Here is a 144,179-nt window from a genome sequence, read left to right on the forward strand (position 1 = left end):
GGGGTATTATATTCACTCTCACAAATTGGAGCCGCTGTGCAATGCTATCCGAGCGCGCTACAGTCACCCCCTCCCTCCTCCTCTCCGGTTCTCGCTCGTTCTGAGCCCCTGCAGCGCCTAGGATCACATTTCCTTTGTCATCTCGCCTCTTCGCGTGGTGTTTTATTGAGAAAACAAAAATAATGTAAAACTCGAAAAGAAGGAAGGGGGAGGGGGGAAGGGGAAAAGCAGCAAAAACGCAAACCGCCCGCCTTCCCCGCGATCTGCCAAGCCAGAGCCCACCAGCCCCGGGGGGTGAATTAGCAGGAATTACTCACTGATGCGGCGGCACTATCCCGGGCGGCGTGGGATCCGGAGAGAACCATCGCGCCGCGCGCCTTCCCCCTGCCTGGCGGGGTGCGGAGGGGCAGAGCCGGGCGGCACGGCCCTCGGGGCGCGGAGGGTGGAAAGCTCAGAGCGCGGGGCAGCGCATGGCCTGCCTCGGCGTGGCCCGCAAGACTGGCGGCGGCACTAGCTCCGGCCCCGGTGCGGCCGCCGGCACTGGGGCTGCGCAGCGTGCGGGAGCCTTTTAAGCTCCGACGGCGCGGGCTGACTTCCGCCCGGCCACGGGGGGCAGCCGGGGGGCGGTGGCAGCGGGCAGGAAACATTCGCCCTCCTTCTGCCCGACCTTCCCCCATCCACCCGCATCCAGTCCCGCCGTCCCCCTGCGGTTATTTAATATCGCTGGTTTCGGCGCCGGGGACACACACGCACCCCCCCCGCTCTGGTTTGATGAGCTTCGGCCGCGGCTTAGGCAGCCGCCCCTCGCCCTGTGTTGACTGGGATGCGAACGAGGAAGGAGTGGGGTCTCCGGGGCCGTTCTTTGAAAGCATCGCGGCGTTAATGCAGCTCTAAACGTTAAGTCGCTTCATTAATTGTTTTCTTACACCTAAGTCTAGGGGTGATCTGCGGCTCCTTTCTCTGCTGTTGCTGCCAGGTTTGCCGTGCCCGGGAGGGCGGCTGCTGCCTAGGGGTAGGCGTTTCTTCTTTAAACTGGCGCGTTAAAGTTAGCAAAGATCAGCGGCGATGCCATTTGCATTGCTGCGAGACCAAACTGAAATAAACCCACAGCACTTGTTTTGTTTTAGTGAAACGCGTCACCACCAGCAACTGTGAAAGGAAAGTTTCAGCTGCAGAACGGCTGAGCGGGCACCCTCTTGTCTAAGTGGGGCTTGTGCTATCAAGGCAGGGCGCATGGCATGTTACCCTCAACAAGGAAACTGGAAATGCTGGCAAGTTTTACAACGTGAAACCGGCTTAGGGATTGGAAAGAAAAAAAAAAAAAAGGAAAGTAATAAAAATAGGAAAGGATACAGACAGATTTGTGAATTGAAGCATCTGTGAACAAGGGGGGGGGGGGTGTGTCAAAACGAATTAATGTGAAGTAATGATAATACATTTTCAAAAACATCACCAAAAAGGAAAAACAGCTATTACAGTATATTGAATTTTGTTCCTTCCCTGTTTAGGCCTTAGACTTACCAAAAAAACCTGACACTATTCAGGCCTCACACAAATATCACTAACTTTAATTGTCTCCTTAAATAAAAAATATCTTTTGCCAGACAGGTACTAAACAGCAATGCGCCATGCCCCTGAGGCTCTCTTGCCAAAAGCCCTATATAAAACTGAGAAACTTAGGAGCGCTAACATCCTTATGCAAGACCAAGCAATGGGAATCACTGGTGAAGTCCATGGGGCAACTAATGTGCATTAAGTTGTAAAGAAGTATGAATATTTATTATGACCCTCAGTAGTATATTCAGCTGGGAACTTGCTTATGTATCACCAAAGGATTTGGCTTGGGGGCTATGTTCTTTGTATTACATATCCATATGTTCACATTTGAGCATGCAGGTGAAACCCATCACGGCTTTGACTAGCAGAGGTTAAAAAAATCATTGAGCCTTGCCTCAGCTCTGTTTGTTTGTCCTATGGTTGCTGCAGAGGGTTGTGATGCTGCAGAGCTTGTGCTTTTCCAGATGAAGCCAGTTAGTTGTAAAGAACAGTAACTCCCTAAACAACAAATGTGTGGTTGATCTGTTTGGGTTTCACAGATGACACTTTCCACTAGCTCCCTCAGTAGAAACCATAATCTTTTGCATTCAAAAATATTTTAATTGGGCAGAAATTCCCAGATGCCTGTCTCCAAGCATATATGACACCCCTGTCTTCCACAGTGACAGCTGTTTGCTTTCCAGATAACCAGCTGAAGAGGGGAATTTTGCGTGTCCATGCTTCATGTGGCTCTAACGGGTTCACAAGGCTACCTATACTGCAGAAGGTCCTTTTTGCTGACAGGGTCCACTGTATTTGTGCCAAAGCACTGAACCTTATTTACAGCTTACAGCCTCCCTGGGCTTGTAAAAGGCTGTAAGCAATTCAGTGTCCCTGAACAGTGGGTCCTTATTCCCCAGATATCGTCCTCGTATTTGAGCACCTCTGTCCTTCTAAATCAAAGTCCTCCTTTTTTTCTCCCTCCAGCACCACCACCAAAGGAATGCAACATTTTGAGACTTCCTTTGGTTATGGATGGTTTTCTGTCTTCATTATGAAAAACACTAAAATAAATCTAAAGGGACTAAGCCAATATTACACACTGTTCTGAAACATCTTGTGTACCCAACTACACAGCAGATAGCATCATGCATTTTTCTGCTTCATGCACTAACTCAATGTTTTTTGATCCAGGTAACTTGTTCTGCAATTAAAAATCCCCTCTTCTCTCCTCAGAGAAAGCCCTCAATATATTTCATTTGTTTTCTAAGCTTACAAGCACATGGGTGAGTAACAGCACAAGTAGGTGAAATATGAAAGGCTTCTTCTGGTTCCTTGGTAGACAGCAGGATGAGAACTTATGTTTATGATTTTTCCCTGGGAAGCTAGTGCTTTGCATTTAGCCTTTTTGTTTCTTAAAAACAAAAGAACAATAGCTATCCTGGTTAGCAGGGCTATTGTCCCTCTGTGCCAAATAAATGAAATCTCACTGCTTACGTGAGCATCTGAGGCATTTCTCTGCATTCTGCTCCTCCTTTGTGTTGCTCTGCTGAGGTTTCTCGCGTTTATTCCCATCACTCCAGTATTTTTTCACATACGTTTCTCTCATCTTTCTTTTGTCCTCCGTTCAAATGCTGTTGCTGGTCTGAATTTGAAACACTGTAGTTTTGTACTAAAGGTAAACCCATCATTTAAACTCTGCTGAAATCATAACTGTGGCAAGAACATGTCAGGACTGCTAAAATATTAACCATTAAGACGTTGTAACAATGCTAAAACCTGAGCATAACCAGACAGAGGCACCTAACAAGCATCAAAATAGCCCTGAAAATTTCACATGGGCCAAAGTTGGAAAATCTCTGTTTAGCAACATTATTTGTCCTTGACTACCTGCCCAGCCACTGCAGCTAAAGTATGTAATAAAAATACAAGTGGTTTTGTTTCTTTTTTGTTTGTTTGTTTGTTTTCCTTTGTATTTCAGTGGAATATAGGATATTGGGGCAGAAGACTGCACCTGAATAATTTTCTAGCATCTGCTTCTGATGTCAAGATGTGCTTTCCACTCTCTGTACTTGGAAGCATCGTTTGCTTGAAGGAAAGCATCTGCTTTCTGCCAGCAGCACTACAGGACAAACAGAATGATGTTCCTGCCAAAAGCAATACAGCTGGAAAAGCCAAGGGTCTGGAGGTTAAAAGCTTTGTTAAACAGAACCAGGTACAGTAATTGAGGATATTTTACTGTAATTTTAGAGGCAAACATTAACATAAAGAACTCTCCCACCTGCGTGAAATGGTCCAGCAGCCAGATACTGTTTTCCCTGCTACACTGAGCACTAAGGCAGTGTGGACTATCAAAACTCAGCAGGGCTTGTGAGCAGAAGTTGCTGAGCAGCTAGTGCAAGTCCCTGAACATGCACAGTTAATAACAAACGTACAGAACTGAACTTCTGTTGTCATTGCTGTTTGTTTGCACCTGAGGACCCAGAAAATATTTCCATTCCAAGGAGGTCCACAGACATAAAATGTCAAGACTGCTTCATCGCTCCAAGTTCTGCACAGTATTTTCTAGGGATTATAAAGACCTGTCCTGGTGCACCTCAGAATCTCCTTTCTTTTCATGCGTTAACAAAGAGGCAAGAAACACAGCACTGCATCTTCCTTGGATCTTTGCCTTCCACACTCAAGAATTTGACAAGTAAATCAACATACAAATGGAGCACTTCCAAGACATCTGTCCACAGGGAAAGGCTTCAGCAAGACCTTTATGCTGGTGTAGTCTTTGGGGATTTGATATTTGTCCAATAGTGCCAGCTAAATGAAAGAGGAAGGTTTTGCTGTTGTTTTTTAGCTTACTGTTATCAATTTATTCATTACACTCAGAGGAATATCCATCTTGTATTTTGGCTTTCACCACAACTGTAGTCCATGGACAACTGTGCCACTTAAGTCCAGCACTTTAGCCCTGATTTGTGCTTCTTTTATTTATTTATTTATTTATTTACATTTTCTTTTTTCTGTCCTCATTTTCCCTCTAGGGAGCACAAACTTCCAAATTTGCCTCAGATTCCAAATTTGCCATGCCTGCTCCTGCATACTGACTTTCACTCAACCATATATCTGTCATTGGATCCATTAGTAAGTACAGTAGTAAGTTCAACTTTCTGCATGTGCTGCTGAGCTTCCTGTATGGTATGCTGGATCTTGAGCAGGGTAGAGGATTGGGGAGCATAGAAGCACAAAATTTGGTCCTCATAATATAAATCATTGGGAACTGGATTGCTCAGCATATTAAAGCTTTTGAAACCCCCTTCTCCACCCATCTGTCTCCCCTGCATGAGGGTCACCTTGAGTTTAAAGATGTGCTTGTTAGGATGTGATCCAGGGGGGAACAGAGATAGCCTCCCCTATATACATGTGCAAGTGAAATCTATACTGTTGGTGTGCATCTTCACATCCCTACAAGGGCTGGCTTTGGGAAGCAAGGATCTTGCACTCAGACAGCTGACGTTACTCTAGAGACATGCCTAGGTTTAGGGATCAATCTCTCCAGAGAGAAGGAAACCCTTACCTTACAGCATTGAGCTTTGCAGGCAACTGATGCAAAGATGCTGATTTCAGATGTGCTAAAGAAAGGGGTTTTTTTCCACAGCTAATGATAAAGTCTCTCAGAGCAGCTTGATGCTTAAGCTTTGCTCTACTACTTTGTACACATCTGGGACAAAACTGAATTACTTTTTTTCTTGTGCATTCTGATTCATTCCTTCTTCCTTGCAGAAAATCTGGATGAAAATCATATACTTGTAATGACATAGTGGAATCTAGCATCACAAGGACTTCAAGCACCTTTACCTCCCAATGTCTGCATCTCTAAACCAAGTTTCCTCTTCCAGACTTCTCAAATCTCTCTCTACTCACCATCTGTTCAATCAGATTTCTTGTTAGATTAAGTACCTGTGTTAGCTTTAATCTCTGATGATGACAATGAAACTATTGCCCTCCAGCATGGGCTCAAGGCCAGAAGATGCAAATGTCTATTCTCCCCCTGACTCTATCCTTAGCCTGTCACAGCTTACCATTAAGAATGATCTAAATCCAGACTTTGGTCCATGAGGAAGTGACTTCACTGTCTGGTTGTTCGTCTTACACAAAAACTGATGCCGGACTAGTATTAAAGGCTCTCAAACTCACCTTTGACAAAATATCCCATCAGCTCACTTTGCCCTTCAGAAAAAGCTTGGCAGAACAGACATGTCTTGTAAACGTGCTCTGCAGGTCAAGAAATGCAGGCTCTGAGCAGCTGGAAGTAGAAAGCAGGTGCCAATGTTACGGGCTGATAATTGCAAATGTTTTGCTATTAGCCTCCCATTTCCTGAAACTGCTGCTGCTCTGATACCTTCTCGCAGTTATCCTCCCTGCACAGCTAACTTGCCTGTAACTCAGAAGCCCATCCAGCCTTCATTCTGGTTCACATCCACAAGATCCTTTTACTCAGCTGGGGGAGTGCTTTTAACTGCAAGAGGTGGTATAGGCTGACACTTAAGGGAGAATGGCTTGTCAGCTGCTAACGCTTCCCCACAGCTGTGTAAACTCCAGGCATGGGCAGCTGTTCCCCTCCAGATCTGTCTGCAGGAGCTGGGAAGCCTGGCACCCTCAGCTATTCATTACCAGCCCCCAGCTCAGCCCCTAAACCAGGGTGTGTGAGTATCCCCTAACAGACTTCAGCTCCACGATGGCTGACCTTGTGCCGGGAAGGGTGAAGCTCTGATGTACCCTGTTGAGAGGGACACTAGTATCTCCCATTTCTTTGTCTGGTTGCAGAAACATCATCTGCATCTTCAGGCTATCCCCATCCAAGTGCTTGCCCTTCCCCTTTTGCCTCCTTATCACTCCCAGGGGGACCTGGACAGACTGCTTCTCCTTCAGGGTCATGATATATAGTTCCCTGAGCATCAGCAAACTATGACCCTTGGAGAGCAGTATGTGCCCTCATGATTTTGTGTTACCTGCAGCACCAATCCCAACCTCCATTCAGGTGCCCCTCTCCCACAGCTTCTTTATCCAAGGCAGGTCAGTTCCAGAGGTATAACTTGAATGCCGAGAGAGAAAAGTGGAGGCATTTCTGCTTTGAGCTAATCTGGACCTGAAATGTTTAGGGTTTTATATGTTGAAACCAACACTGGTCAGGGACAGTGCATGTGATCATAATATGCTCCTTTTTGAGAGCAAATGAACAAGGAAGCAGCTATGCATAGTCATAATCAAAGTCTCTGGTTCATGTATTTATTGTGTTTCCTGTAGGGACCAGAATAGTCTACCCAGGGCAGTGGTGGAGTCACCATCCTTGGGGGTGTTAAAGTAGAATGTGGACCTGGCACTTGGGGACATGGTTTAGTGTTGACCTTTTAGTACTGGGTCAAAGGTTGAACTGGAGGATCTTTGATGTCTCTTCCAACCAGGTATATTCTGTGATTCTGTGAAAGCTGTAAGATGGACTCCAAGGTAGCTTTTTTTACCTTGCATCATGCAGTTCCTCCAGACTCCGGTTACAGCATGAGGATTTTGCATGCTTGCAGGATGTGCAAGAGGTTGGAGTCTCAGCTCCCGACTACTCTGCAAAGTCTCTGGGAACATGAAGTGACCTTTGAAAAGGGTCTTTCCTCTCCTTGCTGCTCCACCTGAAAGCCAAGGAGGGCAAATCTCTTGCCTGGGCAGCTTTCCATGACAGTGGGAGCAAGCAGTTGTCTCCTCTCCTTATGTGGGACCCTGACAGCATCTCTACAGTCCTTCATAAAAGTGGATTTACAAAGTCAGCCTATCATTCACATCACAGCACAAGGACCCTCTCATGGGCTACTGGGAAAACAGAGACTGAAACCCTTTGTGTGAGAGCCTCCACCACGAAAATGAACTCTAAGGAGCCACATGTTTCTTGGAGGCTATTAAATGTCCCTTTGCAGTGTGGCTCTTTTCTGTAAGCCTGCTGGTGTAAACCCTTCCCAGTATACCTTCACCACAGGAACTATAAATAGGCTGGGGGATAAGACAAAGGGAAGCTTTCTTAAAATGGAGGATACCACAGGTCCGGTTTGCAGGAGCTGGAACTTTCAAGGGAAGGCAGAGACTGAGGGAAAATTTCAAACTGTTGATCTGGCTGATGTTGTAGGTCTCAGAGAAGGGAACATTGTCACTCTGAGGATTTTTCCCCATTTTTACTTTATTAAAACAGGGTATTGTCTCTCCTTTCAGATGAAACCCAGGTACATTTACAGTGATGGATGGCTGCTGGGAAGAAAAGTTTCTGTGTCTTCTGTTTGCTTGCCACAGAGGAGTGGAGTTGTGTTGAACTTGACAGCCCCTTTTGTGAGCCATTGCCTGGCAGTACAGATGCTCATTTGTTTAAATAAAAGCAGCCAAGGGGTTTGTGTGGTCTCTGCAGTACAGACCCTACCCTTTCTCGGTGTTTCACAGCTACTGGCCTTTGGTTGCTACTGCAAGTCAGAGAAGTAAAAATAAGGAAGGAGGGAGTGAGCCTCAGGAAGCCAAATCAAATGGTGGTATCAGCATCTCAGGAAGCTCACCCAAGGTGGTGGGGTGCAGGTCAGGTGAAGAAGATCAGAAGGATAGGAAATCAGGGAAACAGATGTGGCCATGCCAGGCTTTGGAGAGGGAACTCCTGAGATGTGGGCCCAGCATTCCCATGTGTTCCCATCTGGTGGTGAAGGAAATTATGTAAAGGGGAGGGACCAAAGGCCCCCCAGCTGTTTTTTTGTTTTGTTTTGTTTTGTTTTGTTTTTTTTGGGGTTTTTTTCTTCCAATTCTTTTCTCCCCTCACTTCCCATGATGCAATTAAACAGCCATTGCTGACATCATGATGTGTGCTTGCTGAATGCAGCCATTGTGTCTCAGCTGCAGGACTGTACTATATATAGATTAGTTGCCAATCTCTGCTATGTATCAGCAGGGAAGACACCCAAGGAATTAAGTGAGCAGTTGTGCTGTAGGAGTCCTGGCTTTTGTCCTGTGGCCTCAAGACATGATAGACTGTACAGTGGAACTAGAAATAATCAAAGATAAGTGATCTGGAGACTGAGCCAGGAAACTTTTGAAGGATTGATTTGCAGCAGTGATAAGAAACAGCCTTCTAGGTTGTGACTCATGAAGCAGAAAGACAATTTGACCTGTGCACGTTGCTAGCTTCTTTTACATGAAAACAAGTGGATAGTCAGGCATCTCCTGTCTGTCATCTCCTCTCACTAGTTGCTACGTCAGGCAACATTAGATAGCTGCAGATCCTGCTTCCTTGGCACTAGGTACACAGAGGAAAAACTTTGACCTGGAAACTGTGGTTTTAGCCTTCTGGACACTTGAGGAGACACAGTCAGTGACCTCCTCTCTGCCAGTGGTAAATGTACCCCATAGCCAACTGTGCAGAGACCAAGCAGAGCAGCCAGTGTCTGTCATGGTATGGCCAGTTGCAGGAGAAGGTGAGCTTTCAGGAGAACCACTGCTGTGTCTGCAGCCCCTGTGTACCAGAGAATATCTTCCACTCTGAGCTTGTTCAAGTGATGTTGCCACCACTAGGCTAAGGAAAGTCAGACTTGTGCATTTCCAATGACAAGATTTTCTTTTGCAGCCAGACAGCTCCATTAGCTCCTTCTCCATTCTTCTCACACAGCTTTTTGGCAGGAGGTGACAGGAGGTGGCTGAGACAATCTAACAGCTCAACACTTCAGAAAGGGGCAAGTCCTGCTTCTTCCCTCTAGCTCCTGCACTTTGCTTTGCTTCTCTTCTCTGGATGCAACAAGCAGCTGACAGCAAGAGATGATGAATGCTTGATCAGAGGAGGTGGTGGAACCAGGGATATGAATGAACAGGAGAAGGCTGGGATCCTTGGAGGTAAGCAAACCCTCTCTTTTCAGCAGCAAGCTGTTAGATTGACTCAGACAACAGACAATTTGAGGGTGTAAATTGACCCTGAAAGAAAAGCTTTGATGTTAGAGGCTTCTTTCTTTCTTGTTGACTTCACTCCAGGCCAAATTCCAGCTAAACTGTGGCCGTGAGCAGCTTTCTTGATCATTTCATGAAGTTCCATACCAAGGTGATGAGACCAAGTGTCGCTGCAGCCTCAGGTACTCACCTTACTGCCTTTATGCTGTCCTTGGGCCAGTCACAGTGTCTCTGTTCCTAAGAGGTGTTCAGGTCTTCCAGTCAGTAAACATTACTTTTTGTGGCTTTGGCTCCTGCTAGGCATTTAAGAAGAAACCAGGGAAGAAAAAAACCACAAAAACAAACAAACAAATACACACACACAACCCCCCCAAATGTTTGTTTCTTGTAGTCCTTGCAGGAGTGGCAAGGCAGAGAAAAAGCTACTAGGGTGATTTTGAAAATCTTCAGGGATGCACGTTCCCCAGCTTCTCTGACTCTCTTCTCACCACAAACCCCAAAAAAACCAATCAAACCCACCAAACATTTTTCCATACATGCAGGTAGGATTTCCCTTGCTGCAGCTTATGACTGCTCCATCTTGTCCTTCCGGTCTTAGGCTTAGTTCTTTTAGCTACACTCATCATGCTCCAGTCCTTTAACCATCTTAGTGACCTGCTGCACTTGCTTCAGTACACTCATATCTTTCTTGCACTGAGGTGTCCAAACTGGACACAATACCCTGGATGCAGTCTTGCAACAGCTGAAAATAGAGGCAGGTTCACTTCCCTCTACCTGCTTGTTGCACACATACCAATGCAACCCAGTTTGGAGTTAGCCTTAATCCCTGCAGGCGCAAATTGCTACCTTGTGTTCAAGCCACTCCTGAAGGGGGCACTCAGGTCCCACTCCTGAGGATGTGGTATCTCTGATTGTGCAGGTTGTAGGTGATGCTGGTGTAAACCAGTTCTGGCCATAGTACTCCTTGACTCCAAAGCTCATAAAACTCCAAAACTCCTGGAGCCTAAGCACACAGTCCGTTTTTCACCCACTGGTCCAGCTTAAGCCGTTCTGATGTGGCTGTCTTCACCAGTAAAAACAAAGGCAGCATCAGAGCAGATGGAAAATACTGTGGTATTTCTGGAGGTGCAAGGGAATGGTTTATATTTCCTGGATATAAACAGTACTTCCACTTATTAATAGCTATGCTGGAACTGATCATCTTTCAGCCCTTGTCTGATACAGCCAGATACAGAAAACCTGTATTTTTTTAATTGATTTTTAATCTTTTTTTTTTTAACGTATATAGCTTGATACAGCACTCTTAATTGCTAACTGGATTATATTTTGTTTTTAAAACAGATTTCTTTTGAATTTCCCATAATGTTAAAGAGCTCCCAAAGATACTTTGAATGTTGGCCAAAAACATGGTTGGCAAGTAGCTGACTGCATGACTGTCAAAACACAACTCCCAGAGCCCTGAGCACCCCTAGGAAACAGAGCATCTCAGGAAAATTAAAACACCCAACTCTGACAGCAGGAGCTGAGAGCTAAGGCAGCATGTGCCATGCCTCAGCTGCCCTTGGGCACCTTGCTACATTGACCCTGGCAGGTAACCTCTCTGAATTAATATATTTGTCTTTTAAGATTAAGTTTTGTTAGAGTTTTATTCGCTGACTGTGTAGATCCAAAAGCTAGGAGAAAAACTGCTCAAAACTGTAGTTTCTCAGCAGTGAAACAGAAAAGCACTGCTTTCTCACAAAGCCTGAAGTGCTGATTCTCTCCTGAGTTGGTAGACTGAAGGTGTCTCCAAAACCCCATGAATAGCTCGCTGATGCCACAGCAGTGCTCTGCAAAGCTATGAAGCTGTCTCTGCTTTTCAGGTTTGTGATGCAAGCACCCTTTGTAATATTTCAGGCTTCCAGGTATAGGAACCTCAGCCAGCCCATAAGGCCAAATGCAGATCTTGTCCACCTTGAGGCCAAAATAGCCTGACCTTTAGATGATCTTCAGAAGATAATGAATAATTTATTGCAATTCCCTGAAGGCTGATTTCTGCCCATATAGTACCTGATGCTTTTCCTGACACCAACCAACAACTGTGTCAGCTTCTATCTTTTAGGACAGAGTTCTGGGGAAAAACCTGTAAGTTGAAGGAAAGATCACTTCAAAAAGAAGTCAAAAACTGTTGCAACCATCAAATGGGAGTGACTTTTGGGACAGCCCTGCCATCATGCAGTGTCTGCAATGTTGTGAGTCTCCTGAGAACAATAAAATCTATCAAGGAAGAAACATCATCAGAGCTGGGGAGAGACAACAGCCAGGAGAGCATTTCTGAGGAGTTTAATCATTAGTGTCAGGTTGGTGTTTGTGTGTGAGCAGACCTGTGAGTGAGGTCATACATTTATGAGATCATTTAGAATTCTGCAATAAAAAGCTCTCTTCGTTGACAAACAGCAGCACCGAGCCAGCATTGACAAGTGTACTATAAGGGATAATTTAGATGTTTTTCCTTACAGAAAAGGCTAAAGTCTTAGTCCTTTGGTTCAAAGAAGTCTCCAGGACCTCTTCAGCCTAGCTGCCTGCTATCTCTAGCCATGCTCCACTGGGCTGGGGCTGTTCCCAGGAGTGAATGCGTCCCCAGGAGCGCATGCGTCCCCAGGAGCAGCTGGGTCTTGGCAAAAGCGTCTCCATGTGAGGGGACTCCCTGCATGTTGTGGACCAGCAGCTCTCATGCAAGGAAAGTCTTGTCTCCCTCTGCTTTCTCTTCTCCTGGGCTGCCATTAAATGTCCTAGAGACAGCAAACAGTAGCCTCCTGTTTTGAGTCACCAAAGTGACTTTTAAGCTTAGAGGGAATTTTTAAAAGCGATTTAACGCTTAGAAGTTTACCTCTTCAGGGACAGGTAAAGCTCCTAAGCCCTGCTCTGGTGCTCTTGAAAGAGCTGTGCCATGCCAGATGTGTTTGAAGGGCAAGACTGGCACTTCTTTGGTGTCCTTGCTTTTTTTTGGGCTAGACTTTTTCCTGTAAGCAAGTCCTGCAAAATGGCTGAGCTCTTACTCTCACAGCACAGCGTGGACATTGTGGTGCAGTTTTGGGGCAGTGCTGCCCTTTGATGGTCCCTCTCCTCTTGTCTTCCTCAGTGCTACAGAAGGCTGTCTGCCTGTTCACTCTATCCTGGTGCTTGCAGCAGGGTTGGGGTCATCTTAAACACTTTTAATACCAGAGTGGCCATTGTTAAATGAAAATACACCTCTTAAATTAAAAAAAAAAAAACAAAACCAACATCTATGGCAAATGGCTTAGCTAAAGGGCCTTTTAGAGTTGTAGGAAACCACATTTTCTGCCAGCATAGCTTCACTGGAGCAAATGCAACATCTTAATCCTAAACAGCATTAGAACTACTTGGAAATAAGAACACAAACTTATTTTAAAACATAATAAAAAGAGTGCTTCTCTATAAACTCATTACATATTCCTAATGTCTGAGATGACAGCACTTATGTTCCTTTCTTTGCTCAATTACAGTCTTATGCACTTGTATGATTTTAAGCAATTGGAGAGCTTGGCTGGCTTCCCTGGATGCTGTTTGTGCTTAAGGTGATGCTGAGGTTATGCTACAGCCTAGCTAGGTAAAACTACCATTTTTAACTCAAGCTTGTTTGGTCTCTTAATTCTCGTGGGGTTTTATCTCCTGAGATTGTTCTCTGACCTAAGTGTTGCTCCAAGGTCTCCTCCATGCATTTGGAAGGTAGAATCCATCTTGTTGGGACTTGCTACTTAAACTGCATGGGAGCAGATGGCCGTTTGACTCACCAGCCTGCCTTAGATCTGCTGTGGTCCTCAGCAGCTTGAGTGACAAAGCAGGAGTTGTGGCTTAACAGTCTCTGCTGCTCTGCACAGAGCTTGAATGCTTAGCTGGAGGAAAGCAGGACAAGGGAGCTGAAGGGTCAATGTCTTGTCACTGAGCGCAGCAAGTAGGAGAACAGCTCCAGAAATACATCTCCGAGCACACCAAACATTTACAGGAGACTGCAGACCATGGCTTCCCCTGTTCTTCTAACCAGCAGTTCTTCACTCACACCACAGGTTTGGGTGGGCTCCTGTTCATCCCCTGCAGGCTTCACTATCTTGGCTGAGCTCAGGCTGGGGCAAATCCCATTCCTGGGGAGGGTTGAGGTGGCCACAAAACCTTTCTCAGCCACTCCTCAGCCAGCATCTTCTATCACAAGGAAAGACGACAAAATGTTTGTTAAATTATTTATTGCTGACTGGTTATGAATTATTAAAGTGTTTATTACTTACCATTTGGATGGCAACTCAGCACAGAAATTCACAAGTCTTTCAAGACACCCCGAGGCCAGCCATGGCTTGCCAGACACAGTGAGCACTCGAGGGTGAGCCAAGGTGGCTGGCACAGCAGCATCTGGTGTGAGAAAAGGCACAGCTGGAGCCTGGAGCATGTTGCAGCCTGTGCTGCTGCAGTCTCACAACCTCCTGACACTCCTCCCAGTGCTGATTTTATTTAATATTAGCATGATGGGAGTGCTAGGACCCCTTTGTACCCAGCACCATGAACATACCAGAGAGACAATCGTCCCAGTTGTTTGCTCACTATTACTGTGATTTTCTTACTAATTAAATTATCTCTGTGCATGAGAGGACACCATGAAAGCAAGAATATGCTAATTCTCATCAGCAAGTGCATATGTTTGGCTTGTGGTTTTGCTTTGTTGGAGATATTTTAAGGTTTTTATACAGGCTCTTTTTACCTCCTTTCCAGCCTCTCCTGTGTTTGAGATTTTTGCTTTCTGTTTTAATTTTCCCATTCCTTGAAACTGTAATCAGGTGCTGATCATTAGGACTTCTGTTCAATGCATTACTTATCCTTTGTGGTCACCATTCAAGAGTTGGAGATTAGTGATCAAAGAAAGAGTGTACCTTATCTTCAGTGTTTTTTTGAGAAAGACAAAGCAAGGAGATAAAAGTAGCCCACTTGGACATGCAGCTCTGCTTAACAATGCCTCCACATCAGTGTTGAGACAGTCAGGATTGGGCATGTGGTTAAAATGTAACTCATGGAGCAAAAAATTCTGCTGATGAGTTCTGACTATGTAACATGGCTGCTAAAAAAAAAAAAAAAGAGAGAGAAGAGGTTCACAATTGCATTTTCAGCTGAGCAAGATGAGTTTGATTTGCAGCATGGCATCCAGCATCCACAGGGTAGTCAGTGACTGCTGGAGATCTCTGGAAGTGTTTGTGAATACAGTCAAGCTGAATATGTTTGTCCTTGAAATGCACTGTTTCTTATTTAGTATCCTGTGTTCATTTTTCTTCCCTTGCAAACATTTTAGTCATTCAGCCCAGGAACTGATTAAACCACTCGGTAAACACAGTACAGATGTCAAAGTGAAAAATTCGCAAGCTCTTCACAATAAACCATCTGCTGAAAATAATTTGTCTACAACTATTTGGGGAAAATTTAAAAAGTAACAAAAATGTTGAGAGATATTTGGGAATATTCTAATTACCAAAAACCAAGAGAAATCCTAGGGATATGTTGTGGATACAACTGAAATCTTTGCAGTTCATTGCAGGATTTGGGGTAGCAGATGCTCTTTGGCCTCTAAGTACTGGTGGCTCAGTTTTGAAGCACGTAAAGCTGTTTCACTTTCATGATTGCCCTACAAAGATGAGCAGTTTGGAGCTAGTCTGTGGTCTGATTTATATTCCCAGGGTGATAAACAGCTGAACTCCCACTCAGGCTATATTTGCACTATATCAGAAATACAACCTTCAGAAATTCAAACCACCCAAAAAACCCCACACAGGTTTGCTTGAGAAGAGGCATACCTAATCTTCAACAATTTTTCATTCAGGTAAATAACTTTTCCTTTGGCTGGTCACACTGTTTCACTAGTGCTGTATCCGAGTTATCAGAGCTCCTGCTGAGTCACAAAGATGGATTCTTTCATCTGCTCTGGCTCCAGGAGTACTTCTCCATTCTCTGCGCCTCTTCTTTACACTGGTGGTTACACGTTGGTGCTTTGACAGACACCTGAGTTGACTGAAGTGGGGGTTGTGTGTGAAATGCAGGTTTGGGCCCCTAGGAGATGTATTTGCTGCTTTAAACCACAAGCAATTTCCTGAAGAAGGCTTAAAGTGAAACAAAAAAGAAGGGAAAAAAAGATTAGTATCTTCAGGGGACATTTTTCAGCACATCACCTAAATCCTCCTGCCCAGGCTGAGTAATCCTACAGCATAAAAAATCCTGTACAACCCACACTCCCTCAATACATGCGTTTCCAGGAGGAATTCCTCTGACTGAGCATAGTTGGCAGCCACACAGAAAGGTATCTTAGAGCTTAATGGCCACAAGTCAGTGGAGACGTAGGTCCATCAATCTCCAGTGGATATAAAAGTCACACGGGGACATTACTGCTCTGCACACGTGAGATGAGTGCTTCCTTTGTGGGGGAACCATGTGGACCAAGAAGGAAGACCTTCATGAAAGCCCACACCAAGAGGCAGTTGTCAGAACTTTCACTCTGGGATTAATGAGCCTGGGGTCAAGCAGATAGGTATGTAGGTACTTAATGAATTTTTCAATGGATGTTACATTTGAAATCTGTACTTACTCAGTTACTCCCATGTCCTTCTTTGCTTTGGAAACTTTAAGTGCCAATATTCTAAATAGACTGAAATGTCCATTGGTTGGTGAACTTCACAATGGTGCACAAAGGAAAATTTGTTTGATGTTTGCTCTTTCCCACTTTTAACTGACTTCTGACACTGAAATCCCAATTATGTACTTTTAAATAGAGATTAGGTAATGGATTGCCCAGCTGGTTTTGCCTCTATCCTGTGCTTGTTGATAGTTGCCCACCTGCTCTTTGCCAGTTTACAAATAAACATCCACAAGTAATATGAAAATATCTTAGAGTATTATCCTGATGCTACACAATCCAGTGCTTTCCATCCAAAAGTTAATTCCATTCAATAAAAATAAATAAATAAACACGACAACAAACCCACACCAAACAAACAAAAAAACCCCAAAACAAACAAACTAAAAATAAACCTAGAGAGACAACAATAACTCACTTTATGAAAATATGCTGTAAAACGTTGCTGCCAAATTAAGAGCTTCTAAACCAGCATTACCCCACTTCTCTTCCTCTTTTGCCTTTTATTAAGTGTAATTTAATGCTCAGATCCACAAAGACAGTTGAGTGTCACACTCCTGTTGATTCCACTGGCAGTAAAGTAGCTAAATAGGATTGTAAAAGCTCGGTCTGCGGGTCTCCAGCTTTACACTGTGTGTAACCCTGCTAGGGCTTTGACATGATTTGGCTGTTACCCCAGGTCAGCATTGCCAACTGCCATAGCCTGGCGTTTTCCACGAGAAAACGATGGGAAAACGGGCACCACCGCCGCAGGTCTTTGGGCAGAACCCCCCTGTACCTTTCACGGGCAGCGGGACTGGGAGGTCATGGACCCCGCCACGGTGCAAGTCAGTGATTGCAGAGGGCTCAGGCTTGCTCAGGAGGCAGAAATCGGACACAGAGACAGCAAACATGCTGTGAGCCCAGCGGTTCTCCCGGGCAGAGTGCCGATGCCGCCCCGTCGCCGGATGGCGAGCGGTAATACCGGCCCGCATGGCCAGCTCCTCTCCGCGCTCCTCCCGAGGCGAGGCGCCGCTTTTGTTCCCAGTTTCGCAGGTTCGCTCCCTCAGGCGGAGGCGGGCCGGACCAGCTCCCGCAGCGACGGAGCAGGGACGAGTCCACAGCGGCGGCCCCGGCGGGGTTCGGCAGGGCAAGAGTGGCCCCCAGCGGCTGCTGACTCCATCACACCGGAGCTCCCCTCGCCCCGGCCACGGCGCTGCCCGGGCTGGGCTCCGCGGGGAGCGGGCCGCCGGGGCAGCACTGCGGGCTGGAGTTGGGTCCGCAGCCCCAGGCTCCCGGCTTTGGGAAGCGCTCATGGGCTGCTTTTGTTTAAATTCAAACCACACACATGACGAGGTGGCAGGGTCCTGAGGAAACCGGATAGAAAGTCGGGGCTTGCTGGTGCCGTGCCGGGGACGGGGTGGAGAAAAGGAGCGACGCACGTTTGGGACCTTTCTCTTGCTATTGCATCTGGTATTTGTCAGAGAGGTTTCTCCACCCGCCCGTTTTGTCCTGAGGAGGGTCCTCCGAAGACAGGGCCAGCGGTACTCCCAGGGCTGTATGGCATGGGGCAAACCTCAGCTTTTTCTACCCGTAAAGGAAATGGAAGAGGAGATGAAAATCTGTCAGGCTTCATTCCGATGCCAGTCATGGACATTGGAGGCGTTGCTGAGCCCACCAGGTTGGGAGCACTGTGCTTCAGAACAGAATCTGGGCAAAAATAATTCAATCCACCTCAAGGTACACGAAAGATCACACAGATCGTGCCTAGCAAGTAATGATCTGCATGCTCGTGTAAATCAGCCCCAAAGCCTGCAGCAACCACGGGTGGTGCCTGCTGCAGTGCAGCCATGGGAGCCCACAGACCACCAAGCCCAGCAAGGAAAAAGGAAAGTGGAGAACAGGAGCGAGCCTGTCACTCACCATCTTCTTCCAAGTGTGATCCAGAAGAGAGCTCCAGCGGAAATGGTGCTAGGCAATGCTCTGGATGGACTCCTGGGACGAGCAGATCTTAACCCTATTCCAGTTTAGGGCATTGAACATTGCTGTCTCTCTTAGAAGAGGCTGTTGATAAGGATGATCCAGATGTGGTTTTGGAAGTATGATAAATAAATGATGCTCAAATGGCTAAATTTCAAGAGAAACGAAGTTTGGTGGAAAAAATATTTTAAGAAAGGAATCTGTATTTATTATTGTTTTAAATCTTTTTAGCATGATTATGGACCAGGCAGACAATGTAGTTTTCTTGTGGTGTAGAATCCTCCTAAATTAATAAAATATGGGATATGTTAGAGCTCAGCTTAAAACCTCCTAAATTAATAAAATATGGGATATGTTAGAGCTCAGCTTAAAACGTAGGGAAAAAAAAAACAGAGAGAAAAGAAAAAAGCAAAGAGAACACAAGCACATCCTCATCTGAGCTCTCATTGCCATCTGAGAATTTGTGGTTGGGATTCTATGAAAGAACAACCCCTGGTGGGACAAGAATTAACATTAGAAGATAAAAAAAAAAACAAAACAAAACAAAGTGACCCATGAAACCTAGTACAGAAAGAGAGCCACCAGAGGAAATGAAGTTAAGGATATGTTCAGAGAGTGTTTGATTTCTCAAAGCCTTCCATTTCACTGCAACTGATTTAAACAGGAGTTGTGTTTCAGCAGCAGGAGTTGTAGGAGTGCAAGAGGGGAGCCTGGCACCTCAGTCTCTGCTGGCATGCTTCACATGGATCTGTTTCTGGGACCAGACTCGAAAGCTGTTCCTGCAGCTGGATCTGAAGGAAAAGCTTCCCTTTCACCCTCACCGACCAAGCAACACTGCACAGGGGCAGGCAGAGGCATGAATGGTGTCCCTTAGGCTGGCTGCAGAAAAACACACAAATTTGTTGCGCAGCAGCTTTTTCTGCTTGCAGAAACGGTCAGCAGTGGTGCAGGCCAGTGCCTAACAACACAGTGGGTTGAACAGTGCAAGAACTGAGCTAGATTTTGTGTGCTGAGGGGCTACTGCCATATCATTAAACCCTTTCACCTGATAAGTGCTTGCGGAGTCATCATTCAGCTAGCAGCTCAACTTCTTCCCTCTCAGATTAATGGTCTCACAAATGTCTGTTTTCTTATTTTATTTACTTCTTGCCCGCATTATAATGACAGCAAATCATAGCTGAACACTTTTTTTCCCCAGGAGAATCTACCTATAAATAGGTTACTTACTTTCTTACTTACTTGAAAGGCTTACTTACTGTCTTGAAAACGTATCTGGAGGACACTGAGGAAGCCATCACAGAGTAGAGCTGACTTTAAGGCCCCATGCCAAAGAAAAATAGCCCCAGGCTTGTGTTCAACACTGCAAATTCTCATGAGGAGACTGGGGATGGATGCAGCAGCAGAGAAGGGGCTAGCTCCAGTGGACATGAGCTCCTGGAGCAGAAAGCTGAGCATGCTGCGTGGTGGTGGTGAGACAGCCTTACTCCTGGTAGTAACCTCAATGCAACTGAGATTTCCATGTCATGGCTGAAAGTAGTTTTCCTCCTCACTGCTGAGTGTTTTTTAAGCAATGCCCTGACTACCTGTTGCCTGCCTCTTCTAAACACATTGGACAATAGGAAGGCATGACATCAAGCCAGGCTCCAAAATCACATTTTAGCAAATGCAGTAGAAAATGTCACTCCTTCAGCAAGCAAGCCTGGCCACACCACGCACTCCATTCCCACAGACTGTATGTTTTCTGTAGCCTGGGAACTCACCAACTGCTAACAGAAGCACTTTTGATCTCAAAACATTTCTCCAAGCAGGCCACATCAGGGCTGCCCTCCACCTCAGGGCACACTCTGGCTGCCCACCATACATCTGCTCTCCTCAGGGCAATCCCACTGCAGCCAGAGAAGCTTCATTCCTCTGTACACTCTCTTTACGTTTTTAACTAAAAAAATGCTTCCCTTCTCTCTCCACATCAAGAAACTCTGTGGGAACCATGGCAAAACCAAATGACTCATGCAGATGTTGTAGCTCTATTGGGTCAAGAAACTTTGCCTGAGAGATGGTCCTGCAGTGGCAGGTGGATAAAGGTGTGGTGATGCTTGCTCCTCCATCTTTCCTGCTTGATGGCAGAAGCATCCACTTTTGTTTCCTGGTGCTCCAGGCTTCCTTGGGGATCTAGTGAAGACAGCTGGAAGTTGCTGACTTCATTAAGCAAACACATTGCAAGAGATGTTTTAAATAATAGAAAAATGATGGGGAAGTTTCTGCTTAGCATGGATCTTTACACTTGAAATACTAGTACTAACTATGTCTGAAAATAGTTGTGCAGATGGGAAAAATAAATTACATTGTCAAGAGCTGAGCTCACTAAATGCTGCAGTATGGATGTTTCCAGTCATTAGCTCTTTGCAAAGACGTATTTATAACAATCCAGCAGAAAAATATCTCCAGTGAAGGGCTGTAGTTTTGCCATCACAGTCCAGGGACCAAAAGAGCTCAGCCGTCCCTTGATGCAGCACAGGTGTCTGAGTGCTGAGCCACACTTTGAAGCACAGCATCTAACTGCATGTCATGGCTGAGAAGACTTTATTGTTTTCTCTCAACACTCTAGCACTGAGCTAGAAAGTAATATGTGCTTCTGGTGATGTGATTCCTCAGATGACATTTTAAATCAAGCCTCTGTCTGTGGGGAGGCATGAAAGATCCCATGACACCATTTTTATCTCAAGAAGAATAAAGGCACTCATCTCCACAACACTGGCTAGATTCACTGCCTTATCCCAATAGAGCATCTTCACATAAACATCTGAATTAAATTGTAGTCTGGAATAGCAGTCAGGGGTAAGAAACTCAGACCAGAAATTCAGGAATTAGCTTTACCTCTTCACTAAAACTATCCTTGTTTTATATTTCTGAAGGCAGGCAATTTGGGTTACAGCTTCCAAATAATAGTACCATTTTTCTTCAGATTCCAGAGCCATTTTTACCTGAATGTTGATGGCCAAAATTTATGTTTTCCAGCCCACTTGTGGCCAGGAGTGTGACAAGAAAAATCAAAGACAAGCTCTAACCCCTGTTTTCAAGAATCTGGCTGATCTGTGGAGTTCAAATTGCAGTTTAAATCTTTAGAACTATAAGTTCTCCTTTTAGTTCTAATGGGAGAAAAAGCTTGCAGCGAGGCAGCCAGAAGACAAACAGTGATTACAATTTTAATACCAGTGAAGACATCTGATTTGAATTAAGCTTTTTCTCTCAAGAGAGAGTCAACAACCTTATAAGGACCACTTCTTTGCCATGGTGGAGCTTATGACCATTAACAGTCACGACCCTCCATAAAGCTGAGTAAACTTTGAAAACGTTATTCCCATCTTACAGATAAGGGACCTCCCCCAGGGCACTCAGCAATCCTGCAGCTGGAGCCAGAACCAAAATTTGTGGCTGTCACTCCCATGTCCCATTCAAACTCCTTGTCCCACACCAGCATTCCCCAGGCTGAACATCACTCCGAAAGACCCCCAGATATCCCTTGTGAAGACTGTTTTGTCACGGCAGAAAAGCTTCTTTGGCCAGGTTGATTTCATTCTTCAAGCAGCAGAAAATAAAGATCAGGTAAAAAAAAAAAAACAACCAAAGAAAAGAAAAAAAGAAAACAAAATCAGTGTGAAGGGTAGAAAGTAGAAAGTGAAGCTGATGAAGGACATAGGTATACTCATAGCCACACTCAGTTTTCAGGTCAGTTTGGATCTGGGTATGTGCATCACCACATTATAAGGATCCAAAGTTGCAAAGCTACAATACACAGATCATTGCTACATTATAAATATACATTCAAGAAGCACTTGAGTTTTTTCATCTCACCTTTGCATAGACTCAAAGATGTCCCTCGTCACTGGCAACAACTGGGGATAAAGTCTCTAGATGAACTGCTTACAACACAACCTGTCCCATTTCCTCCAGGGGTCAGGAGTTCCTGGTCTTCTTTCTGCTTGTCTTTTGCAGAGTTTTCAGTACAGCATTTGTCTATCTCCTGGCTCCCAGCAAGTCAGACTACTGGGCTAAAGGGAAAGCTCTGCTCTCTGCAACCATTCCTCCTTTCTCTCTTCTCCTAGGCAATGCTGCTGGAGAGACACAGAGGTTTAACATCTCCCACCTGGCACTGGAAACATTTATGCAACATATCCTCTCTTCAGAAAACTGCATTGCTCTCTCTCCAGGTCTGAGTTGACTCCTGAGGAGCAGAAATCTAACCCTGGAATGTTCATTCTGCAGAAACTGTACCTTGTGGGACACAAGTACTGCAGGCAGCTGCAGCTGCTGATGCCAACTTGGGATGGCAGCCACTGGTTGCCACTCACCAGCCCTGTGGCTCAGGTGTCTTCAGGAAGGAGAGAATTAATGAGAATTTGATGCTGGATTAGGCTGCCTCAAGTTTTCCCTTTTCCTCCTACCATCAGCTCAGCTCACCTCATGGAAGCAGGTGGTCACCATTGTGGTTTACAGCCTAGGACTGTCCCTTGGGGTGGCCATGTCCTTTCCTTGACCTGCAGCCTCACTGCCTCTCCAAGCATTCTGAGGTGGTTGATGCCTGGGGGTGTGCCCCAGGATGCCCTGAGGACACAGGATGGGAACTCCTTGGGGTTATGACTCACAACCTGCCCTGTCCTCTGCCACGCAAATCCTGGGGCTGAAATGAAGCATTTTGCAAAGGAGTCCTCTCTGCTACATGTGCAGGGTGGACATTAACTGTCTTCACAGTATCACAGTACCTTAGATTCTGGAAGGGACCTCAAGAGATCATCAAGTCCAACCCCTGTGCCAAAGTAAAATCACTTAGGGTAGCCCTCACAGGAATGCATCCAGGCAGGTTTTGAAAGTCTCCAGAGAAGGAGACTCCACAATGCCCTGGGCAGCCTGTTCCAGTGCTCCATCACCCTCACTGTAAAGAAGTTTCTCCTCATGTTGAAGTGAAATCTTCTGTGGTCAAGGCTGAACCTGTTGTTTCTTGTCTTATTAGTGTGCACCACAACACTCATTCACCAGACCGTGAGTGGAGCTCCCTGCACAGATAAAATCTTCTCCTTTGTGTTTTCAGGCATTTCTCATTTGGGATGTTCTACCAAGCTGCAGAGAAATTTGGAGGCATCCTGGCAGAGCTTAACGGCCCTTTAGCCCTGGAGGACTGAGTAACACAAGATTGTGTCCTTGCTTTCATGCTGCAGAGGAGTACACACCATTCCCTGCTGTGGTCAGAGTGGCGACCATTAATGCAACCACTAGGAAACTGGAGCTGACATGACTTGTTGAGTGGTAGTTAGTAGGCTTCCTGGCTGGATCTAGAGAGCCTGGCAGGTTGCCCATCCACAGCAAGTCATGTGGAAAGCATAGAAGATTTGGCCATTGCACTAATGCTGTCTTTCTGAAAAGCCTGTTCAGTAGCTGACTGAGCTCCTGTGGATTCAGGACAAAAATCCCACAGTCAAACATCACGGAAATAAGAATTAAAAAAGAGCTCATATACGATTTTCTAGGGTACTTTGATTTTTCACCACTGTGTGCTGAAACCTGGGAGGAGAGGATCACTTTGCATTTACCCCGTTTTTCATCTTTCCTTGAACATCTGCTACTCATTGTTGCTAGAGAGAGGTTTGGGATGAAGAGTCACACCAGATCTGACCCACTGCTGTCATTCTTTTACTTTCCACTGTGCAGTGTGCATTTTTTAACCCCAGTTGACTTTAAATAGCTCAGCAAGGTTTATCTGCCACCCTCTTTGGGAGCTGTTCTGCATCTTCTGAGAATGCCTAGCTGAGGAGTTTTCCTCCTGATAATTCATGACCATTTCCCAAAGGGTAATTAAAAAGCTTTTGTTAAAATATGTCAGGTTTGTCTTGCTGGATTGAAAACACCTTGGAGGCATTAGTTTGGTGCACTGTGGATTACAAATGTGTCTGTGCCAAAAAGCCAGAGCATGATGATCCTGCCTTGGCTCTTAATTTTAGGAAAGGTCCTGAGAAATAAAAAAAAACACTCGAGAAAAACATCCAGAGCTCAGCCTGCCAGCACAGTTCTTCCTCTGCCTGGATAGGTCACACTGCACATCACAAGGTTTGGGTCTAGCCTCCTTGGGTAGTCTTGGTCCCTGTGTTCAAGCTGCTCAGCTAAGACTGACATAGAGTCAAGATTTCCTTGCACAAGCAAGTCAGATTTTGGGAAAAGTTTTCACTGACTTTTAGGAGAAGTCATAATCTATGCTAATAGAAATGTGCAGAGCTTTACCTGCAGTGATCCTGCTCTGCCAGCTCTCACATCTACAGGCAGCAGCCAGGACACGGTGCAGCTTTTGTCTTCCCTCAGGATGCACTGTGCTGGAGGCACCCAAGGATTGGGTTTGCTGTGCTATTACATTCTCCTGTTGCAAGAAAATGAAGTTGTTGAGTAAAATTCTCCTGATAAGAAAAAAGAAGACCTGCAAATGGAGAGGGCAGAGCAGGTCTTTGTTGCCACACCAGCATGGTACAGACTGATAAATGGTGAAAATGTCTTCTGTAGCAGTTTTCATCAAAAGCAGACTACTGGGGCAGGTTTGCTGCAGGCAGAGGCACAGTATGCTGTAAGTGGCTCTTTGGTTGGACCTGCAGTGCAGACATGTGCTCCTCACTGCATCAAAAGGAAAGGCAAAGCAAAGCATGGGTCCTGGCTTGTACTTGCACAGAGCACATATGCAGTAAAACCAATTATCCAACATTTTCAGAAGTTATTTGAGCAGGAGAAAAGCAAAGGAGGACGGAGGGATTTCTCACCATCTGGGAAAAATGAGACTGTAATTGCAAAGACACCGTATCCTATGCTTTCCCTGCTCTGGGTCTGAGTTCCCAGCATGAAACGTGCTACGTTATCCTGTTATGATGTGAATAAAATCAGACAGAGCAGTGTGGCCATGTGGGCCAGCCATGGAAACTCAACACTTGTGGACTTGTGAAGGGAAAACACTGGGTGCCTCCCTGCGTGGCTCTGGCAGAAGCCCCAGTGGAGTGAGTTGGTCCCACGAGGATCAACATCATCAAGGAGCTGGGGATGGAGTCCCAGGTGCCTGCTGGTGTGTTTCTCCAGACAAGGAAGGAGCCATTTGCAGGCAGCAGGAAGGTTGATTGGGAGGGATAAAAATGAAGAACCAGACGACACAGCTGATGGCCATGCCCAGGGCCTGTGCCCTGGCTGCCTTTGGTCCAGAAACACAGGCAGAAGGCTCAGTGAAGGCAAGCAACACAGGGAGGAAAGCAGCCTCACAGCATGTCTAAGGTCATGACACTTGACCACTTAATTTCTTTTCCTTTTTGAAACCTGATTATGTCTATTTTTAGACCCGTGCTTGGGGAAGGAGAGGGGGCAGGGGTGGCCTGACCCTGTGCCATAGCATGGCTCCACTGCTTTCCCTTCCCTGCGTGTTACAACAATGGCCTCCTGTGTCCATGCGTGTGCTAAGTTGCCAGTCAGGTTGGGTGTAGTATCAGGGTACTTTCACCACCCCAAATGCCCTGCAGACTGATGCCCACCCTGCTAAAGCATGTGCCCCAGCTGGTTCAGACAAGGAGTGGTGCTTGCTCAGGAGCAGCTTCCCAGGGGATGCACTCTGGGTGGAAGCAGGGAAAGACAAGGTTTGATGCAAATGACCGCAGCCATTGCCAGCTGTCAGTTCCTTACTGGGATAACCCTGGGTGCACTGCTGCTGATCCAGGGACTGCCAGGAGATACTTGAGCAGAGGAGGGACTTGGGGGCACCAATGGCAGAACACAGAAATCATTGATTTGGAGGCTGATTATTGCAAAGCAGCAGAAGGTTTTTTTTCTTTTCCTTTTCCATTTAAGACTGGTAAAATCATGCTTGCAGAAATAAGGAAAAGGGGATGAAATAATCATGGGTGGTGACAGCAGAGCTGGCTCCTAAGACAACAACCCCTAAGACAACAAGCATAGTGTCTATTTTATCATTTTAGCTTAGATGAGCAATAACAAAATAGCAAAAAAAACCCAAAACCTCGTGGCAGAGTTTTGCTAGGCAGACACACCAGCTTTCTCCCACTCCAGCTACCCAGCTGCTGGGAGTGCAAAGGGGGAAAATGAGGAACTGAGTAGGTCCTACCAGCATGGGGGTGACCATGAGCAGGGCTGGGCTATCCATTCCCTACCCAGGAGCAGCAGCAGGGACTGCCAGGACCTAGTCAGTGGGTGTTACTTCACTTAGTATGAGTTTTGCATCCTGTCTTTCCCACAGCTCTGATCAAAAGCATGCTGGGACCAGTGGCAGTGGGAACCAGGAATCAAGAGATCTCCAGTGCTTTGCCATTGGTGTTTTGAAAAAAAACCAAAAACAAAACTGAAGGTGACTTTGCTGACAATGGATGGGAGAGGAGGGACTTGGATCCCTAGGAATCAGTCCCTGTGACCATTAGCACATACCTTTTCAGGTGCTAGAAGATCACCCCTAAAAGGGACCCTTTAGAATCCAAAAAAGTGCTGCTTGGCCTTACTGACAGAGCAGAATCTCTCTCTTTCTTGCTCTCTTTCTATTTTACAGAAGAAGTTATCCTGTCCACCTAAGGCTTGACTTGTTTCACATCACTCATACAACGTACAACATGTACAACTCACAAACATGTACAACAGAAAAAAAAATTTGGACTCTATGCTAATTATGATATTTACACATTATTTCTCTGACAAACAGAGAGAGCTTTCTCCCCCACCCCCTTTTTTTTTTTTTTTCCCTTTTTTTTAAAGGCCTAGGCTATGGTCAACCAATTCTCTTGGCTGCTTAGCAACAGGCAATTGAGACTGCCTATCAATTCTTAGTTTATAATAACCTGAGGCAGACCTAGATTTTTGTTTTCCCTTGAGCTTTTGTCCTCTCTTCCCTTTATAATAAATACCAGAAATGCAGGGGCAGCCTGTGTCAGAAATCCCCTGGGGGAATAGCTATCATTGTGCTGGCAGGGCTGCTCCCTCTGGCAAGACAGAGCTCCAGGTCTCACACAGCCTCCTTCCCTTTGTTGAAACATTTTAGAGCTTCATTCTCCATTAGACCACATCTCACAGTTAACTTATCTTTAAAATAGATAAATTAAAGTGAAACATTTTGTGCTAAAAAGAAGACCCCCAAAGAGTTCTCCAGGACAGACTGAACGCAACCTTCCAGACGTAAATTGGGTATTTCTGTCTTTGAATGTATTATTTTTTAAAAGATGGAATATAATTAATTTTACAGGCTAATAGAGGCCTTAACAGCACTGCACTGTAGCTTAAAGGGCTGGAGCCAAGGGCTGTTCTCCCAGGAGGAATGTGGCAGTGGCAGTGCACTGAAGTGTTGCCCCAGGGAGCTGCTGCCTTGCATTTGAGAAGGGCAGCACATGGCAATGATGAGGGGTGAGGTATTCAGCCCATCCTGGGAGGTGCCTAATGGGCTGTGGTGGGGGCACTATGGCCAGCTTTGCTGCTACAGCTCCCTTTCTATGAAACACTTTTGTCCTCCACTGGTAGCACCTTAGAGATGCTGCTTGCTGACTACCACTGCCCTTACTCAGGAAGGAAAAGCAACCCATAAGGCTTGCAGTTAAGGCAAACCTACAGAGAGGAAAGCATCATCAAATAGATGGAGCCTGCTTGCTCCTTTCTGCCCCACAAGCAGCCCCAGGCCCAGAGGCTGGGATAGCCTCAGGCTGGTGGGGATTGTGTGGTCTTTTCAGGTGTGACCTCTCCACACCAGTATGACTACACTTCTCACAGTTATTCTGTGTCAAACCCAACCATTTGCATCACCAGAAGCATTTCCACATGACTGACACAGTTTTTATGGGTGGTTGAACAGGAAGACCCCCATGCCCTGGAATACCTAGCAAGGGATTGGCATCCCTGGCACTTATCCACAGCCTTCCCACTCACACACTTCTGCAGATCAGCTTCCTGCAGCCCTGCTGCTGACAGCTGCCCAAACTCATGCTGCACTCCCTACCTGTGGTGGCCTTTGCCCACCTGCAGGCAGCCTCCAACTCTCCAAGGCTGGGCTTCTCATAGAGAGCAAGGGTTTTCTCCCTTAGGAAACCCCAGCTCTGGGCTGGTACAAGGTTTTGTACCAACACATCTGCTCACTGTGGGTCCCTGTGCTCCCAGGCAGCACTTCTTGCAAATTAGACTAAGCAAGGAACCACACCAGTATTACCTCTAGCCCCTTAAGGTTGCTGCAACATGCTGTTGGAGGAGACACCCTGCCATTGACCTTCTGCCTTTGCATCAGTGAAGACAGTGCTGGATCATCTGGTGCATGAGGTAGAATGTGACCCTTGCCCAGTGCAGTGGTTTCCTTGAGGAAAATGTTTGCTTAAATAAAAAAAAAAAAAAATCAGAAGTAATTACAAAGTCCAAACCAGAATAACATTGAAGATAGAAGAAACTTAAATGAGAGTGAAAAACTGCTGAGGAAATGGCTAGAGTGTACAGGAAAATTATCCATACTGATGGTGTGTAATCTGTGTGTTAAACTATTTACTATGCTCACATGCATGGCAATATATTAAAAGTCCTGTTGGCAAAATGTCCATTCAAAATTAAATGACTCAGCCTCACCACTAGGACTTTCCTCATATCAAGTCATATTTGTAATATACTTTATTAAATGCAGTGAAATATTACAGTTCAAACAGAGAAACCCAACAGGGAAATTATGTCCATTTCTATCCAACTAAATAGCAGAGCTTTGTTGCTGGCATTAGGAAAACATCCCTGAGCTTCACTAGAGAGATGTTCTAGAAAATCCCCCTAGTTCTTAATAAATAATTGAAGACAATATATAACTGAGATGCTTGTTTGCTACCTCCAGAGTTGGATCCTAGAGGACCATTCAATTAATTTTTAATAATGTATGCTACCGTTAAAGTTATGCAACAATTCCACTTCGTACAAAAAATAATCCCAAGGTTATAACTCAGGTAGCAGGAGGTTTGCAATGACTAATAAAGCAGAGAGGGAAACACTAGAAGAGCTTACAGCTACTCTAATTTATGTCATGACTTTAGCAATGCACCGTGATGAAAAAGCTCCAGTGCAGTTCTCCTCACTTACACAGCCCCTTCCCCCCACCCAGAAGCTAGGGATTATGCAGGTCTTTCAAGTGTGCAGGGTCCATGTGAGATCCTATCCATTTTAGTTATTTACCATACATGGTCAGTGAGGGGGCATTTCCTGCTACCGTCCCAAGGTGATACTGAAAATGTTTCACAAACTCCCTACCCAAGAAGAATTCAGTAGAAGGTGGTGCTTGCAAAATACAGTTGTAGAGAACAAAACAATCATCAGAAAATCCAGCCCATTTTAAGCAACTGCTAATTGCACCTAGGCTTCCATTCCTCACTGTGTATTTCACCTCCTGTTAACTCTGTCCTCCAGAAAGGCTGGCTTATTTTTGGAATAAATGAACACAATAACAGATATTAACCACGAAAGAATGACAAAACCAACACAAACTTTAAGCCAAAAAAGGAGCAGGAGTACTAAGTATTGTGTGCCATGGATGACCCAGCATTCATATAAAATCTCTACAGACTACCATGGAGACGAGCAGCATGCTAGAATTTATTTGAATGCAGGTAGAGTGATGGAGCAGGAAGGTTTGAGACACAAAGTGACAACCCTGGTCTGTAATTTCTTCACAAATGCTTTGTCACCATTGCAGCCAATGTTCACTCAATGGCACTACTGCTTCAGACAAGTGGAAGAGAGGAAGGAGGAAGACAGATGGGCTCAACACCCAATCCCTTCATGCTCTCTTCTTTTAACCACTTCTGAACACAGACATTTAGAACACACTCATATTTGTACCTAACAAGAATAACATGAAGGAGAAATTCAGGACACACACACCTACCCAGAAAAACAGGTCTTTTCTCCAAAAGCTACTTCTAGAGCAAACCAGCTGCACAGTCATACTGCCTTTATTATACATCCCTAAACAGCTTTATTTTAATGACAGAGTATCATCACACATTCATTTTCAAGGTTTCCAAGAGAGACTTCTGAGCTGAGAAAGTCTGTTAGGGCATGAAGATACCTGCAAAGGCAGTAAAGTACCTAGGTAGTGATATGCTACTAAATTGTATCTAGAAATCTCAACTGATATGCTACTAAATTGTATCTAGAAATCTCAGCTAGAACCAGCTCTTAAGATCTGCCATTCAGTGTTGACCATGACAAATTGCATCAGGAAAGATGTAGGCAAAACCTGTAAGTGCTAAGCTACATTAAGTCCCAAACCTTGTTGTTCCTTTTCCTCATTTTTAGACCAGAGCATAAATCACAGATGAAATGTGGTTCATGACAGAAGATCACAGTTACAGTTTCCACACCTGGCAAAGAAGAGCCACACAGTATTGAGAAAAATACGTAAATTAAAAAAACCCAAAGTCTTGATCTTTGCCAAGAGAAGTTCAGACCTGTGGGCCCTTTTGTCCCACACACTTTTCACCATCTCAGACTTGACACAGGGGATCTTGGGCTTCAGCACAGAATTCTGTCTAAAACCAGAATGCATGTACATCCCTTGATCTATAGCACAGTTTGTTTTCCCTCCAAAGTCTGTCATATCAGGACAGCAAAGATCTGAGCTGTGAAAAAAACCCAAACATTTGAAACCATGCAGGCTTTTAAAGTCTGCTTCATTAATTTGTTTTTTCTGGTGGTAATAGAGACTGCAAGAGACTCAGCAATTCCAGGCATCATACCAATATTGAGCAAGACAACAATCCCTGTTGGTAAAACCTTCATGAACTTATTGGTCACATTTAGATTAATGCTTTGTGACCTTCGGAGAAAGATCTCCCAAACTCAAAGATTAAGCAGAGAGGAATGTGCATCTGATGATACAATACAATAATGCTGCTGTGCTTAAATATTACCCTCCTTGAGGTGTTGTCCATTTTGAAAACAGCAGCACTATCCTTTAGGACTTTTCCTTTATTTGAAATGTGCAAAACTGCACCAGAGAATTGGCTCGTAACGCTGTGAGCTGTTAACCCCTCAACACTGCTACAAAAACACAGAGCACTCTCACAGAGGCCATTCCTCACTTTCTCTGGAGATTGTTTTTGTTGGTGGTGTTGTTTTGGGTTTTTGTTTGTTTGCTTGGTTTTGGTTTGGGATTTTTTTTTCCTTCAGAGGAGCAAGGCTCCTGAAGCCACCTCACTAGAGAGGCTGCTGTGACTGTTTGCCTTCCCTGGGGCTGCAATAGGCAGTGCTGATGAAGATAGCATTGACTTGCCCCTGGTTGCTTTGCTTCTCTGAGCCAACATCACCTTCACAGATCCCTGCTAACAGGGTGAACCTCAGGCTATGTGGACAGTGCCATGACTGCAGATAGGTGAGAGAAATCAAACTGAAGTTAGATGTAGTGCTCCTTGTTAGGTACTTTCTAATAATTTTAATTAAGTGTGAAATTGAGGGATTGAATTTACTCTTCAATCATCTTTGAGTGTTGTGCAATTGTGTATTATTAAAGCTCTGTCTTGATGGACTGTCTAAAACCAATGCCAGCTGAAAACCAGAGTTACCCATGCCCTTGGATTGTAACACAAGCAGGATTTGAAAACTCTGTCTACAACTGTGATCCACTGACTCAATGAACTTGAAACATCCCATTAAAAAAAGAAAAACAACAAACAACCCAGAATGAGAGGTTTCCAGGACCATGACAAACTGATGGGTGAAATAATGTGTGGGTTGGATAAAGCACTATCAAGGAAACACCTTGATCTTGAACTGTGGCTACCAGATCACAGAACAGTCTTGAGGGAGGACATCAGGTTCTTATCTGATAGCTGCTTTTAGCAAATGGTCCCAGAATATCCTATTACAGACACAGGGTGTACACAGCTACCACAGGCATTAGCTGACTGCTCAACTGTGCCCCTACAAAAATAAAAATCAAATGACAAAGCAGATGGTTAAAGAGAAATAATAAAAACAAAATTAAAACTGTTATCTCAAGCTACATCAAATTGCCTTTTGTTCTCCTGAGCAGCTAGGTAGAAATGCTGGAACTAAATTAGGAAGAAAATTATAACCCTGCTCTTTTTATCTAACCTCAGTGTTAAACACTGTTTCATGTTGTCGTTACAGCTGTTACACTTGGCACAAACTTTGGCCACTCTTACTGTTCTGAAATCTTATTCCCTGTAACAATCCAAGAGAAGCTGACAAAGAAGTTAAGCAGCTCAATTTAAGGCATGTTTGAGGGATCTGTATTTAGCACAGCTAACAGCACAGATGGGGTCAATTCAAACTCCTGTTCTTTTGGTAAACATGTTAGGAAAAACAAAAGAGTTAAAAAAGAAAATAATATTGAAACTTGCTCAAGATGGAATCACAAAATAGCCAAAAGCTATGGAAGTAACAGAAAAAGACATTATCAGAACATAAAAGCTGTCAAGAAAGTATTACATCTGAGATCTTCTAAATAAAACACCTTCAAAAGCTTTCTTCTGTTTTAAAGACATCACTGAGATCACAATCAATCAGTCTGGATACTCACACACACAAGTGCCCCAGTGGAGGATTTAGCAAAAATGAAGTTTTTAATTATTCAGCATTTAAGCAGTCGTGTAAGGAATATGTATCTGAAAAGGGTACATAACCAAAGTTATAACAGGGCCTTCCATATGCACATCTACAGATTTTTTCCCCACACACAGACTGAGATTCTGTCTTTCAATCTTGTATTTTAAATTATTCTAGTATTTATATGCAAAAGTATGATCTCTCTCTTTTGAAATCAACATTTTTACTGTATTTACAACTCTATCAGCTAGACTGCCTTTCCCCCTCCCCAGACTGCCCTGCTCTTCCATAAATGGGTAAACTATTAAGCTTATCAAGAGATATTAGGGACATCACATCTCTGGATACAAGTACCACACACAAACAGTAGATGCATATGCCCAAGGAATCCAGAGAAACCCCTGTTCAGACAAAGACTCTATTATTCTCAGAAAGACAACTTCAAATAAGCTTTAAAATTTCACAGTTTCCTTTTTGTTCTTAAGCTGTAACGTACACAAACTACACAAGATTTATGCTCTCCACAAAAAAAGTTGTGATGAATTTTGGATATGCTTTGATACACCAGCTCTAATCTTCTGCAAGATTTTCCCTTCTTAAGTCTCTCTCAAGATTCATTGTCAACACTTTGTATGTCTTAAGAATCATGAACACATATTAGTCCCTGAGGCTGTATCCCAGCAGTTAATAGCCAAAAGAACAATGACAAAATGGGCATTATTTCACACAATTGTCATAGACAGCTCTAAGAATAAAACTCACTTACCAAGCTGTTAGAACAGACAGGAACCTGTAACACAGGAATCCATACAAAACAGATACTCCAAAACGTTGACACCTGACAAAATGGAAATTGCTGTTCAACCCTGAGTGCATCTCAAGGTCACAGTATTAAACAGCATCAAAATAACTCGTTAAAGTGATAAATTTTGCCTTAAGTCTCCATCTCTTTTATTCTGGTATTGAATCTAGCATTGAATTTCCTACTGACAGCTGCACTAAAATAATAAACCATTCACAGGGGCTGAATGACACGATCTGGGCATCACGGTTTATTGACTCATGACGGATGACCAGCATGTATTTCAAGCCTTTGATCACTGGCAGAGATTCTTACTTATTTTTCAAATGTTTGCTGTAAATTTCTAAACAGGAGGGGAAAAAAAATTCCAATCTAAGCCAAACATAACGATTAGAACAGCAAGACATCAACTCCACCTATGGTTTAACATTAGGATCTGTTTTTTTTAACGAGAACTCTTTTTGAAATTTCATACTAAGCACTCTTTTGGTTGAGAAAAGAGAAATACTGTATTGAATAATGTTAATATAGTAGATGTTAATATAAATTCAAACCCATTTCCACAATGGGCTGATAGTACAAATTTTTTGGGAAGAATTTGAGCTGTTCTGCAGAGTTTAAAAAGACATGTTTGAGTAATTATCTGTTTCTACCCTGCTACTGTGACAAGAGTTCTAATTTTTTTTTCCCCCTCATTAAAATTCCATAAATAAAAATGGACAGATTTAAGCCATACACATCCACCTAAATCAACAATCTGCTGTTACTTTTCAGACAGTCTTCAAAATAAGTCAAACTTGTCAAAATACCTACAACACGCACATTAACTTTATGCCTTTTTTTCCCCCCACTGCTTTATGTTAAAAAGTGCCGGGAGGCCTAAATGTTTGTGAAGTCAATTCAGTGATTCTGCAGTAAAATCAATTCACAGAAGTGCAACTTCAAGATACTGTTAAGAACTTACTATTCTGAATTACTGACCTCTACACAAACTTCATTTTCATATTGCTCAGCTACTGAGCAGGTTTAGATTCTGACAGGTGTCTCCTTCAGAACTTAGGAAAGCAAATCACAAAACCTAACAGAAAAGGCAAGGACCACTCTCCCACAGCACATGAGGTGACCACCTCTGGGCTTACTGCACAGACCTGAGATCACAGAAAAGCAGGCTGCCATGTTACCCTTTGAGGGCTGACACATTTTGCCAGAGGACAGTGGCTTTTTTCTCCTTGGAAGGAAAAGTGAAAATTCCAGACTGGAAATGTTTAACAGCAACTATTTTCACCACTTCTACATTTAAACTCAGTCCCATTCTCTCTCTCCTGCCCTTGCTTACCACAATCCCCATTCCAGGTCAGTCTTCACTGTCCCATTTTACTTGTGGAAAGATCGCATGCTCTACTTCATGAAAGCTCTTTCCAGTTTATGTCTCCCCTTCCAGCCAGTTATAATTGTCTTCTCTATGCTGAAAATAGAAGGTCCCTGTCTAGCCACTGCTGTGACATTCTTATCAGTCCTCACAGAATTGCATCAGACTCTTGAGTCTACTCACCTTCCCTCAGACTGCTTTTAACCTCCTCTGTAGTCAAACTGGAAAGCTGCTTCTTGCCTGAAGAGTTGCAAGGGGTCATCCAGTTCCAGCAAGAAAATACCCCCAAACACTACACAGCTTTTATTCTTGAAGACACCCTACTTTCAAAGAGCAGTTACAGGAATATTGCTGGTCTGCAACTGATGCAGCTGGCTTACTTGCTTAGCACAACTGGCACACAGCTAGTATCACCAATGCTAAATCGAGCACGGGGAAGTAATATGCAATGGAAATTAACTACTTAGAAGAAACTATTACACAGTAACACAGTATATCAGAGGTTGGAAGGGACCTCAAGAGATCATCAGGTCCAACCCCCCTGCCAGAGCAGGATCACTTAGGGTAGTCTGCACAGGAATGCATCCAGGTGGGTTTGGAAAGTCTCCAGAGAAAGACTCCACAACCCCCCTGGGCAGCCTGTTCCAGGGCTCTGTCACCCTCACTGTAAAGAAGTTTCTCCTCATGTTGAGGTGAAATCTTCCATGTTCAAGTTCGAACCCATTGTTCCTTGTCTTATCACTGTGAACCACCAAAAAGAGCCTGGCCCCCTCACCCACCCCTCACATATTTATTATATATATATATATTATATTTAGTCTTCTCAAGACTAAACCAGCCCCAAGGCGCTCAGTCTCTAGTCATAGGGGAGATGCTCAGGTCCCCTAATCGTCCTCGTGGCTTTCTGTTGGATTCTCTCCATCAGGTCTGTTTCTCTTGAACTGGGGAGCCCAAAACTGGACACAGTATTCCAGGTGTGGTCTCAGCAGGGCAGAGCAGAGAGGTAGAAGAACTTCCCTAGACCTGCTGGACACACCTTTCTTGATACATCCCAGGATTACCTGACCTTCAGAACCTACACAGGAATTGCTAGTAATTCAGCTGAATTAAGGGCCTGAGAAAGTTGCAGCTTCCCTCTGGATGTTTTATAATGAGAGTTTGAGATCACAGTGGGGAGTTTAAGCTTGGTGACTCAACAAACGATTGACACTGAACCTTTTAAGAGGCAAAACCAGAACCACAACCATTTCCATACTCAATACAAATGTAAATACAAAGCAAGTATGCATTTGATAATTCCTTTTTTGCAAATTGTTATAGGTGAATGAAAATCTAGAAAAGGTGAACTGTTGGTCCCTCTCAACTGGTATTCTGCAAATAGAAAATGCATCTTGGTATGTATTACAACAGAAAAGTGCTGACATACATTCACATCTTATTTCATTTTTCATGGACTAAAGCAGGAATAACAATCCACTCATTTGCAGTGGATTGCAGAATCCTTGCTTTTACTCTTGCAGACAATCCCACACAAATCAATTCTCTCTCTCCTTAGATATCACATTAAGCTACTCATGTTTTAAGTGTTGTGAATGGGATTTGCAATCTGTTATAGTGTAAGTAGAGAGGATTGTCTGTATTTATGGAATAAATGCTGGAAAACAAAGAGAATGACAGCTCCATCAAAGTGACTACAGACAGTACAACTGGCATATTCTGAAATTCTAAAGCAACAATATTGGAGCAGCATATGAAACTCTAGTGTAAAGACCGTGTTAATGTAACTTTTCTTCTGGAAAATAGAAATACTCTGATGGCTTTTCCTTTATCTTTTTAAAAAAATCAGTAATAGGTATATGAAATGCAAATATTGCCAGCAGGTAACATGTACAGTGAATTCCTTAAGATGCTATTTAATGTCTGGTTTGAGTCATACACTCTATTTAAGAGGACAGGGCACTATTTAGGCATATTAAAAACACACATGCACATTTTTGTAGACCTGCGATTTAATAGATTTTAATAATTCACTACAAAAATGAGGTTTCACAACTGCTACCATCCACTGGGATTCCTACAGCTGCATGGAGAATGGTACAGATGTCTTTCCCAGAAACGGCAATACTGTGCATTGTGCAAATTATCTAGGACTCCATCCTTTTTAAGCAGCAGTTAGAAATTTGTAGGCTGAATACTTTTATCAAAATACAGATTTAAATAATTTACTCTTTAAAACACTCCTATTTAGAGTCTCTTACATAAAATAAACAATTCATCTGATTATCAGATAGGTCCTCAGCTTTTCCAGTTCCAAGGTATACACAGCTCTCCGTCCTGCAGCACAGAGTAGAAATGTGAAATGCAGAGGTGCATGCCTTGTAGGTAGGGCAACGATTCCTCCAGCAGCCGCTTACAGCAGGCTATCATCTGCGCACTGGAAACGCTGGGCTCCTTATACAGCCGATCCAAAGAAAACTTTTCAGTGGAACTATCAATTAGCTCCTTTTCTGTAATCATCATCCTAGCAAATGAAGACAACATACAGTGACAAAATTAGAACTTCACCTCTTTAAAAGCAAACCAACCAACCAACCTTGAAATAAGCATATTTGGGGGCAATATATATGTAAACAAAGGTGTCGCTTCACGCATGGTGTGGTGGTTTGAAACTGTCTTTTTAATTTTTCCTTGCAAAGTTCAGAACAGAGAAAGTGAAAGAATGTAAATAAGTCACTATTGGGTGTAAGAAAGCAAAATACTGATTGTTCTAAACACTTCCATTGGATAGATAGAAATGTTTAAGAACTATTACCCAAAACAAAGTGGGCACTCTGCACATTCTGCGTTCTGCAGTGGGGGCAGTTGCTGGGCTGTCTGGCTGCTGTTTCTTCTTCTCTTCTGGCTGAAGATAACACACTGACCTTGGCAGCTAAGTTAACAACTTTCTGCTTAACAAACTCCGCTTCTCTGTCCAGGGGGGTCTGGGGGGAAGCTCCTGGGAGAGAGAGAGGCCCCTTTGGGAGGGTCCCCTTGGGGGGAAGCAAAGGGAGATTGGTTGTGCTTTTCTGTTGATTGTATATATTTGTGAATGTTGTGAATTTTGTATATTTGTACATATTCATTTCATTTCATCGTAGATTTTAGACTTTGCTTGTAAATACAGCTTTTCATTTGCTTCCAGACTGAGCTAGCCTGGTTACTGTCGGTGGGGGGGCGGAATTTCAGCTCACACCAACACACATGGCTATGGCACAACTGATGTCTGTGCAGGCTGATAGCCACCTCTACCTCAGAGGCTAGATTGAACATGCTTCCATGACTTTCAGGCATTGGAATGAGCTACCCAGGGAGGTGGTTGAGTTACCAACCCTGGATGTGTTTAAAGGTCGTTTAGACATGGTGCCTGGGGATACGGTTCAGGGGTGAACCTTGTAGAGTAGGTTTATCAGTTGGACTTGGTGATCCTGGGGGTCTTTTCCAACCTTAATATTTCTGTGATTCTGTGACTGCGGGCACCAGCATGCATAGGCAGAGTCACATTTGAAAGCCTGCACCATGACCTTTTTTTTCCCAAGTTAATGGGGAAAAAAACTATAAGGCTCTATTTTTAATGTAAGGGATGAAAGTACTTCACCTTCAAAGTGTAAGCTCTAAGAATAAAATCATCTTAGCAACTAGTCTGTCTCCTTAACTAAGGTCAGTACTCTGCACCTCATCAAAGCCAACAGATGACAGTCACCTGATGCATATTAAATGTGTTAATAACTTGCCAGCTGGGGAAATATATGGATTTGGTTGGACACGTTGACCTTAAATGTTTTTTTTCCAATCATAAATGGTTTTATGATTCTATGAATCTTGAGTTCACAGCTTGCAGATGATTTTTTTGTATTCATCCCAAAGTATTAAGACAGCCCATGGCAAACTCAAGCTGTTCCAGAAATAAGGTCAATGTACAGAATTATGAGCCACTGTAACTATGACTGATCATCTAATGCACAGAGAGTTCAGACTCAGCAAGCCTTACTAGCTTACTGTGCCATGTTAACACAGCTACACTTGGAGAGCCAGCTTGGTTACAAGAACAGCATCACTGCTGCCCTGCAACACAGGCCCTGTGCCAAGTGGGAGGAGACACAAAGCAGCAGCACATTTGCAGAGCTGCTGGGATGTGTATCAGCCCAAGCTAAGCATGGACTCTGCTACTAAAACTGTTTGACTCAAGAACACTACTGTAGGGGCTTAACACTACTCTTTTAGAGCTCAGTACAGGAATCTTCATGTATTTGGCACAGCACTACACTCTGCTGAGGTACTCGGATTGCTGTACAAGAAGCCCAGCACAGATCTGGCAAGCTGCCCTCTCTACTGACCTATCTCTGCCACTCTCCTGTGCACGTTCTCAAATAACTGAGCATGAAGCTTTCCTGTTGGGTGAAATCTCAGGTTCCCTTGAAGGATACATAGCTACACATAGCAAGAACTGCAAGTTAATTTTTAGTGACTTCCACAAGAGGGCTTCACCTCTATCACAGTACAAAACTCCTACTTGACAACAGCAGTGGAAGGAGAAGAAGATTGATATTAAATCCTGCATTCCTGGAAGACTATTATCCACACAGAAAAGGCAATTTTCTACAACAGCAGCATTTGAACTCCCCAGTGCATCAGGCCATAAAGAATTCCACTATGCTATTTACTACATGCAAAATATTCATCTGCATGTGCCAAGTAAATCCAGTACATCTCAAAATACTTTATCTCAGCCCCCCTTTAACAACCACAGGAGGCTAAGGAAAAAAAAAATCAGAAGTACAGAATCGGTTTTGTTCAAGAAAGCATTAAGTGGAAAAGGAGTTTTCAGCTTCAATAAAGGTCAACTAATGGAAATATGACATCTCCAGAAAAAAAAAAATGTAGAGGTGAGAAACACAGAATGACTGTTCTGCATTTCCTACAGCACAAGAACAAGACGATGACAAATGAAATCATCAGGCTGTGTGTCTATAAAACAAAAACCACCTCATTTCTCCTTCATACACACACTACATGCAATTCAGCCATGCAATTTGCTGCCATAGGATATTTTGGAGCCACAAAATGTAAATCAGCTCAAAAATAATTAGACAAGGGGGGGGGGGAAAGAAGTTCTAGTGAATGCTCTTTTTTCCAGCTTCAAGTATTTTTTTGAATGCTGTCAGTTAGAAATTGAGAAGGAACAGAGATTAAAAAAAAACAAAAAACAAAAAACACCCCACCATATTTTTTGCCCCATACAGCCTTTCCATGAGCTAATGGATGATGGAGATAGACTTTCCATATGACCCAGTATAGTTGTTACTCAGCATTTTGTACAAACCAGCTATCACCTAACATAAAAGATGTGAGGCATGTGGCTCTTGCATCCTTACAACACAGCTGCTTATACTGAGAAGAGCCCCACATTTTTCCAGGATTTGTATACAATGTGGGGCAGTGTCAGGACTTCTGGGAAGTGAGTTACCCAGAAGCAAATGCATGCATTTGCTACAACGTTCCTCCCAACCTCTACAGACACGTCACATATGGACAGCTATGTAGAAAGCGGTTCAGCTGTTAACTTGTATGGCAAAAATAATCTAACTTCAAAGCTGGACCAGGGTTATGGAAAATTTTCAACAAGCCTCTGTATTTTACCAAAGTGCATGTCCTAAATGCATCCTCCATGGTCTCAACAGAGAAAAAAACATAAAACTTTCAGTAAGACTCACACCTAAAATAACCTTCACAAAAAAAAAAAATATCTGGAGCTATCCATCATGTATACACTCACAGCAGTGTGATATTTCAACAGTTCATTAAAACCTTTCCAAAGCAGAAAAATACAATTCCAGCAACAAACTCTAAAAGGACAGTAGCACCTAGTTACCTCTCACATTATTTCATTCAAAATAAATCCAGCATCTCTACTTCAAGCTCTTAATCCACAAAGACCCAAACAACACACAAAGTCAAGAAGAAAATTACCAGTTCTGATGGATATTACAAGTCATGGACTCAGTATTTATGGCACTCACTACTGCCATCTTTCACAGCTGTGAAAGAGTACCAAGGAGTTATTTATTGCACCAATCTATTCCAGTTTTTTTATTTCCCCTTGTTAGGTAACTAATCTGTTCCTCAATTAACTGACAGACAACTAGAAAGAACAATTCTCTAGTTGGTCTCAAATTATTTTTAGTTTATATTTTGCTGCTTTCTTGTCACAATGTAAGAAACATAACAGAAGTTTGCTGCTTTTCTTATGCAATAAAAAAGGTCTCTTTAAAAACTCCATCTTTTCTCTGGGGATTATGTGATTTTGTCTTGTAAGTAGAGATCTTTAACTTTTGATTAAAATACAACTGTTTTTACAGTGTGAAGGATGGGTATTTTCTAACAATGGTTTGTGTTCACTGAACAATGAAATTTTTGCCTTAGTACAGTTGATGCTATTTCATAAACAGAAGGGGATCTTTTTCCACCAAAAGAGCATGATTACATTCTTTGAAGCTCTCCTCCTCCTAATAAAACATAAGACATGCAAAGATTTTAATAAGCCAAATTTATCAAGTCATATTAACACTTACTCCTCCTTTCTTTTCAGATTCTCTCTTGCTTCCTGTGCTTTAGCAAAAATAAACCATTGAAGGGTTGCTGGATCACAGACCGTTGGGATTGTGAAGTGTCCAAATTCATGTAAGCTTGGTGCGTATCTGTCACTAATGAAACAGGAGGGAAGTGAAAACCAAAGTATCCTTTTCTTTTCTTTTCCACAAGTATTTACACAAATTGCTTTCAGAATTAATTCTGAAGATAAAAGAGTATCGATTAATTGCAATCAAAATAATTGGTAAAAAAATTAATCAAGTTTGGTTCAGGAGAACACAGAAGCATTATAAAGATATCTTTTCAAAAACTGTATTTCAAAAGTACCTATCAACAATGATAGAAAAAATACAAATAGCAGCACCATACTACATAGCTGAATGTTGAGCTGGAAGCACAAAACCTTTGATTTAGATTTAACTCATCAGAACACTGCAAGATAAAACCAGAACTTTGACTCTAACTTGAATAAAATAAGCAGGATTTTCCTCAATCTGATTTCTTCCTAATCCGTAAAAACGCACTCAAAACCTTTAGAAACAAAAGGAGTTTGATGTAATGAAAATCTGAGAAAGTATCAGTTGTTTTTCTTAGTGAAAGCAATAATTGGGGGAGGGGGAAATGAAGAGCAGAAGCTCTAAAATAGAGAAACTTTTCCTGCAAATACCTACCTTTCCAGAATCATTTGCAAGCCTCGCAGACTGCGAGGATGAAAAGGTAGTCTGCTGTCTCGTAACTTGTTATAGAAAGAGTCCAGAGTCTGATAGTACTCTTCTAGAGTCAACAGGGGTTGCAGCTCTTCAATATATATCACTTGTATGCCTCCCAGAAGCTGGCTTATCCGATCTTCCAAGAACAGCAGTCTGTTTTGAAGTTTGTAATAATTTGGCAATCTCTCAAAAATCTGTGCGCGTACACAAAACACATTTCCTGTGCTATGAATCATCAAATTTAATTTTAAGAAATGAAAAGAAACTCCATATGAAGCGACACTTAATGATGCACACTCTGAAGCCAATGGAAAAAAATAACAATCAAAGAATAACAGAAAGTAAGATTTATCAAGTATGTGCTTTTTGGGGCAAGATATAATGAAATAAGCTTGTATGTATTTTCAGTATTTATACTACAAAGGTATCAAGAGGCTGTATCAAGACTGATGGATGGTGTCTTTGTATCTACAGAAATTCATAGTTAGAAATAAAAAAAACCAGTAATAATCTGAGGCCTACATAAAATGTTTTATCATCACAGTTACTGTGGTAGAGCTGTTTCACATACATTCCAAAGTGGTTCTGCCAGCCTGATTTATACCATCTCTCAAAAAAGAAGTTTCTGTTGCTGGAATTAGTACTTTCCAAGGGTTTGGATTATAACCTAGATTGTCTTTAGTCTGAATGGAAAGGAGAAAGGAGGAAGGTACCAGATCTCTAGTTTACAAAGCCTATACCAGAAAAGATTAAGAAGTGATTAGACTTGTAAGTTCAGACATAGAAGGGTATGATGAGAGAAAGCTGGAACAGGGCAATAAAATGAAATAGTAAAGTCTATACTAACAGTCACCTCTTACCATCTAACCTATTACTAGAAAAGAGTTTTCCATTAAAAACAAACAAACAACAAACTGCTGCTGGAAAAAGGCAAGTGACTTCAAAGTAATTGCTATACTGTACCTTTAACCAAGCAATCTACAGACTGACTTGAACACTACTGCTTCCTTTTTCTAGTAATTAGCAATAGTGCTTTATACCAGCACTTAGGATTGCTTTCTAAAACAACAAAAAGTCCTGTTCTCTAAAATACAAATGGCTAACCAACCTCATGAAAATTTTCAGACCTTCCTATGTATTGCTTAACATGACCTTCAGTGCACTTTAAAACAAAAAGCCCTTGACTTCAGGTTCAAATCCATACCTCTCCTCTATCTTCCAAAGCAAATACCATCACTACAACCACTTCATACACCGACATATGACCCCTTCAGAAAACCCCTTGGCAGAAGTTAAAAGGAGGAAGCATTTCTCTTTTCAAAGAAGAGAGTGCATTTTTTATCATTAATCAGAAGAACACTTCAGTTCCCATGGGTATCAACACTTGCAAATCACACAGTGGAAGATTTGCATTAAATTCTAGTTTCTTGGTTTAAGTATCTGCAAATCATTCACATTAATAAACCATGGTTTGTTTTCTCCTTAGGTGAAACATATAGAGATGAAAATTCAAATAATCACCAGAGGAAGATTTGTATTGAGCACTAAATTGTCATATTATTCATTGATTGGAATATAGAATATTCTGATATTCCAGCTAAAGTCCCAACTGTGAAATTGGGAACTGATTATCTGCTTTATAAATAAATATTTGATAGAAATATCAATGACATTTCAGTAACTAAGATTCAATAAAACCTCATGCTGATATTGCTGTATATTTTGTGATTCTTTGCATCTATTATTTATGATGCCAGAAAGGTTGTCAACTCCAAACCTCACACAAGCAGCCGCAGAATTTACAGTCACTAAACAGATTTCTGCAACATTCACACTACCTACCTGGAAGAATAACGTGGAATGACAGGGTTGGGTAGCAGGCATTGACAGAAATGACCACTTCACAACTCCCTGTAAGTCCCATTTTCACAAGAAACCTGATTTTTTCATGGAAATGAGCTCTCTATGGATAATGAAATATTTTGCCAGTGCTCATTTCATAGACTGGAACACCATACAACAAATTAGATTTCTCTGTATCTGCTCAGAAGTAGGACTAGTTTGTTAGTGAAAGCAGCAGTGAAGATCTGACAAAGATTGTTGTAAGAGTGTATCACAGGATTAAATTTAGAATGCAATGTCATAGTTGTGCTAAAGATAGTAGCTATGTGTTTGCTTTAAATTACTCATGAGTTACCCACACCAATTAGTTTAAAAAAGGGATGTCATTACAGGAGGCATTGTTATTTACTTTGAAATCTTCTTACTTTGGTCCAATGATGGTGAACATCCATGGTCCCCAGCATTATGTGGCCTGCTGCACTCATACCTGAACGGTCTGTAAACACCACCGTGCGTCCTACAGATTGAACAAAGCTCTTTACTAATTTGGGTTATTGCAATTATTCCCACAACTATTTAAGGCTCATCTATGCTACTACCATGTCACAAGTAACACATTTCTGTACCACCAACACACAGGAGTAGGCTCTTCTGTGTTTCTCAAAATTTGAAAGACTGATTCTTGAAAACCCTGGTTCAGGGATTTTTTTTCATACCAGCCTTACCTAGAATTTGCCTTCTGTTTAAACTTTATAGAGATATTTTAGTTAACTGGACTTTTTTGTACTAAAACTACCTTTAAAACAAGGGGGTACCTCAGCAGACAGCACATTCAAAAGAATCTGCACAAATGGCACGTACAGTAGGAAAGTTTACACTATATGCTTAGAGTATATACAAATACAGTAAAAGTTGGTCAAAAACCTATCAGCACAGTAATTCAACACTACTTCCACAGAATTCTCTGCAACATGTAAGCTATAATAAACACTTTCACATCAGGCTTTTGCCTTTTTATTTTTTTTTTAAGAGAAATAATAGAGATAACATAAAAGGGTAGTATTAGGTTTACTTTTGGGAGGACAAATCATTTTTGAGTCTTTTAAGTGAAGTACAAAGATCCTTAATGTTACTTTATAGTAAAAGCGCAGGCAATTATTTATCAAAATAAGCTTCCACAACAGTCTTCAGGGTGATGTATTAATCTACAAGACAAGGCTGAAGTAGAAGCTCTTGCTCTCAGAAATGAGTTTTCCAAAATCCTTAGTAGCAACACTGACTTTGAGGCATATAACTCATCCTTTTATTCCACGGCAAGATCAACAGTACATGTAGATTTTCCAAGCTGCCCAGTGTATTATTAAAGATCTTCAAAGATGAAGGCTACAAGTTCACAAGAGAAACTTCTCTAGTACTTAGGTAAAACTGATTTGAAACCTGACACAGTTTAAAACTACTGCTTATGGTCCTACCTACTCTGTCTTTGGACAAAGGAGTAGGTGAAACCTCACGTGAAAGCCACTCAGAACTGAGTATCTAGAAACAGGTATAAAACATGGAGTTACAATTAGATGAAACAGCTACTTTCACAGCTGTATGAAAAGAATGGTAGGTCAGGTTTACAGAGTATTTTTAGTTTTTCCCAAGAAAATATAGCCTTTAATATAGGGATTTTAGGGTATATGCATGGTAAGATAAGACAGTATGATGTTAGTAAGTTTTCCTTACACTGACTCTTTAGCAATCTGATTGCATTTTTGTCTTGAGTCTACCATGTGTAACATCTATTGCTACCTCTACCCTTTCAGAGGCTCAGTCTGTTTACTTTCATTGTTAGTACTAAGTCCACTGCCTTCAATTCACTCAGTTTGCATTTATTAAGAAGTAAACCAGAAGCTGAGTGTAGCAAATAATCTGTAAGGAAAGGTCACTAAAAAAAAATAATTACCTGGTAGCTTAAAATCTAAGTTCTTACCACCTTTGCAGTAAGCCTGGTAGCTTTTGCAGTTATCAAAAGCATTTGTGAAAAGAACTAGAACTCCTTTGTCACAAAGGCTCATGTTCATTTTTGAATCAAGACTGTATTAGGGTATATGAAACAAGCAACTGAAATACCTTTAACATTCTTTAATACTTCAGGTCTCTGTTGGACTAATCGACCTAGACTGTGTAGCTGGCTACAGCGGTGAGCAACACCCCAGCTTCTCTGCCACCTGAAGAAAAATGTAATCGAAAGTACTTAATTCTCAACATTATTGATGAAAGTACAGAAGTTGAGACGCAGCTGGAAGCCTTAGAACACAAAATAACACCCCAACGGCAATGAAAGCAAAGGCATACTGAAAAGTTATTTTAACAGCCAAAAAGCCTACATAAAAATTCAGTCTTTCTTAAAAAAAGGTCTAAAAACTGGACAGAGAAAAAAATAAAACCAAAAAACCAACCTACTAGACAGAACTTGCAAAACTCTCCCCTAATAAGGAGGAGGTTAATCATGTGGCATGCAGTTTCTGTTTGTACAGTGTATGATGTTTGTCTAGAGGAGCAAACCCTGTATGTAAGAACCATGCTGCTTTTTTTCCATTTGAGTTTCTAGCCCAAAACATTACTATGATTCCAGTGGTAAGCTGCTATATGTATTTTTTTCTCATGATTTAACAAAAATTACTGCACTGTAAAGTAAGGAGTTAGGCCTTACACTGGAGATACATAGTTTTGACACTTCTTCCATCACAAATCAGACAAGTTCCTAGCTACATTTCAAAAAGCATTTAAAGTTGTCCCAGTGTATTAAAAAAACGACATCCTCTTGCAAACTTCTAGCTAATACAAAGCTGTCTCAAGTGGGTCTTTCTTTTTTATCACATCACTGTTCTGACTATTGTGCAGTGCTGGCACACTATCCAAGTTTTTGCTTTTTCTTCCCACTCTGTCCTTCTCTATCAGTAATGGGATACAGCCAGGACAGTGACTCCAACTGACCAAAGGTGTATTCCAGATCATGATATTGTGCTCTTAAGGAAAGAAGGAAGGACCCTTGTGACTATGGAATTTGTCTTCCCAAGCAAGCACAGCAAGCAGGGGGGAACTAGATGATCCTTAAGGTCCCTTCCAACTCAAGCTGTTCTGTTATTCTGTGATAGCATTTGCTGAGGTTCTGTTTTCCAGAAGGGGCTGAACACCTGCCTGCCAACGGGGAGTAGTGAATGAATTCTTCCTTTTGTTTTGCTTGAACACACACAGCTTTGTTTCACTTCAGCTATTAGACTTCTACTTTGATCCACCAGTCTTTTTGCTTTTGCTCTTCCTATTTTCTTCTGCCATTCCAATGGAGGTATATGAGAGAGTAGCTGGGGGAATGCTTAGCTGCTGGATGAGGTCAAGCCACAACATCTCATTTAGGGAAAGCTACCTGACAAAAACCCACTCTGGGATGCAGAGAACGGCACTATGCCACAGCACTTACGAGGCAATTCCATCTATTAAAAGCAAGGCATTCAAAAAACTAACACTACCTAGCAATATCACTTTGCTTTCAGTAGCACCAGAAAGGAATGTAAAAAGGTGGCTTATAAATCCTACCTTCCCTTCAGCTGTCCTAAACTTATACATGAAATAAAGCCAACGACCCAGTTATTTTTTCACCCCTCTGTGAACACTAGCATTAGGCCACAGTATCACAAGTGGTAGTTGCCTATTAACATCCTTGCTTGTGAGATTTCTGGTGCATATGTTCTTTTCTGAATTATGACAATGTAAACTCTGGGAAAATTGGTAACTCTTCATGTAACGCAATAGTTCCAGTGCATTTTAAAAGCACAAACTGTAAGAAAATGAAATATAAGACATGAACGAACCCAAACCTACACATTCAATTCTGAAGGCTGTTTGAGAACCTTAAAAAAACCCCACTACAATACAGTTGCAGAGGATTAGAAATTACTTCCGAGAAGCCAGAGTCTTTTACAGGGTGAAAGGCACAAAAGGCATGATTTCAGAAGCTCCAACTCTCTCTTCCCTGGTTAAAAGAAGAACTTAAAAGACTAACCAGACTTTGAAATAATCTCCTGGTTTGTTTTTCCGTTGTTGAATACCCTCACTGCCATTTTCCCATCCTCAATATCCCACTCCAGAACACACTCATTAGAAAGCACAAAAAAAATAGTAAATTATTTTCTGAAAAAGAAATGAAGATCAACAACTGTACACAGCCCTTTCAAGCAAACAAATACCCTCCTCTGGAGTGTGGGGAACAAGAGAGTAGAAAAAACATAATTTTTATTGAGCCTTCACAAGGTGTCAACATGTACCACATGGAAAGTTGCATTTCACTGTCAATGCAGCTACCTTGGAGGACATTTACCTGAATTCAGGAAAAACAATTTTATCCATCAAAACACCCCAAGCAAAAAGCAGATGCTAGTTCCTATTTCAAGTGCTTATGCTTTTTGAGCTGATTGTAACAGAATTTTTACCCCAGTAGAACTTCCCAAGAACAATATTATACAGCCCAGTAACATTTTCCCATATGTGAAATATGCCTGTTTTGCTAGAATAAGCATTTAAAGCTCATGGTATACACAACACTTCCTTGCTTTGACTGCCACAATACAAGCCCAACTGATCTAATTTATTACCTGATATCTGAGAGCTGGAGTTGATGAGAGAGTTGAAATTTTAAACGTTCTAGTTCTTTTCTAAGTGGCAAACTCTTTTTCAGCCTTTTTCCTGCACTTGCTTCATTATCATCTAGCCAAGATCTGAAAGGAGGAAAAAAAACAAAACAAAAAAATCAACCAGCTGAAGCATGCTCTAATATCTTTCTTGCTAACAGTATGTCTGAATTCTTACTGTTAACATATCAAGTTAAAGGCATTTTACCTTAACATCACCTTACCATAACATTACCTTAACATATTAAGGTAAAGGCATTTTTTATAAGTAGAGGACAGAAACTGAAAATGCTTCAAAGACGTTAAGATATCTACAAAGAAAAATCTGGTGCTTAGTGTCTTTAGTGAGGACTAGGGAATCAAAACGACACAGAGTGTTTGTACGACTGAAGAGGTGTCAAAGATGTAAAGCAGCCTCTGAATTTAAGACTTTAATGAAAAATTTCCACACATCTGCCCTTTTAAAAAGCATAAGAAAACAACTGAAGTGATCACAGAAGACTATGAAATAGAGGAGGTGGTACTAGAGGGCTAAGTTAGGTATCTCTTGCAGAGCTGGGATGAATGCAGGTCAAAGTTTTACAGTTCTCTTGTCAATAATCACAACCAAGCAAACACTACTCATGGAATACATCTAAAACCTGCAATAAATAGATCATTCTACTTCCAAGAAAAAGCTACTCAAAAGATTTAGCCTTTGTTCAGTGCATAAACTTATTTGCAAACTCTTATTTTTACAAATGCTTCCATTCTCATACTGTATTCTAAGTGAAAAAATTCAAACTCTTAAGCAAGAGAGGTGCAATGCCAAATGTCAAGGTATTAAAACCAGACTGTTAATATGTAACTGTCTGTGACATTTCTTGTAAATGTGTAAAAAAATCAGTAAAAATATTTTCAAGTATGTTAAATCACAGTTAAGTAGTTTACAGTACTTCTATTTGTGAGGTGCCGGGCAGTATTCTTTGCTCTGAAGATACTACAGCCATAGTTCTGAATTCATTTCAAATGGCACCTAGAGCCTCACTGTTACATAGTTTTTCAGGGCAGCATTTTTAACCCTACCCCAAAATTAGCACATACAGCTTTTAGCAGCAACTGACTTTAAATACTCAACACACCAAATTTAATACAAGTCCAGCGTACGATTGCTTCAATGTAAGTGTTGGGGTCGCTATGCTGAGCAACAAATCAGATGCACAACACTAAAATATCTGGCAAATTAGAACACATCCCAACAGAATGTGATAACTGAATACTAACAATAATCTTAATAAGCATATAGTTTTGTGTTACAGAAGGTTTGTAAGAGCTAAGGAGCTAACTGGAGCAAGCGGAACCTCTGCCTCCTTTTGAGTTGCCACCAATATTCCACAAAATGGAAAAACTAGATCAAGCAGAACTGAACTGACCAAATGTGAATGCTGGGCAGAGAGACAAGAATGCCTCAGCTCAGCTGGCACTGTATCTCAAGAGCTCATTTGAACTCCCTTTAATTATAAGAAGCATGACAGAATTACATGCTGGACAATAAAGTTTTATATTGTTCAAAATGTTTATTGATTGCCTTTTAAAACCTCAGTACTAGAATAAGACCAATTTAGGTAACAATATCAGTTAAATAAAAGCCTTACATACATTAAAGTTGTTTCCACTCTGTGGGCTTGTTCTAGCTCCTCCTCAGGATCCTTGAATCCAGTAAACGAATAATAAGTCTTATCCCATTTGATAGGTCTATTCACTGTGCTTCTTGCTTCCTTGTGGGGCTCAGAGTTCACATTCAAACTCTGAACATGCTCTGTAGACAAACTGCAGGAGTTGAGAATATCTAATACTGTGCTCAGCAGATCCCTCGTATGCAATGTAAAACTGACTGCTCGAAATCCTGTAAGGTACAAGTCCCACAAAATTAGTATTAGTTAATTAAAATTATTTAAAATGCATTCACATTTCAGTTATCTTACATGAACTCAAACAATGCACGCATAGCTGGAAATTATTATTTCAATACTCAATGCAAAATTCACATGCAGTTTAACCTTTAAAACTGGTATGTGCCACAGAATAAAACTAGGGCTGTTTTATCTGAATCACTAGACTAATGGGAAACCTCACAATTTGCTCAAATGTTAGGAGGACATAGAACATAAAGCTCTTCTGCTGGATAAGGCATATTAGTATATCAGAGACAAATATAGAGAACAAAATTAATCAATCCCAATATTCCGTATTTGGTGATATTTTCTGTACTCTCAAAGCTAAGAGACAATGTGATAAATTGGGAGCTTCAGGAATGACAACTTCTGATTGCACAATAAGTTCCAACTGATCCTACAGGCACCCTGATTTTGAGTACTACACATTATACACAATGAAAACAAGGATCCAACTATTGTTCCTGTTAAACATAATGGTATTAGAAGTAGTAAAAAAATGTATTTATTTATGCCTTTATTCCATAACTTTGTAATTTCTCCTTCTTTCAATACCTTTTTAAAGCTTAAGACATTTAATTATTTGGGATTGACCTAGCTGTCTGATCTAATACATATTTTCATGGTTTGACAGGATTTTATTCAATTCAAAATCCATTATGACTGCAGAAGGCTAAGTAATGATCTGAAAGAACATAAATACAGAAAGATACATTGTACACAAAATAAAAGCACCTGAAGCACTGAAGGATTCATGAACATTAGAAGAGTTTTGTTCTCTTTCTCTTACATAAAAAGTAAGCTGAGTTGGCTTAAAGGAGCGAAAACCTGGTTTCTGAAGGTTCTCCAAGTAGCCATTTAACCTCTTCAGAGAGTTTTCATTTACTTCCTGTTAAAAAAAAAAAAAATCTAAATCATTAGATGATAAATTCATTTGTCATCTAAACCTTTTTTTAGTCTTACGTGCAGGGCTAGTTTTTACCAGCTGTCAGCTACTCTTAACAAGTAGTGATATAGTTCACATTCTAGGTATGATTAATTATCTTGTATGAATAAATGGTATGATATGCACACTTGTACATTCTTATACATTCCAAAACATCACCTTTGAGGCTTTCAAATGTAAAGAAGTCTGTTGATTCAAATATAACAAACAGCATCACAAAATGATAAACCAAGTAATACGTGCTATAAGTTAGTCTGAAAGGAAATGGTATTTTCTTTATAACAATTCAACACAAAATATGAATGATTAATAAAGGACATTTATTAATAATGAAAGTGCATCTTTTTGTTCTCTGGTAACAGTCATAATCAATTCTACTACTAATTTCCTTTCTCTGGCAGCAGGAAAATAGAAAATTTGCATCCTTGATATACGACACATTTACAAGGAAAGCGTACAAAACACTTTTACCCTCTCTTTGGGATGCTGGCCAAAAAAATCTGGATGCACAGCAAAATAGAAAGGTCTGAGAGCATTGATGGCATCAGCTCCTGACAAAGTTCGTGACTGAAGAACACATTGTAGCAGTACCTTCTCCAGACATAACCTAATAAAGTAATAAAATGTTTAGGTATGATGCAACCAACCAAGTGAGGATGTGATATAAATTACATCAGAAAATGACAGAATGAAGTAAACATTCACAGTTACAAGTATAATAATTTAAAATTGGACTTTTTTTCCTTTTGGGACTCACAAATCAGTATTTAAACAGAGCCAAGTCCAATAGGTTTCAAAGATGGTAGATGCTAACAGCTGATTAAAGACATTTAAGTACAGTAACTTTCCCTCTTCTTTCTCAAAGCAGGGTCAATTAAAATTTTTTCAGTCAAGCAGTTCAAATGATGAAGGCTGGCTTTAGTGGCATTTTTTGTAGTTATTGCTCAAGCTGTTCTTAAAAACACACACTTACATACTTTTGAACCTCCAAGTTAAAAAGTCAAACCCAGTATTTGTCAAGCAATGCCTAGGAACAATAATCACAATTCAACCAAAAGAAGTTCTGCATTAGTTTGAGGTCCACATGCTTGTATCCATATTAAAAAAAAAATCAACAAAAACAAACAAACAAAAAACCCCAAACAACTGAATCTACTTTTCCAAGCATACTTTTTTAAATGACAAGCAAAAAGACAGTACTTCTTTGCCCTTTGATTTTCACTGACAGAAGTAAACAAAGACTAAAAGAATTTTCAGTAGTAGGAAAAGAAGATTACATCACCTAAGATGAGAATAAAAAGTTTAAGAAGTTCTAGGAAGTTCAAAAAGTACAAAAGACTGAATATTTCCAATTATGCATAAATTAAACAATAGTTCTGCAATGAGCACACCTGCGTTAACACAAGACTGAAATAAAAGGCACAAGTTCTGAATTAAAGACCACCAAAACTTCTTGCCATAGTTCAAAGCTGATATTCAGGTTAGCAAAATCATTACCAAGAGATAGTATATATAAAAGCAGCAAGAAAATGTGAGTTGGTAAATATTTAATAGTAAATTTCTTCTTCAGCTAATTTCACAGGCTAACAAATTCAATGGGCCAACCGCTTCCTCTGTGATTAATGTTTGGTTTAGTTTGTAACTCAGAAGGGTAGGGATTCTGCTCTGTTAAGCAACACAATGCTGCTTCACTCCTCAATATCACAGAAACTGCAAGCCCCAAACAGCAAAATACATAGCAGACTGGAGGCAAAGCTGTCTTCAGTTTAGGGAGTGAGACAGATGCTCTTTACCCCTTCCCAAATGAGTGAAAGAAAACACCCCACACAGGATTGGAAAAAATTGGAAATTTAAGTGGAAGTACTATTCACAACTAAATACAACAGTACAAGAACATGTAAAAATACCCAACAATACAGCTCCTTGTACCCTCTGGTACTCTGGAAGAATCATGTCTATGGTTAGGACATAGTCCTCAACCTGTAACAAAAGCTGCTTCTAATTCACAAAGAAACCTAGTTAATTTTATTAAGTAAAGCAACGTAAGCAAGACTGCTTTACAAAGAGTTACTTTAGCATCCTAGACCAAATAATTGTCCTGGATACAGAAACATGTGAGGCTATTTCCTGATTGCATTCATCAATTAAAAGAAAAAAAAGTAAAAGAAAAAAGTATTTTTTTCTTTTGGCAAATGGTAGAGTAAATGTCAACAACTGAGTTGTCAGGCAGAGGCAATGACCCTTATTTTACCTTTTGTCTGTCAACCCTTCCAGCCTTTCAATTAGACACATGAAAGCAGTTAAAGCTAATTTTTTCTGCCTAAGAGGTGGGCAAACATTTAATTAGTGGATCTTAAAAGTCAGCTTGCTGAAAACAAGGACGAGTTTTTGTAGCAAACTGGGATGGAAAAATCTGTAGTTTAAGAGGAGCGATGAAGTTTCAAATTGTTATGACTGAAACCAGTTTTTATGAGTGGATTACATGAAAGACTTAAAAGAAAAAAACATCAATGGCAAACACTTCTATCTTCTTGCTGGCTGCATCTCATGAAGCCTCCCAAACTAGTCAACACTATAGACCGTGATGCTAACTAAAGTAGCAGGAGATCACGAAGCTCCACAGCAATGCCATGTTTTTATGTAGAGAAATTCTTCCCAACAAAACAGTAAATTAACTAGTTACCTATCTAGTAGCAGTTTTGACTGACAGACATGCAAGAAACCCACATCCTCCTAGACCAGCTGACAGGAGGAAGTAAGAAGCTAAGTTCTTTCTTCATCTTATTTGTACACCACCTCCCATGTCCACTTTTGAGCTACACTGCATTCTGTTACCACTTAGGAAAAACATTCCAACATACCTGGAAACTATTCATCATACATCCAAATTTATTAATTAGAAACTTATATCTGGCATTCTACAAAAAACCCAGCCAAGTATGGATAGCTTTAATTCTCTTGTTTTGTATCTAAACAACCCTGACATGCTAGTAGGAAGGCTCAGGATTTCAGCCAAAAGTCTATTTTGAACTTGCTTAAAAGAGAAACACTCAGAAGCCAAAATTAGTCTGCGTGACAGAAGGAAGAATTCATTCACTGAAGGTGAAAGAACTCTGAGGCATCCTTCAAGTGAAGTGACAAAATGAATAAATTAAAATAAATTTCAAGAGAGAAAACGTAGAAAGATGCTAATGGCTTCACTCACAAGAAACAAGAATTGTTTCAAGACCTTCATTCAGACCTGAAGAGCAGAGAAAGGCTTCATGTTAAAATCAAGGTCATAACCACTTTGACAACAGCCATCTCCACAAGAGATATGAAACACAATCTTCACTAGAACACATTATGCAACCATACTCTAGGACTGATTTAATTTATTGATTAAATAACTCCAACTTTTTTTTTTACTTCACATCTCTCTGAAGTCTAACCTTTTTAGTTTATAGCTTTAGCACTAAAAGGCTTCATGTCATGCTCATTACTACAAACTCTCTCATTTTGAAACACCAAGTTTTAATAATTCAACAACATAGTAATATATTGGGTACCATATTCAATTTTGGACTATCACTCCTTCATAATCAAGATATTTTAAAACCCTTGTTTTGTTGACAGCCTTCCCCTCTCCTCCCCTTTTTTTTTTAAACATGTCTCACTTGAGAACAGGCATATGACTTTTGGGGATTTTTCAACTGTGGATGCTCTGATGAAAGCTTCAAGCTGTAAAGCTGAGAAAGCCAAAGAAATAAGAATTAAACAAAAATACCAAGCCACTATTATGTATTTGCAAGTCACAAGCAAACACTTAAACATACACTAAAGGCAAATTAGGTCAGCAATATACCATACCTTCTCCCAGCTCTCAAGCAGCAAAACATTTCAGCAACTCAATGGTCAAGACAACTTCCAGCCATCTACTAACTCACTTAAAAAGAGAAAAAAAAAATCCTGTTTAGCAATAGACATGAGTATTTTTCCCTGTTATTTATCAGTGTATTCTCTAAATCCTAGGTGATAACTTTTAAAGTCACAATAACAACATTAAACTGAGAAATTACACATAAAACCTCAAGCCTCACATAAGAATGCTTTCAGTTTCCTCTACTAAATCTTACAAATACTAAGAGTTTGACCTGAGGATGAGTATTTAAAGATGTTCCAGTTAGGGAAAAAAGACAACCAACCAACAAAACCCCTCTCTTCCTTGTCCTGAAGTATAGAAACAAAAAATATAGCAGCTTTCTATAAGCACTGACACATACCAGATCATGGAATTCCATGCAAATTTTATACTCTCTTGAGTTCAAAGCTTTCTAATAAATGATATTAGTTTAAAATGTATATACCTACTATTATATGGGGGCAAAATATAAAACCAAAGAGAAAGACATTGCTGCACAACAATGCCTGGAAACCTTTATCAAAAGTTTGTTCACATGACATCCATTAATTAGCAATCATTACCAGGAAGTTCTGCACTAAATTGTAATCAAGACTTTTGCAACAGGACAAGCTACTTAGCATGTCAGAGTTCAAACATACACTTAATTGAGAGCTGCTCCCTATTGGCAATGTTTTCTCGTGTTTTCATGCGCTTAAAAACCCCACAACTTATAATTGCACTTTTCAAGATAACATCTTCACACTAAATATGCCATTTTAAGATACTTGAGATATGCAGTTATCAGAGAAATACCATCCCTGCAGGATAATTCCTGTGACTGCTTTGCAAAACATTTGGAAGTTTTAGAAGTGCATCTTACCAATACAAATATACTCAGAAGAATATAAATTGTTTACCAAATATTTTACTAGCAGTGAAAAGGGTGAGAAAAATATATGCTGACCTAAAATATGCCCAGAAAAATATATGCTGACCTAAAATATGCCCAAAATTCTGAATAACTGTTGTCTTCTGGGTGGGCCTGGTATCCCTAACAACGGTCCTACTCATAAACCAACCTAAATACATGAACAAACTCTCTGGCAATGAAACAGTTTTCTCTGTAATTTTAGCGTCAGGGATTAGGACAGGACAGAAAAACCCAACAGTCTCACTAATCTGCCCTGACACTTTATATAACCAGACAAAAGCATCATTGTTTCTTGTTTTAAATGCTCTAGTAACTGCTTAAAAATCGTTACATTGGTTAGTTAAAAACCCAGAATCTCCTGTTTTTGAGTAAGTTTCATCTGCACCCCACCTCAAATGCATGCTTGCTAAAGCAAATCGAAGTATTAACTACGTTGCAGTCATTTTGCAGAAGACTTTGGAAACGTGACTGACTACTTCTAGCTCACCACTCTATGGGGATGATCACCTTCAGGCGTTTACCTGCGCCTCGCCCGTAAGGCACACGCAGAACACAGCGAGGAAACAACGAGACAGCGTTCTGAAAACAAGCTCGGGTGGAACGGGTTCACCGCCGCTCGAAAGAGAAGAGGCTCCAGTGATGCAAGTTTTAACCAAAACAGAGCCCGCACAGAATTCGCTGTGACAGTCACTACAGGCAGGTATAACTTACTTAACGGCACAACTGTTACCGATGCGTGTCATATGCCACAGCCCCCCCCCTCCCCCCCCGCCCCTCAGATTAAAATGTCACGGAATAACGAACGCGTGGTTCTGCCTGACCGCCCGCCTGACTGACTGCAGTGGCTCTCAGGCACGCCGATGCTGACCACCCCGGGCTGTACCCTGCCCCAGCAGGTGCCTGGGGACTCAGCTATCGGACAGCGACGATACCCATGGCGGCAACGGGCGGAGGCAGGCGCAGGCATCCACCACACCGTCTTCGAGAGAGCCTGCGGAGACTTCGCCACCAGAGGACCCGAGTGAGGCGATCTCGCCCCCCGCCCCGCCGCCGGCCGAGGCGCATGCCCGCGCGCACGTACCGAAGCAAGCAGGCAGAGCAGCCGCCGCAGCGCGCGCGCGCGCGCAGCCTCCTGGCCCTCGGCACCCACCCCGCCGGTCCGGAAGAGCCACAGGGGCCGGCCCGCTTTCGGCGCAGCAACTCACACCTCACCACTCACACCTCCCACCCCACAGGCTCGACCTCGCACCGTTCTGCAGCCACCGGCGCTGGCGACGACCACCCCCGGGAAGGAAAGCAGCGGGATCGCACTGCCTCCTTCTCTACCCGGTGCGCCCCTTCGCAGGGAGCCCGAGGCTCCCGGCCTGGCCCCGCTTACCGCCGCCGAACAGCGCCCGCCGGGGTTCGGCCCCCATCGCCCGGCGCAGCCGCTGCGGCCGACGGCCCCGGAGGCGGCGGGAGGGGGCGGAGCAGCGCAGAGGCAAGCCCGGAGATTCCCGGCGGGGGCGGGGCCGTCACTCCCGACCTCGACGGCTTCTCCCCGCGCGGCCGCTCCGCTGCCCCACGCAGGCGCAGTTGCGCGGCCGGGGCAGCGCCCGGAACGGTCTGCAAAGGTCTGGCGGGTTGCGGCAGTTCGAGAGCTTTAATAAATGTCAGTGTGTTGGGGGCCGCACGTAATGTTCATTGCTTTAAGTAGTGCTGCTGCCCTTGGCTACAAACTGCACCCCTTCTGGTAAAACAAAGATGGTACCGCATCAGTTTCTCACAGGCGTGTAACGCAAGACGCATTTCAGTGACTGCTGCTTTTTGTAGTGGAGCATGTCCGCAGGTGTTACCGGGGGACATGAAAGGAAACCCCTAACAGGAAAAAAATCACCGCTGTTCTGCAAAGAGAATGGAAGTAGTTTATCCAAATACCTGCATGCACTTGGCCCTTTCCTTATTCTGCAAACACAAAACGGCTGAAGAACTAACAGCTCTGCAGTCCTGAAAGGAAAAGCAAGACCTACTTTCCTGCTATTGCTAATGTTCAGTGTGTATGTACATTCATACATCTAATTCTCTTCCAAGGTAGTTGGTATCAAGAAGTGCATGATGCAGATACATAAAACCTCAGAATAAAAAAGTCTATTGCTGATGAGTTTCAGAACAAAGGGAGACCAACTGCTTGGGATTTGAGTTATTTGCATATAGTCTATTGCATTTCCAGGCAGAATGGTTAAAAAGAGGACTAAAAAGGTTTAGGAACTATCTGTAGTCCAGTGAAGCTTTAAATCAAGTTAACACTCTCACAAACCTTTGAGGATTTGCATAATTTCCATAATGTACAGCATGTTTTTCACTTCCTGACAGAAGGCATCAGTTATGTAAGCAAACGTTGCATAATTACATGGAAAAATAAATTTAATTGATTCAACAGAAAAGTATGGCGTTCATTTCACCTAGGATTTTTTTTTTAACTCAGTGAGGAATAAAATAAATTGGGAGAGGTAAGCAGCAGGTGACAGTACCAGATACCAGCTCCACTGCATAGGCAACGTATTTTCTAATGGAGCCAACAGCCCCACTGCCCCTGCCACTCAAGCACAGGAATGAACTCCAAGATCAAGTTCTCAATGCTTACTGCTTATAGGTATCACCACAATATTTCATGGGATTATCATTGTGGCTTTATGTTGTCTCATTATTCACTATCAGTTCCTAGGATACATCCCACTGGCTAAGCCAGTGTGGCCCAGACATTTCAGGATTGAAAGCTTGGTTTATACCAGATTAAAATAACATCTGAGAAAGTCTGTATTTTGATTACCTCATTCTCTAACTGAAGAATTCTAACCCTCACAGTAAAGTTGCCGTATGCAGCAACTGAGCCATTTTATCCTTGCCCCTTTGTTTCTGGTACTTGGTCTGCAGATGGTCATAAAGTGGCATTAGTTTCTCCAGTCCCATCATATGCAATGGCACAGAAGCTCTGAGGCTAATAGTGTCACCATTAGTTTTTGATATTAGTCATTTCAGAAAATAATTATGCAGAAGGGGTGAAGACTGGAAAACATAGACCTGGGATTTGCCCAAAAATCCCAGAGATGCATCTGGAAAATGGCCTAGCTGTAGGCTCCATTGGAGCCTGTAGTTAAAACTGGAAGCTGGTCATGTCCACAGTGGGAATATTTGAACCCACTTTATTCATAAGTGTTTACAAATTACGTGCTATGGTGTGGTGAAAACTTGCATAGTCTGATTTCACACATTCTTAAACCTCCTCACGCAGTGTATCATACTCAAGATTCTTGTAGTAGTTAATGAGACATTCATCTAAGTCAACTTTGCCACTTGCCTATTCTTCTGCATACCTAGGGATATTATTTATAGGGATGTAAATGGAATGAAATAACTTAATGACAATAATGACTCATGATATTTTGGATACATCACATAAAGACTAAAAAAAAACCATTTATTAACATCTTAACAATTCCTCCAAAATGACCTCCCTAATGCTCTTCACAAAACGCAGTAAACCAATCAACTTCTATTACCAGCTTCACATCTCTGTCCTTGATGGGGGTTAAGACACTCTCAAAATGCTTTGAAATAGAATTGTGGTAAGTATTCCAAACAACACTATTCTGTTTAATTAAAAAAAAAAAAACCTGTACTCATATAACAGAAGTATTTTTTCCATGAGCATACCCTGTAATCAATGAAAACTGAAGAAAGATACTCACAAAAGGAATTTCTCAGGCAACTAAAATCATACTGAAAGAGCACAGCATTGCCTAGACCTAGCTACTGAGTGCAGTGCTTGTTTTTCTGTCTGCAACCAGGTAAATGTACACTTTATTTCCCATCTGAAAAATTAAACACAAGTTTTTTCAACTACTAAGAAATAATGACATACCTAGGGGAAAAAAATACAGATACGGTCTACTGGGTGGCTGGCTCTGCAAAACTGCATTGTTTCTGTTGTACTTCACTTTATTCTTTGGAACGCTCTTTTCATCTTTTCAAGCTTGCTTCCCTTCCACAGTGGAGTTCTGTCCTGTTTAGCACATGGAATTTCGGGCACCAAAAGGGTTTTGTGAATGTTGCTCAAGAAACCTTTCTGCATCTTGATACACATAAAAATGACTAGATTTGTATGGCATTTCAAGTGGACCCAGACAATACAAAAATGTGAAATACAGTACTTAGCAGTGAAGTTGTCTAAATTGCCCACTGGTTTATCACAGTGACAGGAAGAAATGCTGACAGAAACACCAGATACACCATTTTTAACACAACTTCTGGGCAATGACATGGGGAGCTTGCTTTGCTTGTTAATGTAAAACATGACTGAGATTGCATCCTATCAGCTAAAGATGATACTCAAGAGATAGAGCCAAAACATTGCACAAATTTTACACAGTTCTAAGTTAAGCTTGGAGGTCAATGATTAACCTCTGTCTGGGAAAAAAAAGAAGCAGCAGCAACATTCACATTTTTTTCCTGAGGATGATCTAAGTGAAGATTCAAAGTTGCTTATAATGAAGAAAGTAATGCTGTCACAAGAACATCCCAGCTTTGAAGCCATACAGATTACCAAGAGAATTTTGTCCTTCTGTGTCTCTCAGAGTATTTGCTACATCTGGTACCACTTACAGAAATTTGGGATTTAGCTGAGGTTCAGATAACCTCCAATTCCAAGGGAAATTAAGCTACAAAGGATCTTACAAAAAGTAATTACCAAAAATGACTTAATTTCTCACTGCCAGTTTTAATTTGTTGAAATCTTCCAGAATTGTTCTTGCCACTAATGCTGGAGTGGCTGGACAAACATCAGTTTAGACCCGTCATCTGAACCTTAATCACTTCTTATCCAGTCTTTTCAGCCACTGGGGAACAAAAGCAGCAGAATGCTACTGATTTGACCAGGTAGACAGCCTTACATACAGCAGAGCCATCTTGATGAATACTAAAGTGATAGAACTCAAGAGTTTGAACTAGTGCCATACTAAGATACTTTTAAACAAATGCCATCTGATTGTAGTACTGAGTCTACCATTTTTCAAAAGGAAAGGAGGTAAGATCTTCTGAAAACACAAGAGCCTCTATCCTTTAATTTTTCTGTACAGGTGGCACAGAAGAAAGGCTCCGATCTTGGTGGTCATCAGATTCAATCCTCTGGGAGTAGCAACTCCCAGACAGACTGGATGAGCAGTGATACTGGAAAGGGTCAGGACCTGACCCTGAAGAGATAGATTGATATGAGATTAATAGCATGAATTTCAAGACTAGAGTGGCAACCCCCTCAACCAAAAAAAACCACCAACACCCCTCCAAAACCATCCAATGCTAGGACCATAATGGCTTTCATGATTCAGAGGCGCAAAGGAAGAGAGCAGGACCACAAGAGCTGTATTATTGGCATGTTCAGTGAAGGTTGGCTCTGGAGATGTAAAGTAGCACTACAGAAGTGGAGAGCTCAGGCAAATACCAGCTTTGACAGAGGTCCCATTGATCTGCCACAAATTTTCTGATATGAAATGTTTGGTTCTTCTTACGCAGGCTGCAGGTCAGTAGATGAAGTGCTTTTTACTGGGCTTTTGGAGCAAGGAAATTAAGATCTAAGTGGCACACAGATGGGACAATATCCTCACAAAATACTGAGAGGAAGACAAAAGGAAACATTACTTGTACAGACTACAACGCAATGTGGGAAACATCTCAAGAACAGGAGATACACTCAATCAATGCACTTCTAGTCTATCACCCTAGGAGAAGAGTAACAGTGCTTAGATCCTCTGTAATAAAGGAGAATGTAGGTCCCAATACTGCAGCTTCCTTGTTATGTAATTATGCCATTACAAAACATCTGTGTATGTCAGTGTTACCATCTATATACTTAGGGAAAAATTTGCTCTTTCTATACTACTATCTGTGTTATCATCAATGTAAGCATCTAAAAACACAATAAGAGTTTATAAAGCCTTGCTGTAAATCTGTAAGGCACAGTCTGAACACTGTGCAAACTGCCTTACTAACTTGTATTATTTTCAACAATTCTTTAACCACTGAACCCCAAAAGTCTTTATTGTTTAATGACTACTGAAACAGCCAGACCTTCCCAGCCCATTTCATATTCTCCTGAAGCCACTTTTGAGCAGATGTGAGCTCCAAGCTGTAAACTCCATCCATATTAACATTCATTGTCATATGCTTAAGAAGAAGTTTTGGATCAGATACACGAGCAGCCAGAATGAGTCTCTCCACTGCCGCTTGATAGTCACTGTTACTCTGAACTGTGGGATCTTCACATCTGTTAAGTGAATTTTCACAAATACAAAACTAAGTATTGTATAGGCCCTAAGATTACACAACATTAAAAGAATGTATTTGTTCATTTATAATGAACTACGCTGAATTCTAGGCAAATTTTGGCTGATTATTCTTAGGAAAAGTATATTTTAAACATAATTTAGGGTAATAAAAAGTAATAGGCTTCAATGCCAGTGCAAGGTAGGTCTGCAGTATTCACAACACATTTCACAAAGAAATGTTTGACCAAGATAACAAGCTATTCTGTAATTGAAAATGTACACTCTCAGTGCAGTAGGCATATTCAGTTAGGGAACACACATGTAAAAATAGTAATAAACTGTCCAACATTTACTACCAGTTCAGAAAGAAGCATTAAAAACAAGTTTAAACCCAAACATTCTTTTTCCCAGCCAGTGGAAGGTAAGATCCCTCATTACACAGTCACACAGATAAAACACTATCAAAATGGTACACCTGTGACAACAAACCTTTTCAGTATTATTTGAAGAGTCTGACTGGAAGCCATTGGACTTTGAATATCACTGGCATTTGACACAAGAAATACTTCAATGGCCAACAGCATTTCAATCTCAGACAGGTAAGATGGAATCACCAAACGCTTGTGATACAAATTTCCCTGCAGTGGTGGGTAGCAACCCATTGATAAAGCACCTGAAAGAAAATGCAGAAACACAAGGACTCAGGATTACCAATACTGTTTGCTTTGGTACACGGCTAAGAATGTGAAAAAAAAACCCCATCAAACTCTTAATGGATTTTACAGTTTCACCTGTGAAATGGCCTGGTTTGAGAACACAGTGAGTACTGCTTACTTGTAATATTCACTGCTGCAAAATCTTATTAATCAATGAATATTATGAGTGATGATTAAAAAGCTTTGTCAGAAATCTGAGGATTCCAAGTGCATAATAATGCAAGTACAACTTAGGACAGGTCAGACAGAAGCTTTGTTCCCCTGTCTTCTGCCAAGTGATCCCAATCCAACTTATATAGCATTTCAGAAAAAACTAATGTGACAACACAGAGAGATGGCTCTTAGTAGACCCTATCAGAGTGACACACCCAGCATTGTCTTAGCTCAGAAATGGGGACTTGAAAACAATCAAAGACCCATAGCTTTTAGTTGAAAGGAATTTTCTTTTGCAGGATAAACTTCTTCTGAGACAGTTGGGGGTTGTTCAGCCTAGAGAAAAGGAGGCTCCAGGGAGACCTCATAGCAGTCTTCCAGTACTCAAAAAGGGGTTACAGGAAAGATGGGGAGGGATTCTTCAGCAAGGAGCATAGTGATAGGATGAAATGTAACAGTTTTAAGACAGAAAGAGGATAGATCAAGAAGAATTTTTTTATTCCAAGGGTGGTGGGACACTGAACAGGTCACCCAGAGAAGTTGTGGATGTCCCATGCCTGAAAATGTTTAAGGCCAGGTTGGATGTTCTCTGGTTCCAGTAACCCGGCACTAGATGGATCTCTAAGATCCCTTCCAACTCAAACCACTCTTACAGTCTATGACGATTAATAATTTTACCACCACAGCTCTAAACAGAAGTACAAAGAAATCTAGTTTGCCTAGATGAAAAAGTGAGGATGATGCACTTTATAACCATATCAGGGTTTTCAAATTCTGAAATTAAATGTAAAACAATAATGGTATCAGAATTACATTTATTTCATTAGAGATAATATGCATTGATTTGTATTTTCAGCTGGCACTACATCCCAGGTAACATTTTGGTTACAAATAAATTCCTGATAGTGACACAGAAAGTACTATTTCTTCTTACAAAATACACTCTTGCCCATTTCTCCCCTAAGATACTAAGCTGTTATGAGCATATGTTGTCCAAAGAATATAAGGGAAGGATATCGTTTAAGTGGCAACTTACTTTTGTAATAGGTCCTAGCTTTAGACCACAAAGAACTTCTTCCCAAAGCTGTGATTAATCCTCTAAGTAAAAAAAAATCAATAGCTATGTTCTTTGAAAGCATGAAGTCTACTGCAGAAGATGAGACTCCAAGGTTCTTGCTCTCAAAACAGGCATTTATCAGCTTGTTAAAAAGGTGGCTGTACTGAGAAACGTCTATAGGATCTGAAATGAAATAAAGAATATTAACTACTGAATAAATGCAAATCTAATTGAAGAATTGCTTCTCAATCAGTACCTAAATCAGAACTCTTGTTTCTGCCAGTAAAATGGAGCAAGGTTAAGATAACTTATGATAACTTATGATAAGATAACTTATGATACTGCTTTATTCAACAAAAGTCTTTTCATAGAGTTAGTTCATTTGTGTTACAAGGGAAGTGTTAAGATCCAAGTAATAATTTGCTGCTAAAACCAACAGGATCAGATTAAAATACATTTACTTGCCCAAGCCTATAAATACAATCTTTGCTGACTTCTTTGCACCAATCACTTTGATGTTTCAAGTTTAGCTTCTACACTTATACTGAAGCATCCACTTTCTTTGTCCTCTTCTGGGCAAGCCTGAGCAAGCCTTTTATCTACCTCATGCCTCAAAGCATGCCTCAAATCCTTTCAGGATTCTCTAAGTAGGTGTTCTTCCAACCAAACTCTACCCAGATGCCTGAAAACCACACTGGCAGTAACACTGAGACCTATGCATAGGAATCAGCTGAGGTTTCCTCAGTGGAGCCTAAGTAACTATGCATTTCACTTTGAAGTACACATCCAAAATTTGTCAGACAATTACAGCCCAAAAGAGCACTGAGTTTTTAACGTGGTAGGTAGAAGCAGCTTTGGCTAGCTGTCTCAGTTCCAAAAAATCCCCCAATACATTCATTTAAAGTTAAGATAAAATGATATCCCTGTTTTACCTTACTGTATAGACTCTGTATGATCCTTAAAGATTTAGTGGGTCTTTCCAGTTGCCCTGTGTAACTGAGTCATTCGGAAAAAGAGAAGAGGTGTATGAACTCTGTGTGTGTGGGCATGTGCAGCAAGAGGTGCACAGTGCAGTAAGTTTTTTTAACTGACATTACACTCTTTGGAAAACAAACAAACAAACAAAACTGAGCTTGTCCAAAACAATTTTACTTCTCAAAAAAATGTTAGCCAGAAAACAAAAGGAATAGTATGTTCACCTGTTAAAATTTTATCTCTTCACACATTACCTTTTTCTTTACTTACCAGAATGATTTTGAAAACCTGGAAAGTTCTGCAGAACTTCGAATGCCTGTCTGTATAAACTCTTCACCAAGTATTCCTGCACTAACGTACATAACAGCTTCTGCCGATCAAGGATGTCCGTTTTATCACAGGGCCACAATGGTGCATTTGTGGTCCACTCTGACTCTACAGCAAACAACAATGCAGTGTTATTTCTATGAACAGAAACTGCTGGACACCGAAACCTTTGGCCATTAAGAACGTAATGCAAACTGTAACAGAGACAAATTTCACAGAAAATGCAGTTCTAGTTATTAAGAATTTCTTCCTTATCACCAGGCTCTACGCCTGCGAGTACTATCTACAAATATGCATGTATACAAATACATACACAATACTGAATGCTAAATTTTAGATCCTCAGTATTACTTCATAGAACACCTATTCTTGTTTACATTTCTTAGTTTCTTCTCTTTTTCAGGAGATCAGAATTACAAAAAGCCAGTAATTACATGTTATTTAATTACAGAAATATGATACTATTCTAAAGCTGTGGATACTGTGGGGGGTAAAGAAACACTGCATTGCCCCAAGCCTGAACGTTTTTTGACACCGAATGTCACTTGGCTCAGAAGAAATCTACATGGGGCAGGGTCACTTTCCAAGCTACACCCCTCCCTTATTATTGTAGGCTTTTGAGTAGAATGGTGCTGATGGCAGACTACTGTGAAAACTTCTCTGAAAAATATTGGGTATTAGTAATAATATTTCTTACACACATCAAGAATCCTAAGCAGCAAGACGGATCACGTTTTATCTTTGTCCCAGTATTAGTAGCTTTATTCAGCTTGTAACTCTTATCTGAAATCTGTCATAAAAGGGAACTGTTCAAACTTAAGTAAAAACTCAGGTTTTTTTATAAGACAAGCTTACCTCTCAATACCCATGTTGCCCCTTCCAAGCTTCCAGTTTTGAGAAAAATTTCTGCAGCTTTATTAACAATTTGACATCTTGATGCGAACCTCTCTGCATCTGTAAGTCCTTTCAAGACCGTAAAATGTATCTGTAGCTCGTGCAATTTATCCAAAACCTTCCTTCCCTAGCATAGAACAGAAAGGTAAAGGTCAGGAAAAAAAAATACAGCAAAATTTCTAATGAAAAATTCTAATGTTCACCAACTCATTGCTTAACAGTTCCCAGCACACTATTTCTCATAACATTATTTTTACTATATAATGTTCCCCTACAGTATTTTTAACATACTTTGTAAATAACTTGTATTTGCTTACTTTAGTACATTAGTATTTTTACACTTTTGATTCTATTCAGCCCTATATAACCTATAACATTCTAAAAAGATTGCATGGAGAATTTTAATCTGGCACCAGAGATGTAATTATTAAATAATTACTCTAGCACAAGCCAAAGACAACACTGATAGTTGTACCCAGCAGGGCAATGAACCCGAAAAGGTTGAACCTATCTCGCCAACAATGTAATAACCAACAACTTAATCATCATATTCCAGGTTGATGTTTACACTGGTTTCCTACAAAAGCTTCCTCTTAACTTTTTGTTTGGCATTTACAGTCAAAGAGGGAAGAAAGGCAGCAGTCTCAAAGCTAATTAAGATCTGACAATCTCAAAAAGATTATGAAATTCCTAGTGAGGCAAAGGCAGGCAGGATTCAGCACCTGTCCTGTCTGTCTGCCCCTTGCTGGTCAAGTAATGCAAGTGAAACTCCAAATCAGATATGTTTTAGCTCTTGCTTAGTGGATAATCAATGAGAAGAGGGCTTATTAAAAATTGTGGTTATGTGTGCATACATTGTGATGGTGGAACAAGGGTCGTGGAGGTAGAGGAAAAGGGAGCTTCAGCAGAACAGAAAAGTTGATAGAAAATGAAATTTGCTTATTAAGAAACTTCTTTTTTGAGAATGCTATATGGTATGAATTGCCATATGCTCAAAACTGGAGATTTCTGACGGTCTACAAGTATCTGCAATGGTTTACCTCAGCATAAGCCATGAAAGGATACTAGCTACATCACTATAGTTAACATTTAATGTGTAAAAAACCCATTCAACTGTAGATATGGTTGAAAGGAAAAAATACATACCAGAAAAACTCAGGTTAAACTTTGACAGCAAAATAGAAACTTGAAATCTAAGTGCAAACCAAGACAAAATACAAAATTAAGGAGGATCTGTATCTATTTCAACCTTCTATCAAAACGAAGGGCCACTAAGAAGTGGGTCTTCGTACAAAGATGAAAAGCATGCAGCTACAAATGATCTATAAAGGATGGGCACCCAATTAAAATCTAGTTATGGTATAAGATCCTTAACTGAGGAAGATATCCTTAACTGAGAAAGAACATCTCATCAGTCTTCTGAAGTAGTAAGAAGTTGGGTAAAAATAAACCACAGTAAAGTCCTTCAAGATAGGAAACAGTTGAAATAGGAAGTGTAAATGTTGCAGAATTCTGCACAAGTGAATATCCAGAAAGTAGTCTAGCGCTCAACTTTGGTAGGGGGGTTGCACTTGGATGATCTTTTCAGGTTTGTTCCAACCCCTAACGTTCTGTGATTCTGTGAAAAGAAATTACTCATTCTTTTTCTTCTAATCAGGTTCCTGTAGCCCAGTATACCTTTGTCCACTGCAGTACTTTGTGATAAGAATACATTACACTTATCCCAGTCCTTCCAATGAAAATTCTGTCTGCTTCATTATGTTGTAATTTTTTTATTACTGGAAAGAAAGAAAATATTATTTTGTTTTTAATTTTACATGTAGGGGCAGTTTCAAAGAAACTACAGACTTGGGAAACATGGTCACTGTGAAAATATTAAACACTCTTAAATATCTACCATTAAAAGTAATAACTTCTGAATGTTACAGAGTTCAGTAATTGCAAGGTTTTACAGGCAGATTCTGCAATCACTTCGGAAGCACTGTTGGCATTCTAGAGCAGTGGTCTCCCACACAATCAGGTGTAGGAACCAAGTATTTCCTGTACTAATAAAAAAAAATCAAAGAAAATATTTTTTAAAGTAGTGTTTATTTAATCTTTATCACATCTTTTTTATTTCTATTTTGATGTGCAATTTATAATGTATTTAATATATTAGTTCCATAGTACATGCACACAGTTTCTAAGTAAATAAATAAATAAATTGGAAACAAATGCTAAAAAATTTCTACTGATAGAGGTGCCTATCAGCTTGGAGACCACTGCTCTAGGAAAGACAAAGTTCTAAGCTCCACCAAAATCTCCTGTTTGTATCACAACTGGAAGCTGTGATAGCTGTTTTGTAATATGAAAGCCTGGTCAGAAAGGTCATGTCATGTATGTGGAATAAATATTCATCATTGTTTTAGTAGTTAATACAGGTTGAAAAAAATATCTGAGTCATCCATTATAAAATGCTTTAACATACTACTGACACTTCATTTACACATATGTATTAGTCTTCCTAATGAGATTTCCTCAAACTGAGTCTCAGTGAAGAGGCATAGGGAGGACAGGAGTAAGAAAACCTGCCAGAGCTATTAAAAGGCTAGAAAGCATTTTGTGGACCCAGCCCTTGCAGAAATTCTTGGTTCTTTAGAATGACAGAATTCTGAAAACCCAAGTCACTTAAACTGAACACCCTCAAAACCCCCCTCTTCCCCCCTAACATACACATGAACAAGTACATTGAACAGGGTTACAAATAGATATATGTAGCTGTATTTACAGCTCTAAAGTTTATTAAGAGTGTAAAACTTTACATGACAATACTTAAATACATTTGCCTTTGTCCTGAGAATAGGACATTCTTACTAAAAGACCAATTTGGGTTTATCATTTTCACAAAGCTCAAGCATTCTTTCATAACCTTCTTTGACTTTGAGTGTAAGCACTGTCGATTTTACTTCTACTAGAAAATGGCTTCTATTGAGAATCCTAGCTGATTGTATTTGCACTTCAAACATAAAATTAATACTCAGAAAACAGTACACAAATTTGTTTTAAAAAACCTACAATTAGGGATAAACAAAAACCAAAAACATTCCTGTATCTTAATCTTACCTGCATCAGCAAAATCACAAAAAGGAACTCCTGGTCTGTCTGTCTCAGAATCTTTGGTTAGTATTTCAGCAATACATAAAGAGAACTTCTGAAGATCATCAGAATGTTCACATCCAGTTCTTGCATGAACATACAAAGCTCCCAGCTTTGTCCAATCACTTTTTTCCTTGCAATGCTGTGAAGAAGGCAAGGCATAAATATAAGCAAACCTGTTTCCAGAACAGCAAACAGAAAATATCTATAGGAGAGATTTAAAGCAGAAAAAAGAAGATGCAGATGAAACACTACTGCCTAGAACCTCCATGTTCAATATGGCATGCTTACAGGTTGCCTAACTTGCATGGACTGCTAATCATTTTTGTCCCTCAAGAAATTAAAATCCTTTTTCTATTTATGTCATGACCCCGAATGGGAAAGCTTGTAATTTATTAATCCTATTTAAGAACTGGCATTCATCCAGCATTTTACTGTTGGTTTTTGGGTACTGTTTTGCATGATGCATGTCAAATTGATGTTTATTTTCTATATGAATTAGTCTTTTGCTTGCCTTATGACTTTGCTGGTAAAGGAGTAAAGAAAAATAATATATCATTCCTGGTCTTAAATTTTGGTCTTAGGACCTGTGCAGTAAGTGTGGTAATATGTGAACTATATTATAATTGTGCATAATAAGTAATCCGACCTTGAACATGAAAGATGCAAGCACCCAACTGCAGAATTTTAAAATAGTATTTTCTTATTCTTTAAAATACCTGCTTAAGTGTTGTCAATCACAGCCTTTTATAATTGTGCCTTTTTATATTAGATATGAATTCTATCAACTGAATAAGATATTAAATAATTTTTTGGTCTACTACCAGTTACAAGCACAACAAATTAAGCAAATATTTCCTCTGCCTTACAACGTCTTTGAGTTAAATGTGAAAGATAAATAAGTATGTAAAATAATATACTAACATCACAAGCAAAGTGAAAGACAGTTTTCTCCTGCATGTCAATCTTTCCCAAACGTGTCTTTGCATAAAAGTATTTATCATAATCTCAATATATTTAATAATAAAGCCTAATTTTAAATTATATAGATGTGATTTCTTCTAGGTTTAAAAGTATTCCAGCAGGCTTGAAGAATGGATATACTGTACCTGAATTTCAGCCACTGCCAAATTAAAGTCAAAAAGCCAGTTCTTTTCAAAATATCTTTCCTGAAATATTCTATAACAAAAAAACCCCAAAACAGTTAATTTTAACACATCCAATTGAACTAAACTATGAGCTAGCAGAAGGCAATCAACAAATTATCATATATCAATAAAAATTGATGTGATTTTTTAAATTCTACACAAAAACTGGACACTGAAACCAAACATTTACAATCATGCAAGGGAAGTTAATACAGGCATTAAGCAAATAATTGAGCAGAGCTATTTTCACACATAGATTGCTTTGTCTCAGTAAAAATGTAAATAAAAGGTATGAATAAGACTTGCAACTCATTATGTAAATGCATATCATATGTATTTCTGACAAAGGTAAAAAGGTAATTACATGGAAGGAAGTGTTATTCAGCTTCAAACATCTATGAGCATATTTTATTCTGATGCTGCCCATCGAAAAAAGGCTACCTAGCGTGATGCTATCATGTAGGGATACATAACCTACACATGAACTAGCTAACACATGAAGTAGCACAGCAGCTGAGTCTTTGTAGATACAGAATGCTTCTCAGTTTGTGCTGAGAACACATACATATTAAGGCAGCTTTGGAAGGGGCCATTCCTTTGTAAATCAGATTCTTCATCTGAAAAGTGATAAAAATTATCTCCAAGATATGGTGAGATGCACTGGTAAAACATAGATGAAAGGTACAGGAAAAGTATGAAAAGCAGCAAATACTTTCTACAGAGCTTTCACTTGAAACAGTGACGGCTTGTTTTCACACAGTAGATGCTGCACATTCAGTTCAAACAAAAGTTGCTTTATGAATCTCAAATTTAATTTCTCAACTTGGGTGAGTGTGTATGATACAGGTGTGCAAGTGATAGGGAGACATTCATCTGGCAACAGATTTGGGCTGTGATGTCACATTTTGCCCAACAGTACTTAAAAAAATGACTCTCCTCCCTACCTGTACTGGCACAAGCATTTATGCAGTCATCCTAAATGCAACTAGGTAACTACTTTAGATTATAACTAATCCTCTTACTGCCTAGAAGGGTTGTTTATTGCAGAAGAACTGTTTGCTTATGCAAGCTGAAATGATATATTAGACAATGTTTCTAATTTGACTGCAGTTATGTAAACTTGTAGTACAGCTGGGAACAGATTGTACAATGATGATCAATATGGAAAAAAAACTTACCAGAACTGCACCCAGAATCAAAGTTTTGCCTTAACAATCCTTCATCTCTGAAGCCCAGTAGATTGACAGCACTTCAAAACACAATCATGCATGACATGATAGTATTTTCACCCAAAACACTGAATTTGCACCAATTGCCTTTCAAACATAAATTTATAAAAACAGAATCCGAAGAAGAATCTAGACAAATATAAATACAAAATAGTTCTTTAAAGACATACCTGGATTTTATGTTCAAGACAGCATTTATTTCCTCAGTGGAAACTTTCAGTTGCTGAAGGAACTTAATAATATAATCAAAATGTTCTAACTCAAGCAACATACCAGCATCCATGAGCTGTAATATGAAATAGGGGGAAGAAAAGTAAGTGTACAAAAAATTGTTATCACTTACATATTTCCAGAGGCAAGTAGCAAACAACACTTGACACAGTGAGCCTCAGTCAATAAATAAGGGATACATGGAAACTTGTACCACAAATTCAGCTGCAATGTAACTTTAAAAAAAAATAGTGCTGAAATAATATTAAAGTATTTCAAGAATCCCAAAAAGCAGCAATAGTACAATCAAAGTCATACCTTACGAAAGGTACTGATTAATGTAGGCACAGCATCTCTTATATTCAAAGAAGCCACATGCTCAAAAATTTTCAGAAGAACATCTACAGCTGGCTAATTTAGACAAAAGAAAGCACAATCAGTGTCACAGTTCTGTTGAATTTGAAAGTTAGAGGGTTTTATAATAGGAACATTCGAAGTTTTGAGTACCCAAGTAAACCCAAACTTCTCACTACAAATGGTAGAGCCTTCCCAAAACTAAGAGACTACAGATTGAAGATTTCAAAAAATATTACAAGGTCACCTACCAGTGTCTGGATTTGTACAGTTACATTCAATATCTGAAATACTTCCTGCAACAAACAGCTCTTGAGCAAAGAAATGAGAAGCTCATTCAGCACTTGAGAAGCAAAATCCATTCCTGGAGTAACTTCTCTGTAATATTTCACAAATATTTGGACTGAAAAAAAAAATTAAGTCATTTCTCTTTGTGGTAATTGATGCTAACTATTTAAACAAGTTACCTCCTTAAAATTTAAATGCAATGTAGCAACCCTTAATTATCCAGGGAAAATTACTGTGTGGATAGTCTCATAACCTGTTCCAGTACTAAAGCCTTAATGAGACAAGTACTGTATTCTGTTGGTAGCCAGTGTTACCTGCATTACAATGCTCAGTATTTCATCATAGGAACACTGCTACATAGGGTGCAACTGGATCCCACATTCATGTTGTGCTATGCTCTAATAAGTTTTCAAAAAACTTAAGACTGCTCAGGACAAGTACAAAAGGAATTTTACAGAGTAGAATTTCAGATGGATCTGAATCAGCTACAGTACCTATAATGTGTTACCCATAATTGTTTGCAGACATGGTAATGTGAAATGACTGAAGTGAAGCTGCACTCCTTTAAGTGCTGAGTTCTACAGTTTTTGGATTTGTGATGTTTGCCCAAGTTGTTCAAAATTGCCTTAAAAATTTGGTTGTGTTAAACTTCTGCCCTGGCTCAGTTACTCATTTCTACTCTGAAGTATTGTTCTATTCAGGCTAAGTTAATTTTACTCCAAGACTTTTAACAATATCCTGAGATAACTGTGTATCTAAATTACCTAGCCTGAAACATGAAAACATTGGATGTATTCCTTTGGATCCAATCCATATGGATTGGATGTATTCCTTCAAAATTAGAACTTCTTACTCACTGTTGAAGTGATTTTCTCTCCTGGCAGCCTATTTAACTTGCTTTAAGTAAACTAAGTATTAAAGACACATCAAAAGCTACTAATATGTCATACCTGCACGTTTTAGAAGGACTGATTCTTTGATATTAACATATAACCTAAGTATTGCCATGCAAATCTAGGAAAAGAGGGAAAAAAAAACAAATGAAAATGTTACCTCAGTTTATGTCAAACAAAATAACTACCCACAAACATGAGTTCTATAAGGACAACAGCTTTACATCATTCCTATTTAACCCATACACACTGACAAATGGCTTAAGACAGTAACTTGATCTGTAGGCAATGGCACTGTCAAAAGGACAGCAATTCGAATAGAAAAATAGCATAGATGAAATGTTTGGGAAAGGAGCTAGTGGGACAACTGCAAGCATGTCTGTGTATACACTCACAGCACACAGAAAATTGATTTTCAAAATAGTTACTTCAGAATTAATGTGGCAGACTGTAAACAGAGAAAGAGAAGCAGAAAATGAAAGCAAAACCACAATAAACAAAAATTACACAAATGTACCAACTAAGAACTCAAAAATCTCCTAGAAATTAAGTTGGTAACACTGATCACCACATAGAATCACTCATAAGGGCATAGATGAAAAATTTATGATTGATGTGATTTAATGAACCATCTCACCCCAGATCTGCTTGATTCAAGAAAATAAAATCCATGACTAGATATTTTAGTATGTTATTTGCTATTGGAACATTCTTTGCATCTTAAGCTGTCAGTTTGTGTAAGATACATTTTGTTCCATCTCTGCAGATGATGAAATAAATATTACTGAGATTAAATCTTAGAATTCCAAGTTAGAGAAAAATCCCACCCACCCTCTGAGATACCCTTTCATACTTTTGGAACATTTACAAGTCTTTCTGCACAAAACTGTGAACAGGTCCTATTTAATAATATTTCATGAAATACTAAAAAAATCAAGAGATAGAAGACGCCCTAAATTATTCACATTATTATAGAACTGAATCATGTTTATTTTTATGCACAACTTGAAAATTAGATAGGATCCACTCATGGGGGTTGTTATATGGCAAATGAATTACCAACAAAGCAGAAGATACTGGTTTGTGGCCAAGATGTCTTTCTTTTTTAAGAAACCACTAACCTGTTTAGATCATCAAGTCAAAGAACACAAAATTTGTACATGTAAGTATGTTGAATATAAACAAAGCTTATTGTTTTTATTTTGAAACAGTGTCATAATATTGTTGACTACAGTTTAAGATGTACCTTAATCATGTAATCAGAAAATCATGCAGATTTTGTTAACTAATATATTTGCAGTGTCACTTGGCAATGGGTTATTTATTCCAAACCTACAACCCCAGGTGGCTGAGTGCACTTCCAAAAAATACTTCAGCACATGCTCGCATTATGTAAATTAGTTTGCTTTCTTTTGGAATCTATTTTCCTCCTGCAAATTCAATTTATGCCCACTTTCTCTTGTCCTTTCACTGGGCATTGCTAAGAAGAGTCTGGCTTCATCTTCTTTATTTCCCCTCCCGTAAGACACAGATACACATTAGCATCCCCTACTACCCTTTGGAGAGTATTTAAAACAGTCTTAACAGTTTTATTTACTTTGCCTAACACAAAAGAGATTTCAATGTTTGAAATTAAAGACATCTTAAAAAAACAAAACCAAACAAAAAAATTGGTAACTTGTAGAACTTGCTGAGCTTGAGTATGCTGATTTTCAAAATATATGATGTTTTTATGAATTACATCACTGCTGTGTTGTGTAATCAACCACAAATGTGAAGAGTAGTAAATCCTTGTAAATTATGCATTGGAGCATCAACCAGTTACTTAATGAAAACGAAGGAATATCCAGTATGGTGAAAGGTTTCTCTTCAAAAATTCTGGTAATGATCATCACAGAAAGCATAGTACAAAGCAAGTGGACTACCAGTCTGTGCAACAGCTCCTAAAGAGATTTATTTTCCCTGTATTTGACTAGATGACTTCGCTGCTGCTTTACTCATCTTCCATTTATGTACTTTGGTGCCACCATGAGGTACTTGGTCTGTTATTATTTTTAAATGGACAGTTCTAAAACAAATAAACACGAAGCCAAACAAAACCTGAAGTATACTTCCAGACTACCAAGAAAATTAGGCTAGGTTTTGATAAGCAGAGCAGGAAATGTGGTGGAGCACTGCACCACAAGTAAGAGCAAATGGAATGGATTTTTAATGGTTTTAGGCAAATAATCTAATTATTTTAATGTGTCTGCATATAAGGAATCGCTACAAACCATGGTAATTCAGGCAAACTACTTGAAAATTACTGATATTCACTACAGCCTGCCAAAGATATTTCATAATTGAGAAAAAGGGGAAAAGTCTCATACAAAATTATTCTCTAATGATCTTAGTATTTCTAAGCTGTCAGATAAGTTTTCAAAGGGGTTACAAAACATTAGAAAAAACAGCTCTTTTCTGAGAAATAAAATGAGAAAACATCAGGAAAACTAAAACCAAATTACACTGATATATTTAAAAAATTCTAACACAGTATATTTAAGATATCTAGGAGATGGATAAGCTCCTTGAGAAGCTACCCTTTTTTTTTTTTTTACAATGAGCATTTAAGTCTAGCAGGTTCACCACAAGTTATTTTTTACATTTGAATTCTGCAATTTCTTGCTTATCGACACCAATGATAAAATTGTACCCATACCAGTAAGACAGCAGGTAAGAAGTAAGTCTTGTAAGACCTGATGAAGTGAAGTTTAGGCATTTGTCTTTGTTTAGTTGTTTTAATGGTTTTGTTTGCTTCCAAGTGACTTACAGAACTACGTTAAGCCTTGGGTTTCTTATAGCCAATTCCAAAATCTTATTACATGACAGTCCAATTAGCTTGCCCTCTGTAGAATTTCCAAGAACTCTATTCAGTTCTTGGAAATTCTACAGACTCATCTTTGTGGAATGATTTTAAATCTACTTTGCCCATTGTTGGAAAATTGTTTTTGCTTGCAAATATTATGAGAATTGCTGCTGCATTTAAGGAGATTACAGGATCTTTAAACAAACATGCCCCTGTTGGCACAAAACTTGCTAAAAGTAATATACCATAAATGGCTTTTGACTTTAATAACACATAGAAGTCTAGGTTATCTTATGGGTCTCTGGTACTTGGGATAAAAATATCTCAGAATCTCCTTAGTCTACTACTTTATATTTGTAAAGCCTAATTCTTGCTCTTTGGTTGATGTCTGTTCTTTTAAAAAAAGTCTACTAGGTCAAAATTCTACTATTAAAAAAAAAATTAAATATCTTCAGAGGAAGAATTTATAAACTTTTTTTTTTTGATCCACCAACTGCAGAAGTTCACTTTCTTTCCATATATAAATTTAAAAAAGGAGTTGTTATTTTGCATTTTAAAAGTGTTCACACTTAGAATCTGTTCCTTTCCTACCTTTTCATCCCCTGGAGCAGGAACATGCCGAAACCAACATTTTGCTCTTGAACATCCACGCAAAGTCATGAAATAAAATCTGCAGTATCTACGGGGCAATTCAATCATCTCAAGGGTCTGCTGGACTGAATGAGAATCCTAAAATAAAATAAAACAAGCAGAAAACCCCAACAGATAGTATTTTTTATAGCAAAAATGCACATCTTTTTTGAGAATACCAAAACACAAATTATAAACAAAAGCAAAGAATAGGTGATCTACAATGAAATCTTTGAAAGAACCCTCATGTCTATACTGTATTTGCAGCATTTCCAAGCAGACCAAGATAATCCCTTGTCATGTCCTGTTAGGTTCTAACACAAGAAAAATCTGCTTTGTGGACCACAGACAACATAGAGGTGAGTTAGAAAGGTGACAAACTCCTGCATGGATCTGGACAACAACCTGACCAACTCTGAGGCATTGATTTCCTTTACCCTTTTTCAGTACCCAGCGTAATGGGTAATGCAGTCTGTCTTAAACATGTGAAACCTTCTCTGTTTTTCAGTTCTACAAAAACAATAAAGCAAAAAAACATGGGCTGATTTTGCTTAAGATGGAAACAGAAATCCACTGTGAACAACTGTGCCCTCATTATTATTGTTCTCACAAATTCTATTTACTCAGTGATAACATCTTCAGAGTAGTAGAAACACAAACATACATAGGATATATAGTTTCAGACAAGATAAATGTCTGAATATCTATTAGAAAATGCGTGTCAAATGATCAGAAAACATTAAGGATTTAACAACTCACAATTGCATTTTGTTCCGTCCTCCATGACTCAAAATCTCCATAATTTTGCAATGGCAGTAAAGAACTTTTTCCTGAAAATCTGTAATCTAAAAATCACAATGAGGGCAATAAATGTGTCATGCAATAAAATGAATCATAGCGATTCACACTGATCTCGTTTATCTTATTTTCCTTTATATTTATAGTTCAGGTCACAGCAACGATTAATGATAATTTGATGAATACAATCTAAAGCCAGTAATTCCACTTACAGTTTTCTTAATCATCCTAATAGACTTTACACAAACTTCAAGAGTAAGCACAACTCAATTAAAAACTTCACTACTTTATCCAAGGTTTCTAATCTAACTTACAGAGACACGAAAAGAAATGGAATAAAAAATTCCAGAAGTTTTAACTTCAAAGGGAAGAAAACGGAAATCACTCATCAGTAATCTTTGTATTCCCATATCACTAGCCATAAATTTAAACTACTTTTTCCAGGACTGAAGAGTGCAGTATCAAACTTAAGCCCAGTATAAGTTTCTTAACTGTGAAACTTGGTTTTGGAACATTAATTATCATCGTTAACAGGTTTCTTTCTCTGAAAAATGAATAATGCTAATGGAAGATTAAAGTTCAAAATTTTGACTACATATTTGAAGAGAAATAATAGCTTTTGAATGCCTTGCTTTCTAGTGCTTGTCTGGTTCCTTGAACAAACTCGGTATTCAGAAGGCAGGGTGCTTAGCTCTTTCTGACAAACTATAGCTACTAAAGAACATCCAATAAGGATGCATATTCTACTAGAGATTTGCACTAGGTACATGGTTCTTAACCTGCATGCCATTCTAAACAGACAGTGTCACAGGATAGGAACCAGAAACAGAACGTAATAATCTGACCCAACCAAACAGGATTCTGCTAAAAAAACCTAACTAACCCCCAAAATCTCATTAACCTACCATATAAAAGCTTCCATTTTTGCTTCTACGTATGCAAACTAAAACAAGTCAACGCCTTAAGGAATTGAGGAAATTCCTTAGGATTTTATAGGTAAACAAAACCCATGTAAAAATAAATTCTGGAGGATTCAGCAGTACAAGCACGTGATACCATTTGTCTGGGGTTTCATCACTGTAGCTTTACTGAGGACGTTTCCTTTTGGTGCATACTGTGACGATCCTGAGATCATCTGATAGTTCACAAGATCTTTGTATTTACAGTCGCTGTTGAATATTAAAAAACAAAGATTTGTTTAACCAAATTAAACAGATGCTTCTCCTATATACTAAATGACTAAAAAGGGGAACTGAGTGGATAAGAGACAGCAATTTCTTCAACAATCTACACTCGCCACAAATTTAAATAGCTATCAGTCCCAGCAACTTTACTTTCATTAGTCTCCTTGCTTGGTCCAATCTGATTATGATTTTAGCTTTTATTCTGTCCTAGAGTGCAACTAAATAAAATTCAATAACTAAGTAGAAAAGGCACCCATAAATTATGGCTGACAGGATGACTGAGATGATTTCTGTCACCTCTGAACAAACATCTATTTTTCAGTAGTCTGTTATGTAATATTTGCCAAAGTAATCCACAAAGCTTTTGAAATTACATTTGAAGAGGCAACTGTTATCTTTCCTAATAACTGACTCTACGCAGCACAAAATGTAGGCGATTTCAAAGGGAACTCCAATTAAAGACTATTCTAAATATTCCCAAATATTACACTCCAGATACGTGATGTTTTCCAAAATAAGCTACAAATATTGACAGCAAAATACATAATGATCTCTTTCTTATTTGTAAATAAGGCCATGTGGAAAAAAAAAATATTTTCATCAGATCTTACTCCCCTCTCCCCTTCAATTAAGAATCTAGGCTCAGTACAAAGGAGATTTCAGCCTGCTTGCTGTTTGAAGACAGAAACAGATTTGCTTATCCCCTAATGAGGGGGGGACAGTCTAGATACTTAATACTTCTCACAGCTAGGTTAATTCAAATCTTTTGTAAGTTGCAGGCTGCTTTTAATAGAGTTTGAAATAAAAATGGTATGGCAGAAAATAAATTCTGTCTGATAAACCCAAATTCTCCAATATCAATCTTTATTCATATGTACTGTATTGGTCACCAGAGGAGGGGAAAAATAAAAAAAAATTGACAGATCTAGTTACTCAGAATTTTCAAGCTATCATGTAAATTTTTTTTAATGCTTTCTTGTGATGCCAGCCTCAGATCTGATACCACAGATTTTCACAACAGTTTACTTTCAGGATAACAATCTCAGCTCTCTTTTTAATCTGGACATGAAACTACACAGAATTTTGGAAGGAACTGTAAACTACATAGCTCTACAATCAATTTATTTTATTAAGTAACAGCATCACTACAAGCAGAGTTTCTTCTAGATAAGACTTTGCAATGGTAACATCTCCAAATGAAGGCATAGATGTCTTTTCTCTAATCACAGAGAGCTGCATTTCATCCAAGAAGTGAAATAATACAGCATCACTTGCACAAATGTATTTTATCCAGCATAACCTACTTATTGTATAGCATGAAGAAGTATTTATACTACTAAAGTAAATTTAAACAGTTATTTTACCAGAGGATGAGCCTGGAGCTCCCCACTAAATTACAGAAAAGATGCAGTATTCTCCATTTAACAGATTTCAGGTACACTTCCAATCTGTCACAGAAATGTGACTGGTGCAGGTAAAAAGCAATGCCCTTTCCTATGCCAGCTAAGTTTTCATGTTTATTGTGAAAAGGACTCAAAATATCTGTTATTTCTCTTCTAGTTACTTCAGCATTCCATCAGTGAACTGTACTTGTTCTATAAAGTCTTATTCTGCTTAATTTTTAGGCTGATGTGGAATGGAAGTTTCTTAGTCTGACACTTTAAGTCCTATATACAATAACGCTGTAAGCACAGCTAGCTTGAAGCTAGCAGAAGAGTAAACCATGTTCTTAACTCCATATGCCATGCTGATAAGCATCTTTTGTCAGCCTGGATTTGAATGAGATTTTTCAATTCTTTCATCAGAGACAGAAAGGAATGCTGAAAGTTTCACTGATTTTTTTTTTTTTTAAAGTTCTGGTAAGCACTGTTATAGCTGGAAATCTATGTTATGCTATACTTGCATTGCAATGCCAAGGTGAGACACTGGCCTAAAATGGTTACATTTCATCACCAGCCAGAGGACAGAATTACCTCTATTGCCTTGTTAGGCTATGACTATACTTGTTTTGTACATTGCACAGTGAAATTATATTACTTCCATACTTCTTTTTCTCATCACATAGTCACACTAACATAGAAAAACTGAATTAAGACATTGATGGTGTTTCAGTAAAAACATCACATTTCATTTGTATGGTAACAGGGGAACATCACAGCTAACATGAAGGATGCAGTATATATACCTTTTTTCAGCTTTCTCCTTTTTTTCATGTTTAGTATCAGGCACTCCATCTGCAAACAACTGTGAAAGTATTTTAATTGTATTTTCATTTATAAAACAGCACTACTAAGCCTGTTACACTTTACATTACAGACTTAAAACTGTTGGTGATTGTTGGAAGGTGTGATAATCTACTCTTAAAAACTGTAACTTGGACTCCTCATACATCACCTCTTTAAATGGATGCACTGCCTTTATGCTCTGTGATCAGTGCATTTTTAATTGGAAAATTGGTGATCTGATTGTCTTCACATTGCTGCCACTGACAAGGAATTTTGAGGCCCACTGTTCAACTTCAGCTGCACCTGACAGATGTATAGAAACCCACCAAAAAATCCCATCAATGAAACTTTAAAGCTGTATTGAGGAGAAATCTAAGAAATCTAATTTTTCTCACTTGTGCACCATGGAAAGCTGGAAAAAACACAAAGGTACATGGAAAAAACAACACTACCTCATGTATTTGGGGATGAGAATGTGAAAGGACTGGTATAGAACAAAGTCATGGAATCCTAGCTTTGTTTTGACCGTTATTGATGAAGTAACTTGAACTTCACATTATACCACAAGTTTATGACAGCCAAAGAATTAGAGATGGATATGCTCTCATCAGATTTCCAAAGTTCATTTTATCAGTTCCCAAAATATTTTTAGGATTTCCTCCCTGTTTAGTTTTTGTCCTTCTCACAGTATTAGTTGGAAAAGACATCTGAAACCCAAATCCCCCAAATGGTAGAATACAAGCGTTCTGCCATTCCATTCCCTCCCCCCACATCTGCACAGCTAGTTTTCCATGCACAGATTTTGGGCTGCAACATGTATTTTGTGGCTTAAGTTTACCATTACCAAACACAGAAAAAGCAAACATAAGGATGTCGATTTCATATAGCTACAACTCTATAAAATAGCCCATATGTTACAGATCTGGCAATACTGCAAGAAGTACTACACCTCCAGTAACACTCTTTTACCCTCTGTAAGAGATCAGGCACCAAAATTGCACTGTTCACTTTGAGCATCAGGTATTAGCAGCCTAATTCCATTTGCTGAAGGAAATGTTTCTATTCTCCTTTCAATTAATGATTTCATCAAGGAAACTGATGCCCTACTGTTTGATTACCTCGTTAAATACCAGTTTTTAGCCATGTGAATTGTAGTGTTTAACTTATCCAGTTAAATCCATTATCCATCCACTCTTGCAAGTAGTGGAAAACAGTCAATACTATCAGGAGCTATGCCTGAGTCACAGAAAGATGTAAATTCCAATCCATTAGCAAACAAGTAAATAATATGAAACTTCAGCAAGTCTTAAAAGACCCAGACTTGTTATTTGGAGGATGGAGGACAGCAAGAGTAGAAAGGTCAGATAAAGTCAGTGAGCATGAAAATGGCTTAATGATCCCCCTGAACTGCCAGCATGTCAGTATGTTAATATAATGGCCCTTCTCTACAAGTAATGAGCCACAGAATGATCCTCCTCAAATGTATGATGTCTATACAACTCCCCAGCTTTCCAAACCCCCCCCACCCTTCTAAGACTGTGTGGTGAGACACATTAACACCAACTTATGTACAGTAGTACTCTCAAATGTTCATTGGAACACTAATTTTCATACGGCTGGTAACACGGAATTCCTGTTACAACTGATGTAAAAGTATCTAGTTTCATTTCAAATTTGAAGATGAATAATAAGTGACAAGATGAAAAAACACCACCAAGTTCTGTCAAGCAAAACATTGTCCATAGCACAGTAATCTCTGAAACACAACCATCATTTTTATTACAGGAAATTAAAAGAGTTACTGATAAAACAGCATTAGTAGTTAAAATTATCCAATTGCACAGACTATAATTTCTTAAACTCTTTAGACAGAAAGCATGATTTCTCAGTACCTTTTCATCCACATCAAAACTCTTTAGAAATTCATCTAGCTCGCTCAGTTTCCCAGCTTCAAGACAGTCTTCAGTAACACCTCCCAAAGGACTGCTTCCTCTGGAGGACTGGTGGGTTTTAGTATCTTTAGCTGAAAGTATGAACACATTACTGTAGGCATTTCCTAATGCCACAAAACACAAGTCTTTTATTTCATAAATATTACAAAGCCTTGACTTTGCTAGGACTTACTAAATGTGATGTTTATATGTAAAATTACTTCACCTGTAAACATGAACCCTTTCAACTATATACTGAAACTGAGTCTGCAATTAAAAATTCTATCCAAGTGTTCTGTAATGGTCCCTGTAGAACAGCACAAGAAGATGATTTATGTAACACTGAGTTCAGTATTTTTGAAATAAATTCAGTTAAGCTTAGATACCAACACATCCAAATATACATTAGGTAATTTGCTAAGCAAGTGAAGACTTAGTCTTTGCTAGAGAAGGGGGATAACTTAATTGTAATGTGCAACCCTGAATTAGATGTACATAACTTTGAGAAACTCCAAAGTCCTGTATTACAGTCAACTCAGTGAGAATTCAGCACCAGGAAATTTCATCACTTTCTGTAGATCCCACAGGAAATTAACAGAACACCTGACTACAGCCTTCTGAAGCAGCTATTTACATACAATAGAAGAGGTCTACATAGGAAAGATATTCACTATTTCATTGATTCACATGAATGAATTTCAAATGTACTGTATTGTCCAGATACAGGAAGAAAGAATCAGATTATTTTTGGAAAGGCTTTTTTATCTCACTGTCACTAGTCTTTGTATGGTCATCAGTACTGGACACATCTGCTTGAAGACAACATTTCCACTTGAAACTGCACTATTTGTTGCCCATCTTACACTCTGAAGCCACAGAGAGGAGCGGCCATGACCTCACCACAACAGACACCAAAGCAGTAATACGTATACATAAATACATAAATTGTCAGTAATTGACTAAATCAGGCACCTTTCTTTTGTTCTGCGCAGTTCTTTTTAGGAAGTCATATGCATATTAATCTTTGTGCATTAATCTAAACCATGTGCATATTAATCTAAGAGTTTGATGTGATCTTGAATTTCTCAGATCCGTGAAGAAGGACTTCAACCTTTTAAAAAATATTTTAATTACCAATTAAAATAAAAAGGACTTTTAGCCTCAAACTTCATTGAACATGACGAACAGCAACAAACAGAAGTTACAGGTACAGGACTTGCTTCCAGGTTTGGTTTCCATCACCTCAGTACTACAGATGCCATCACACAGGCTGCACTTCTCTTTACATTGCCTGTGTGCTCCCTCCCTATTCCTCCTCACAGAACTTTTGTCTGTCCCACTGATAACTTGCTGTCCACTAGGACTCCAAAGTCTTTGTCTGTGGATGTGCTTTCCAGCAAGATGACCCCTAGACCGTACTCCTGCCTGGTATTGTTCCTCCCCAGATGCAGGATTCTGCACTTGTCCTTACTGAACTTTTTGAGATTCACCTTTGCCCAGCTCTCCAGCCTGTCCAGATCCTGTTGGATGGCAGCACAGCCTTTCAGTGTTTTGTACTGATTATGCATTCAAAAAACCTTCAAAAACTCTTACCTTTTAGCACCCAATCACAGGAATTTTCAGTATCATTTAGCATTCCAGACTCTTGAATGGCAATGTGCCTGTTTTAAACAAAAAGTGTATTTAAGAGTTCCATCTTGCATAAAACCAGCCTTAAACTAACCAGCTATGCAAAATTAAAGTTCTCAGCAATACTTTTAGCTATGGACAGAATCCTTATGTACAACACACCACTATAACACCGCTCTCAAATCTCTCTTTTGGCTTTCTTATGTGTGTCCCTACAGATATACTGCTAAATGTTATGTAAACCCAAGATATTTAAAATCCAAAAATATTCAGTAAAAGCTTATTCACCTTTGCCTAAAATACCAAGAAAGGAAACCTTCTCTACAGCAAATCACGGAAATACCATTCTAATGAGCCAATTTATTAGTTTCTACAAAATGTGATTTATAGTAATTTTATATTTGAGACAATCTGTATAACAATGAATCTCAATGAAAACAACAGAAACATTTGTTCACGGGAAGATACTTCACCTATTTTAAAGGTAAGTTGGGAGGGGGGGTGGAAGAGTATTTCCCCTTCAAAAACCTCAGAAGGTAAAAAGCCTTATTATTATACATAGAATGTATACCAAATGGAAACCAAATGTATACCAAATGTAAACCAAAAACGTCATCATCACAGATTTCGGAAGCTCATGCCAGGTGAATGACACCTGGTATAATGACAGGAAGCTGCATAACAAAATGGAGCAATGAAAATTTGCAACAGCCTAGTGGAAATGAGAACATTCTCCAGCATGCCTAACTTGGAAGTATACAAATATTCAGGCACAGATAGCTATGTGTATACACAAGATAAACTCTGCTTCTGAATGTAAGAAGTTACAACTAGTTTGCAGAGATGTGAGGGATTTTTATTAGAGGCAGGCTCTCTGTAGGCTTATTTCCTCTCTCACATTTAATTTGAAATGTAAAGTATGAGTGGTTTTGCCTGCAACAATTGACTTCCTTCTTTGTAAAATTGCAGCGCAGAGAGTTCAAGAGAGCTGTCATCGTCATAAACATTGCTTCAAACTGAAAATCTTTTAACAGCATGAAGAAACTGAAATCTTCATGTTCAGGTTAAAAGACACTTCCAAATCTTTACCATATTCTGCTAACAGCATAGTGTGAAATAGTTACAGAAGCACTTTATAATTTCTTGTAAAGAAAGTGCCTAAAACACGTACTGAAAACTATTTATTACAATACTTGGCATGTGCTCACCAGCTTGACAAATCTAGAAGCACTGACAGAACCAAAGTACTCAATGCATTTTAGAGATCTAGAAATGGAGACACACTAAACTATGTTAGAATGTGGGATGCCCTTGCATGCTGCTGCTAAGCTTAAAGAAATCTCACTTTACAGCACAAGTTACACAAACTAGTATTCAGTTTGCTATTTTGCACATGAAAAATGGATTCAACTTTTATTCAAAAAGAAAACAGTAAAATGCAGAAGTCTCTTAAAAGCAAGAATGGCTGCTGATGTTCTTTCAAAGGTATCCACTGAACTTACTAGTTATGTGTAATACTGCATGCCACTCAAGAGTTAAGTGTCTGTATTTCCTACATGAAAGGAAAGAAATATTTCAGACGATTGATTCAAAAACCTGCCCTGTTGGGAGTCACCTAGGGGTAGTGACCAGCACTCACTTTCTCTTCTGAACATGCCACCACCAGAGAAATAACCTGTCCTAAAGGTCAAAGCATGGTGATTGAACCGAAACATTCTGTACATGCACAGAGCCTTTTCTGAATCTTCCTGAATTAAGAGACAGGACCTGCTTATCCTACTTAATTGTTCAGAGACATCATCTCTGTCACATGCACACATTACAGTAGTTAAGAAATCTTAAGTCAGAGATGTGTATCCTCTTGTTGGTGTGTGCTTCATTAGTTTGTTTAAATGAAAAATAAAACCAAACAAGGTTTATTTGAATTCTGGCCTTCAATCACTGTTGTGAAGAGTGTGTTCTGTTTTTGAAGGACATATGCTCTCATTATCTGAATGCAAAAAATTATTATCCTTGAGTTTTCCTAACTAAATATATCCTTCAGCCTCTTAAGGTCACTAACAGCCAAAGATGAAGCATCATTTGCTAAATACATTCTGGTGTTTAAATTCAAAGGTCAAACAAAATCGCTCCACACTCCACATCCAGAGCAGCCAATAGTCACCACTGAACACTCATCATTTAATCAACCTGCAACATCCACACAGTTTCAGTGCTTTGGTTTTGAAATGAAACCTGAATAAAAAGTATTGCTTTATTCTAGTTACTGACATTTTGACAAACTGCTAGATCTATTTGTAGTTGGAAGAACACCACACATCAAGTAACACTACTAGCATAATCACTTTTTTTTTTGTTTGGACAGAGAAAGTTGATGTCCCAGCTGTATTTGGTAACTACTAACAAAAATTTAAAACAACAGTATGAACTGGCCCTTATCTGGTGCCATCATAAGCTACCTAACAAAACTATGGTAAGGTCTATTGCCTTAATATTCTCAGTTAATCCAACATGTTCCTCGCAGTTACCAACTATGATTAGTCACCGTCTAGTAATCTTTGCATCAAATTATGGAAGATAAAAGCCAAAATAGGCAATTTTGCCTGCTACTTTAACCAAAATAGGGAGAAACTCTAAGAAATAAGAACCTTACATTTTTATTTTCCTTCACTGATGGCAAGCAAATTCAGCAGATACCAGGAAGAAAGTTGCAGCGACTTCAAGTAATTTCAGTTTCCATCTAATGCTTGTGATGTTACTCTGACTCGTCGTCATTACTTACTAAAGGGAATACTTGTCCTCCCTACCAAGTACTAATAAGATCCAATAAAATGTTCAGGTAGTATTTTTATAAATAGGAAACTTGATGAACATAACTAAGATATGAGTGTAAAAGGGCTCAGAAGTTCTTGTTTTCTATTCTGTGCAACAGCTGTCTCAACAGTCAGTTGGAAACCATGTCTGAACTGTATGTAATGTACACTGTACACAAAATGAATACTCATTCTAATTTACTATGATACATCCTGGCTGCTTCTTAAGAAGTTGGAAGCTCCTACTAAAGACTTGCCTTGATTGTCAGAGGTTTGTTTTGGAAGAAGTTGTATTCTATTAATTCTAAATAATGAAAAACGTAATCTTAAAACTCGTTTATCAAACAGAAGTATCAAAGCTTAGTGAGAAAACAGACTAGACAGTTGGTAAGTTCATCCCATGAAGGACTACTATCCCTTTTAGGAAAGTTTCTTTCTATTTTAATCTTCTCTTCCTCCTTCAGTGACTTTCATTACCATCTCAGAATACAAATATCAATGTCTAATAATTTACATCAGGAACTTGCTGAATGAAGATGCAGGACCATAAACATCCATAATGTGTTAGTCAAATTACAGATCCAAAAACTATTCATGTGTAGGGGTAGGAGAAAAGCAGGGAAGGAGAATGGCAGAACGGGATGCTACTGTAGTGATACAGAGCCAGCAAAAGAATAAGCTACATTTAGAAAGTAAAAAATATTTCTAAGTATTATACCACTTTACAATTAAAAAACTATCCTCCTGCTATTTCAAGTCAGATATTTAAAATACTATGTTATTTATTAAGGAAATTACTTGTCATTATCTTTGTTTATAAGTACTTTCGTGTTTCACTTCACTCGATCTAAACCAATTCCTTAGGATACATTTTCCTTCAGTTCAGAGTTTATTCTAGTTCTTATTAAGAACAAATTAATTTACTTACATACTGCATTGAATACTGTCATATTCAATCAAATTTTTACACTTAAAATCAACTTCCAAATTAGTGAAATTTTGTAAGGAAGCCTGACCACTACAACCAAAGTATACCAATAGGAGACTACTTAGGATTATTATAATAAAAAGAATGATATGCATACCTAAAATGATCACCTACTGAATGTCTATTTTCTGAGATAACAGGATACTCAGGCGTAAGATCCTGCTTTTCACCTTTAATGCAGATGCTAGTATAGGCTGCCTCCAGAGGACAATTTTCAGAGTCTACAAGTGAAATCTCCTTTTCATTTTTGGTTCCAAAAAGGTCAGGGTCATCCTGAATCACATCAATAACAAGGACATCTTTTTTGTAAGCTTCAAGGATATCTGGAAAAATTTGACTTTTGTGTTGTGGAAGATTGCCTCTTGATTTGCTATCACTATTTATTTCTAATGCAATAGGGTGGTCAACTGCATTCCAAGAATCATCAGGAAAACTAGGTTTTAGTACATGTTCAGTAACATGAAAATCAAGCACAGAAGGCTCTAGTGGTCTGTCAAGAAAAGAATGTGGATATGAAGAAAAACGTTCATGCAATGCAGACATCTCATTTGAAAGGTTTTCAGAGCAGAGGTTTTCAGAATCATCATGCTTAAAGTCCTTACTATTGATCTCATCTGCATTTTGCTTCATGGAAGCTGGAGATGTAGCATGACTCACAACAGGAAGAGGCTGCTCATTGGCATTTACTAAAAAAGTCTCATCTGTTTCCTGCCTTCTTGAAACACTAGAGCTGTCAAGGACCTCTAGTGGGCTACATGTTTCTCTTTCAAATGAATGGCCAGATTCCAGTTTCCTGGATTTAGGTTTGTTTCTGCATAAAGGAATTTTAAATTTTGTCAGTTTCCCAGTGTTTAATACTTTCATTGAATTTAAATCAGAGCATGTCTGATTCATTACTGATACTTTATGGCTGAAGTTTATTCTGTTTGTGTTACCTCTAGATGTATCGACCTGGACTGTCACAGACAGGCTTCTTTTTGCTACATCTCCTTTTTTTTGTTTGTTTTGTTTTGCTGTAAAATTCAAGGTTGCCTTAACATCTTGCTCATCATCCTGGTTAAAAGCCACAGCACTTTTATCCATATTAACCAGTGATTCTGTATTTTCATGGCTCATTCTTGAAGTCTCATAAATATCCATGGGAGAGTATTCTGATGTTTCCAGCGAAGTCAGACATTCACTATTTGCATCTGTTATTTGACATGTAGATTCTTTGTTAATTTCTGCTGATGACGTATACAAATCCAAGTGTCCTAACTGCCCAGTCACAGGACTCTTGCCTACAGCTTTAACACTGCTTTCATCAGAGGATTCTTCAAAGTCAGCCCTTAAAAGTCTTTTTCTTTCTGAGATAGGCCTGTGTTTTTTATGAACCCATTCAGAAGTCCTGGCACAAGATTCTAAAGGCCAAACATTTTTACCAGTCATAGGTACCACTCTTTGACAGGTCAATAGCTGTGATTTCTTATTATCTTTCTTCACTTTTTCATATGGCCTGCTTTTGTGAGAATTAGAAACATCAGGAACCTGAGCTAGCACTCCCAGGCTATCCAAGGCAGCAGAATGATGTGCTACATGGTTTGAATTTTCTCCTTTTGCCATTACAGGGAGCTCAGACGTCTTCTTACACTCACCTTCAAATGCAAGTATTTCAGTGTCACTCTTTTTCCAGATTGCTCTCTTTTGCGTGTCAGGAGTTTTCTTTCCTGTATGAAGATCTGATGTATGACCACATGAAGCTGACTGAGTAACTTCTATATGATTTAATCCTGAAACTGTAAAGGAGCTTGACATGGCAACTCTTGCTTCTGTTTGTAATTCACACTCGCTGCATTCATTAACCACACCTGTGAAAATATTCTGCATTGTTGATTTCTCAGTGATTTTCGTATTTTTTCTATGCTTTCTACCAACATTCTGCTTTTTTCGCCATAAACTATTACTGCTTTCACTCTGACAGCATGAAAAACACCTTTCTTTGTTTCGATGTTTTTCTCTATTAAAGAATAAACCACCTTTTACAGGTGATCTCTCATTTTGGATTTTACTAGTGCTGCAATTCACATCACTCTGCTCTAGAGTACCATCACAGAAAACGTGTTTTCTTTTATCCTGGGTTGCATGGAAGAATTCACCTAAATTGTAACTGCTGGTAGTCCCACTAGATGAAGATTTCACAAACGTATTGATGTAACTACAAGCCTCTAATCTCACAAATGGATTCTTATCTGTTGCACAGAGCAAACTTTTACAATGGTTTAGGGCACTTCTGCAACATTCAGCATCACATTTTGCAGATATATTTCTCACTTTTTCAGCTATAGTTCCACTACAACTTCGCAAGCACTTGATCTGATCAGTTCTGGGATTTGTTTTTTCATACTGTACATCACACTTTCTTCTTATAGGATGACATAAAAAGTTTTTGCTTTGAGTCTCACCTAAAGTAGCAACTGGAGAAGATTTGGAGTAGTGATGTTCCTTTCCTTTGGAATCTTCTGATGTGTTTCGATTTGTCTTAAGCTTCTTCACAGCGTGTGTACCAAAGCCTTGCTCAACTGCTTTCACTTTTCCCTTTGCTGATTGAAAACCAAAGAAGTGTCATTAAAATGTGCTCAGGGAAGAAGACTACCCTACTGCAATATTTTACACAGTGAACAAATAAAAAAATATTCAAGGCTCCTAAAGAACAAGGTACTGTATAAGGTTAAAACGTTTCTGGAAAGATTTATCAGTTTCAGCACTATTAGCAGACTTACAGTAAGAAATGATGTTTTGTCTTCAGAAACAAACACAAAGATGAACAGAATCTTAAAGTATAGCAAGGACATTGGAAGCTGCGTATTTAAAACATAGGTGGAAACCAAACTACATCAAGTCTGGCAAGAAAATGCAGATGCTGTTCATACACTCAGCCTTAAAATCTTTTGTTTACACAGTTAGTTCTCTGTAATAGGAAAGCTTGTTCGTAATATAGCAGTTTATTTCAGATATATTATACAACCAGATGCAGTAGACCGTTCAAGATTCAGGAAAACTGCAGCACTTTCATCTTTATAAAGTACTACTTTTTAATTAAAACCAAATAGAGATTATGTAAAAATTGTACATCTGAAAATTTGTCTGAAGAATGGACTCAAGAATGTACTAGCAGTATGTTGGGATTTTTAGAATTTAGTTTTCAAAGTAAGAGACAATTCTACTATCTCAGTTTTTCAGAATATGGTTTCTAGACTTTAATAATAATCTACAGCAAATATTTGTCATTTGAATGTACCCACTTCAAAAGTATAAAGAATGTCTTTTAGATAATTATTGTGAAGAAACTTTTAAAAATCCCTTTCAAAAATAGTTCCAATTTGATACAACACTCTCTAAAACATCAAAATACAATCATTGTTTATTTTTTAAGATTTTGCAGAGAATAGCAACTAAAAACCAAAAAGTTCTCAAAACAAAACCCAGCATCCTATAAAGGTGAGCACTAAAACAAGGTACTGCGATACATATTAAAAAAAAAATTCAAATAATATATAGATTAAGAATTTAGTATCTCTTGTGTAGGACCTTCTATGCATAAATGAACTGACTGCTTTTGAGGAAAAAAAACATTTTTTTCCTCTCCCTGTGCCCCCCAAAAGGGTATCTGGTCTTCTCTCCTCTGTGCTAAAGAACTGTTTTCCTCCTTCAAGAAAAGTATTTTCTCTACCTAAAACTCTGTCTTCTTCTAAGACTAGTATTCACAGAACTGTAAAACAGTTCTAGTTCTTATCTGCACATTTCTTAAGCTAGCAGCCACACATCAAGAGTCAATTTGAGGTAGCACACAGGCCACTTTTTTCTGCCCTCATTACTTTGTTTCACAGAGATACGTCTACAAAAGTAAAATTACCTCCCGTTTTTTCCACTTTTTAACAGAGGTCTTATTTCATCACCAGTTTCTTGTCCTGGGAGCCCAAACTGTGCATCACAACCCACAACGGGGCACAAGCACTCACCACTTTCTCCCAGGCTGTCTGATCCTTTCTGAGGGTTGGAGCTCTGCTGCTCTTCTCTCATGTAATACTCGTGCATCTTTCCTCTAGCTGTTTGTTCTTGGACACTTAGACCCTGTAGCAAGGCAGATTTGCTCCTGTCCCAGGAGCCTTTCTTGCTCAAGCATCTCTTTCTTTTCTTCTGTGTCCCTGGTTTCCTCAATCCAATTAAGGAACATCCATCCAACTTCTCTGGCACATCTACCAATTCTGGATGTTTTGGTTTGGACAAAGATTCCCACGTCTCCAAATTCAGTATCGAGTCAGTGCTTTTCATTTCAGTACCTTTTCTGGGTTGCTGCAGCACCTCTGGTTCTGGCAAACAGGAAATGCCATGGCTCTCTGTGCTCTCAAGTTCCTCCTCTGAGGATGACATTTGTAATTTTATTTCTGTATTTCCAGAGCTCTCTGAACTCTCTTGGAGACTTGAGAGATTCAGTCCTTCTGAGGTAAGTTCTTTCCTTTCAATCTCTGCTGAGAATTTATTTTGCAAAGTAGTTCCTGAGAAAAACAGCTGTTCACCTTGTCCCGTGTCCCTCATTACAGGCTCTTCCCAGCATGCTACTGCAGCCATGGTCTCTGCCTGCAAATCTTCAGGTACAGTAGTGTCTGAAATTGGCAGAGCTACACCCTCGTTGCTTCTGGCAGTTCTCTTGCGTTGTTTCCCCCCTTTTTTTTTACCTGGGGGTCTCTGGCTACTCTCACCTTGCTCCTTCTGCATGGGTGGAAGTGAAGCACATTGCTCACACGAAATGCTGGAGAGTATGGCAGGTTGCAGACATGATAAAAAAGGCTGCTGAGGTTTTCTCTTTGGTGCCAGGTGAGGACTCTTCTTGACTCCATGCTTTTTTACTACATCGTGTTCTAGCCCAGCAGTCAGAGAGCCTGGGCTGGTGACCATCCAGGCAGATGACTTCACCTCGCTGCCAGTTACCACCTTCCCTGACCTTAACTGCGGCATCACAGGAGCCTAGAGACAGCAACAAACCCACAACATTCATTCATCATTCGTACTTTCAGCTGCATCCCACCCAGCTAGCCGGCGGGCAGAGGCCTAACCAGGAAGCGATTATAACCTCCCTCGGGCTACTGCCTCAGGGGTTACCCCTGAGGAGCTCAGCCTAATAGAAACAAAACCCAGGCCGTCTAGGGCAAGTCCAGGCCCACCAGCGAGCCCTCACCACCGTCCTCCCAGCCAGCAGCTGCTCCTCACGGTTGACGGGGGAGGAGGAAGCAGCCCCGCACCTCCCCCGCCTCAAAGACTGCTCCCGGGCCGCCCATGCCACACAGCCTCTGGCGCTACCCCCGCGACCTCAACGGACCCCAGCCTCCCAAGCCACCCCCGGAACAGCCTCCCTCTCCCTTTGCCTCGTCTGTTATTCACCGACTCGTCCCTCAACGCTTCGTCTAAGCCTCGCCAGTGCCGTCTGCACGCGCCGAGCAGGCAGGAGCAGGCGTCCCCCGAGCTGGCTAATGGCGGCCGGCGGAAAGCGCGTGAGGGAAGTGGCGTGAGGGAGGCAGCGAGGCGGGCCGAAGGAAAAGGGAGCTTTTTATGGTCTCTTGCTGGCAGCCAGAGGCAGGCGTAGAGATCTCGTTTTCTCGCTGTTCTCGCACTCTTTCTGGGTCAACGGTGCCGTCTTCGTGGTATAAAGCGAGCACGAGAGTGGCAAACGCTGCTGCTGTGGGCGGCAGAGCTCGGCGGGGAAGCCTTCGTGCCGCTCCCTCGTTGCCCGAAGCCCCGTGCCGCAGCGGTTGGGAGGCCAGGTGGCGCCAGGCCCAGTTATACCCCTGCGTTCAGGGGTGGCCCGAGGTACCGCGGTCCTGTGTGGAACTACCAAACCCTGGGAAATGCCAAATGGCGGCAAGCGTTGAAGTCACACAGAGCTGAGAGAGGGGTGGGAAAAAAAAAAAACATACTGCCAGGTTCGCTCGTTCCTTCACGTGTTCAAGTGAAGCAGCATGACCTCATCTGTCCACAGCACTTTGGAAGCTCCCCAAATCTGAGAGGCACTGCTTCTGTTTCCATAACTATAGGTTATGTAACCTTTGCATTTCAAATAACAGTTTCTCAGAATTGAAGTTAGGAAAAAAAAATAGCTCAAATACCTAGGCTATATAGTCTGAAAGCAGCCAAAGTTGATGTTAGGGCTTTAGATGTGATTATAATTTCAAAATTACGACACCAAAGGCTCAGGACCATTGTCTGCAGGGAGGGGTAAACGTGAAGGGATTAGCTTACAAAACCAATGTTGTACAAAGAGTGAATCTAAGTGACAAGCACTGTGAAAATCATAAATTCTTAAACTTAATTAGGATACTTTAATGCCAACAGTGTGATCGGCAAAATTACGAGGCTGATAAATCACTGTGTCTTAAGAGCAGCCCTTTGCTGTTCACAGGTGATTGCGGAGGGATCCAAGTGCCTTACTCACAAGTTCATTCCACCAGGGCTTCAAGCTTGGCAGTGTTTTCACACTTCATGTGTCTTAGTTTGAGATGTGCACAGAAATAAAACCTTTCTAGAAGTGCAGAACTATGGATGCAAAAGAGTAGTTGAAGTGTAAAAGCATTTTTGTACCAACTGACATTGGCTTACTATGTGATTTCAGCTCATGTTACTCTTACCTCTGTTTCTTGATCTTCTGTTAAAGATAATACATCACTCTCCAAATAAAGACAGAGAACAGTGGATTTTTGGCAAAAGCTCTCCATAGATTAGGAAAGAACAGGCAAGCTGAGCTGTCAACTTTATTTTGCTTATCATCTTCGGTTGCATGCACACGCTTAAGTACAACAAAAAAGCCATTGAGTGGCTAACTAAAGCTAATCAAAAAAGAAAGAGATTTGTTAGGCAGTTTCTTCCCCAATTCAGTATTGTGCTTCAGGTCCTTGGGACAGAAAAGACCCAATAAAAGGGAATTTGCTATGCAGCATTTATCATCATCAGTGTTCTGCAAGGCTAGTATTATATAAAACATTCAGCTCTGGCAAAATCTAACCTTCTCCAGTTCAAATATAACCCTCTGCAGTGTGTAGCATAGTCTTTTAAGTTTGATAGCAAAACAAGAAAGCAGATAGTAAAGCAATAGTAAAGAAAAACTAGAAGAATGACATATGAATTATCTCCAGTATAATTTTTAAGATTTGAGTATTTAGTCAGTTATTTACAATGATGAGAACTTGTCACTTCAGATTTTTATGAAATGAATAAAAAGTGTACTTGAAATGGGTACTAATTAAAGACATTCTTCATGAAAGTCCTTTGAAAAAAGGGCTAGAGCCTCAAAAAGGATATTTTGAAGCAGCTGTGGATTATGTTAAAAACCAGACTGCATTCAATTTACAATACTGGTAAAAAGAGGTAGTATAAACATTGTCTTGCAAAGTGGATCAGATTAACCATCTTTTTAAAATGCTTGAAAGAAAAAGAGGATTTTAGTATTATTTAAAGAAATTGTGTTATTAAAATGGTAGATTATTAAAGTGGAGATAGCTTTATAGAAACATATTTAAAAAGTCCTGTATCTCAATGCTATACCTAAATTTTAGAACTAATTCAACATTTGCTCATCTGTTGGCTTTGTTTAACTGGTTTCTTGTTCATTGTAGATACTTAGTCATAGAAATATGAGGTACCAAGTGTCTGAAAGTAAGAAGGTAACCCTGGTGCCTTAAAAATATTTTTTCCTGCATAACCAGGATACTCAGATATGTCTGGAAATTTCCAAAAGGGCAGAAAGAACTCATGTGACTCCGTTTATCTGAAGTCCATGAAGTTACTGCTTTTCTTCAGAGAAGTGTGTGCACTTAGCCCCCCAACTAATGCAGTTTACATTACTATTGTGGAAAAATTGTGGTTGCAGTTCTAACTATGATACATTTGAGTAACCTTCCAAAAGTTTTTGAAGGATTGAAATTTATAAATGCATGAACCAGCTACATAGGTGAGCAAATCATATACATTTTTTACTGGATTGTATTTTAGACTTTGTGAATACACTCACCTAGCAATAGGAATTAAGTTGTCTTTTTTACGTAGGGAACTGAAAAGAATTAACTTGAAAATTATTTGAGATTTTATTTGTGAGTCAATGTGGAAAATATCCCCCTGGATCACTTCTAACTGATTATACTTTTCTGCTTGGCTGAGGGATAGATTTGTTAACTCTAGCAAACCTTAGTGGAAGGAGCTCAGTCGTGCTGAGACTGAGATCTGAACAACATGCGTAGTCTGTTACATTCTTAAAATGTGCCAGATTAATCTCTTAGGTAATATAACTAAAATGAAACAGGAAAGTTTTAGTCTAGTATGTTTAAGAAAATATCCTTTTATAACCCCAAGTGTTTATCTACTAGCAGTTCTGAGCTATTGATTTTGCAGAGGTAGCACCCAAACGCAGTAAACATAGATAGGATTTTTAAGTAACTTCTTTACTCCTTGCCTTTCGTTCCAATAGATGGCTGTTTTACAAGTCAGGTGCATTGCTAATCTGTTGAACTGGAAATTTTGTGTAAAGCTGGTCACATATATCCCATTAAAATTGCGTTTGTTTTCCCTTCCCAGACACTTAGTGCAGGAATCACTTCTTAGACATGACATCTTGTGAGAATCATGCTAACTGTGCTTGTTCAGGTACAACGTGCACATCAAACTCATGTCCTGGGCAGGTATAGGTATTGATCCATTTTATACTAACAGCTGTTTCTGTGCCTGTCTACCCTGATACTATGAGCTCTGGTAGACAAGGGCCAAAACAGTGTTGAGAGCAGAATTACCTCAGTGGGAATATGTCATCTGTTTTGTGAAGTAGCTGATGGATCACACCACATGGCATCATGATACAAGCTAGTCGAATCCAGTGAGTAGCTGGATATTTCAACATTTGTTTTCTCATTTGTTTTTATTGTAGAGATGTACAGGGTAGATTAAAGTAACTTCATTTTCCATCAGTTTAAAGTGAGATGGAGGAAAAAGGACAGCTGGTGTATTTCATAATGAACCATCTGGCATTTCTTGGTAGATCCTCTGATTCCTAATTTACTACTGAATTGTGACAGCATGAAAATCAAAATTATTGATTGTGTGGAATCAATGTACATTTTGTGCTCCTTCAGTTTCTGTCAAAGGATAGTCATAGGAAGGATAAAGACTTCTTACAGAGCTTTGTGAAGATTGCAAGTCTATACTATTTACCTTTTTTTTTTTTTTGGTAATCAAGCTGCTTGACATTTATTCTGGAAGATTGACTTTCCAGAGGATCACATCTGACCTGAACATTACAGAAAGTGGCACTAATAGGTTTTAAGATTCCACAAGGGAACGTCTGTGTTAGGTTCATATTGTTTTATTCTCCTTCATGTTTTTAAATTCCACTGCTAGGAGTTTAAGAAATAAACTAACTAGCTACCTGGAATTTGAGATTCAAAAAATACAGATGCAGTACAGGATTAACTAGTCAAATAGGAGACTACACATTCAGTCTCAGTTTATTTTAAAATTCTCTAAATAAAGCATATTTTTGCTTTAACTAGATAGTACATAACCAGGTACCCACCACTGAATACGCCTTTGGAATTGACATCTTTTAGTGGCTGGATGAAAGAGATGTTGGATTTATGAGGAAAACATCTGCACACCAACAAGTACATGACCCTTCCATCTCATTGCAAAAAAGGATTACGAAATGAGGTTTCTAAATGGCAAAATTAAAAAAGAAAGGAACAGAGGAAATGGCAGTTGAGTAAATCAAAGCTAGAAAAATCCTGGGATTAGAAATGCTCAAGTTTCTGGTATTCTTTCAAGTAAGTGATGTAAGGATTTAAAGATGGCCTGAAAGCTGTTTGAAATCAATGGCTGGTCAGCAGCTCCCCTGATATTTACATCTTTCTCTTCTATGTGTAAGTAGGTGCTATAAGAGCTAAGGGCATACTCCAGTGTGAATGAAAACTAGTTTTCATACAACAAATCCCTCCATGCCAGGACCGATACACTCACCTGGGTTTTTTTACCTGTCATTCTTTTTCAGACTGACAGCTAACCTCCGTGACCAGCATGTTCTGGTCCCATGAGCTGTAGTTTGTGCTCTGCCACTTTGGCCAGACTTCACACATGCAGAAACCTCTGTGCTTTGGGAGAAGGTAAAAAAAGAGAAGCAGGAGACTTCAGTGAGAAATACTAGCATGCTTTGTGAGGAGACTGTCATTTCTTTTGCCTCCTGTGTTCGCTGCTCCACCATGCATGAAGGCTTCAAGCTGTATAATGTGAATTTGTGAAATAAAAGCAAACTAAAACAGCATGCCTTATTAGTCGGATAGAGATTCAGAGATACTGATCTAAAAACTATTCAATAGTATTCAGTAGAATACACAACATTTACATTTTTATTATCCCCTCTCATAACACCACATGTCATTTTTTTGGGGACACTTAGCATTTAAACTGCAGGCTTTTGGCTCAGGGACCCTTATTCTGGGTGTCTTTGAGTTGCAGAGTAAGGCATTGGCTGGTAGAACCTGCAAGTTGCTGCTGTGCCTTGTACATGTGAGGTTACAGCAAGAATGTTTGCAGGGGCAACTGAAGAAAGAATATTATAATATATAGCCTTTAAATATTGACTAATTGATTTAGCGCTTGAAAAATATTTGAGGCTTGTGGATTTGTCTACTAAAACTGTTAATAGCTACTGCTAGCAGTCTCCAGCTGGATTTGGAGAACACTGTTGGTCACAGTGACCTTCCCTCCTGTTCATTTTTTGTTACTAAAAGTAGTTGGAGAAAAGAATTAATCGGGAATGTAATACAGATTATTCAAACTATGGTAATCTTTATGTTAAAGTGTACCTTTCATGAAATGAAACCATTTTTGACGAGGAAACTAAACTGAAGTGTCGGAGATTAGGTATTTATATAGATTTATACACTCCATTTCCTCTGCTATTTCATGAAATTCCCATGATAGCAATTGTTCTCCAGAATCATAAAATGTTGTGGGTAGTAGATCAGATTTTTCAAGAGTGAGTGACTACTCTGCTTGCAGATACCGTCATGGGGCAAATGGCAAAGCAGCATTGTGATTTTGCAAAGCTGCAAGTTTTCAGGTGATACAAAGTGATACAAAGCTGTGGGGTTTGCATAGTGATGAAAACCTAGTAATATTTTGATAGTGAATGTAAACAGGAAGAATTTGTTTAGACAACATAATGGGTGACACTTTCTTGATTGTTAATTTATGAAGATACTGTCAGCGAATAAAAACTTCTTGGTAAAAGGCTGAACACACAAGCAGATTTGCTTGTGTTAACTCAGTCCATGGGAATTACTATTAAGAATGGAAAAGTTTCTTTAACAAAGTAGAACAAGTTCTCCTAACTGCATCTGATTTCTAAATCTCTCATATATTTTTGTCATCTTGAACTACTTTAACAGCATACATAACTGGTAGCTGATACCAAATATTGTCTAAAACTGCATCAGGAGTTCTTGGGCATCGTTACTGTATTTTTCCTCTCACTGTAACATTTTGTGCTGGTTTGACCTTTACGTGCAGTCCAAAAGCCCAAATGGAAACATTTAGATTCCCTCCCCCTCTCCCTTTTCCCTGTAAGTTAAAGCAAATTAGGCAAGAGGAAGGAGAGGTAAAAACCACGGAAGAAAATGGGCTGGAATCAGTTTGGAAGTAAAGAAAGTAATTTTTTAACAAAATACACATATAGCAGTAACAGGTTACTGCAGTAGCAGGAGGTTACAAAGGCATAGGGTAAATAGAAAAATATACAAAACCAGGCCCAGCTGTCATTGGATTCCCTTGATGCAAATGGATTCAGTTCTTTAGAAAGTGCAATGCAGCGTGGAGGACTATGTGGTGGATGCAGGAAGCAGCAGTAGCAGAGGAGTCTGTCAAGCAGGTGATGTGCAGGGGAAAGAGAGCTTGGAGGTGTCTCTCCTTAAATAGGCTTGCTGGACAGGAAGGGGGAGTGGAATAGACCACTTTTGACCCAGGGTGACCCCTCCTCCTGGGAGGGGGAAAATCAAGTCTCTCTCTCTGCCCACCTGGATCAGGTTTTCTTTTGTCCACCTGGGGACTGGGTTCTTTTCAGCCCCCATCAAAGATGGGTGTAACCAGGCACACTTTTATACTTTAAGATAAAATAATTTAGTTCAACTCACTCTTACCTACATCTTACTAAGGGATCCTTAGCTCTTGGAGGCTTTGTTTTCTTTTAAAGGAGATCCATGAATTAAGGTTTTGCCAAAAAGGCCCCACCCCAAACCCACAAATCCCTCAGCATCCCACTGAATAAGAGTATTTCCTTCTGCAAGCAAAAAATCTGGACACTTTTCAGTAGTCCTTCTGATCATGCTTGTGGCACACAACACGATGGGGTGAGGAGATTCCCTGAGGAAGGACAAATTGAGATATTTCCTGCAAGAGCAGCAGTGTGGTTGTCTCAGCTAGTTGCCCATATCCTTAACTTGAGGGTGCAGAAATTGTGTCCTGGAGTACCCTTTCAGAGTGAAAGCTTTCTGATTTCCACCAAAGATTTAAACTCTTCCAATGGGTGTTTTTTTGAGCAGAAAAAGAATCCCAAGAGCAAAAAAGAAAAGTCTGCCAAAATTTTCCAGCTGGCTCTTGCTGTTAATGTAGGGAGCAGGCATGGTGTTTTTCATAGCTAATAAAGATGTTGATGTCCTACTTTATAATGAAACTTAGTTTTGGCTGTCAAAATGTGATTAATTCTTCCACAGATTTAAAGCTGACAAAGTAACACACTCAGTGCTATGCTTACTAGCTTAGATCTCTCACCTAGCATCACTTAGCATCACTTTCTGCTGAATTAACTCTGGTATTTTCGATCCCACTTTTGAATGTCAGAAACTAGTTTTCTTGGAAGGGCTAAGCACCCAAAAACATTGTGCAGTCCAAGGGGCTCAGCCTCAGCTCCCTGGTTTCTTTTTGTCATCACTAGATTGCACCAGCCTCTTGAAAATGTCAGCCTGTGAAGTTAGCTCACAGAGAGTAGTGGCCACTCTGTCAAAGTGACTTCTTGGATAGGATCTTAAAACACAAACTTTCTGCAGGCTGTACCACGCTTTTTGCCAAGTCCTCCAAGCCCATATGCCAGCTGCTCAAGAAACAATCTGATTAACTTGAAGTGATTAATCACTTCATCTCTGCTGAAATGAAGGGTGAAGAACCAGAGAGGTGGAAGTTTTCAAGGAGTCTTGTTTTTAGGAAGGTGTGTGCCGACAACCACTGGTGCTGGAAAACTTTGTCCAAAGTGTGTATGCTTCCAGCAGATGGTGCTGCTCTGGTGGCCATGAGCAAGGGATCCTAGTGCCAGATCTTGTCCAGCACTTTGTGATAAGCAACTTGAGATGCAACATTTATTGAGGGAAGTGCCACAGTGCAGTGTAGAAATGCACATATGCATAGGTGCTGCACAATCTGAGTTTCCCTTTGTGGCATTTTGTTATGTTTGTGTTAATCTTTGGTTCATTTGCACTGTTGGTTTGCATAATTTGTATAAATATATACATGTTCTTTGAACTAGAAATTGTATGTACCCTCATTTCATTAGTTGTCTTAGATGTTCCAGGGCAGAGATGGTAAGCTCTTAAAATTTCATGACACGTTGTTTGGGATACCATCCAAGTAAAGCCTTTTGTTAGCCTCAGTTTAGAATCAACAAAGAGAGACAAAACAATGTCCTGGAGATTTTTGAGTGCAGACTTTGCCCCTATTTATTCCACTATGAAATGAAGAGACATCCCTGAAGATACCACACATTTCTGATAATAGGAAGCACTGAGACATTTTATAGTAAAGCAGCAAGATGAAAAAAAAGGATGTGCAACCTAGTCATTAGGAAATAACATACATGTGGTGTTAATAAAATGGCTATTGCTGACATGAGCTACCTGGTTAGTTCCTGCACGAATCTGACCACATTCAGTGTCAAATATCTTCAGGGGACAATGGAAAATCAAGTGACTTTTTTTTTGGGGGGTGTGTGTGTGTATGCTTTATTCTACCTCTGAATGTCATGGAAATCTGGGTTGGTGTGTGGCAAAAGTGTGTATTTTTTAATTCAGATTTAAATTCCATAAACAATCGGGAAGTTTGGTTCAGTGTTATAGAGGAATTCCATTAAAAAGTAGCAGGAAATTATCTGAGAAACACCTCTGCTTGACACAGATTATTGTAGTGAGTTTATCACTGGTTCAAAATCTCTCACCACTGTGATTAAAGTTTCAGACAGCCTGATGACCCAGTTATAGGACACTGCTTCTCTTCAAGATCAGTTGTCTTTGATGAATGATTGATTAATTAATTAATTGGTTAATTTAATTAATTTACAGCTTCTGGTTCTGGGTGTTTTGTTTGAACAAACCTCATTTTGATGTGCATTTGAGCCATTCTGCTCTCTCCATTGAGATTGTGTGGAAGGGGGGATGTGTTATCTAATGAAGGTGGTATGAAAAATGCCATTTCTAGACTACAGTTTTAATAGGAAACGCCTTTCCCACACTCTGCAGAAGAACCAGGGAAGGTGTGCTTCTGCCCCAGACAATCAAGCCTTTAACTATAAGGCTGGTGATGATTTACTGCAGTTTACAATGTGATTTTTGCACCCTGGTGCTTGCTCAGAACAGCCAGGTCTCTCCCCTTTCCCACTTGCTGTTCCCCGTGCACGACATATGCAGTGGACTAAGGTAGCTGTGTTCATGCCTGGAGTTGCAAAACTTCCCCTTACAGCAGCACAGCAAGTCACCATTTATTTTTAATTGCTCCCCACCGTGTAGGCCAATTAAAGATGAAGCCAGCAGGGCAAGGATCACTGGCAAAGCCTTTGAAGGGAGCAGACCCAGCATTTGCTTCGCCCGAAGGCTGCCATTCACACATTTGTGCAAGAATGCAAACAATTGGTCTCACTCAGTGGGATCGAGTGCTATCTAGTTCAGTCTGAACCACTTTCTAGTGCAGATGGCAGTGAGCGTGGCAGCACCACTGAATATTATCCCCCGGGTGAGAAACTTTCCAAATGAGATTTACATTTGTGACCCTCCTCGTTTCAGCAGGAAACACCTGCTAAAGCAGCTTTAGGAAATGGCTGTTGTTAGCAGCTTCTGTTTGAGCTCAGGTTTTCATATCCAGGCTTTACAGCTTGTTCTTTTGATGAGAGGGAAAATACTAGAAGATAGTGGGTACAGGCTCCATTTTTGGCTCACGTTTCCTGCTATCTTAATTATTCCTTTAAAATTCTCAGTTGACACATGTATTTTCCTAGCTTTTGAACCTTCCAGGAAAGAGGGTTGCTGGATATCCTAAATAGTGTGGTCGTTTCCAGGAAATCCTAGATGAAAAGTTTGCTGGGTAAAGTGGAATTAGCAACCAAATATTTGAGATGCTTTGAGAAAGCAATGAGTCTGCAAATTTGACAAGAAGTCTTGTAAGCAGTCTGTGCTTTCCTGCTTCTGTGGAAGAGAGCTGTCATTTATGTCCAGTTTCATTCAGAGCTGGGAAATGCTGGTGTATGTAAAGCCAAAAAGTACTGAAGAAAAGTGCGAAAGCAAATGGAGTAAAATCAGTTTTATCTGGGGAAAAGTTTTGTACTGACTCGTTCTGGATTGTGTGCTGTTCCTTGCAGTGGGCTTGTACAAACTTCTGTCTGTGGCTCAGCCATCAGCATTGTGTCAATCCAACATTAGGGGTATACAGATGCTGGGCTCAGGAGAGGTTTGGTGTCTCTTGATGTCTGAAGGAGCACCCTGCAGGTAAATTTCAGTCAAAATAAGACCAAGTTCTAGCTTTGTTCTTTCTCTGTGCATTGCACAAGGACCCTGCTGGTGTTTCCATCAGATAGTCCCACAGGGAAGCCTCCCAGTTGCACACTGGTCAGGATGGTGAAAGCAGCTGGTGAGCCAGTCTGGTTAATGACACTATCCTTCCCTGCTGTTTGCCTGTGCATCTCAAATGATTCCAATGCAGTGGTTTTTCAACCTTTTAAAAAACATTTAATTTAGAAATGCCTCCATTTCTTTTCCAGTGGAGAGGAATACCCTATATGAGGAATCTTACATTATTAACAACAAGCTTTTTTTTGTGACTTGTTTAATAAAAGTTCTGGCCACAGCTCTTATCTGTGCACAGGGGTCTTTTCTAGACAAAGATGGTGTTGAAAATATTCATTCCACCTCTTACCTGGGCATTTGTTTTGTCCTGTGTCTGGGGAAGCCCTGTAAAAGGGCCGATGTCAGGGTTTAAATGCTATTCTTTATGCAGCAGCAATGGAAAACAAGGCAGCTGAGTTGAGACTGCAATTCCACCACATGTAGGCAGGTTTAATTTCACATGTATGCCACATAGCCTGATTTTGCACATCCCAGAAAACAAAGCTTGTCTGTAAATCAGATGTTCCCTGCAGAAACTCCTGCAAATGCCTGCAAGGCAGAAGGCCAGTGTGGCTTGGGTTATTCCCAGGTGCTCCCCAGCTCCCTGGGTCCTTGAAGCACATCTCCCTCTTCTGCTCCCAAAGCTGCACTGCCAGCAGGAAAGAGGAGGAATTTCCTGACACATGCTGAGCCCCAGGAGTGCCTGCTGCCTGAGCTGCCGAGCTCCCACTGATGCGATTCTGTGAAGAAATCTTGGTGCTGCAGATGAGGGAACAGCTGGCACATCTCTGGGGCTTAAATATAATAGAATTTCTGGAGTTACTTTTGTTCTGATTCTGGTTTATCTGTTGCTATGTGACTTTTTAAAATTTCCCTGCATGCAGACTCCTGGGGATACTGTGGCTTTCTGTGGCTTGTGAAATCACTGTGAGAATCCGTTACTGACAGCCATTAGCAAGCTAGGTATTAACATTACTAAGGGTTTGGGGGTTGTTGTTTGTTTGTTTTTTATTGTTGTTGTTACACTAAATGTATTTCATCAGTAATGTAAAATTTTCATTACATTTCATCCTTCATGACACCAAGAAAAGCACTTTTAATTTACAGAACGTTCACCTCTGATGGATTCTTCCTAATTTTTAGAAGCTAATAATTCTTACAAATATATATATAATATGAATTGCTGCATTTATTTTTTGCCCCCTTTAGATACCTGTAACATTACTATACTGTAAGTATGGGAATTCTTACAGTGTTTTTTTTTTTCTAGAAAGAAATGCAGCTTCCTAAATATGTATAAATAATATCTGAAAGGAGACATATTTGTGCTCTCCGAATAATGGAATAATACGGTGCCTATGTACCTTTTAATCTGGCATTCAGTGGTTGTACAGCAAGGTGATATAACAGTCTTCACATGTCAGAGCCTGGCTTCAGCAGGAGATGCAAGATTGTTTTTCAACATGGTAGAGAATTGTAGCAAGGGAAGCAACAAAGCTGTTAGACAAGGGCTTATCGCTCCAATTGCCAGTACTGTATGTTTTCTAAGTTAGGATATGCCTGAGTGTCTATTTATATCACTGTTATAGAAATATGTGTGTATGTGTGTGTGTTTGGAATACAATTTTTCAAAAGCAAGCTGGATGTGCGCTCCTGTATGTTGCTAATCATTTTACTATGATGCTTATATCATGAAACCTTAAGAATTGTGTTACAAAACCCCCAGTATTATGATCATTTGTCTTGTTTTCCTCATGTTGATAAATTCTCAGTGCATAAATACATCAAAGGCAAGTTTCTATACTAAAAGAGGGGCATGTCATATCAGAGGAAAGCAAAAACATTAGATAAAAGGAACCCACTAATGTTCACGAGTACCTATCACCATTTAATAAGACGGCATCCGATTCAGACCAAAAGCCATATCCTGTCTTGTATTAACTGTGTTATCTCAGGCTGGGGATTTGACTTGGTATATTTATTTCCCATGTTTTTGCAGTCTGTGAAAGAAGACTTTTGTTCTGTTTTCATTTCTGACATGAGAATTGCATTTCAGTTGCCAGAGAGCAGCTGGGTTTGCAGTTACTTCAGTAGTTTGGGTGCTTTAGTTAAAAAAAAAAAAAAAAAAGTTGTGCCTGTGGCCTAGAAAGTGCTCTATTGCTTCTCCATAGCCTAAATATGTGTTAGAGCAGCTGAAATAGGGAAACAGACTCAGCTTGCCATGATTATCCATGCTGTTAAAACAGTGTGCAGAAAACACACCAGGAATTAGAGACGTTAGGTGTTGCATCCATAGCAACTGAGTCACTGCTTCCTAGGGAGGGAGGGTGGTCACCGGAGTACAGGCAGGGCTCGGCAGGGAGACAGGGTGACCAAGCTGCAGGAAAGCAGGTGGAAATGGAAAGAACAATGGGAATGAGTGATGGGATGAAAAGATGGCTTTAGTTGAACTTGTCAACTAAGACTCCAAGGACCTGGGTTCGGTATGTGCTTTTACTTGGGCTCCCTGTGTTCTAGTGGGTAAAGCAACTTCAGTATTTCTGTCTTTCAGCCAACTGTGGGCACCTGAGAGGTAGCAGTGTCTCTCTATGCAGTACCAAATGGGTGAGGAGTTACATGTAGTTGCAATTACAAGTCAAGGTGCCCCTCATGACCATCTTTCTTTAAGATGATGAAAATGTTGAAGGACTTTTAGTCAGCAAGCTCCAAACACCTTAGAGGAGTTATTTTTCCAGAGGTATTTCCCTGGGAATTTCCCTGGCAGGATTCTGGCCAGTTCAACCCTCTACTGCCTTTCCCAGAAGCTGGTTGTTGCTTCCAGAAGAGAGGGTTGTTCCACGTAGGCACAAATATTTGCTTTTCAGTTTTCATCTGATTTCAGCATATGGGCAACACCCAGTATTCAAGAAATGTATGTTTTCTCTTGATAGAGGGATTGCTTTTCTTTCCCCTATTGACATCAATCACAGGAACAAACATCTTCCTGACCCTGTGCTTGAATGAAGCTGGAAACAAGCACTGCAAAAGAGCTAGCACCAGCCTAAGCCTGTGTTGACTCAGCCAGAGTCTTCCATCTCTCTTTTGCATCTATACGGAGGAGAGAGCACAAAACTGGAATTACTGCATTCCAGCAAGTACCTGGAATAGCACAAATGAGGACAAGTTTCAGTTTGTTTGAGATGCATTGATCTCTTGTCGTCACACTGAGTTGCACAGGGGATGGTCAATGGTTTGCTTCAAGAACAGTTCTGTAAGACTTTTTTGTCTATGCATTTTAAATTCTCACTTCTATCACGCAGGCACTAAAATTACAAATGCCCTCTCAAGAATCATTATGCCCAAAATGTTAGCGAAAATTACTTTTTAATCAAAATTATGGTGCTTTTTATTCTCCTCGTGCAGCCTATCGTCTGTCTTATTAGCCCAAATTTGCATTTGATGAAACTGCATGCCACAGATTTTGTCACCAATTATCATTCTTTTCAAGGGAGGGTGTTTGTGATTTGGGCTTAAATATGGTAAATACTGAAAACTATTGACATGTGGAGAACTCAGTATTTCAGCCTACTCCCCCTGCCACCAAGAGCAGCAAATGGGGGCTACCACCTGTCAAGCACTTGCAGTAGATACAGTATAGGTTCTGTGGCATCCTGTGGAGTAAGAGAGATGTAGGAAATAAAAATGCTGGAGGTTGTGATGCCATTGCTTGCCTCTGTGATTTCCACACAGAGCAGCCCAGCAGTGTGGCATGGAAGGAATTCCACAGCTTGGTACAAAAGGCAACATCACAGTGGGTTGCTGAGCTCGGTACTGCTCCCTATATCAAAGGGGAAAAAAAGTTTGCACAGGGATTTTTTTGGTTTCTTTAAAAATCTATACTTGCAAGCCAGCAACTTACACACAAGAACAACACTGAGGATTATTTTGAAATTGCTTTAAAAAGACTGGGGACTGCTGATTGTTCAGAGCAATGCAAAGCTGCTGCTGCCTATTAATTTCATTCATCCTAAATACCCAGTCACAGTTTAATTCCTTGATGTACTGTATGCCCTTTTGTATATAATCAGACTAATTTGTCTTCAGCTGCAAGCAAGTGAACCAAGATTCATTTAGTTAAGCAAGCTAAGCAAAAACATTCTTTGCTCACAGATGGGTAAACCAGTCAGTATCTTAAGATAAATGAAGGGAATTTTGTTTTCTTTTCTTAGCTACTCTAAGGAGTCCTACGGACAGAAGAATGACAAAACAAATGTTGTCCTTCCATGTTTTTAATTAGTTAAACAGGGAAAGACTAATAGATCTCATCCTGGATTCTGGAATCCTAATTTGCAATATTGGACCTTGTTTTGACTTCAACTGGCGCTTTTAACAAATAGACTTTTCACTAGAGATTTTCAGAAAGACCACATTTAATATTAGATGAGAGGTACTTAATTAACATAGGAAAGCGCCAACAAACTATCAGCCAGCACTGGCTTGTCTTGGACTTGAAATAAAAGGTATTTGCTCTGTGCTGCCTGCCTAGCAATTACCATTAAATGTGTGTGGATTTAGGCCAATTCTTAATGAAAAAGGGGCCAGCTCACAGCAAATGTCACCCATGTTGTCTTGGGTTACACTGATAGTGTGGTGAATGAATCAAACAAAATGCAAACATTACATCTGGCTGACCCCAGGACAAGCAGGGGAAGGCAGAGATCAGTTATGACTCCCCTTATCCTTGTGCCTTGTCTGAGGACACAAGGCAGTAGCCAAAACTGCCTGTCACACCTCTATTCCAGAGAGCTGAAAGGCTTGCAGAATAGCTACAATAAGACATTGTGTTATCAAAAGAGAGTGCAAACAGAGGGAAGTGCTGAAAATGGAAACCCTTTTAATCCCAGCAATCATGCTGAATAGTACCAGAGAAATTTGTGCAGCCATTTTTCAGCTGTCTTCCTCCTGACTGCATGGAGGTGAAAGCAGATGGGGAAGGGAGAAAAGTCCACCTTCCCAGGCTCTGGCATTCTCTTGGTAGAGAAGCAAAGTTCAGGACAAGTTGCAAATGTCTCAAATCTATGTCTCAGGGTTTGCACCCTCACAGGGTCAAAGAAGAAGTGAGCGCAAACAACTCTTGCTTCTCATCTCCATCTTCCCAGAAGAAATTCAAGAAGCTGCAGGAGCAAGGGAGGAATGGGTCTTGTTCTGCCCTTGGGACCTGAGTGGGCAGTGACCACCTCCAGCTCAGGCTGAAGTGTAAAGAGGCAGAGTTTGCTCTAGAGCCAGTGGAGACTGCAGTGAAGAAGATAGTGTACGAGACTAGGTCTCTCCCAGGACTATATGTGGAAGCCAAATACTGAAAACCTGCATAAATCCTGCTAGCCCTTGGTGAAAGGATTTTGCTCGTCAGAGGGCAGAGTGATTGCCTTAGGACTGGTAAGAAACCAGGAAGCTAGTTTTCTCTCTGCCACTCATCATGAACTGGACCATGAAGGTCCAACTGCCTGATTCCTCACTCGTGTGTTCAACAGGCAGCAGGGAGCAGGTTAGCAACTCCCATGAGCTTCAACATACAGCAGGGATCAAATATCTTCTAATTCCCTGAGCTAAGATCTCATATCATCATCTTTACCTTCCTTCTCCTCTTTTTGAACAGTTTCTCCATGTCAGCTTAAGGTAAGGATTTTCTCCACCACCGTCCTAACATCTTTCCCTGTCCTCTTCCCTGTCTCCCCCTGCTTTTGGCCAATCTTTACAAAAGACACTTTGTGCACATACATATCCTTTTTTTTTTTTCCTAATTCCAGCATTGTGCAAAATGGATGTCAGCCCTGCCTGGGTCTCCATTTCAAGCTTCTCTGGGTTTTTGAACTCCTCTTGGGGCACCCAAAACCTGGAGCATGCCCTTTGTATTGCACACACCCCTTCCCCCCCAAAAAAAAACCCCCACCCACACTACCCAAGGCTGCTTGGAATGCAGTTCAGGGAGGTAATGGTGGGCTGGCAGTGCACACCCCAAGAGTGACTGTAAGGAAGCTTAGCTCTAGTTCCCTGAGCAGTGACTCGTGATGGTTGCATCAGTTTAGTCTCATCAAAAGCAAGTTAGTGGTCCCAAGGAAAACAGTTGTTGCTTAGCACTTTTCCTTTCTCCTCTCTGTTTCTTTTGGGGATATCAGGTTGATCCAAGGTGGGTGTTGGTCTTGGAGAAAATGTTAAGCCCATTTTTTGTGCAATCCTGAGGAATTGTCTGGGCTTATCCTGAAGCAGGTCAAGGTATCTGCTTGGAAAATAAATTCTGTTTAGGGAACTTATTTCTTCACATTACCCAGGCACAGCAGCCAAATGGGGATTTTCCTCATAATCTTCAGAGCAGAAGCATGGAATAAGCAGCAGTTATTTGGGAAGGGACAATCATATTTTGCTCATCAGTGTAATCATACCTTCAGTCTCACAGCCCTCAGCTTTTCTATAGCAAGCCTTTCTCTTCATAACCAACTTAGATGCACTCAAGGAGCAACCTTCATGTACCAATGGCAGCACTGGTTGCTTCCCATTAATGTCTTCTGGCCCCCCACTATTTGGATGGGCAAACTGATGTGTTGGGTTTTTTTTTGTTACTACATTTTTTTCCCCCAAAAGCAAAGACACTCCTAATATATTGAATGACATTTTCAGCTACCTGGTTGTGTGTATAATTGAAGGAAGTGGTTAATTTTTGAGCACAGTGGGTTATTCACAACACTGAAATTAGTTTTGCTTTTGTTAGACCAGAGATCCATTTATTGCTATCAGTTAAGGCACAAACAAGTATTTTATATGAGAGATGAAAAATGCATTGATTGACCAAAACCTTCTGTGCCACGGAACATTATACAATGATCTAACTAGTGGTGAAACAAATAATTTATCACACTATTGGAATTAGATCCACGTAGCAGGAAATTACTTTTTTTTTTTTTTTTTTGGTTCACAAAAGGACTTGATCAGCTTTTCAGAGAAAAGCTGAAATCTCTGCAGGCCTTCTCCCTGTAATCTAAAACCCCCTTTGCTTTTTACTATTGTAGGCTCTGGCAGCTACAGGAAAATGTAAAATGATGGCTGTGCTTGTATCGATTATTATCCTACTTCTGCTTCCAGTGAAGTCCATCACAAACCTGCCACAGCCTCCTGTGGGAGTGAGTGCAGGCTATGTATAATTGCTGTTACTTTGATACAAATTTATTTGCTTGACACTTGAAACTCAGGCCTCACCAGAGCTGAGTACAAGGGGACAATCACCTCCCTACTCCTGCTGGACACAGCATTTCTAATCCAAGCCAGGATGCCCTTGGATTTCTTGGCCACCTGGACACACTGCTTGCTCATGTTCAGTTGCTTGTCTATTAGAACCCTCAGGTCCCTTTCTGCCAGACAGCTTTCCAGCCACACTTCCCCAAGCCTGTAGCCTCACACTGGCATCCTTTCTCACAGGGTTCCAAGGTACAAGAAGACATCCCATCACTTATCACTCCCTGGGCACCCACACAGAGGTGAAGGCAAACTAAACATTCCGTTAACTACTCCTTTGGGGTCCCACAGCGGATGAGTGACTGCACAAAGCACTCAGTGAAATATCAACCATGATTATTTTTCCCTACTCATCATGAAATAAAATTAAGGAAGTGACAAAGACACCAGCTGAAACACTACAGGGAGGACCTGGATGTTGGGTGCCTGCACTAAGGAGGTGAGGAGCTCTGGCATGGGCCTATATGAGCACTGGTCTCTGGTTCCTGCTCAGCTGAGAGGTTTCCAGGCTTGCAGTTGAGCACTGTAGAAAACACAGATGCTTCTGTGGTGGTTCAAGAGGCATCATGTTTTATTTCTCTTTTAAACAGAGTTCATTTTACCTGGCAATTGCACATAGGCAGGGAATTTAATCTGAGAGACCAAAATCCTGGTCATGAGTCTTTCTTCCCTCCCAAAGCAGCATGTTTGAGGACCAGTGCCAGCCCTTGCTTCTCCAGAGCTCAGGCACCAACTCCTCTGCAGAGGCTGAGACTGGAAGAACAGCTGATCATCTGTTGAGTCTGGAGAAACTTTTTCATGGATGAGACTTTTGGGTTTTTATTCGGCTGACAAACAGGAATTATTTGAGACTAATTTGCATTGCAAGTGTGCATTAAAATGCATGAAGCATGTAAGGCTGGAGCTGATGGAAGAAAAATGTGTGCAATTTGTGGAAACTGTGGATTGTTATGACTCCTGAATTGACGTATTTATATGCTTCATTGTTCTTAGATTTGCCATTTTCTGTTTATCAGATCAAGCATGTGATATACATTCCATGAGACTTTTCATTTTTCTTTCACTGAAGACCTTTCCATGCAACCTATGTCACAGCATAGCCATGGTTGCTGGGTGGTAGGCTAGATGACCCAAGAGAGATCTCATCCAGCCTGAATCATTCTTTTCCAGGAATACAGTTGCCAAGCTAAGGTATTTCTTGAGAATTCATTGCACTACAAATCACACTTAGAAAATGAATACAGAGATCCTGTCTCGTGTCTCCAACCGAGAATGTTTTTAATCCTTTCTCACTTGTCTAAATGCAGTAAAATTGAAGGTGGGATTAAGAACTGTTATGCAGAAGGGTAAAAAATTGTTTCTTGAGACATAACGTTAAGAGGTATTTTTGATTTGGGGATGCAAAATGTTTTCCAGCACAGGTGCAGAGCGCTGTAGAAATGTAATATATGCATAAATATATCGAGTAACAGAAAACCTTGTTTATCTCAATCCTCTCTTGAAAGACACTTGGGGAAATTCATAGATCCTGCAACAGCTTCAGACTCTTGCAGGTGGAAAAATTACTGGTGTTAAGGTAACAGATTTAACGATCTTAACCACTTTTCACATGGTGCTCTATGGGACCAGAGTCATAATATGTCACAGCATGCAAAACATTATGTCACCAATTATACAAATTATATTTCTTCTGGTCTAACAAATATACAAATGAAAGTTATGACAATATGTCACTAATTGGGTAATCCCACATCATAGGTACTACTTCTCCATTAGATGTATTCAGCATTCCTCTGAGGATACAGATTTAGTAGGTAAGGTTCTTTTCATCCCCAGAATGATGCTGAGCAGCCTCACCTTTAGCTCTGCAGACCACTGCTGTTCGGACATGCTTGTTGCAACTCACCTGGGTCATTGTCGTAACTCAAACCACAGGGGCATGAGGTGGGTTACAGCACATGGTTCTAATTATATACAGAGAAGGAGCTTATTGGCAGCATGAGCAAAGCAGCAGCAGCAGAAAAGAAGGAAAAAAAATCATAGTTATTATCTTACAGGAAACAGGACAAGCTGTCCAAGGAAGGATTGATTGACCACTGCTGGTGCTGTCTAATCCTGGACTTGGACTTCAGCAGGTAAGAATAAGGTAGATTTGTGGGAGCTGCAGATCGATGGGGAAAAGGGGGAGCTAGGGAAGTCCCTTTTGTTCAGAGCTGCTCTGAGTGACAGGCCAAAAACCTGGCATCCTCTTGTACGACAGAGGTGGTGACAGAAAAGCCCTAATTCTCATGAGGCATAATACAAAGAGAAGTTGTGCAGCTTCAGGTAAGACCAAACTATCCCTCAAAAAAACCCCAAACCCAGTGTATTTCTAATGTTTGTGTAGCACTTTGAAGCTAGAAATTTGTATGAGTATTAAATATTATGTTCCCTAATGTGTAAAATGGTAATACTATTCCATTCTGTCATGCAGAAGCCCTTGGGATGCAAATTCAGAGACACAATAAATAACTGTAAAATAAAATAAAAAAGTAAAAGGAAGAGAACAAACCCCATTTCAGTGTGAATGTGCTGATTGACAGTAGACTTAGAGAGACATTTCTCCTCCCTGCTTGGGCTCCAGAGCCAGCACAGGGAGAAGAGGGATGCTCGCTGCTGGAGTAGCAAGCGAATGGGTGTGGATGGCCACCACCCTGCAGCCACCCATGGGCAGTGCCTGACAGCAGGTACCTTCGGTCTGGGCAAAACTGATGGTCACAGATCCAATTCGTCTCCCCTTAGCCCTTTTGAACTGCTGAACAAAAGCAACTGTGCTGCCCAAACCATACACTTCTGAGCCGTTAATGCAAAGCTCTCAGTGGCTTTTTGAGAGCCCATCAGCAGCTTTTCCTGCTGCTTGTAGAAGTGGCATCTTGCTGCCACCCACTTTTCCTGATTCCCACTGTACGCTGCCAGTGCTCTGCAGTCAAGGCTGTGGCCTTCCTTCCTCCTACACTTTGCCTGCACTAATTTTTTGCCCTGAGTTTTTGCATAATTTGCGTGTGCTGTTGTCAAATGAAATGTACAGTATCATATCAGTAATGGGAGTGTGGGGGGAACAGGGTCATGCCTAACTAGGCTGCTCGCTTTGGTGAGGTGAGATAACAGCCTTGGTGGCCAGGGGAGGGGATGGCAATGGATGCTCTGTGTCCCTACTTTAGCAATTTTTTTTTTTTTTTTGCCAAAATATCCCATAGTATTCTTGAGATGAGGTTTGGTTCTTAGAGGAAGTTGGATGCTGACACAGTTTAATGTTTGTACCAGTGAGCTGGGCAAAGATCAGAGCACATCCGTGACAAGTTCCTGATGGCGCTCTGGAAGCTGCCAATGCTCACAGGCTCTGCTGCATGGACAGTCCCAAATCAGCCACCTTTAATGCCCAGTGCCATTGGTGATGCCTTGCTGAAACCCCAAACTAGTCACAGCCACAGATGTCCTTGTGGTGCCACCAGCAAATACTGGTGGCTCTGCAGAGAGGCAAGGTGCTGAAGGGAACATACAGTGTGAAAACCCCATCCATTAAGAGAGAGAAAAAAAAAAAGCCATGGGATTGCTTCTCTAAACCCTGATACAATAAATGGAGCTTGATGAAATGTGCTGGGTGAGTGTGGCTTGCGTGTGGCTGTTTCTAGGGAGCAATTTTTTTCTTTTTGCATTTAATTAGCCAGGCTTAAATTAGCAGCATCTACTGTTGATATTCCTCTGTGAGCAGCTAGAACACTTTCAATCAGGATCCTTATTAATATGCAAAAAAGGTGATTTGTTTTGATTTTGATCTGGAAGGGTTTTCCCCCTCCCTGCATTTCCATTTCAGTATCTTCTGCTCTAAACAAAGGTGAAATTACTGTGTTGTGGCCATATAGGAGAGCTCAGATTATCTGTGGAAAGAGGAAAGACTTGATAGAGAGTTTCAGATTTTTGTTCCACCACATTTTACTGTGCTGAAACAATACCCTGCTGTGGGATAGTAAGAGACTCACCCAGGTTGCTGTGCTCCCTCACGGAGTAATTTAAAATTAGCATGATACAACTTTTTTTGCTTCCCAAAGGCAATGGGACTCTTCTCAGCTATCTCCTTCCCACTCAGCCTACAGTTTTGGATAAGAGGAAGGTAGAAGGGTTTTTATTCCTTAATTCCTGATTCACTTCACAGATATATGTTTATATTAACACTGCAGATGACAGATACATGGCCCCAGCAAGCCTCACACATGGCAGAGGGTTTCATTCGGTCTTGTTAAGAACGTCAGGTCAAAGGTCTTTTTCCTTCCTCCAAGGTTTGGGGGCTGATATTTGCAGCAACCTTAATTCATTCACTTCTCTAATCTGGAAGTCTTTGGAGAGGTGTGGACAGTGAACACTGAGATTGAAACTGGGCCAAAATGGCAATGCAGTCAGCTGAAACCTGGTTAGGGGATGAAAAGCACTGGAGGTCTCCCCTACACGTTGCAGCTGGGTACTGGGATTTTCTCAGCATCTTTACAAGATCTGTCCCTGTCTGTAGACAATGAATCCTTTAAATCTCTTTCTGTGAGATACCTAGATAAGGATGATTTGGGCTTCTTTTTTTTTGTTGTTATTAAGAGTGTTTAGAAAACCATGCTGTGCACCATAACCCCACTGGGTTATGTGTGATGTGTATATGGAGAAAGCTGGGGAAATCTGAAAGGAGCCAAATTTATTACCCTTTTAAGCCCCTGTTGGCACAGTGGGAGTGTCTGGTGCAGAGCTGTGCCTGCCCACTCTATGTCTTTGCAGGATTCACTCAGGACACCCAGACCCTTGCCACAGCACTGTGGGAGAAGGCTAATGTGGACAGAAGTTTTGCTCCCCCCTCACTTAATCCTAATTTCTATAGGAAAAAAAATTTTGAAGTGGTTTTGATATTTTTTTTTCCCTCTGAGAATATCCTGGAGTTTGTCAGTGTTAATCTGGGTTATGTTCAGTAATAGAGTGTCTGACTTTTTCTATTAAACTGTTTCCAAATACAGATTTTTTTCCTTCTATGAATGGATGTGAAAAAAAGATTTTTTTTTTTTTTCCAGACCAGATCTGACTATGAGACTTGATGGATTCCAGTCATGTGCTTAAATGAGGAGACCCAATTCTTCAGATGTATTCTAAACTGATTGATGTTGGGTTTGAACCAAGCAGATTGTGAAAAGCAGTGATTTACACTGCATAAATCATCTGGTCTGGCACTATTTGCCTTAGGCAGATTGTGTAATTACAAGTGTTGAGTAACAGGAGCATCATGCCTTATCTGATGTTCATACCACCTCCCTAGCCAGGTACATGTCCCAGACAGACATGGGGATACAAACTCAAGAGAAAGGACGTTATCCCATAATAAAGAAGAGGACGTTAGTGAGGTATAATGTACTCGTACTCCCCAAGCAATGGGTGGTGCCTTCAGCCAGGGATCTGACTGCAAGGCCATGAGCCAGGCTGAAAGGTTTTGAGTAAACTGGAGACAGAACTGATGGGGCAAACTGATTGACCACAGGACAGAAGCTGTGGGACTAGCATGTAGAGAGAATACCATAGTGTTGCAGCCCTGGCTAGGGGTCTGACTGTCTGTGCTCAGGGAACATTTCATTTAAAAAAAAAAAAAAAAGCTGAAGAAAGGGACTTGGATTTCCCAAATATTGCTCTCAAAAGAAAGAGTCTTGTGATGAGGGTGCTAACAGCAATGCCTCTGAATGACATTTGCTTCTGAGGACTGGAAGGACAGACTTTGGATTTGTGTTTTCAGAGTGCCTTTCTTTAACTGCAATTCTTCCTGTGTCTGGGGAATTGGAGCCCTGTGTGTCCCTGGAAATTAAAACAAAAACTGCCTTCAGTGGTATTTCCTGAAATGCGTTTTCATCTCATTGAATCTGTCCTAACAGCAGCCCTGAAGCATCCAAGATTTCATTTTCATCCAGTAGTCATCAAAAGCAACATCAGCAAGGAAAAAAAAAATACACAAAGCCATGCTGCAGGGATATTAATTCACATGACAAGGCAGTGCAGTTTGCTTTATTAAAAAAGAAAACTTGCACAAGGGTTGTTGTGGTCACTGAGTGTTTTAGTCACTAAGAAACATCTGTATTTTGCAATCAGGTATTTTTCTGGGGCTTAGCTTTAAGGGAGTAAGCCTTCAGCTCCTGTGAACCAAGCTGCAGCCCTGGTGAAGGTGTCTGAATGTGTGATGTGCATGGGACATGGGCAGCCAAGGGCAGGTGCTGAGTGGGAAGCGTGGCTGCTCTGTGGTGGAGGCTTTGTTGTTTATGGTGTATGGCTGTTGGAAATCTGCAGGCTCATCCTATCTGGAGACTTTTTGGTGAACCTCCCCCTTTTCCTCAGCACAAAACGAACTGTTTCGTTGGCAGAGGCAAAAATACCCAACCCCAGCTAGGTATTCTGTCTCTTACATGAGTTAAAACAAGGCAGTTCCACCCACAGCTACCAATGAACTGGCTGTTGCAGTCCAGAGCATGGAAAGCTCATTTTGGCTGCTCCGGCCCTGGAATTATTCCTGTGCAGGGGCACCACCACCCACTGCAGGTACTTGCCTGCATGCTCACTGTTGTATTGCAGGGGTGGGTGAGATTTCCAGGTTACTTTTCCATGATGGCAAACACTTCCCCCCGCTCTCTCCATGACAGGATGAGTGATGCTGTTCCTTTGGCATGTTCTGTTGGGAACAGTCAGCAGCTCCACTTCCCATATCTTGTCATTGAGCAGCAAAGACATTGCCATTTTGAATTCAAGGCTTGAAGACCGTGTGCTTTTAATTTAAGCAATAAAACTCAAAGGACTTTCTCAGCAATGATTCAATAGATTTGAGTTTAGACTAGCTGAAAGTGGGAAGCGATCAAAAACCATCCCTGGAGGAAAAGAAATGCTGCTTGTCACCAGAGAGTTACCACACACTGTAACTGACGTGGAAGGTGGTACCGTTGTGTTATGTGTCTCTCTGGAGGTCTATAAGGTAGAACAACAGAATTTATTTTTTCAGCAATTAAACAACAAACTAAATACAGCAAAATCTAGTGAAACGGGAGGCCATAGAGAAAAGGAGTGCTTTACCCTGCAAACATCCTGCTGATGGCCAGCAGTTCCTGGGACATATGGGGGTTTTTATTCAGCAAGAGTGTCCTGCAATGTAAGTCCACAGTTGGGGTAAGTGCCAGCCCCTGTGTCAGTTACTATGGAAACCTGTACTTTTACATGGTAAGAAATAGTCGTGTGGAAGCCCTGTAGATTCAGTGCTAAAGCCTTTTGCCATTTGGCTAGGAATAGGGCTGCTTGGCTTCCAGGGAGAGCAGTTCCTGGGAAGAGTGTCCTGCTCTTTATTATTTGTGGGTGGTGGGCACCTACCTCTATTTCAGTCATCAGGGGAGGCTTTGAGAAGGGTAGCAGTTGAGTGCATGCCTATCACTACCCACCTCCTGCAGAGACATGCCTCAGCAGAGCAAGGTAAAACCAGCACAAAGTTCTGCTTCTTCAGACCTCCACCAGATCTGACATCTCTGTGGCAATGAAATTCTGCCAGAGTTTTGGAAATGAAATGCATTTGAAGCTGCCACTTCAGTCCATGACAATTCAGAGCATGAGATCCCTATGCAAAGGAAGGAATGAAAAGACAGGTTTAGTCATCTTAATAACCACTTCACTAAAGGCATATGGGAGACAATGTATTTGGATGTTGAGTTTTTGCCAGAGTTATCTCTAGACTTCAGCTTTTCTTCCCAAACTGCAAGATTTTAACTGAATCATAGAGATGGCACAGACTCATAATATTAATACAGACCTGAGATCTCTTCCCCGTTCTGTTTTTTTGTGCCCTCCCAGCCCAGGAATCATAGAATGGTTTGGGTTGGAAGGAACAGATGGGAGTTTCATAGGTTATTTAATTTGATCAGCCTTCTTATCAAAATCCTACTTCGGTGTTTAAAGCAGTCACTGTGGACAAACCCCTTTTCTTCCTCCTTAGCATCACCTCTTGCTCACTGTGTTAAGATGCCTAAAGACTGCTTCTGTATGTTCTCCCTCCTATTAAGCTGCTGTTGTAGCACTGAATTAAAACCTGGCTCAGGTTGGTGGGTACCAAAATTCAGTCCCACCTACTGCTTGCTTTGCAGTGTTGCCTGAAATACAATTTAATTTTGCATTAGTAGCTTGCCAAAGAGGAAGCTCAATTAAAGTAACAAAAAGGAAATACATTACTGGCACTTTTCATGAGGAACTCCACAATACTGTAGCAGTGTGACTGCGAACACAGACAGAGATGCTGAGCCCTACTGTGCCTGTCAGCTTGGCTTACGTGTGCAGGGGGGAAAGAACAAAATTTACAAGGATGCTACTCTCTGAAGTGCTTTGTGTGCTGCTGCTGAGCCCAGGAAGGAGACAAAAGAGAACTGAAGAATAGTACTAAGTAAATGTGCCGAGAAAATAAATGTTAAAAGGGTTCAAGGGTGAAATGAGATATCATTTGCTTAAATACAAAAAGCACTTTTGGAATAACAACCCCTTAAATAAAACCCAGCTCACGAGAGATTACAACCCAGCATTTCAGCTTTGATAGGCCTGGCTCTTTTTTTTTTTTTTTCACCCTGCCACCATGTTTTATTAAGATTATAAAATTAGGCCTTTCAACACTTCTAATGGGGTATTTTTTTTGGGGGGGGTAAACCACCAGTTTGATAACTATATGCAAGTGGAAGAAAGAACCTGGAATGCAGCAGAAAGCTCTCCAGGTGTACACACAGACAGCAAGGGCCTCCCAGTTTGGAGGCTACTCAGAAGCCCAGTGAGTCCCTGTTCTTCCAGCTCAGGAACCAGGATGGCATTAACATGAACACAAACTGTAGGTACTTATTTAGGAATGACATCCACACAAATGTAAAACCTGTACTGAACTATCTATTTTGTGCATTCACCTTTCACTCTGGCACATGCTCACACCAAATACTTCCAACTGCTGAAGGAAGCAAGCAGAAATGCCTTCCATTACCTGCAGCTGACGGTCAGCTATTCAGCCTTCGGTTCCCCTCATAAGATGACACCATCAGGACCCTCAGCAGTAATGCTACATTATGCCATGCATTAATTTGCTAGGAAATCATTTCAGAAGAGCATAAAGTGAGACGGGAGTCAAGTTAGAAACAGGGAGTACAATAAATGCCCCGAAGGTACCTCTGAAATGTGATGTTCCTGAGAAATTCTTTCACAAAGGGAACTGAAAATGATCTGCCTCCACATATACTTGAGGAATTATGGAGATAGTCTGTCAGGCTGGCTGGCAGTAGATATTAAGCGTTAACCTATTTCAAATGTTATGTGTATTTACCAACAGAAACTGAATAGGTCAGGCAAGTTTCTGACTCACAACAGAAGATGAAACAGTGTTTAGTTCGATATATGAATAGCTCCTCATGTAAATCGGTGTGGATGCAGAGGTTATTGAGGCTATTTCATTGTTGCCTCCTGTTCCAAAACAATTGTGTATTTTACCCCACGAAACAAACCCTGGCATTAAAGGTATCGAGCTTTAAAGGTTATAATGAAAAATGAGACTACCACACAGAGCACACTGGTTGTGTTAGCAGAGAACAAGTTTAATAAACCAGACTTTTTGTGTGCTGGGTTGACAAATTCACACTCCTCCTTGCTATCCTCCCTGAACTAGAAACACAGTCTTGATTTTCCTGTAATCAATGAGAAAATCTCAATGCTAGCCTTCATCAACAGGTTGCCCTCTCCTAATGTAAGCCCCCCCATACATCTCTTAGACTATTCATGATGTTGCTTGTGGACTTCTTGCTATAAAAGGAATTCAGGGTTACCTCTAAAGGAAGTCCACGTGAATAGAAAGATTAGGACCGGTCTAATGCAATCACCTTTCTCTCATTTGTGTTTCCAGGCTGTCCCATGCTATTTCTGATCTTGTGTATATCCTGATTCTGCCCCACATCTAACACCCTGCCTGCAATCATAAATCCAGGAAGAGATTTAAGCAATTTTTAGTGCTGTCTTTGATGAGATGAGTTAAGATAACAAAGAAAATTTTCAAAAAAATCCCTCATCAGTTTTGTGACCTTGATTGTTTGCTTTCTGCATTTCTCCACCCATTGCTTTAGACATATCTAGTGTTATGCCATACAGGAGAATCATCAACTAACACCTCAAACCATATAGCAAGTCCATCTTGGAGGAGGAAGGAAGGGAAAACACACAGGGGGAAAACCCACAGGGGAAAAACCCCATCTGCAAAAAGCAGATGACTGCTTACAGAGATCTTTTGAACAGCATTGCAGTTTGACTTAAGGGGTTGTATACAGCTTTGTGCTGACCTCCATGAACATGATCTGGATTTGGGTGGAAAGAACTCTGCTGTAACCCACTCCTCTCAAACTGCTGGTATTGCAGTACAAGAGAAGAAGCAGGAAAGGGTCTATGTTTCAGACCCGAAATGCATGGCACATCTTACATGGCCACTCTGCACCTGGTTGGTTTGAATGCACTTCCCTGTCTGTGTATGCCTAATAATTTATGAGCATTGCTTAAGCAATGTAAAATCAAACATTTTGTCAATTTTTAAAGGACAGCAGCTGTTGGTACAACTCCTGGACAGTCCCACTATTTAGTTTTGGTGCTTTTTCACTCCTTACAACATTTAGGGCTGTTTTAGTGTCATTTCCAAGGAGGATAGCTTCCTTCTTGGTATGTACAGCATCTTTCACAGCGCACATGGGATTAGGTGTCTAGACAGAGAAGGAATCAGGACAGGCAAGGACCCAGACACAACTATCAGGAGCATACAGAAGCATTTTTTTTTAACTCTTCACCAAGTTATCTGTTCCTTAACACACACACACACAGAGTATGCCAGCAGGCAGTGACAGTGCTGCTGCTGGTGCTGGCCTGTGCCTGCTGGAGCACTGCTCTGCACTGTACAACAGGGCAGGGTCTCGGGCCAGACCCACAGAAATATTTAGGGGCCTAACTTCTATTTCAGACTTCAGTGGGAGGCTGGTACCTAAATAGGAGTTGATCACCTGATTACCTTTGCAGGTCTGGGCTTGGGTGAAAGCAGTCCAAGGTGCTCCACATCCCATGCCTGCCCACGAGAACCTCCGCTTCTCTCCGGCCGGTGGTTGAACTGTGATGCGGTGCGACCCTGGTGTTGTGAAGTAGCCGTTCTCCAACTGGTGACGGCCTGATTCACAACACCAGCTGCTGCACGGCACCCACGGGGGCCCCACGATTGGGCGCCCCGCTGCCTGGCTCCTCCATGCTCTGCCCTCTCCCAGGGTCCATCTTCCACACCACCGCATGCTGGAAAGCAAAGCGACAGGGTTAGGTCCCTCGATCCCATAGGTTATATGCATGTTTAAAACATGAAAGTGTGAGAGGTGTATGACACAAACCACCCTCCCACAACAAAACAGAAACAAGAGTGGCAATCTAGCTCTGCACTGAAGATCCGTGCTCCCCTAGTTCGAGAGACAGAGACCTGCCAGAGAGAATCAAACAGAGAGCCCCGACGATGACTGCAGGACTTGAGCATCTCCCCTGTGAAGAGAGACTGAGATCCCTGGGGCTGTTTAGTCTGGAGAAGAGAAGACCGAAAGGGGATCTCATCAATGCATGTAAGTATCTGAGGGGTGGGTGGCAAGTGGAGGGGGCCAGGCTCTTTTGGGTGGTGCACAGGAATAAGACAAGGAACAATGGGTTCAAACTCGAACAGAGAAGATTTCACCTCAACATGAGGAGAAACTTCTTTACAGTGAGGGTGAATGGAGCACTGGAACAGGCTGCCCAGAGGGGTTGTGGAGTCTGCTCCTCTGGATGCATTCCTGTGTAGACTACCCTACGTGATCTGCTTTGGCAGGGGGGGTTGCGCTCAATGATCTCTGGAGGTCCCTTCCAACCTCTAATGTACTGTGATCTACTGTTTTGTAGAGGGTAGCACTGCAGCATGATGCTGGTAATGGTACAAGCTGCATTCCTGCTATGCATTTCCTCCATCCCAAGAGGAATGAGGGCTTGCAGGCAGGGGAAGCAACCTAGAAACTCTGACAAGCCCTCAGAGATACAGGAGAAACAGACTGCTCTTTCACAGATCCCAGAACATTATCAGAATCAAAGTGGTGCCCCAGGGACCATGTGGCTTTCTAAGTGTGACACCACCATTTACCCTTATGCTTGCATCGTGTCCTCTCCTTTGAGATGGGTGAGATACCAGCATGTGTGGTCCCTTCCTAGACGCTCTCCAGTGTGCTGGCATTCAGGAAAATGTTCCCATCCAACAGAAGTCCTGCTGGGACCCATGAATGCCCCAGTCTGCAAGCTCTTTATTTGCCTCCAATGCACCCAACCCTCAGGAGCTCACAGAAACTAAGGTACAGAACCTGCTGTTGACCAGAAAAGCTCATCTCTCAAATCCACACAAGTTGTTACGGATTCTGGGACATTCACATTGCTCAAGGGGGAAAAAAAAAAAAAAAAAAAAAATCACAGAATGGTAGCAGCTGAAAAGGACCTCTGGAGATCATCTATTCTGCTCCCCTGCTAAAGCAGGTTTACGTAGAGTAGGTTGCAGAGGATTGTGTCCAGGCAGCTTTTGAATACCTCCAGAGAAGACTCCACAACCTCTCTGGGCAGCCTGTTTCAGTGCTCTGTCACCCTCAAAGAAATTTTTTGCTCATGGTGAGATGAAAACTTTCTATGTTCCCAGTTTGTGCCTGTTTTTCCCTTGCCTGCACAGGGCTGACACAGATGAACACACCAATGCAGCCTACATGCAGTGTGTCTCCTTGGCAGCACAAGAGTTCAGTGTTGTAATGCTGAACACTACAGAAACAGTCAAGAGAAGAGAACAGGCCCAGGTTGTCCTGCAGCTCTTCAAGGAGACAGGTTTCTCTGTGATTCCCCTGAAAATGCTGCAGGGGTAGTACAATGACTTGCTTGAAACAGATCATTCTTTAGAGATTACCAACTCTTTTTATGGGGTTAATTCATCAAGGCACATGCAAAAAATAAACAAATAATAAACTTAATTCTGTGTATTACAGACTTTCCTCAGCAGACCAAAAGCAAGCAGAAAGAGAAGACATCCCAGAGGGACAAGTTATGTAATTCAGTTGCTGTAGGAAACGGAGCTAAATTTCCTGAAACCTGTACATGTGCACAGCCTTGTAAAGTCTCAGTCAAGTTGTACTGGCAGATTTTTTTTATTCAAAGAGCAGTTTCTGGAATTTTAACATGGAAAAGACCAGTGTATTTATATTTTATGTGTATCTCTTATTCAGCCTTCAACCCTGATAGGAAGAGCCTGAAAACTGAACTTGTGTTGTGGCTGGTGCTGATCAATGGTGACACTATAATGCCAGATGAAGGTGAATTGTCTCCCCTGAGCAGATCTGTCACTGCATGTGATGGCACTGAGCACACTTGACAAAGCACATTGTGTCACGCACAGAATAATGCCAAATACTTTTTGTACGTTCTCTGTTCCCTGGGAACACTAAAGTCTATCACTAGTAGTGTGGGTGGGAAAAGAAAAGCAAACTATATGAGCCTTTTTCAAGGTTGTTTAAATCCTTCTGAAACCCTTCACACACTCTGTGCTGAAGTGTATCAGACCAATTACAAGAAGCAAGCCACTGTATATGCATTGCTTGCTCCCCAAAGAAGCCAATTTAAAAGCCTTTTCAAGTAAAACCCAGTATTACATATTGTACCAGTGAGACATGAACACTCCGTCTAAGACTTTTTCTCCCCTTAATGTACCAGATGGAGGTTGGTTGTTTGCTTCTTTACCTCCTTGGTCAAATAGTCCAACACAATCTTAAGAGCACATCTGAGCTGAAATTTTAACATTCTCCCATTTTTACTTAGTATGGATTTATTAACTTATTTATTGGCAATAAGTTTCCTGTTCTTTAATGCTACACGGTTCCAAAAGCTTTCTTATGATTTCAGCTAGGTTATGCATATATAAGTATACAATCACCTAAAGAGCTGAGTAACAGCTAGAGAACAGCATTCTCCCATGCTGTCCAGCCAGCTGGGTCTAGAAGCCCTGAGGAAAACCACCAAAATAAATATTTATATTAGGTTGACGCTAGTGCATTAGGAGGAGAATCTCATCTCCTATAAATAGCAAAATAAACTTCTGGAACAACCACTACAAAAAAAAAAAAAAAAAACCAAACCAACAACAACAACAAAAACACCAAACCCAAAACCCAACAACATAGATAATCCTGCCTAGGAATTAGCATTTTTTATATACTTAGAAACAGGAAAGTGTAATGAGAAACCATACAAACAAGCAAGGTTTTGTATGCCAAGTTTCTGAGTGGGGAGCAGTGCTTGGGTGCAGGGTCAGTGCAGGACTTGGGACATCAACTGCAACCCCACCCCCTCAAGGTTATTACCACCATTAATATCCTATGCAAACAGATTTCCTTGCTTTGGTCACAGCAGTCTATTAATTCAGGCCTCTTGTCTGGTACATCTTTATCCTCTACAGGTTAATCCTGCCAAATTCCTCTGCTGTAGTACATGTCACACAGCATATAATATCCAACAATGCAATTTTGCTAATCCTGTTTCATCAGCTTTGTTGCCCTGTCTGGTCAATCCAATAGCGAAAAACTGCACATAAGGTTTTTGCCAAGATCTCTCTCTCTTGCTCTCCCCTCCTCCTGTATGGTTTCAATTAAATGGTTTGAGAGCAGAACATAGCATTTGGATATCAGCCAATGTCCTTCAGAAGCAGAATGTCAAGGCACTCGATTATATAGGTCTCCCAGTTCTTTCAGGCATCCCACCTCCTCAGTCAGCTGAATTTACTAGATGCAAGTGTAAAAAATCAGCTTCAAATCTCTTTTTAAAACACTCTCCATGCATTAAGGACTTGGAAGATGGCTGAATAGCAATGTATTTATCGCTCATTATCTCACTAAAAGATTAAACAAATGGATAAAGACTGTCTCATTAACAGTTCTTTGTTGTCTTGTTTACTGTTTAGTGGACTCATTAACATTAATTATTAGAAGAGGAACATCAATTATTACAATAACCTTTGTCAAGCCTAGCAAACTGCCTGTTAAACAGCAAAGGGATCTATATTTATGAGGCAGGATTTGCATGGACAGGAAGAAGAAAAAGACCCCCTTAAATCCTCGAGGTTGCTGTAAGGCAGCAGAGATCCAGCACTGCTTGTTAAGTCTGGCATCAGCAGAGTATTCTGCTCAAGACCCCTAGACAGAGAATGAAAGGATAAGTAAATCCTGAGCTTAACTCCACAAGACTTGTTTACCCAGCTCTAAGTGGTGAGATGTGAACAAAGGGATCCCTACTTCCTCTGGCCCTCCCAGGCTGTATTTATTACACTAATTATTTTAACACAGGGAACAGCCTTCTCTCTCCCTTGTCATCAGAGCAGTGCATATGCTTGTATAAAGATAATGCAGACTGCAGCATTGATTTCAGGACTCTCCATCAACATGCTGCTAGAGCTGACTGCTTTACTGCCTCAGGTGAAGGGCTTTTTTACACTGTTACAAGATATTATGGCTTCTGCTGCTCCTCCTCCGATTTCTTTCTCCTTTTGAGAAAACCAATCCCAGGTGGAGATCATCTTCCCTGCCTGAGCAGAGATTCCACACTGTATCATTATTTTAAATGCATTATATATTCCAGCAGCTCTGGCAGGAGTTAAATATCAGCAGTAGCACATCCATTATTTAAAATACAGTGAGGAAGAAGGCTGAGTCACTAAGCTGGATCTCTCACCAATGACACTGTTTCTCAGCCTAAATACAAGTGCTAGTCTATGCCCAAGGTAAAAAATGAACCTTTTCAGAAGGACCCTGAGCCAAATCCAGAGGTCATAAGATTATATTTATATACAAATAGAAACAATGGCAGCTAAGTGCTGCATTTATTGCAGATGCTTCCACAACTACAAGCTGTGAGCTGCTGAGAACGAATACACAGATTTCTCCTTACACCAGCCAGGTTCTAAAGGAAAGAACTCCAGAAATTTCTGAAAAGCTGCCCTGTGATGGCCACCCCACGCTCAGTATCACCAGGAGCCTTCCTCCTTGCTCCACGCTCCTACCAGTGCAGTCCAGCAAAACCTTCCGTCTTGCTGCTCCTTGTAGCGCATTGGCTCTGCCTGTATCTGCATGCCAATTCACAAGTGAAACAGTTAAGCTGTTTGTTAAATTAGTGATTCTGGCCCTACAGCCTCCTGGCCAGAAAGAGGTATGCAGAGATGGTGTAGCCTGTTACCTCTGCATGAATTTGTGCTGACAGGACAGTCCATCTGTCTTCACGTCTTTAGACAGCTGTGCTTACCTAGCAGAATGTAAATATCTCTGAACTTTGCTTACTGGATAAAAGGAAGCATTAGTTTCCTATTGCATTTCCTCCTACAAGATCAATCATACATGCAAGCTAGACACAGCATCCCTATGTTTGTAATTAATCTTGGAAAGGAAGAACATCTCTAATCGATTGCTGTATTTGTATGCAGCCTTCCTGCAAGAGAGGGAGTAATAGAAGAAAATAAAAGCTGCTAACAGAATAATAATCAGCAGATCCCTTAATAAAGGCTGGTACATGCTCTATATGCACAGCAAGATGGTTTTTAGTGAGCTGATTCTCTATTGGAAAAATCACCTTGTACTCAGTGTCGATCATTAACACTGGAGACTTCAGGATTGCTTTCAGATATCCTGATGGAGGGACTTTGTTTCAGCATGGTGAAATTCAAAAGGATTGTCTGGCCTTTTTCTGGTGGTTTTCACCAAAACAATACCTGTGTACTTCAAAATAATCTTTCAGACGCTTTATTTTTTTCTTGCTAAGTGCTATTGATTGCAGACAACAAAAGCGAACATCCCAGGGTTTGTACACTGCCCTGTTTGTGCATAGGAGACGCCTTCCCGACAACACAGCTGTTCACAAAGGACATCTTCATGTTTTCCTTACCCTGTATGGAAATGTTTAAAAAATCCAGACAAAGGAAACATTTGTTAAAATACAACCCAACACCCCCATATGTCAACCTGCTAGGTCATCTGCTTTCCGAATAGTAAGTTCTTGTCCTCTGAAAGAAAGGGGTGTGTGCAGTCACTGCCCTTACTGCTAACAGAGACTAAAACCAGTGAGCACAGGGACTCAAACAGAGTGTTTAAAGCAAAACAAAACAAAAGGGAAAGTAAGCACTCTTCAGCAGTTTCTCAAACCCAGCCCTGATTCTTGCTACTGTTTTAGATCTGTTTGTTTCATTGCACAAAATGCATTCTGCTCAGACATTTGCATTGGGCCAGCATAATCTTCAAAATGAGAAAAATCTATATTCTCTAAGACATGTTTAGATGAAATGCACACTACTGACAGGCACCATACTAGGCTAGGGTGTCACTGCCCACTTTAATTCAAAGGCATAATATGAAGATTTGCTTGCTGAACGCAATATTGAGTCAAATCAGAGCCTTTCTGCCATTATGTGAGTAGCAGGAAGACAGGGCTGCTAGAACTCCTGACAGCTCATTCTGTGGTACTTCACACAACCTGCTTTACAGGCTTGGAGATTCAGGTCCAAGCTAGAAAACCAAACATTTCCAAGTATTGAACTGTACATGTCTAACAAATTAAAATCCCAACCCATACACATTTCAGGAAACTGATTACAAGAATACAGAGCAGCCCAAGGAAAACAGCACATTAAAACAAAATGCAGGTGTGGTATCAACTACCCAATTGCCAGCACCACAGCTACATCAGCAGGGCCTGTGAAGACCTGGAAGCAGCCTTCTGCCCACTAGTATCCCACCACTGGAGCAGCTAACAACATAGTCCTTGCTAAATGCTGTGCTGTGGTACAGCCTCTTCAGGGACACAGGCTGATTGGTTTTACTTTGTACCATTCCTTTTTCATTTAAATATCTTTTAGCTCTAGGAAAATTAAAAGTTTTGCCTCACACGAAAAAAGATCTCAAATATGCACAAAATACTCAAGTGTACCATTTTCTTTTAGCATACTTAAATAATGCAGCCTTTACATATATATTTATATAAATATACACACACACAATTTTCATAAAGGACTGGATAGCAATGCTTCCATTCCAGAAACTCCTTATTTGAAAAAAAAACCCTCACATCTATGTGACAATGGGCTGGCTTTCATCTGGAAATCTGTGACTCATTACCAGGTTACCTGTTCATTGTTCAGAGGAATTACCATCAAAACCAAGCGACAAATCACCAGTCTGAATATTTTTCACCTCTCTTCACCCACTCCCCATGTGGCAGAGACACAGCCCCTGGACTAGTGGTGCTGGCACCTAACCTGAAATGACAGACACTTCAAGAAAAGCATTTGGATGCCTATCAGCCCCTTGCCTCTTATTCCCTCCTGGCTGCAGCAAAGGGCATCCTCCCTCACCTCATAAGGATTTCCACAGCTGTGAGGTGAGTAGAGGCTCAGATGCCTGCACTGCCCTTCGTATGCCTCCTCTCTGCCACTTCTTTATCACAGAAGTCCTGGATGAAAAGCATAAAGGTGCAGCAATTTAGCAAGCAGCTTCTCATCTCCCTCATCTTCTGCAAGGCAGCACTACTGAGCATCATCTTCAGTGACAGAGGTGGGAGCTGCTTCCTGCCTTTCCTACTTTGCTCAGTCCCCGGTGTTTGACATTCTCAGGTGAGTCTCACTTGCTCCCTTCCCTTAAAAGATGCTGTTTTGCAAACAATGATTACTAGAATTTAGGTGCTGTTCAAGCATTCAGCATTTCATAAAATACAGAGAGGATACAGTCTGGCCACAAGCCACCTGCAATATCAAAACCAAATGTGGGAAGTATTCTACTAAAGGGCAAATAGTAAGCCCAGGGCTGGGTACAGAGTGTTAACCTCAACTTTCTCTCTCTGCTTGTTTAACGGAAGACTTCAAGACACTTGGCTGACTTGGAAGTTTTGATGCCTTGCCAATTGCCTTCAGGCAGCAAATCTTAGAAGATGAGATTTTCCTGTAGTGTTTGACTTTTCTGGCCGAAATCCAGAGAGCTCGGAGGAGCAGACAGAATGGAGAGAAATTATTTTTAATGGTAAAAACAGTAATACACTCACTGCACATTCTGAGTACAACTTGCATGGAGTGCAAAAGGAAGGGAATTTTCCTATTTCCTCAATGTGACTATCACTGTGCTTTGCTTCTATGTGTATCGCTCTCCAAACTGTAAGATCAATAAATGCTAACATTCTTCAACCTGCAATTACTTTCTCAATCTTGATGACTGAAGAGAGGGTCCTTATCTTCACCTCTCTTCCTTAACAAAATTGAAGACTAATATAAAGCCTAGTTCCTCCCTCCTCCCCTCATCCAAATGCTACAGGTACCATCAGCTCTTGTCCACCATACCTTTAAACAGCCAAGTTACAGTCCAGGTATGGGGAGAACAAACATAATGTGATGGACAGGTTCACAGAAGGTCTAACAAAGCTGTAGGAAATAGAGGCCTACAGAACTATTCGAGTCTTCAGTGGATGGGAAGCATATTAAACGTTTGGGACAGAACCTCAGGGATCAGCAAGGCTGTCATAGGTCAGAATGGAGACACACCTTAAAGATGCAGAGTTTATTGGACAGGGTTTGCACAACCTACCATTTCTCCCTTCAGTCAGAGATACCAGATGTTCACTACTGTATCAGCAAGAGAAGAATATATATGAAGAATCTATCTATCTATAAAGAATATATGCATTAAAAGGCATCAATGAGAAATTCAGGGCTATGAGCTTATACAAATACAACCTTCTTGGCAAAGGGGGTTAGACATGATTGAACTATATATGCATAAAAGGTTGGAAATCACATCCCTTACACTCTTTCAAATAAATTACACTGAGGTCAGAAATATCAGAAAAGTTAGCCAGAGGTCTAATAGTGCTGCTTCACAGGGGAAAAAAAAAAAAAAAAGGACCCCAAACTCCTCCAAATTCTGTCTGCTGTTTGTTATGTTTCTTTCACAAATAGCTACCCTTCTGTCCCAGACCTACAGAGGCTGGAAATACACATTTCACAAAGAAGGCAGGAAAACTATTAACAATTAGGAGAGTTATTCAGTTCTGTTGAAGCCAGATAAAAACCACAATCAGCATAAGAATTCAAATTATATCCCTAATGAAACTTAGTTTCTGATCCTAGTCTTCCCCCACCTCAACATCCCCCAACACACCAAAACAAAAAAAGGCAACCCAAAGCAACTGGTAAGGATAAGTATGCAAGATCTTCCCTTTGCAAGGGCCACACTGCAACTGAGGTTCGTGGAAGCCAGCTGCACAAAGCCAGCCCCTCTTTCATTATCAAACTAGTGAAAATACGTGAACCAAAGTGCAAATACTTCAAAGATTTCCCATTAAAGATGCAAACTTGACAGAGAATCACATATGGTCAGTTGTACCACAGAAGCAAACCCACAGTCCTAAATCCAGCTGGTCTCCCTTATGACAACAGGATGCGTCTGTCTAGCAGTAGTCACTTAAAGAATGAAGTAATCCAGGGTCTGGAAGATAAGTTGGAAGGAGGCATGTTTGAGGATTTCAGCTTAATTAATTACAATGGATTTTATTATCTTCTGCCTTCAGTTTTGCTCTGTGCTTTTTCAGACTTGCTCTCCATTAATGAGCAGAACATAATCCAGGGGGTGGGGAAAAAAAAAAAAAAAAAAAAATCAGGAAAATCAAGAGTAAGAGTTCAGTCATTAAAAAAAACCCCAAAACAACAGAGCACTAAACCCACCATGTATTTGGAATTGTTACTATACAATATTCATGTCTTTATGTGTGTGTGTTAAGGCACTAACTATTTAACAGAAACAAGCACAAGTATCTGAAGATGAGAATCAGTACCTAGACATAGCCACACAAACATACTCACGTGAAAACAGGATGCTCTGCAGTAAAGCTAAGCTTGGGTTATTTGCACACATTTTTTTCTTCCCCAGCAGAGCTGACAATGGAGGTAACTCCTGTCATCATCACAGCCTCCTGCAAGGATAACATGGAATTTTTCTCTTGTGTGTGCACGTGTGCAGGCAGCTTTTGTTAAGCATTTGTCTACAAAATTACAATAGGTGTCTTTTGTTGTGCACTGGCTTGTGTGATAGCAGTTTAAAAGACAAAACCAAGTCCTGCCTTTAATATACTGTTATCAGAGGCATCTCCCTCGGGGAGGTGTTATGGCCACCTAGCAGACACCTAGATGAGATATGCTCTTCTTTGGAGAGATGTTGCCACAAAGCATTCGAGAGAAAGAACGGATGCTTAGCTAATAGATGCGCATAATTACTAATCTGCAATGTTCCTTAATAGGAGATTTTGACAGGCAGTATTGAGGGGTGTCATAAAGACCTGCAATAGCGCTGCTGACTTTGAGACTCCAGGAATCCTCCAAGCTCAATTTTTATTAGCTCTGATATTTTTTTTCCCCCCACACCTTCAACAAATATTTGTCGATGCCAGCCCATGACTGCCCACCCCTTCAGAAGCAGTACGTCAGAACAGAAACAGGCATCCAGATTTCCCTTGTCTGCATGTGCTGAGCATGAGCATCACAACCAGGTAGGGATGCTTCTAATGGAGGAGAATTCTGTTCCTGTTGTGAGAGATGTTAACGTACAGAGGGCACTCCAGAAACGAAACAGAGTTGCCCATATAGAAAACCCAATTCCCACCTAAGGTGGAAGACTTAGGGGGAGACAGGTTGTTGCCACAGAAATACATCTTGGGAGGCTAATCACCCTAACTCAGACTGAAAGTAGGGGGGTCATATTTTGCTGTCAATATCAGACCTGCAAAACCATACATACCAGTTGCGTGTAATAGAAAACCCTGAAACTCAGAGGTGAGGTCCCTGTTTCCCTGTGCTTTTCCACTGTACCCCTGCATGCTGGCACAGCTGAGGGCAAGATTTCTTGATTCTTGCTATTCCTGTCCTGGAGAGGCAGGGTGGCCTGACTCACTGCACAGTTGGTTTTGCTTCTGTGATTTCAGGGGATGGCCTAGATGTGCTGCAAGGAATTAACCCCTCACCTTCCTTCCCACACTCACTGTTCTGTTGTGAAGTGCAACACTGACAGAAACCACAATGACAGCTCATCTTGCTGCAAGTGAGAACGCTTGGCACAAAGCATGAGAAGTTGAAGCCCTGCTTGCAGACCATTTGGAGCATTTTAAAGCAGCACACGTTTGGATTTTTTCCTGTCTTCTCTTTGCATTTCCATCATACCTGGCCACTCTTGCAGGAGGTGATTGTTCTTGCTAAAACTCCTTATTTGCCTCACTGTCCACCCCAACATTAAAGCACCCCAATGCTTTGAACAAGCAACCCAGAAGCTTCCACCTTAACACTGCAAAATGTGACTTTGAGAAAGCTTAGGAGACTGCATGTGACAAGTTAATGTGGATTAATTTTTGAAGGTGAAATAGGCACTGAGATCTGAGGGCAATAAGCTACACTCTTCCAACCATGGTTCACGATGAAAAAGGCCACTGAGTGTCTGTGGCATACTGGGAGCCCTGTCATGCATTGCAAACATAATTGTGAAAGGTTTTATAAACAAATTAAAAGGAGGTTGTTAAATTCACCATTCTGTGTATAGATGGCCTGAAAAAAAAAGTTGTGAATCAGGTAAGTAAATAGAAGTCTAGCTGCAAATAATAAAACTACATAATTAATACAAGAATGATGACTAGATTTGAGTGGATTTGAGGCAGATATGAAACAGGTGGCAATTATTTGCTACAGAGTAACTGCAATTTACTTGAATTAACTGCATAATACATTTTAGCCACAAATCCTTTCATTAATGCAATGTTTTCTCAGCTTCCCTGGGGGGGTGAAAAACAGCAGTGAATCAAGTTCCATACATACTGCATCTCTCCCGGTTTTGGGCACAAACTAATTACAGCAATGTTCCAGGAGAAACTTCCTCTTCCATTTGACATGCACACGATGAGGAAAAAATCTCAGTTTGCTTCAGACGAGCCTGTTAGCTCTATTAATAAATTACAATGCCCAAAATAATAATAACAACAGTGTCTTAAACTCCACCAGTGAAAAAAGCATTAAGCAAAAAGATATTAAAACTACTGTGTAAGGCATGCATTTGCTATATTTAGCACTCTGCCCTGCAGGACGATAATCCTAAAGTAGAATGAAAAACTGCTGAATCACTACCTCTAAAAAAAAAAAGTATCCTTCTTTTAAGCAAAATGTATCAGCCACATGAAACTGAAGCTAAGTGCTTTTCACCCTACATTAAAACACTTACTGAACTGTAAGAGATTGAAGCATACCTGAAACCTTCCCGAACGTATGGTTCAGAGGAGCAGGGAATGAAATTAGAATTCCTGTGCTCAGAAGTTGGTATTGAGATTGTTTTGTAGGAGGAGTGCTCTGTTTTGATAGCCCAACACACCGTAACTGCTCCAGAAAACATACCTGATGTGAACATTGGATCCCACATACTGCCTACATCACTTGGCAGCAAGGGCAAGATAGTCAACGCCAGTGACACTCTTCACGTGCTAGGATCACAGTATCGCAGTATATCAGAGGCTGGAAGGAACCTCAAGAGATCATCAAGTCCAACCCTGCTGTCAAAGCAAGATCACTTAGGGTAGTCTGCACAGGAATGCATCCAGGTGGGTTTTAGAAAGTCTCCAGAGAAGGAGACTCCACAACCTACCATGGGCAGCCTGTTCCAGTGCTCTGTCACTCTCACTGTAAAGAAGTTTCTCCTCATGTTAAGGTGAAATCTTCTATGTTCAAGTTTGAACCCTTTGTTCCTTGTCTTGTCACTGTGAACAACCAAAAAGAGCCTGGCCCCCTCCTCCTGACACCCACCCCTCAGATATTTTTAGACATTGATGAGAACCCCTTTTGGTCTTCTCTTCTCAAGACTAAATAACCTCAGGGATCTCAGTCTCTCTTCATAGGGGAGATGCTCAAGTCCCCTAATCATCCTCATGGCTCTCTGTTGGATTCTCTCCAGCAGTTCTCTGTCTTTCTTGAACTGGGGAGCCCAAAACTGGACGCAGTATTCCAGGTGTGGTTTCACTGGGGCAGAGTAGAGAGGTAGAAGAACTTCCCTCGACCTGCTGGACACCCCCTTCTTGATGCATCCCATGATCCCATTGGCTTTCTTGGCCACAAGAGCACATTGTTGTTCCATGGAGAACTTGCTGTCCACCAGCATTCCAATGTCTTTCTCTGTGGAGCTGCCTTCCAGCAGGGCAGTCCCTAAGCTGTACCACCGGTGCCTGTTGTTTTTCCTCCCCAGATGTAGGACCCTGCACTCGTCCTTATTAAACTTCAGTCCTACAAACCCTTCATCTGCTGACAACGCTGACAAAATTGTGGGGGGCGGGGGAGAAATAAAAATGCAGATCCTCGCTGTAATTTGCAAGTCTTGTGTACGAAGCTTGTCAAAAGCACAGGCAGTGTGCATAAATAGAGCAAGTCTCTAAAACCGCCGACAAACGTTCGATGTTTGAAGACATTTTAAGACAGGAGGTATATTTTGTCAGCTAAATAAGTATTTTTAGACACACCAAACACATCCTACCTTACCAAGCAACACTACTGTAGTGGGTTGAAATTACCACACACACACCCCCCCCAACATAAAATTGCCAGACTAGCTCAGATGGAAGCAAATGGAACTGTATTTACAAGCAAAATGTCAATCTAGGAATACAGAATGCAATGAATATGTACAAAATATACAACATTTACAGGTATTTACAATTTATAAACAAACACAAGAACCCCCCTGGACAAAACCAGGGGGTTACCAACAGTTTCCTCCTCTCCCTGCTCCCTTTGCCCTTTCCTTACATGGGACCAGGGAAAGAGAAGAGCAGAGCTTGTGAGTTATTAGCCACAAAGAAACGCAGCCAAGGTCAGGAACAGCTAAGCAAAAGCCAGCTAGTATCTGCTAGAGCAAAAGAAGCCCAAAAGAGAGAGACTCACAGAATTGTTATGGTTGGAAAGGACCTCAAGGATCATCCAAGTTCCAACTCCCCTGCCATGGACAGGGACACCTCACACTGGATCAGGTTGCTTAGAGCCACATCCAGCCTGGCCTTAAAAACCTCCAGGGATGGAGGTCACAATAGGGTTAGTTTACACAGCTAACTTTATGTTATGAATCAGACCAACAGGATTATTTAGACCTTATTATTATTTTCCTTTTTATATCCAAGGGTAATTTATTGACATTCTACTACTTTCTGGTCAGGATTTGTAGAAAATTTCCTAGGCTCAGCCTAAAACTGCCACAGCTATGCTACCACATGGCAACTTCCACCATTGGTGGCAGCAATGTACTTTTTGAAAATAATAGCCTCTTTTTCCTTTCAACAAGGTTTACAGATGAGTATAGAAAAAAATCCTGCACTTGAATTAAGCAGATGCTTATGACATTCCTCCTGGCAATATAAAGTGATTTATTGAGTTATACTGCATTCTTCAGCTTTTCAACCACATTAAGGCTGAAGAGAAGCCAGCAACTAAAACATTTTCCCATTTTTATTTATATTTTATTGAGGTATGTTATATTTTTAGCTCAATAAACTTGAGGAAGAGCACAGAAGCTACAAGACCTATTGGTCCAGATATGTAATTAAACAGATTTGAAAAACAAAGGCCATTTATCTACATAAACCAAACAGAATCTATTTTATTAAGCTAACTTATTCAAATCACAAACCTAACTGCTACTAGTGAGAATATTTTGCTTGGCAGAGGTCCTAAAGGTTCTAAAATTATGTATGCTATTTTTATTTTCTCCTTGGATTGGATTAGTTACTAAGCAACTGAAGAGTTCAGTTCTGTGGGTTAACAGCCATACTGTATTTCATAAAATCAGTTACTATATAGGACCTAAGTGCCCATGAAGAAAAGGTAGTACAGTGGTCTTCTGGAAGGTATTTGCTTGCAAACAGTTTTGTACAACCAACTCTCCCGGCTTACACTTAAAATGCACATAATTACTATCTGTGTCAAGTTTATTTTTTTCCAAGTTTTATCTCTAGGTTTTATTTTTTAAGAAAAGGAGTTTCTCTAAGTCAGCATCCTCCTTGACAAGGGAATTTTATCACTTTTACTAAAGATGCTGCTAAGGGATTGGAGCTATATCATCAGTAGAATGCTTACTCTTTGGTGCATTAAACAGAAATAGGACAAAGCTTTTTTTTCTTTTTTTTTCTGAAGAAGGTAAAAAGCATCAGAGAAGATAAAGAAGGTGCCCTGAAACAGCTCTCACTCCTGAAAACGGACAAGAATTCTGTTATAAAGGCAGAATACTGATAACATCCTTTACAGCACATCTGAAGACCCTGTCTTTAGCTGATCTGTTGCTATCACTTGTAAGTACCTATGTCTTTCATATGGCCATACTAGGGAGGAAAATCTACTTCAAGCCTCCCTGGACTGTGAAGCATGCTGCTGAAGCCCTATAAAAGCTCTACTGTGCACTAGGCTGTTCAAATCCACAAACTACCTACCAAGCCAAATTTAAGTAGCTTAAAATGTGGAGCTGATAGGCACTTGGGTTTGGATGGTTCTTGGTAACTTCAGACTCTGTCAGCTCAACCCAGTCCCCTCCTTTTACAGACTTACTCCTGTTTGAAGATTATGTTATTTCCAACACCCCATTACTTTTTTTTTTTTTTTAAACCCATAGATGAAGCCTCTGACACCTAAGAGGAATGAAATATTCACTTTTACATAGGGTTATTTTGGGAGAATGTATACCCCCAGGCTATCCTGCCACTTTTTTTTTTTAAATAAAACACTCTGCCTAGCTAAGTTAAGCCTCCTCTCTCTCTGAATCAGCTACTCACCACTTCTCTACACTGATGATGTGGTGTGGCTGTGGTTCACAGAAGTGCTCTGACGCTCCTCACCTAGGCAGGATCCTAGTCCAGGGATCCTTCAGAGCTAGACATTAACAACACACATTTGTGTAACCAACTGCCATGTCAAGCATCTTCCCTCCTCATATGCAGCTAGGTCAGGTGAACTGCCTTCCTTTCCAGCCTACAAGAAATAAATCCTGTTAGAGCTTGCAGGGTATTTCTAAGCTAAGAACGCAGCAAGTACCTAACTTTGCTTGCTTAGTTATGAGAAACAACCAAGCTGAAGCAAAACGGTTGCCTGCCATAGCTTCTCTTCCCTGTGCAAATCACTAGAAAATACCCAGTGAGCAGAGAGACAAAGAGAGATGCTGGAGTGCGTATCAGTCCCACAGCTGCTTGTGCTATCCATTTCTTCTAGGCAATGTATTTAAGCTCATCTCCATAAATAGATGCTACTGGATGATGATAGAAGTAATTGGAAATGCTTAAAGCAGCTACTCTGTAAAAATAATTTGCATTCATTGGGTTCCACCTGGGCCCTTTCTGTACTCTCCTTCCTCTGCTCGCTTTGACAGGCAGTGCAAAAAATGGGTCACTTTCTGCTGCCTTGAATATTTTATCGCTAAAAAGGAAAAGCAAAAGCTCAGTGTTCAAAGGGATTCCTTGTCCACATCTCCATGCAGCTTTAGCAATCTGCGTAATCTCAGGAGCTGACCTTCCAAGATCCACACAAGACTTCTGACAAAATCCCTGCCCTGATACCACCGTGCTTCCTCCTGCATGGCTCCTCGCTGTCTCAAGGCTAACATGCACACACACACACGAATCTGCTTGTAGATAAGCTGACCCACAGCATGTAGTGCACTATTCTGGAAACAAGTTCAGGCAGTTTAGCCCCTTCTTTCAACTACAGGCTGTTCTTTAAGCATCATTCTTCTACAAGTTTTCAATAAAATAATACTTAAAGAATACCTACATAGGTACCAGGCAAAAAAAAGTCTGTCTTCTTCCAAACTAAGGAACAGCACATCTGCACTCAAACCTGCCTGCTAATGTTATTCACCAACAGTGAATAACATTACCTGCAATAAGCTATTTCAGAAGGGAAGGGAAAGAACCTATAGTTGTGACACCTCCTATGTCTGCTTTCCAGCCAAGTGCAGGGAGAGTGAAATTTTGATCACTTCTGTGATCAAAAGCAGGCAGGGCTTTATCAGTGAGAGCCAACACTACAAATGCCATCAGGAGCACTGATACCTTTTTTCAACAAGATACCACACTGCAAGACAGACTGCTGTGACCCACAAAAAACTCACTTTGGATACAAAGCACATTTAATTTCTAGGAACATCTTGGCCTTTCCACCAGAAATTCCTGAGGGATCATCAGCTGGGAAGAGGACAGCAGGCACAGAAGATCCTACAGGGTTGATCTGCACCTGCCAAGTGTAGCAATTTTAAACTGTTCATATACTGATGTTGAATAGTGACATGAATGAAATGTACTGGAAAACGTGGAGCTTTTAAAAATCAATGGGAAATGTATGAAGTGCTGATCTGCAGCTCTAGGAAAGAAAAATCAGCATTGCTGGTAGACATGCTATGCTGTGAGAGCTCAGAAGCAAGGCAGTACCCTAACACAAAGCAAAGCACAAAGCCAGTCCTTAGGGGTTTTTTAGGGTCATCTTCCTTTGCTTCACCAAACGCTTACCTTAATGTGCAGCAGTTCCACACAAAGTTAACATGATTGCAGGTACTGGCACTGTTAGATCTAAGAAAAAAATATCAGAGTCAACATTTCCACAGTGGGATTGCCACTTTGAAACTAACTGTTGTACCATCTGTTACAACCCCATAAGCAATCCACAGAAGAGCCCCTTCAGAGATCCCTGCAGAAATCTCCGAGCGAGGCTGACTAGGAGGTCTGCCTTTTCAGCATGTACACAGTCCTCCTGACTTCAGTGGGACTGCTCAGGCCCAGGTCTACTTGATCCACAGCTGAACTTTCAAAGACTTCTTATTTTGAAGGAAAAAAAAAAAAAATAAGCACAGAGGTTGAACCTTATAAAAGAAGGAATTCTAATAGAAATGCCTCACCAAACATGAATTCTTCTAGACTTGCAACCTATCTTCCAACATAAGTTTATACTTCTATAGCCTGCTCCTGCAGGGTGCTATGCTCAGTGTCTCCCAGGACTTGCCTGCAGTAGGGTATCACCATCTGTTTCTGTGCAGTACCTTCACCCTTGCAGCTCTAACTGCTCACATGCAGCAATAGTCATATTGCACTACACAAGAATTTGAATTGCATTTTTTCCCCCCCAAATTAATCCATTCCCCAGACCACACCCATGCAAGCCAGGCTGCTGATATAAAATGATAGTACTTGCAGGTTTGCAAAATCAGGTCAGAGTGAAGAGAAAAAAAATCCTGTTTTGTAATGCCTGAAGAAGGTATGTGTGGGAGAGATGGGGTGTCTTTTTGAGGAAAAGAAATACACAGTGAAACCTCAGGGAAGGGAAAATGAAGCCTTGCCTCTGAATTGAGGAAAACGTGCGTCTTACTGACACAAGTAAATTAAAGGTGAATGCTTTGTCAGGAGCTGTGCTCTATGGAAGACAGCTAGAGAAGAATTTAAGATTTCTGGGACAGGAAGTGTCACAAGAGATGAACACTGTATGATTTAATTATTCACCTGGAGAGATAAATTAGGCTTTTGACTTGGAACTGCATATAAAGAAAGCAATTAGACTTCTCTCTAAGAAAATTAGCATTTGGTTTAAGAAGGGAGCAATAGTTTAAAATGCTAGTATGAAATTGTTACTTACATGCAATGGTAATAGATCTGTATGCTATATGGATTGAACTAGATGTTTCATTGTTTTGTATGAATATTCCCTTTCCAGAGCCAAAAGCCCTTGTGCTGGTTTGCAGTGTTAAAAGATTTGCCCCAGAGAGTCCATTTTCAGTGCTTCACCTTTTTCTGAAGTTTTGCCCATTTCTAAACACACACTGCTGCTATGTAGCTTGGATATGCATTATTCATAGGTTATTAATACCCTTGAAATTGGTGTGTGATGTGAATCTGCTCTTGAAATGGGCTCTGCATATACCTGTACATGCTTAGCTTGGGATCCAGTTTTCATTACAGATTTTTGCATAACAGTACATTGTAGGAATAACCTATTCTTCCTATTCTCTTCTTCTAAGAGATTATGTGTGTGTATATATATGCACACATACATATGCACCTTTACTCTCCAGGTTCTGCTGGCACCACATTAAACAATTACAGTGATACAAAGCACTAAATTTTCAAAGAAGCAACAATAAATCTCCATCAAGCTTCAGATTTTTTCAGATTTAAGGTTTAAATTCTCTATTAATAGATTTTGGGTTTAAATTGAGTGATTTTCCAGATCAGGATCCTTTACACTGTGCACCAGCTTTCAATAAACTATGTCCTCTGTTTGGGAAAGAAAAAAAATTGAGAGAAATCTCATCAGTACAGAGGAGAGTACTTTCGACCCTGTCTCAGATTTTGTTACAGTATCCTTATTTGAATGAGTTACAATTCTGAAGAAGTCAATATCTTCTGCGCTATCATATTTCTATCCAACAGCACTGTCCAGAGCAAAGAAATTGCTCTATTATGCGTGCAGAAGCACTTGGCTTGCACATAAAAAGTCACTAGAGGGTTTAAAAAAAAAACAAAACAAAAAACTAACACCCCACAACACTTTTTGAAACCCTATGAACATGCACACAGATTACACACCACAGAGCTGGTTAGTATAAATCTGAATGCATTTAATAGTCAAGTGAGGAGCAAGACAGTAACTCTGAGGCAACAGCCCTTCCTTCTTGTGTAACTCACCGTCCAACAAAAAACTTTTAAAAGAGTATTAATGTTCCATTTCTTCTGCCATGCACTTTCATGGTCAGATAATTCAATTATCCAAACCAATAAAAAGTAAAATCAGTGTAGGTTTTAGTGCATTAGGATAAACACACACTAGTTTTAATTTTCGATCGAACAGATTCACATAGCTCTGTCTGGGATTTCAATGGTAAAAATCTAATGTGATTTGACCTCTTTTATACAGAAAATGGGTTGATGGAAATCAGATATAACATCTGCAGCTTTACACATGTCTTATATTCATTAAGCTTTTATTACAAGTGATACTGGAGGGGAAGGTGTTGAGAGCAAATTAACATGCAAAAGGTATTACTGTGTTAGTTACCAGTTAGGAACTTGTGTATGTAACTTCTCACTATAATACAGCATCATGCAGGACTAGCATGTATGTTTACAGTGGAAAACAGCAGCTCTGCCTTCTGTAAATCACAGTGCTTGACTTACTCCAAGCTGAATTTTAGTTAGGAATGTTTTTGAAAGTATAACAGCAATAAGCATCATGATGACTGAGGTCACCATAGGAAAGCTCCCTTGGGGGATATATCAAGTGTTTGGGTGTCACTGGTGTCAACCAAGCTGTTAGTGAGGTTTTCATCTGCTCCCAGGGGATAGCCCAGGCAGAAGCAAATATGTGCTCAGGCTGAAGCTCTCAAGCACACATCCCTATAATTTTGTGCCATTGGAACTGACCTGTTTACTCAACATGCTGTACTGGTGCTCCCTCCAGAACAGACCACTCACTACTGGGCAGGAGCAGGTCTTTAGGACTTGGAACATTCATGCTTTTCTGTTTCTGTCCTGACAACTGCTGGTTAGATGTCTTGTATTAAGAACTCAAGGTTCTCTATCTACAAACCTCTGAAAATGCTGCTTTGCACCTATTCAGAGCTTCCTCTTGGGAGCAGGTTTTTGTAACAGCTGCCCAAGATGACAGGTGAATATTTACCTCTC

General features: G+C 40.6%; 2 protein-coding genes across 2 annotated transcripts; both read right to left on the reverse strand.

The window, feature by feature from the left end:
* Nucleotides 1–36,877: 36,877 nt before the first annotated feature.
* TCAIM (T cell activation inhibitor, mitochondrial) lies at nucleotides 36,878–55,479 on the reverse strand. Its single transcript, XM_054384918.1, has 10 exons — nucleotides 55,451–55,479; nucleotides 52,073–52,208; nucleotides 51,391–51,544; nucleotides 50,360–50,606; nucleotides 48,686–48,808; nucleotides 46,164–46,261; nucleotides 44,474–44,565; nucleotides 42,168–42,400; nucleotides 41,478–41,609; nucleotides 36,878–37,390 (listed from the first exon to the last, which is right to left on the reverse strand). The coding sequence occupies exons 1-10, from the start codon at nucleotides 55,477–55,479 to the stop codon at nucleotides 37,165–37,167; spliced, it is 1,470 nt and encodes a 489-aa protein (XP_054240893.1). The 3' UTR covers nucleotides 36,878–37,164.
* Nucleotides 55,480–60,414: 4,935 nt separating this feature from the next.
* Nucleotides 60,415–94,131, reverse strand: TOPAZ1 (testis and ovary specific TOPAZ 1). The gene is made up of 21 exons (XM_054385064.1): nucleotides 93,135–94,131; nucleotides 89,234–91,715; nucleotides 85,300–85,367; nucleotides 83,668–83,798; nucleotides 81,736–81,794; nucleotides 79,423–79,535; nucleotides 78,328–78,413; nucleotides 77,530–77,667; nucleotides 74,151–74,214; nucleotides 73,164–73,315; nucleotides 72,877–72,969; nucleotides 72,519–72,634; nucleotides 71,081–71,150; nucleotides 69,939–70,113; nucleotides 68,514–68,614; nucleotides 66,798–66,963; nucleotides 65,886–66,050; nucleotides 64,620–64,823; nucleotides 63,204–63,387; nucleotides 62,519–62,713; nucleotides 60,415–60,478 (listed from the first exon to the last, which is right to left on the reverse strand). Exons 1-21 carry the CDS (start codon nucleotides 94,129–94,131, stop codon nucleotides 60,415–60,417), a joined length of 5,823 nt encoding a protein of 1,940 aa, XP_054241039.1.
* Nucleotides 94,132–144,179: the final 50,048 nt, after the last annotated feature.

This window comes from Indicator indicator, chromosome 11 (genome assembly GCF_027791375.1).
Source record: "Indicator indicator isolate 239-I01 chromosome 11, UM_Iind_1.1, whole genome shotgun sequence".
In the NCBI taxonomy this organism is placed as follows: Eukaryota; Metazoa; Chordata; class Aves; order Piciformes; family Indicatoridae; genus Indicator; species Indicator indicator.

Excerpts from the sequence above, each read along its gene's own strand:
- TCAIM (XM_054384918.1), bottom strand. The coding sequence starts at position 55,479 with ATGTTTTGCTGCTTGAGAGCTGGGAGAAG. Across the intron at positions 52,209-55,450 it reads TGCTTGAGAGCTGGGAGAAG|GTTATGTCTGGAGAAGGTAC; the intron begins GTATGGTATATT and ends TTACTTTATTAG. Across the intron at positions 41,610-42,167 it reads TTGCAAATGATTCTGGAAAG|TGACAGATACGCACCAAGCT; the intron begins GTAGGTATTTGC and ends CTGTTTCATTAG.
- TOPAZ1 (XM_054385064.1), bottom strand. The coding sequence starts at position 94,131 with ATGCCGCAGTTAAGGTCAGGGAAGGTGGTAACTGGCAGCGAGGTGAAG. Across the intron at positions 73,316-74,150 it reads AGTCCTTCTAAAACGTGCAG|TCCAAATATTTGTGAAATAT; the intron begins GTATGACATATT and ends TTTTTTTTTCAG. Across the intron at positions 66,964-68,513 it reads AAGTACTGCAGTGGACAAAG|GGAAGGAAGGTTTTGGATAA; the intron begins GTATACTGGGCT and ends GTTCTATGCTAG.